Below are 142316 nucleotides of genomic sequence, written 5' to 3' on the forward strand. Positions count from 1 at the left end.
CTTAAAGTTCTTAACCAAAATGTCATCTCTCTCTCTCTCTCTCTCTCTCTCTCTCTCTCTCTCTCTCTCTCTCTCTCTCTCTCTCTCTCTCTCTCTCTCACATGGCAACACTAGGATAGGTCCCTCTCCCCGTAAAACAAATGGTAATCACACACACGTGACACATCCTAGAATGGAGTGATATGAGTTATGGGGAAGGAAGCCTTTCAATTGTCCATATCACAGGAGGATAAGGCTTGATATGACAACTATGTATGGTTTCTGTAGAAGCCATGACGACGTTTGGAACAGAGTATATTTTTTTCGGTTAGAAGAGAATCCAGAACAAAAGGACATGACAGGAACACACATACACACACGCACGCGCGCGCGCGCGCACACACACACACACACACACACACACACACACACACACACACATACAAAAAGTCATGTGGTATGTTTTTCATGAAGAGTGTGTACATACAATGTGCGCAAAGAAGTAAGTGCAAGTTCCTTGGAATAATCAGCTTGACATATAGACATGTTAGGTTAATATGAATAATGGAGACTAATTCATATGCTCAAATAGTTAACCATATATACACATACATTGGCCTCCGTGGTGTAATGATTAGCATTACTGACCATGAGGCAGGACGGGCAGCTCGGGGTCGGACCCACATGGGTTCGAATGCTGGGCGTAGCATTCGATCAATATAGATGGTACCAGAAATGTGAAAGATGGGTTACAAAGAATACAGTTTAAAGATTTGCCCGCCTTGGAGGCTGGCTATTGGCTTTCTATATGTCAGTGCTTATTTAAGTCATGAATAACAACAATCTATGACCAGCCCTTAAGAAAGAACCACCAACATACAAGACCCAGTCCCTTTAATTTCGATGTAGAATTGATTTCTGATGTATGCATATGAACCTTGGTTTATCATATTTATAAGAAATGATCCCGTCGTTTTGACGGACATCACCCACCCTTTATAATGCCGTGATGTTATTCTTTTTCGGAAAGTTTTAGTTACCTGTCACTAAATATGGTGATAAAACATTTCAGAACCATTAATTTCATATATAAACAAACATTTTCCTTATGCAGTACAGTTTGCATATCAGCTGAAAAAAAATATCGGCCCATTTAGCCATGATGCGGGGGAGGTAAACAAAGCCATTGTTGTTGCAAAGGCTTGACCTCCTGAAGTAGAACGGAACAGGAGGAAACTATGCAACCTTTCGGTGACCTGCAATGCAATTTCTTTTATAATACTCATACAGTCATCACCAGTTTCTTGATAATGAGCGAGTTGGAATGTTGCACCTCTCGATGACTTGCAGGTTAATGCTCTTTACTAGTTACCTGTCTGACATCAGATAACTTAGTAACTAAATGACTTGTGATCAGGTAAGCTCTTAAGTTCTCAGGGTGATTAGAAAGTACCACCTCAGTCCCGTAGAAATATTATTATGTCTTCTTCCCATGATGGGTTACATTGTTTCACCTTTTAAGTTTTTCAGCAGTCAGTATTAAACACACGAAATAGTAAAGATGTAATCCTTATGGGTCATGTTAACGGCCATTTGTGTTGTAGATGTAATGAAGATGAGAGTGTAGTGGAGGTGGCTTATAACCTGACTTAAAGTGGTTTGATTAAAAGCCAGAGTTGTCAAGGGTGAAGTGAAGATGGTATTTGACATGACCCATAAGGGTCAGATCATGTGACGATCAGGGTGAAGTGAAGGTGAGAGTGTATTGAAAATAGGCCTTAGTCTGAATTTTGATGGTCAGACCAAAAGTCACTAGGGCCAAAGATGTTAAGATGATGACCTTCAACGTCATTCTATAAGGGTTTGGTCTTTAGAGGCCATTGATATTGAGGAGTTAGTGAAGATGACCTTTTACCTGACCTGCAGAGGTGAAGTGAAGAGTGCCTTTGACTTGACAACTATGGGTTATGGATATAGTAAAGATGTGAATATAGCTATTATTTTGACCTATAACACTTTAGTGAAGACAAGGATTATAAGAAGATGAGGGTATGTGTAGGTGACCACTGACCTGACCCATAAGAATGTGTTAAAGAGGAAAGTATTATGAAGATTAACCTCACAGTAATTTTGGCTCTTTAAGATTGTAATGAAGTGTATGATGGTGTCTTCCTTAAAAGTTGCATGATGATAAGTAATAGTACAGAGGTAAATATGAAGATAAATTGTTCATTCAGTCATATTTATTATGTTCAAGTTGATTTTTATTTTCCAATGCTAGTGTACTATCACTTTGTGGGGAAAACAGTAAGACTGGGGGAGTATGATAGTACATTTATTTTTCATATGATGATACTAAGTAAGGTAACTGTGGGGAATTCTATTAAGATCAGGGAAAATATGGAATGTAATATAATATATGATATAATATAAGGTATATCTCCCGTAAAAATGAACTGAACCTATGAAAATCTTACCTAACTTACCTAAGCAGCCAGGATTTATCTGATTTTCAAGGTTATCTTAGAAGTATGTGATCGTTATCTCCTTATATGTACATCCTGTTTTTATGCAGTGTGTGCATTTGTTTCCACACAAATGCATCGCAGTGTGTGAAAAATCTCATTGTTTGGTAGGATACTGTAGATGACATTTACATTGGTATAAATTTCAAATATTCTATAACATTTAGAATAAAAGAAATCTTGGCTGGGTGGGAAAGTTAGAGATATTCATTGGTTCATTTATAGGTTCTTTTAATCCTAGAAGTTTCACCATATTTTACATAAATTAACCATACATTTTTCCTAGCCCTCATAGCTCCCCACAATAAATATTTTACCAGAGAAAGTTTTGTGGGGGCCTGATTGTGGATAAGGAACTTTGGTCTTGGTACATTACACATGAAAGCTAGAGAATGATGTGAGCAGCTGTGGCCTCTTTTTTTTTTTTTTTTTTCTGTTCCTGGCACTATCATGGTTACACAAGTAGGGAAAAATTAAGTATTATAAATTATGTATTTTCTAATGATTTAACACATAGTAATCAGAATATACAGCACTGTTTCTGTTGGGAATAGACTATGTGTATTGCAGCAAAAATTCAGAAAATACTTAATTTTGTATCTCAGTATTAATCTTAACTTTGCTTCTTCCCAGAGATGATGGCAGCTCATGGCACACTTCCTGGGAACTCTTCATCTTTAGACAAATCACTTTATTATGGCACTGTAGCTTCAAGAGAGGATCAAAATTCAAGAATGGAAGAGGAAGAAAAAACAGAATCTTCTCAGGTAATAGTTAGGATTACTGGTATATGACAAAATTAGTGTATCAGTATAAAGAGGAAAACTGGCTATTTTGGCATCCACTCTATTGACATGGAAATTCTTTAAGCTGAATTATTTCTGGTTATTGAACCTGAAATTACCTAAAACCTAATTAACACTAAGCAGGCATATGAATTAGATGTTTTTTTTAGGAAAGTAAATCTTTTTGCTTTAGCTTTGTCTTTTACTCTGTAGACTAACCATCAGAAATTTTACTTACTTTATTTGGTATGGTTGTTCAACTCTCTCCCAGTGTTTGCTTATGAAAAATCTCCTAAAGATGAGGAGGTAGATGGTGTAGCTGGTTGTAGTGCTGAACCTGAGTCTTGCTTAGAAGGTGAAAGTCCTCAAGAAATTAAAGAAGAAAGCCTCAGTGAAGAGATTGTGTAACAAGTATGGGGTTAGTAGTTGCACTATTTATGACCACAAGAAACAGGCTACTGAAATTTGATGCTGACATCGATGTGCCAATGAAAAACAATGAATAAACATAAGAAAATTATTGTAGACAAAGTCATGTTTTGAGTGGATAAGACTATGTAGGAGTGAAAAAGTTTTTTTGCATAGTGATATGAAGAATTAGGACTAACAAGCCCATGTGATCATTCCTCAGGCTGGTTTTCCTTATTCAAGACACATCTTGCCTTACAGTTGTTGAAAGTGTAAGGAAAAAGCCTCGTCTGATCATGAATCTGCTGAGTCTTCTTTGGAAGAACTCTCTAGTGTGGTTTATGATGAAGACTTACTGCCAAAACAGGCATTCATCGTTAATGAAACATTTTGGTGTTATATACCTAGAAAGACATGTTCTTGTTGGTAAGTTATCCCAAGCAGGTTTTAAGTACTCAAAGGAAAGGCTTACAGTTGTTAGATGTTATAGTTCTACAGGTACACATAGGTCAGAATTATTAGTTATTGCAAGAAGTCAGAATTTAAAGACTTGCAGGTGGGTCAGATTTTTTTTAGTATTCTATTAGGCATACAAGCATGCATATATTACAACTGCTTTATACCTGTATTGGTTTGAGAATCATTTTGTGCCTCAGTCCAGAGCACATTGTCAGTTGCTTAGTCTTCCTAAAAATCTTGAGTATCTCTTAATGTTGGACACCTGCTTTGCACACCTTGGTGCAGAACTCCTTGTAAAAGGCAATGCTGATGATGGTTATATTTGTCTTGATTGTACCCATGTTGCACAGCCTATGGAGCAAGTAGTTGTCCATGCTTTTAAGTGCCAGTATATGGATGAATTGATGCAAAAAATGCTGTATACTTTCACCAATCTTAATTATCAGGGGTGCAAAACTTTCAAAAATAGTCCTCAGTCAAGAGTGGTATTTCATGTGGTGCTAAACATGGGCCAAGTTGCATTATGATATTTTGGTAAATATTTCTCAGATCTATCTCTCTATCTGTATCTCTCATGACTGTTCCAACTGGAAGCCCCTCAGAGTGTTGGCGACGGCAACAGAGTCTCCGTAACTAAAGAACTCCAGTGCCGCTTCTTAGCCTTTAGTGCCTCATCCTTGACAGGCTACTGGCAGAGGGCAAGTCTAGCGCAGTGCTTGCAGAGTTCCTACCTAATGCCCCTATTGACTACTTCTAATGTTCCTGCCTACCACTTCTACCTAATAATCCTGCCTAAATTTTCCAACCAACTACTTCTATTAACTACAACTACCATTTTGCCAAAAGGCAGGGCTAGCACATAGTACTCACCGCTGGAAAATTTAGAGTTATGAAGAATGAGTTGCATGAGTTAAGTATTGTCAGGTGTTACATATGACAAGGAGAGATTGTATGTTTGTGCCAGTAGTCCACACTTTATTGAGGCAGAAAGACAAGACAGCTACCTGGATCAGAGGAGTGGTAAATAATAACATACAGTATACTGGAGATAGGATAAAATGAATAACCTTCCCCATGTCTCCTATTGGAGTTTCCAGACTCTGTCTCCATGTGGTAGCAACACAAGTGAGAAGTCCTAGAGGAGACCTAACCCACTCCTGTGTGGAACAGCCTCAAAGCTGCAGGAAATATTTTTTCAAATTATTTTTTTGTCATTATTTGTTTTTACTTATTTGTGAGAACAAAGGATTCTATTTTCGTATTCTTACATGTATGGTAATATTATTAAGTGGAGTTATGGCTGGAATGGAATCCTACTTTGGGATCAATAAAACTGTCATCCCCATTCTTGAGGAAATCATCTGTGACTTAAATCCATTCCAGCCACTTTTTTCACACTTCATCTTATGCAAAGTATGCATTATCTTCCCTCTTTTCACCAAACTGCTTGGTATGACTCTCCCTCTTCACATACCTTCACATCCGAAACACACAAAATCTGCCTCCTTGTCATCAAATACATTCAATGGTTCTTCATGATACTCATGCATCTCCTCTGTACCTCTTATTTGCCTTGAAGCTGCTGGAGTCCCATAGAAGTGGTCCTAGGGTTGTATGATAATGATATATACAATGCATTTTCTTCAAGTACATTTAATTTATGTATTTTCAGGGTTGTTCCATCAAAACAGAATGCCATTGTCTCACGTGTGGCTCTTCAGATGGCAGCATCAGTGCTTTTACCAGAGTTGGTAATTCAGAACCTCTGGTAAACCTTCTGAGTTTTATTTTGAAGAAATCTGTTGTTGACATTGATTTGCACAGTAATATGGTTTGCTCAAAATGTTTTAAAAGATTTGAGTCTATTGAGAAACTTCTATGTAAGCTTATAGATGTATGTCGAGATACTATTCAGAATTTCAACAAGGCTCTGAGGCTGTTTATGAAAGCAAGTCATGCTCAAGAAACTGTTCCTGAAGATGATGAGTGCTTACTTGTGGTAAATGGCTTGGACCTAAAGTCAAATGAGAGTGGTATTTTTTCAAGGGCACTGTCACAGGCAGCCATGAAAAAGGTAGATAAAAGAAAGAAATCAGAACCAGAGAGGAAGTATAAATGCCAAGTATGTGGCAAGGCTTTCCGGGCTTATAGTCACAGAGTTGAGCACATGCTGATTCACACTAAAGATAAATCACATAAATGTGATGTTTGCGGGTTTCTCACTAGTACAAAATCTAACCTTGCAAAACATAAACAACAGCATACTGTTGAGTGTGTGTGTAGTATTTGTAATAAAAAGCTGTGTAATAAATTTTCTCTGAAAGAGCACATGAAGATCCACAGTAACAATAAAATACATCAGTGTGAATATTGTGAGAAAACATTTTTGAGATATCGAGACAAATGGATACACGAGAATATTCATATTGCAGAAGGTCCTGAGTTGCATCAGTGTAATGTTTGCCAAAAATGCTTCATTGTTAAATCAAGACTAGTTAGGCATATGTTGATCCACCAGAAAGAAAAGCAATTTGTGTGTCAGGTGTGTAACAAAAAATTTGTAAGAAAAGATGATCTCAAATGTCATGAGAGAGTGCATACAGGTGAAAAACCATACTCTTGTAAGGAATGTGGAAGAGTATTTAGATATATATCTAACTGCAGAAATCATATGAGGATACATATGAAAGACTCACATATATATAAATGTAAGTATTGTAACATTTCCTTTCCAACTGAAAGTAAGTATAGCAATCATTTGAAAACCCGTAATCATAAGAAAAAACTCTCTGGAAGTGTTGGTGATACATCTGAACAACTTAATTGTAATGGAAATAAAGTATCTTTTACACCAGTTTGCGCTGAGAAAAAGTATAAACAAGGAACAACAGAACTCTTGTACTGTAGTGCTTGTTGCTTGACATTCGAGAATGCTGACCACTTGTCAGAGCACACTCTTAACTGTCATGAAGTAGGGAGTGCTTTGTCTCAAAATACTGAAACACCTGTCATCATTTCTGGAGTAGATGTTGGGAGTGACACTGACATTGTTTCATTAACTCCTCTTGAGCGACTTACAGTAACAGGGGAGGGCGTGAACATGATGGTGGCAATGGATGCTGACTCTTCTTCATTGCAAATTCCTCTTATTCAGAGATCACCTCCACCTACAACCTCTAGCTTGCTGCCAGCCAATATTATCATAGATGAATCAAACACATCATCAGCATTACCTCTGAATATGGAAAATAAGGCCACCAGTATAATATCTCGCAGTGAAGTTTCCAGTACAGTCTTAACAGAAATTTCTGATAGTAATGGAATCATTTGCAGTGAAACAGTAGAACAACCAATTGGGGAATCCACATCATCATCTAGTGCAGTTACTATCTTCAACCCATCAACCATTTTCAAAATAAGTGAGTGGGACATAAACCAGTATTATCAAAAATCATGATTGTTGAAAACATTTTCATCCTGGCGTCTTCCTATATTCAACAAAGTACTGATAATATATGCAGCATTATTAGATTTGTGACTGAACTTTTCTAGACTATTTAGACATGAAACTCTATTGTTTTGTATTACTTATCATTCATTATGATGCAGAAAGATTTATAATAATGTTAACAGAATGATTGTTGATTGTTGTAATGTCCAGGGTTTGGCTATATACACTTAATTTTCTTAGGGAGGTAATGGACCATTAATTACACTCTTCATATTTGATAGATTTAGTATTCAAGGTTTTCAAGTGATACATCTGTATTATGTAAGATCTAAATCAGTACAATGTGCAATATAATGTTCAACATCTAATTTTTCAGCATTTGAGTGTCTTTACATGTGTAAGTGATTACTGTACCTTTTTTTATAATGTATGAAGAGGGAGTCCTACACTGTTAGGGACCTATCTGTCGAACTTATCTCTTCTATTGTATTAAAATATACGATATTTTTTCACTTCTGCATTGTCTGAGGTCGAATGTAAAGACATGTAAGGGAGAAAAATGGAAAAAAATTGCAGCATAGAGGGTGCAAGTTCACATTATAGTGTATTATTTCAGCATTGATGAAAGGATGTAAAACCCAATTGTATAAAGGTAAGAAATAAGAACAATAGAAGTGGAAAATTTGCATAGTAAGAACTAGAAGGCTTGATAAAGTAAAGAATGATATTAAAATCTTTTCAAATGTAATAGTTATATAGAACACAAGGCAGATGATATGCTGGTCAAGTAGGAAACTGTAATACGGCAGAAGGAACAAGCAGGAGAGGTAGACCATAGGAGAGATAGATGGGTGTAATGAGAAATTTGATCAGGACTTGGAATATATCTGATGCAGATGTTGGAAGAATGGTAGATCAAAAGGATTGGAAGCATTTTGTACAATGAAAGTGGTATGAATGGGAACCTTGGAACCAAATAACAAATCAAGGTAGTTTATAAAATAAAATCATAAGAATTGCTTTTACGTGTGTTGATGTCCATGTTTAGCACTCATAACATGGGTTGATGATGTTGAAAAATAAAAGAAGGTTTGTGAATGATGTTTCAGAGCCTGTGTGTTTCACTCCATTAAACTGGGAATGGAGTGAATGGAAGCCAAGAAGATGGAAGGATTTAGTGAAGGAGCTTTTAGGTGCTGTTGGCTGAATGCTTTAGAGACAAAAAGATGTGCAGTAGAAAGAATGATGTAGTTTGTGAAGGTAATGTGCTGTCAGTGGGCTGAACGACTGAATAGAAAGCTGTCAAGGTAAATCATCAGGTATGAGGCTTTTATATAGATGTTAGGCTCTGATTTTGGTTTAATAATCTCTTGCCATTCATAACATAACTCCCAGAAGTGAAATGTTAGCATTCTGAGTGAAATAATTTCCAAGATGGATGTTTAACTTTTTTAAACACCAACTTTTAAGTAGCTGAATCTCAGGTTTAATTCTCATAGATTTTTTTTTTTTTTGAAGTGAAGCTTGTACGATAAGGAATCAATTAGATCATCAGAAAGGTTGCTCATTTTGGAAGTAAAAGGTGTTTTACACCTTTGGTCTCCATAAATTAAGAAATTCATGTTTTTATAAAAAGTTCAGCGAGTTTAAATTCCTGTATGCATTTTGGGGGTTTGATAATAGAAGCTTCAGTTTTTCATGTTGCTATTGACTCATACTTGTAACAGACAGGATTTATGTTTTAAAAACATAATCTGGGAGATTTCATCATTTAAAAATGCAGTATCTGTGATGTTTTAAAAACCTTTCTGTGGTATTAGGTTTAGATGTAATTTATGTAAGTGATCATTCTTAGATTGTTTTCATTCCTAGTCTGCATTCAAGATTGTGAAAAGCCACAGTTTCTCTTTGACTGCCTCTGTTCTCTTCCCATTTTATGTAAAACATAATCTGGATAAACGTATGATACTATCATTTCTTCTGTATTAATTCACTGAAAACTAAAATCTCCCTACCATTATGATACAACCCCAGGACCACTTTAATGGGGTTCCTGCAGCTTCATGGCTGCACTGCAATCAGAAGCAAGGAAATGATGGACTCCTTTGGAGCAAGTAGCTCCTCAGTGAAATTGTACTCCCTTTTGTCAACTGTAAATTAAAGTGTCATGAAAGATGACCCTTCAGTCATAATATAACCACAAGCAAGTGGAAAGTGGAGTCTGGCAATGCCTTCTTTTCTCTAGAAAAGATATTTTTTTGTCACATTTGTTTCATATTTGAAACATATTAATGTGAGTGTTTTAGGGTGATGTAAATAATTGTATGAATATTTGTTGCAGAGCATTTAATATGTTTTGACATAAGTTACAAGTAATGTATAATACTTTATTTTTATCATTCTGGTTGATGTATATTTTCTTAATAAATTAAGTTGGAATAAATGATTGTCTTCTTTCCCTTATGGTATTTAATTTTATCTCTTTATAGGTTCTAATAATATCTTAGAACATGGAAGTATAATAATATCTATGCCCTTTCCAACAGAGTATGGAAACAAGTTATTTAATGAATAAAGAGATAGATTTAGAAAAGACATGAATTTAACAGGAAAGTTCTCTGGGAATTTCGACTTTGCATGGAAGATCTGTGTATGCTGTTGAAAACTTGCATAGCAGTAATGTGTAATTACCCATTTGAACAAAACAGAGAGAATTCTACACTTGTGAGGATCATCTCAAACTTTCTTTACCAACAGTTATTAAACCTTTGTAAACTGATAGCATTTACTGAATCTTTTATTATTTTATCTGTACCAACAATTATTAAACGTTTGTAAAGTGACAGCATTTACTGAATCTTTGATTATTCTGTTCCAACCATTCACTAAACCAGTACTTCACATCCTTTTTGACTCTTTTGCCGAGTTTCTTGTGGTCTGGTACTGCATTTCTAGAAGAACTGTTCCCTGTCATTATCATCTAGCTGATTGAAAAACTTGAAGGCTATCATCAGGTTCCCTCCTCAAGTCTCACCTCCTTGGTAGTCATCTTTGTATCCCATAGATTCCTAGTCCTCTATCATGTACTTAATGTAGTTTCCTTGCTCTAAACCGTCTGTCAGAACTCAGGTGCAGTGATCTGACAGGCAAGTCATAAACTAATTTTGCCATAATATATGTTCTGAGTAGTTTTCTGAGCATAGCCTTAACCAGAGTTGTTTAATAATGATATATTCTGCTGAGGTTTACATAGCCGCTTGCTGTGTCGTCTGTTTGTTAACATCTGGCAACTTGGATGTGCAGTTTCTTGAGTGTGAGTGGTATATTTCCACGATAATATTGTACAGTATATTAAGATAAATGTTGAGTGTTAGGAAGGTTTTCATATTCAGCACGTTTATTACATACTTTTAAGTTAATGAATTCCAGTTTCTCTGATACACTAATGTCTTATGTAATTTTCAGCATTAAAGATAAGATATCGCGTTCTAGCTCATGTATTTTATCATAACGAACTGAGTACACATAAGTTGCCACTACTTGTTTCATTGCAGGGCTGAAGCGAACTTTTGCCATAATAAAATGTACCCTGGCCATATTACTTATTCTATAAAATAACCCGGTACCTGACAATGCATTTAGATTTGTTTTTTTCTAGGATTATGCATATGTTTGGGTACTGGGAGATTGAATAAAGTTAGTGTAACTTTTAAAGTTATCTCCCAAAATATTAGTTCAATAAGAATGTCAGATACTGCCAAAATAGCTTTTAACTTGTACAAATTTGGGTCTTGCCCTCCGTCGCTGTTTACTTGGTAACCATGGAAACTCGACATTCATGTGATAAACTTACATGCCAGGGAGGGAGTAAACCCCTCCTCGAAGATGATTTGTGCTTGACGTCGATACCAGTTACCAAGAAAGCCCCACTCCCTCCCCACACTTTTTTTCTTTTTTTTTTTTTACGTTAGAGGCTCCAGTCACATACAAAAGTTTGCTTCAAGGCCGGCCGTAATTGAAATACTGAGGTTAATGAAGGGGAAAAAAAGACAAGGGAGAGTATTAACGAATTCTGATGGAAGTGAAAAAATCTGTCAAAAAAGTGTCAGGTCATAGTTAATGGGAAGCACATATGTAGGTAGAAAGTTCCAAAGCTTCGCGGTTAACAAAACGGCCCTACGTTGTATTGCCGATGGCCACACAATAATCAAGTGACGCCGCAGCTTGTCGAGTTTTGCGTGGTCTAGCTAGTATTGGGGGGCACGCAAGTAGCCAGCTCTCAGGAACAAAAACCAAAATTAGATCTATACAAGAGGGAAAGTGAACCAACATTGCGTCGTTGGGCAAGCGGCTCAAGAGGCAGACACCCAAAATATTAAAGCAATACTCCATCCAAGGACAGGTAAATCCTTTGTGTAACAGCGACTGTTCACAAGAAATTTGGATACCCAAGTAGAACTCCCAGTTTCTTAGAGGTAGACTTATCTATTTTTGTAATGTGGGGTGTCCAAAGTTAGAGTGTATGTTACAGTAATACTAGGTATGTTCTCAATTAATTCATGGGATTACAGAACCGTCGAAGGAGAGAGTAAAGTTGGGAGAGATTTTCAGTGGAAACAGCAGAAAGTGGGTCTTTGAAGTACATCAAACTGATCCAGATCTCGTGTATCCCACACGTATTCTGTTCAAGTCTGAGTTTATGTGGGTAGTTGTAACGAACCGAGATGGAGATCGAGCGGGAGAAGAAGCAGAACTGAAGGATGTGGAGGAATGCGGTGTGGTTATTTGTAGGTGTGGAAATCGTTGATAAAAAGAAAAAAAAAAAAGTGTAGGGGTATGACAGAACCTTGAAGGGCACCGCTGTTAACGGAAAATGGGTAGAGGCTGATCCATCAGCAACCACAGAGATTGATCGGCCAGAGATGTATTTAGTTACAAGAAATCAGTGTGATGAAGGAAAGCCACAGGAGTGGAGCTTACAGTTGAGACCCCAATTCCACATCTTGTTAAAAGCTTTGGATATATAAAGGGCAACAACACATGATTCTCTAGAATCTTTCGGGAATGATGTCCAATCATTAGTAAGAGAAAAATAATGTCATTAATGGATCTTGCCTTACGAGGGAGTTTTCCATCTTCGAAAAAGCGCCCTTCAGGACAAATATGGAGTAGCAACAAACAAGACATTCCTCCAATCTCAGAGCTACAAAGCTAATTCTTGAGCCACCTACAGAGGTGATGAATTATATCCAATTGGCATATGGGTCTGCAATAAAGGACGTAACTCTACTTCTTAAAATGGGAAAAGAACACAACTGGTACTTATGATGGGGTGGATGTTATGTAACACTAACCCTTAAATGCAGTGGAATCATTTTCCTTACGGTTCAAATATCCTTTGCAGTTGTAAACAGACACTGGATAAGAGCTTTTGATAATGAACTAAGACTGAATGTCAGCAGTGGAACACAAGAAGGGGAGGAAAAAGTGTGAGATAAAGTTTTGATCAGTTCTGTGTATGCATATATAGGCTCTGCAAAATGAGATGTTGGTTGAAAAAGCAAGTAATCATTAATGACAGTTATTTTTCCACTGTATATAGATTACCAATTAATCAGAGATCAGGACATGGCTCTTTGTTGTTTTTTCCCCAAAGAGAACCGCTAGGGGTCAGTGGTACTAATTAGTAAGACAAAACAGTTTTGTCCGGATGGATCCTTACATAAACATCGATGTTTATTGAACATTATTTATTTGATTAAAGTCACTTGTTTCCCTCGCTGTAAGTTAAGAGATTATATACTTTGGATATAAAGAAGTTAACTGAGCATACTAGGTAAGGGAGACTGCTTGTATTTAAAGAATCGCTTGACAGATGCCTCTCACTAACCCCTGATCTTACTCTTTGGGTAGGCTGAATTCCCTCAGTGGGGTAGCTAGTTCTTGGCAGCTTTAAGTTTATAAGAAACTAGTATGGAAACTTTGGCTGTGTGTAAGGCCACACAGTGAAGGGATTTCAGAAGAAACGTCTCCTTATCTAAGGAATTTGTATTCGAGCTTTTCTTTAGTGTTCTTGGTCAACAGAAGCAAGGTTTGGAGGACGTTCATCTTCATTTGTGGCACAGTCCATATAGTAACTAGGTTTGAAGGGTTTTCTGATATTCATTCCATCAGAGTAAATCAGGCGGATTGGATTTAGTTGACCCATGAAGAGAGTAAAAATGAGAAGCAATCTCACGAATATATCAACCTTGTTTTTGACGTAAGGCATTTTGTCATAATTCTTAACCCAGTGGAGTGTGACCTTATGACCTGACCAAAGTTTTTTTTTTTCAATCATTATAGTTTTTGGTGTTTTCAATATTTTTTTCTTCGCCGGTGTCATCAACTTGAATAGCAGTTCTAATTGGAAATTTGAGTTTCAGACTGTTTCTAAGTCTTCCTAGGTTTGTCCTCCACCTCCTGTGATGCATAACACTAGTCCTTGACATTTCACCCAGCGGGTCGGCTCAAACTAATGCTTGACATTTATTTTTGGTAATGATGACGTGGCTCCTTTTGGCTCCCACGTTGGCCTTGGTTGTCATGTTCATTTCTCTGACTAATTGAGCAATTTTTGAGTTTCATTATGTGATTTAAACTTTTTGATTACTGATGTTAACGTAATGAAGTATATAGAAACGGCTAAATATACAGCACAATACTTTTCCACAACTCTATTTATGACAAATGACATCCTTTTCATATATTGACTGCAAAGGACTTAATTCTATAGTACAGTAATGGTTACAACTGGGTTTTATTGCTCGGTACTGATCAGTAATTTCAATAATTCCGCATCTCTCCTGGAATTTCTGAGCCTAATGTAATTGGATTTAGCTTTAATTTGCAAAGAAGGACCAATGATATGTTGCAAATGAAGGAAAGATCTTGAAGTAACACAGTGTAGAAGAGTAATACGGAGAGGCCAATTTCTATCTCCGCAGTTTTCTGCAGCACTTAGCATGGTGATTCTGTAAGTAGTCTACAATAGGTTCTTAGTGATCATGACACGCATGAACCATCTCTTCTTTATTGAAGTAGCATTTTAAAATCATTTTGAAAAAAAAAAGAATGTAGCAGAACTAATGATAACGATAGACCTTAAAAGTGTGGTCTGTTTATGTACTTAGAAGTGTAGTTATGAGGGAATTATGATGATACAACCAGTTTGCTGATATTTAATCATGTTTCATATGGGAAAAGAGTACAGTGAAAAGAAACCGATATTCCAGATTCAAGATTAAATGGGTACATGAAATCCATAGGGGAAACCTATCCACCAGAGGTCTGTGTGGACCACTGGCTTTGGATTTTTTTTTTTTTTTTTTGAGGTGGAGGGTTGCTCACCTTTCCAGCTTTAGCTGGTTAACATCACGATCTGAAACTTTGGTAAAAAAAAAAGGCTCCTTTTGTTTCCAACTTTTAAAAAGTGGTAATACAGGAGATTTGCTTGTACTTATGTAACCTACTCAAGGAACCCTCCATTCTGTGGAAATTCCCTCGCACAAGGTGGCTATGGGTAGAGTTACCAAATAGCATCAAACCTTCTTTTAAAGCACATGTAGACATATGACACAAGCCAACTACCTTCCTTCAACTGCACTCTACTTTTACTAGACTCAAAGAGTTAAATTTACGAACAACATCGACAATGACACTGTGAATCCATGGCCAAGGAGTCTGTCAGAATGAAACAGTATTTTTATAAAATATGTCTGAAAAATTCCTCAGTTCATGTAAATAAAACTCTGCAATACCACTCCTATGCATCTCTTCTGTGATTACTCTTTGTGCATTAAGGGGATAGAAGTTTATAATGGAGTTGCGCCACCTCAACCTTGCATATGCATCACGTCTTAACTTTATGCACACTCAAACACAGGCCTTCGTGGTGGAGTGATTAATATTACTGACCATGAGTCAGCACGGGCCTGCTTAGGGTCGGGCCCGCATGTATCCGAATTCTGGGCGGGGCTGTAAGCCCACACCCAACCCATACTTTCATTCTTCCCTTGGAGGCTGGTCGATAAATGCGTATCTCGCTTAGGCTGGGGTATGTATACTGTATAAGTATATACACAAAGAGCAGTAAAGACAATGTACATAACGTAATAAAGATTATACGATTCAGTTCCATGGTAGTTTCTCCACACAATAGTTTAGTATGAGTATGGGGAATCCCACTCTCAGCCCTCTTAAGTAATTCATATATGGAATATTTTGAAATCAAGATACTTTATAACATCCTACCGAGTTATATTATATGGTACAGGTCTGTTTATTATACTCTTTGACTGTGGCCTATTGATATTTCACATCGAAATATCTAAAACTGTAAACAGAAAGCCTGACAGAAAAGCTTACATCATGATAAAATGTAATGTCTTCCAGTCCCTATTCCTGGGGGAAGAATGCTAAACACGTATCTACTGCGTGTCCTTGAAGGCGACTAAGTGCAGTGGGAGCGGAGGTTTGGCATCTTTCCCTCCAGTATTACTACCTTCAAAAGAGGTAGTAGACGAAAGAGATAGGTGAGGATATTTTTTTTTTTTTCACTATGGCCCAGTCGTCTGTTCCTAACGCTACCTCGCAAACGCGGGAAACAACAATGAAGTATGGAAGAAAAAGTTTTTCCAAACAACAATTAACTGAACATTCAGAAAGATGGTTACTAAAAACTGGCTACCTCTTGCTCTGTACAGCCAACAGGCACCGCCCAATGAAGGCAGACACTTAATACGCTGAATGCATTTGACTGACTTAAGAAAATCTGATCACATATGACCTTCCCTGGTGCTTACTACTTTCGCTTACAGATATGCATTATTTAAATTTGTTGGCTTCCCCATGATACATATTGTAAAATTTACAAATAAAATTCTGATATGATGTTATTCGTTGATCCTACAAATTTATCTTGGATCGTCGTGCGCAAACGCAAGAAATCCGGTCAATCATTTGACCGGATCTGGTGGTCGTGGCCACTTTAGGGTTTGTGTGGGTTGGTCAGGGTAGTTTCCTGTGAAGCTGTTGCTCATGGAAATGTCAACTGACAGTTTATTAACCTTACATCATTGGCTCATAAGGATATTCGATAGATAATCAGCAAAGAGCAGCAACAAACTAACCAGTTTAGGGATACATTTAGTAACCTTGCAACATCATAAATAATCTAAAATGATGATAGGTGGAACAAAATAGGTATGTAAAGTAGGTCTTGTTTCAATGAAGCTGTGTATGATGGTGGTATTTGCAGCTGTGGACACATCTGACCCGTGTCATATAAACTAAATTAACGATCATTTTACAGCATTAGGACTGTATTCTTAAGCGTCTTGTGTCTTCTATATAGAATTCCATTATCACAAATACTGCTGCATGAATAAGATGCCTGTTAGAAACAGACAGATATTTAATTATTGATGAGTGAGCGTGGCCCTGCGTGGGTCCAAGACAAGGTTTAAAACTGCCGCCTGAAATCCACACTGTGTTCCTCGGTTAAGTTAAATTGTTTTGTAAGCTCTGTAATGTGGACCGCTCATGAGAAATCTTCGTGTCGAGATTTCATATCATGGTATTTTATATGTAATCTATAAATGTTTACCAGTTGTCTTAAAGGCAAACTACCCGTCATTAAATAAGGATACCTTTAAAAATCGACCGAGGAAGCGGAGTGTAGTATAGCGCCATTTTCCCAATTGTTTGCACTACTTTGTCATTGGTTCCAACACAATTTGGGAAGAGAAAACATTTATTATGATTTCGAAATTCCCAGAATGAGACCAGTGGGATGTAAATTTTACTTAGTGTCCAAATAAGGCAAGGGAGATACCAAAACCTTCGAAATAGAGGTAGGAAGTCGGAAACATAACGAAAAGAACGCTTAGTATTGGTTGTTTTTGAAGACTGTGCGAGCGGCGGCGAGGGCAGTTGACAAGTCTTGGTGAATGAGGATCACCACCGGTAGCTCGTGTAATTCCCTCTGGGATCAGTGAAGCTGGGTGGTCTGTAGACTAGGATACAAGTTTGTAGTTGGTTGTGGTCTCCTCGCGTCTATATGTATGTGCGGTTGCCCCTGGTGACGGGGGTGGTGGCAAGCTGCAGACATTGGGCGCATAGCGAGCAAGCACGCTCTCAAAGTTCCTGTGTCTGGCAAGAACGGCTGTGCTGGTAGTGGTGCTCGCGGCGGCCGTCGAGCCAACAAGGGTTCTGGAGGGGCAGGAGGAGGAGGAGGCCCCCGTGCCGACTTGGTAGGTCCACCAGCCCCCAACAGTCCCCTTGCATCGCCTCCCACAATGAACCACGTCACGCAGCCGCCCACCCCTGACAAGGACCTCGAACTCATGGATACTCAGGAAGGTAGGAACTCTCACCATGTATGTCCTATTTTGCGTAGGGATTAAAAAAAATTGGGGAGCGATTTTGGAAGGATTCATTGCCAAAGTCTCAGAGCATGTTTTTGTTGTCATTGTCGAGCCTCATCTACTATAATTGTAAAGTGGGTAAAGTTGTAGTTTATTGCTGCATCAAATCTGATATTATTAAGTAGATAGGGAAGATCATGGTGAATATAGGGTTGAGAGATGCAAAGAATTGTGAAACATTAGAAATTAACAGAGCCTCTCCAGACCTCCATGACAGCTTACATTTACCATATTTTCAATTTTGTTTGGGTCTAAATCTAGCTCCCCATTGTTATTAGCTTTGGATATTGAGTAATTTTCCTTGTAAGCGGGTAAAGTGTTTATAGAAAATTATCAAATTGCCGAGCATTATGTATTTGTGAATTAATAGGTAAACTACCAATTTAGCTGTATCACTGTTAGCTTTTGATATTGAGTTATTTAGCTTGCTAATATAGTGGTTAGAGAACATAGTGATAGTTAAACATGATTTGGATCATACGTTTTTAACTTATTTGGCTGACGTCAAGAAGGCCGTCATCACTTCATCATTTTTACAACACATTTAAGTTAGACATAATGCTGGTGTAGCATTAACAGTACTTATATCTCCATTAAGCTGCATTTAAGGCAAGCAAACCTGCCTTCGTTGCTACACTTGAAAAAGTATTTGTTTAGAGGCACCATAGAATTAGCATACGAAGTTGGAAGAAATGCATATTAGTAAACTTCTTATGCTTAGTTGAAGTGATTTAGATTGGGGAATGTGCTTTAGAGCATTGCATTGTATGATGTGATAATGGATAATGATAATGGAGGGCTATGATGATTTGGAGAATGTAGGTTAAAATGTAAGGGAAACCATTTTCTTAGCACCTCCCCTGTGGTTAGTGGGATCGTTGTTGCTGTGGCATAAAGCTTGCACTTGCTCATTTCATGTTCTCCCAAAGTGCTTGATTCAGGGTTTAATGTTACCCTTTAATTTATTCACCAATTTTGCCGAAGATACTTCCCATGGCAGTTTATTTCCCAGTTATTTTCTGTCAGTAAATCTTGATCTCTATCAATCCTGTATCTGTATTCAGTTATGTCAGTATGGTACTTAGGAAAGTCATGTTGGTTATGTCTTGCTAATCCATGTACAATTTTGTATACTTCAGTTAGGTTACATCTTATGCACATCATCCCTAGTGTCACAAGATTGGTCTTTTCAAATCTTCCCCTAAGCTATTTTTTTTTTTTGCTATTCCCCTTATCAGCCCGTCTCACCCAAACACAGTAATGGAATATTAAATAACTAAGTGTCTTTAGTGCCTTGTAACCAAACGCTCGACCAAATCCATAGATCTTTTGATGAATGTCACTCCACTATCAAAATCCACTAACTCAGAGTCTTTTGATATATGATTCATTTGTATATATATGTCAGTTCACTTGCAGATGAATATTGAGGGATACATTTGATTTATAAAGATGTTTTGTACTTTCTATGAGGTGTAAACTATAGAATGCCATTGCTTATGCCCATCTTGCAATCACTCCAATTCTCATGCTAATTTGTGAAAGTTCTGTGTATGACTGGGCCTGTGATGACATTGCTGATTCATTAGACCCACAGCAGTTTGGAAACAAGAAGTCTTTCAGCACTTCCTTGTCAGCCTCTTAGACTTCGTTTACTGCAACATTGAGATGCATAAGATCTCAGTGGCAATCTCCTTTGTAGATTCCATTAAGGCTTTTAACTTTGTCTATATCTCTAACCCCATTTCCTCTGGGAACTTCCATCAAGGGGATGGCCTCGGCAAGAGTTTCCGTTTATCCCTGTCCATGCTTTCTTCCACCATTTTCCTCCCTCAGGACTTTTTTAACCTATTTGCTCATGTCACAGGTGGTTTTCCCAACACACCAGCCCCTTTGATCGTACTGTCATGTACTCTCCGTGTATACTCCATGTCATGCTTTTTTTCCACATACTCAAACCACCTCAAAGTATTATGTTTCACTCACTCTGCCACTTCACAGTTTATTCTTTTTGCATTCCCTGCCATACCAAATCTCTCATGCACACCTCCTTCATTTCCTTTTTTCTTTTCTTCCAGTCATACCAAATGCTCCTCTCGAATGGCTCATTCCCTAAGTCTGGATTCTTGACCTCTGTGGCTCATTCCATGTCCAAGTTTTGGCTGCATAGGCCAGGGTTGGGAGGATTATGCTCTCCCTTAATCCTTTCTTTACTTCCATACTTACACCTCTTATTTAACTTGATCAACTGTAATATCATCATAAAGAAAGCCATTGACCTGGGACTTTGGGGATGTTTTGTCATGTGGTTGTTTGACTTCCTGAGTGGGTGACACCAAGCCTTTTTCTTTTTTTTTCTTTTTTTTGTGTGTGTGTGGGGAGGGGGGGATATGACTGTATTACTTTTATCTCATCCTATTTACCCCACAGTTTTCCTGTTATCTCAAGCCCCCCTTTTTTTTTACGTTGGAGGTTCCAGTCACTAACAAAAGACCACAAGATGGACCATAATTGAAATATAGATAAGTTAATGAAATGGAAAAAGAAGAGACTAGGAACAGTATATATGAAACACTTGAGAGGGTACAGAGTTCCTAAGCTTCAAGGTGTAGGGAAAAAACATTTTATCCGAGTGGCCCACCCTTGAGTTGCCAATGGCCGCACAGTAATCATATGCAGGAGCTTGTTGAGTATTTTGTGGTCTAGATTGTGTTAGGGCACACAAGCAGACAGCTCTCGGGAACAAAAACCAAAGTAATGTCAATAGAAGAGAAAGTTGACCAGCATAGTGGCATAGGGCACTTGGGTCAAGTTTTGAGGCTATCCTGGGAAAGTTGATGTCGACAACTTTTGACTCTGTCCTTTCAGCTAAGGATGCAGACATAGAACTACCCCAGATGTGAGAGCAGTACTCCATACAAGGACAGATCAGTCCTTTGAATGGAACAACTGTGTTCAGAAGAGGTATTTCAACATCTAAACAAGAATCCTGATTTCTTAGAGGCAGACAGCTGTTTCTGTAATGTGGGGTTTCCAAGATGTTGTGGATGCTACATTAATATTAAGTGTGTTTATTGAGTTGAGATGAAATTATAGATCTGCTAAAGGAGAGATGAAAGTTGTGATGAATTGGGCTGAAATTGGGTCCAAGAGGTGTTAAATTCAACCAGATTTTATCTTCCCTTACTTAGATATCTTGTCCAAGTCTGAGTTTATTGAGGAAGTTGTGTCATGATGAGTTGCAGAAAGAGAAAGAGAAGTAGCAGATTTAAAGGATGTAGGTAAATGCAGTGTTGAGCCATTGGCACATGGGTGCATTTAGTCATTTGTAGAAGAAAGGAAATTGTTTATAAAAAGAAGAAAATATGTAGGAAACAGACCAGAACCTTTAGGGACTCTGCTATTATAGAAAAAGTTGGAGAGGCTGATCCATGAACAGCTGTGGAGGTTGATCGGCTAGAGAAGAAGCTGGAAATGAGAGAACAAAATGAGGGAGAGAAGCTAAATGAGGGTAGCTTAGAGATGAGGCTGTTGCCACACCTTGCCTGAAGCTTTAAATGGTTTAAGGGCAACTACAAAGGATTCCCCAAAATTTTGGGGGATGATGACCGGACATTAGTAAGACAGGAAAGAATATCACGAGCTTATCTTGCCCTAAGGAAGCCATATTGGTGATTGGAGAGAAGAATGTGAGAATCAAGATGTCTGGGGATATTGAAGTTGACGTGGGAGTCAGTGACTTTGAACATAGTAGATGTCAAAACAACAGGGCAGTAGTTAGATAGTTTAAAACAGTCCCTCATCTTAGGGATAGGATGTACTAATGCATGCCTCTAAGAATGACTGGAGATGATTCAGTCCTGGAGGCAATTCAGAGAGGTATTCCGTGTATTTGGAGGATCATGATGAAAGAAATGTAAGGATAAAGATCAAAGTTTGGGGTCAAAGGCAACAATGCTGTTATACAAGGTAAATGATCTCTGCAAAGACACAGTACGCCTATTTGTGGATCTTCTCATAGAAGCCAAAGCATTAAGAATTTAGGGGAAAGAGAAAGATGCAGAAGATGCTACAAAAGTCAGAAGTTGTTGTAAAGAAGCTAGAGTAGAATCAGCAAATGTAGTTTCTGTGTAGATATTTTCATCACAGGTGGTGATTTGTGTTGTTGACAAAGAAACTTGTGTCATAGTTGTCCCCTTTAAGCCAGTATCCCAGTTATGTCTCTTTCTCTTGTAATTGAGAAAAAATAAAGAAAGAGTGGGCTTCAAGCTTGTAATCTTAGTTTATATTTCTTCCATTGCATGCATTAGTTTTTTAGTTTATCCAATTAGGCCTCCAGTTGTTTTAGACACACTTCTGTGGTTTATTACACTTGTGATTCATTGAAAATTAGTTTTGATTGGGTAGGAAGGATGACACAGTGATTGGTTAAAAATTAGTAGTAAATTAGCGGGAAGGATGGCAGTAGGGGTGGTTGAAGCCCTTTTTTTTTTATCATTATTCTCAGATTTCTTTGTATATTTATTCAAGAAGTCAGGGGATTCGAAATACTGGGCTTTTTTGTTGTTATTGTTGTTGTTAGACATTTATACTACTGGGGTGCAACTAGAAAGTAATGAAATATTTCAAAGGTATTTATGTGGTATTTGGAATCTGCTGCATGAATACTCACCAAAGATGATTGAGAAGGCTGCACATCTAGCTTTGATGGTTCATTGTCGTGTTTGTAGTGGAAGTGTCGTTAAAATATTGCTTTTTTTTTTTCCAAGGTAGTTTTTCATCTTGGCCCTTTTTGCCTTTGTTGATTGTTCAAGAGTACTCTTTTTGATATATATATATATATATATATATATATATATATATATATTATATTATTATTATTATTATTATTTTTTTTATTATACTTTGTCGCTGTCTCCCGCGTTTGCGAGGTAGCGCAAAGAAACAGACGAAAGAAATGGCCCAACCCCGCCCCATACACATGTATATACATACATCCACACACGCAAATATACATACCTACACAGCTTTCCATGGTTTACCCCAGACGCTTCACATGCCTTGATTCAATCCACTGACAGCACGTCAACCCCGGTATACCACATCGCTCCAATTCACTCTATTCCTTGCCCCCCTTTCACCCTCCTGCATGTTCAGGCCCCGATCACACAAAATCTTTTTCACTCCATCTTTCCACCTCCAATTTGGTCTCCCTCTTCTCCTCGTTCCCTCCACCTCCGACACATATATCCTCTTGGTCAATCTTTCCTCACTCATTCTCTCCATGTGCCCAAACCATTTCAAAACGCCCTCTTCTGCTCTCTCAACCACGCTCTTTTTATTTCCACACATCTCTCTTACCCTTACGTTACTTACTCGATCAAACCACCTCACACCACACATTGTCCTCAAACATCTCATTTCCAGCACATCCATCCTCCTGCGCACAACTCTATCCATAGCCCATGCCTCGCAACCATACAACATTGTTGGAACCACTATTCCTTCAAACATACCCATTTTTGCTTTCCGAGATAATGTTCTCGACTTCCACACATTCTTCAAGGCTCCCAGAATTTTCGCCCCTTCCCCTGCTTCCATGGTTCCATCTGCTGCCAGATCCACTCCCAGATATCTAAAACACTTCACTTCCTCCAGTTTTTCTCCATTCAAACTCACCTCCCAATTGACTTGACCCTCAACCCTACTGTACCTAATAACCTTGCTCTTATTCACATTTACTCTTAACTTTCTTCTTTCACACACTTTACCAAACTCAGTCACCAGCTTCTGCAGTTTCTCACATGAATCATCCACCAGCGCTGTATCATCAGCGAACAACAACTGACTCACTTCCCAAGCTCTCTCATCCCCAACAGACTTCATACTTGCCCCTCTTTCCAAAACTCTTGCATTCACCTCCCTAACAACCCCATCCATAAACAAATTAAACAACCATGGAGACATCACACACATCTGTCGCAAACCTACATTTACTGAGAACCAATCACTTTCCTCTCTTCCTACACGTACACATGCCTTACATCCTCGATAAAAACTTTTCACTGCTTCTAACAACTTGCCTCCCACACCATATATTCTTAATACCTGCCACAGAGCATCTCTATCAACTCTATCATATGCCTTCTCCAGATCCATAAATGCTACATACAAATCCATTTGCTTTTCTAAGTATTTCTCACATACATTCTTCAACGCAAACACCTGATCCACACATCCTCTACAACTTCTGAAACCACACTGCTCTTCCCCAATCTGATGCTCTGTACATGCCTTCACCCTCTCAATCAATACCCTTTGAAGAATGTATGTGAGAAATACTTACAAAAGCAAATGGATTTGTATGTAGCATTTATGGATCTGGAGAAGGCATAATGATAGAGTTGATAGAGATGCTCTGTGGCAGGTATTAAGAATATATGGTGTGGGAGGCAAGTTGTTAGAAGCAGTGAAAAGTTTTTATCGAGGATGAAAGGCATGTGTATGTGTAGGAATAGAGGAAAGTGATTGGTTCTCAGTGAATGTAGGTTTGCGGCAGGGGTGTGTGATGTCTCCATGGTTGTTTAATTTGTTTATGGATGGGGTTGTTAGGGAGGTGAATGCAAGAGTTTTGGAAAGAGGGGCAAGTATGAAGTCTGTTGGGGATGAGAGAGCTTGGGAAGTGAGTCAGTTGTTGTTCGCTGATGATACAGCGCTGGTGGCTGATTCATGTGAGAAACTGCAGAAGCTGGTGACTGAGTTTGGTAAAGTGTGTGAAAGAAGAAAGTTAAGAGTAAATGTGAATAAGAGCAAGGTTATTAGGTACAGTAGGGTTGAGGGTCAAGTCAATTGGGAGGTGAGTTTGAATGGAGAAAAACTGGAGGAAGTAAAGTGTTTTAGATATCTGGGAGTGGATCTGGCAGCGGATGGAACCATGGAAGTGGAAGTGGATCATAGGGTGGGGGAGGGGGCGAAAATTCTGGGAGCCTTGAAGAATATGTGGAAGTCGAGAACAGTATCTCGGAAAGCAAAAATGGGTATGTTTGAAGGAATAGTGGTTCCAACAATGTTGTATGGTTGCGAGGTGTGGGCTATGGATAGAGTTGTGTGCAGGAGGATGGATGTGCTGGAAATGAGATGTTTGAGGACAATGTGTGGTGTGAGGTGGTTTGATTGAGTAAGTAACGTAAGGGTAAGAGAGATGTGTGGAAATAAAAAGAGCGTGGTTGAGAGAGCAGAAGAGGGTGTTTTGAAATGGTTTGGGCACATGGAGAGAATGAGTGAGGAAAGATTGACCAAGAGGATATATGTATCGGAGGTGGAGGGAACGAGGAGAAGAGGGAGACCAAATTGGAGATGGAAAGATGGAGTGAAAAAGATTTTGTGTGATCGGGGCCTGAACATGCAGGAGGGTGAAAGGAGGGCAAGGAATAGAGTGAATTGGAGCGATGTGGTATACTGGGGTTGACGTGCTGTCAGTGGATTGAATCAGGGCATGTGAAGCGTCTGAGGTAAACCATGGAAAGCTGTGTAGGTATGTATATTTGCGTGTGTGGACGTATGTATATACATGTGTATGGGGGTGGGTTGGGCCATTTCTTTCGTCTGTTTCCTTGCGCTACCTCGCAAACGCGGGAGACAGCAACAAAAAAAAAATAAATAAATATATTAATATATATATATCAGCTGGTGGCTGATTCATGTGAGAAACTGCAGAAGCTGGTGACTGAGTTTGGTAAAGTGTGTGAAAGAAGAAAGTTAGAGTAAATGTGAATAAGAGCAATGTAATTAGGTGCAGTAGGGTTGAGGGTCAAGTCAATTGGGAGGTAAGTTTGAATGGAGGGAAACTGGAGGAAGTAAAGTGTTTTAGATATCTGGGAGTGGATCTGGCAGCAGATGGAACCATGGAAGTGGAAGTGGATCATAGGGTGGGGGAGGGGGCGAAAATCCTGGGAGCCTTGAAGAATGTGTGGAAGTCGAGAACATTATCTTGGAAAGCAAAAATGGGTATGTTTGAAGGAATAGTGGTTCCAACAATGTTGTATGGTTGCGAGGCTTGGGCTATGGATAGAGTTGTGCGCAGGAGGATGGATGTGCTGGAAATGAGATGTTTGAGGACAATGTGTGGTGTGAGGTGGTTTGATCGAGTAAGTAACGTAAGGGTAAGAGAGATGTGTGGAAATAAAAAGAGCGTGGTCGAGAGAGCAGAAGAGGGTGTTTTGAAATGGTTTGGGCACATGGAGAGAATGAGTGAGGAAAGATTGACCAAGAGGATATATGTGTCGGAGGTGGAGGGAACGAGGAGAAGTGGGAGACCAAATTGGAGGTGGAAAGATTAAGTGAAAAAGATTTTGTGTGATCGGGGCCTGAACATGCAGGAGGGTGAAAGGAGGGCAAGGAATAGAGTGAATTGGATCGATGTGGTATACTGGGGTTGACGTGCTGTCAGTGGATTGAATCAGGGCATGTGAAGCATCTGGGGTAAACCATGGAAAGCTGTGTAGGTATGTATATTTGCGTGTGTGGACGTATGTATATACATGTGTATGGGGGTGGGTTGGGCCATTTCTTTCGTCTGTTTCCTTGCGCTACCTCGCAAACACGGGAGACAGCGGCAAAAATAAAGAAAAAAAAAATATATATATATATATATATATATATATATATATATATATATATATATATATATATATATATATATATATCCCTGGGGATAGGGGTTTAAGAATACTTCCCACGTATTCCCTGCGTTTCGTAGAAGGCGACTAAAAGGGGAGGGAGCGGGGGGCTGGAATTCCTCCCCTCTCGTTTTTTTTTTTAAATTTTCCAAAAGAAGGAACAGAGGGGGGCCAGGTGAGGATATTCCAAAAAAGGCCCAGTCCTCTGTTCTTAGCGCTACCTCGCTAATGCGGGAAATGGCGAATAGTTTAAAAAAAAATATATATATATATATATATATATATATAGTTTGGTTTGGTCACATGGAGAGAATGAGTGAGGAAAGATTGACAAAGAGGATGTATATGTGTCAGAGGTGGAGGGAGCGAGAAGTGGGAGACCAAATTGGAGGTGGAAAGATGGAGTGAAAAAGATTCTGAGTGATTGGGGCCTGAACATGCAGGAGGCTGAAAAGCATGCAAAGAATAGAATGAATCGGAACGATGTGGTATACTGGGGTTGACGTGCTGTCAAATGATTGAACCAGGGCATGTGAAGCGTCTGGGGTAAACCATGGCAAGTTTTGTGGGGCCTGGATATGGAAAGGGAGACGTGGTTTCGGTGCATTATATATGACAGCTAGAGACTGAGTGTGAACAAATGTGGCCTTTGTTGTCTTTTCTTAGCGCTACCTCACGCACATGAAACAAATGCTGATGGTAAAGCCCTTTTTGGTGTTTATTAGTTTCCAACACTTAGGAACATAACACTGGTAATGGCTCAGGTTGATTTATAGCTAACTCAGGTATTACGTAGGTTGCTAACATAGTGATTATGTTGATGGTCATGCAAATGTTGAGAAAGATAGAGGTCATTTCCTGGCTTCATGAAGCCCCTCAAGTGCTAGGAATGCTGTTGGAAGAGCTGGACTTGCTAAAGGAACAAAGTAGTGGAAGATAGTGAGACAGTTGAAAGATTAGTAATAGTTTTGAACATCCATGATTCTTTTGTTATGGTGATAAAACTTTGAGTGTTTGTGATAGTGAGTTTTGTATTGTGCATGCATTTTTTTTTCTGCTTGGTTATACATAATACTGTAGAGATATCATTTATTACACTGAAGTTGCTTTAGCAAATGTTTCAGCAGATAGTTGTCTGATGATAACAAATACAGTGAACATTGACATAGTCTGCATATAATCTGCCACATTTCTACAGTCATAATATTGTCACAGATGGTCATCTATGCATCATTTCAATAATATCTCTACATCACTATAATACATATTCATTCTCCTATTGTTTCTTAATTCTAAGAGCACTGCATGGATTATCCATCTCTTTTCTTCCTCTCTTTGGGCCAAGGAAAAGTAGATGTCGCAAAATGTATTTGTGATAGTACAAGCAAATCATCACATAAGATTTATGTTAATACGAAAGATTCATCCTGTTTGTCAGAGCTCACAGTGTATATTGCTTTGGTTCTCAGGGTTGAAGACTTCCCTTATTTCATATATATGTTCCTGTTTTTATTGGAGTCCTTCAAAATTTATTTCCAACAAATTTCAGTTTAATCAGTTTTTGACTGCAAACTTTTTTCCTGCTCTCTATCTTAAAGTCAACCATGTGTTTAATATGTCTTGTCTCATTATGTCTTGAGTGCTTCGTATTTTGTGTAGATTGCATTTTGAGTATCATCATGGCTTTAGTGCTTCATTTAATGCACTGATAGATTACAGGTATTTTCTATGTCTTGAATGCTGTGGTTTCAGTTTCTCATTGTGTTCAAAGAATTTCATTAATATGTAAATATGTTTTATGCATTGTTTCATCAGTTTTTGAGTTTAAGGAGTTTTTGAGTGTTTCTTAGAATTTTGGTGTTTAGTGCCTCAGTATATTGAGTCTTGAATATCTCTTGCATTGTCAGTGTCTCTGCTTTTCATGAGACTCTTTGTTTGGAGTGCCTTGTGTTCATTCATATTTTAGTGTGATGCCAATTAACAAACCAGGGAGAGCAGGAAAGCACTAAATCCTGAATATATATTGAATGTAAAAAGATGAAAAAAAAGTCATGGGCTTGATTAGAGGGATGGCATGACATGGACAGGCACTTGGGGTCATGGGGTAGGCACTTGGGGTACAAAGGTTGGCACCTTAGACATGTGAGGGGGTAACTGATGCATGGTAAGGGACATTGGGTGCATTGATGGGTACCTGGGACTGAGGGAGGGGTACCTTCAGCCCAGAGGGTAGCACCTGAGGCTCAGAAGGGGCACCATGAAGCAGAGGGGCAGGTGCCTGAAGCTTTTTTTTGTAGCTTTTACACCATAGCATATCAATATTTTGAGGCCAATTTTTTTTTAACAAATTTAAGGATTGGAAATGAAAGCTAAACTTGCTGCCAGTGTACATGTCTTTCTGAATGCAGTTGAGAACAAAACTACTCATGACATGAATATGAATACCCCATCTCCAGTGTTGTACCTTTAAGGTCTTGTTCATATTATTTACTGCAGGCATCATGGTATCTTTTTCTTTTCTGGAATGCTTCATAACTTTAGAGCCAGTGGAAGGATTCAAATAGTACTTTGTACTGAACAAGTATAACCATCCATAAGACAATGTATTGTAAGGGCCATACCTTCAAGGTTAAGATTGTGGCTTGGTTCAATGTTCATAAAAGGTATTGTAGAATGTTTTTATCTTTTGCTTTATAACTTTGAAACAGTGGAGAGATTAGAATGACACTTTGTATAAGCATTGCTAATCACCATGACTCAACCCCATTGTACCATGATCCAACCCTAGTAACACGCTTTCAAGGTCAAAGTCACTGCAGGTGTCATGTTTTATTCCCTGTCAGCTCTATACCATCTGAACCAGTGCATCACTGCAAGGCATGGAAGGGTGAAATAGCCAAGTGATGTCGTCTCTGCTCACCTCATTACACATTGAAAGCAGCAAACCATAATCATTCTCTGATGGTTTAAGTGTGTTTTAGGGGTGAAAGTGGTTGAGAGGGGGTTGTATTTTCATCTTAGAATTGTAACATGAATGGAAAACATTACAAATCAATGCTAAATGACTTTTTTTTTAATCACAGCACCAGTGTTTTTATGCAAGGCATACATCATGCCACAAAACAGTAATGTAGCGGCTCAAGGAGAAAATTATAGGAGTTTTGGACCAGATAGGTAATTATTCTCGCGCACCGCCATTCGTAACTGGAGAACTATCATGTTATTTCTTAGGTATTGCATCATGGAGAATACCTTGGTCGGAATTTTGATTAGATATGTGTATTGCATGGGATATAGATGGTAGTGTGTGTGGAGGTTGGTGGATGTTTCAGAAATGAAATGTTTAAAAACAATGTCTGGTATGAGATTATTCAATCGAGTAAGTATGAAAAGGGTAAGAGAGAGGTGTGGTAATAAGACTTGTGTATTTGAGAGAGCTGAAAGTGTGGTGAAATGGTTTCTTCATATGGAGGGAATGAGTAAGAAGGGGTTGACAAAGAGGATGTATGAGTCAGAAGTGAAGGGGAAAAGGAGAGGACTGGTTAGGGCTTGAATATGCAGGAGGGTAAAAGGTGTCCACTGGATAGAGTGAATTAGAGCAGTATTGTAAAAAGGGTCAGTTTACTGTCTGTGGACTGAAAGAGGGTTTATGGATCAGCCAGGGGAAACCACAGAAAAGACTGTAGAGCCAGTTTATAGATAGAGGGCTGTGGTTTTGGTGCATACATGACAGCTAGAGTATGGATGAGTGAATGAGGCCTTTTCTTCATAAATTCCAGGGGCTATTATGTAAATGTGAAAAATGGCATAGAAATATAAAAAAGATAAAGTATGTGTATTGCAAAGCTTACATTCAAACTTTGTTATCTTATAAGATTTATGTGATTTCCATTGATATGATTCATGTTTTTATAAATTCTTAAAATGGCAGCTTTCTTAGAATACTGATGTAAAGTAATTACCTTAATATGCTTAATGTAAAACTTTATTTCCAGAAGAAGTAGCTGAGGAGGGCGGAGGGGATGGAGGTGGAGGAGATGGTAGAGATGGTGGTGGAGGAGGGGTGGTGGTAACAGAAGGTGGTGAAGAACAAATGAACGGAGACACGCATACGCAAGAGGTGTCTTCTTCAACGACACTACATGACCATGACTCGGAGATGGATGAAGGTAATGCAGGAAGAGATTTCTATTAAGATAGTTTCATTATAGAATAATGTTGCTGTAGATTGAAATTGGTTATAGTTAGGTGACGACAGATGTAGATATGTTTAAAAATGTAATTTGTTATGATCAGTGTGATAGCATGAAATTGAGTCGAATATATTTAGGAAGCAACATAACATTTCAAACGTTGATAGTGAATAATTGAGTGAAGGTTGACAAATATGTGCTTTTAGATGGTCAGTCTCAAAACTTAAAAAGGATTTGAAAACAATGAATGTAACTTTCCATGTTTGGAGGGGTCAGATCAAGTGCCTCTTGAATCTCAAGAATTGAAATGAAATGTTATAAAGTCTTCTTACAGTATTGGTATGCTATTTTATGTAGCCAGTGGAGAGGCTTTCATTAGGACTTAAATTTGGTGTTCAAAAATTGTGTATATTGACACAATCCGAAAAAAAACGTATGAACCCAGAGGTGAAGTATGCACAAAAGAGAGAACCCTCTAAACATCTGGTAACTGATATTCTTCAGCGGCTTGCTTACCACCATCAGAAACACCACAGCATACAAAATGAAGAAGTTATAAAGTGCCCTCAACAAATATTAACAAAATTTACCAGACCAGCCAGGCTTTGGGATTGTGGCCTGTGGCTTCCATTAGCTTGGTTGACTAACAACCAGATCTAAATGTATGGGTCCAGTGTGGCCTGTAGGAGTAGAAGACTCTTGAGTACTACTGCTGGTAAATTCTAGTTGAACTCCAGTCCAGTGATGATGGCAAATAAGAGATGAAGATGTGCCTGTGTGTCGTGCTAAATTTTAATATTTGTACAGTAACGAATGTGATTATTTGTTGGGTTTTTAATTTTCTTTAACTTTTCAATATGTTTCTTGTTAATTGATGATATGACTAAGATATTGTTTTGATTTTTATTAATAAACCCTGTTTCTGGGGGTAATCAGTTAAGAGGAAAAAGCATGTTTAAACATTGACTTGCTGGAAACGATTTGGGTATTCAATGACGAAATTTAAGAAAGCCGTGGGCTTATATCTGCAGAGTGTATCTTGACTTGCTGGAAACAATGTGGGTATTCAATGACGAAATTTAAGAAAGCCATGGGCTTATATCTGCCGAGTGTATCAGACCAGCCACTTTGTGGTGGGTACATCAACATATGGGCCATGTCTCTGATATCTTAGTTGACCTTGAGGGGTAGATGAGCTTTGTAAACATTGTAAGGAAAATATTGTTACATGCCTTACCAATACTTTTACGTACTTCTGTCCTTTAAATTCTCGTTTTTTTTCATAGTGTCAATTGCTTTACATTTTTCTTATATACCATTCTTATAACTTGCTGTTTTAGGCATAGCACTTTCATCCAGGGGGACATGAAACTTTTGTGGTTAGCATTTACATACCTAGAATCCCCTCTCCCAGACTTATAGGCTAGCAGAAAGGGTGAGGATTCACAACTCTTTGATGGTTTGAGGAGTGCTTGTGAATGCATTTGGAGGCAGTAAATGGAAGTGAACATAAAGATAGAAATATATAGATAGAGAACTTGATTCAACGATGGGGAGATTTTCAGATTAAGAAGAACAGTTTGACATGAAAAATATGCTTGTGTGAGGAGTAGAAGAGGAGCTATGAATATGAGGGATGAGTTGAAGAGTTGCAGAGTATGAGAGTGTGGAATGGCATTTTGAAAGAATGAACGGAGACAGGTAAGGATTAAGGCATTTCTTCATAGGTCATTGTACCTGAAGTGAAAAACTGAACTTGCTCTATAATCAGGTAAAGATAGTTTCCTTGGTCAATGTTGGTCATGGGAATTTTGAAAATAATCAGATCATATGTGATTTCTCTATCCGTAGTTTATTGAAGAAGGTATGATTTTTATTGTGATGTTAACTTGTATTGATTATAACCTTTTATGATTTGGAAATTGGCACCTTCATAAGACCTTAAGTGATCAATTCATGACATGGCTGCATATTCCTCCTTGAATATGCCTACACTTTATGAATTATTTCTCAAACAGATGATGCACGGTCAGAGGCAAAATTTTGGTTTCCTGTGAAGGAATTTAGCAAGTTGAAGGATACAATGCTCTCGTCTCCCTGCTATGTTCGTAATCTACCTTGGAAGATTATGGTCATGCCACGTACCAGTCAGTCTCAGGATCGACAGCCTCAGCGTTCTCTTGGATTCTTCTTGCAGTGCAATGGAGAGTCAGAATCAACATCATGGTCTTGTAATGCTGCAGCAGAATTGCGTCTCCTTTCTGTGCGAGAGGGCCAAGAACCATTTACTCGAAGTAAGTATTAAGATTTTGACCTTCTTATTAGTATTTGATGATATAAGATGTTATAAGATGGGAGGTTGATAAAATAGGACACCAAGTGAAACTGTGACTTACCTACTTTTCAGAAATCCAGCACTTATTTTATAGCAAAGAAAACGATTGGGGTTTCTCCCACTTCATGGGATGGAATGATGTCCTAGATCCTGAGAAAGGTTATATCAAAGATGATACCATTACCTTAGAGGTAAGTTTTTCTCATTTATATTTTGAAGGACTGTGAGTGTGTTAGCTTATAGGGTGGCAGACATAGGGTGTTGGAGAGGAGATGAGGTGTGAAAGTTTTGGCAAATGTTGTAGGGAAAAGAGGGAAGGTAAAGAAAACCATGTTTAAGATGAAGTGTGGCTAGAGTGAGTAGGATTATAGTTGAGTTTCAGAAGATTTTTTTTTCGTAGATGAGGTGTAAGAGGATTGGCAGAATTCATGCACAGTGTCATTGTATGAAGATGAGGACATCATCACGTAGGTATTGAGTTTTGAAGGGTTTAGGACTTTTACTCTTCTTGATATATGTAAAGGATTTGCCAGAAGGTACCATCCCCTTCCTAAGTATATTTGTGAATGATACAAAGGTCGTGAAGGAAGTGAAGGATTGCATCAACTAAAAGGGGACCTAAACAGATTCCAAAGTTCTGCCTAAATGAACGTAAAGTATTGAGGTTGGTTTTCAGTAAGTGATGGCTTCAATGTGATTTGCATCTGTCAGAAAATAAGCAGAAGGAATTTGTGTTTAAGGGAGATGTCACCCTAAACCTGTTGCCAGGGCACCACCTTAGGAGAATAGTAAAGGAGACCAACTGTCTGCAGGCAAAAATTGGAATTGCGTTCAATTCAATGGATAAGAAAATATTCAGCAAGCTGTTCTTGTCTTAAATAAGTCGAAAACTAGAATATGCTTCTTAAGTTTGGTCACTCCACCTAAAGAAACAGAAATGGATAATATACTGTAGAAGGTCCAGAGAACAACAAAGATGGTACCCGTATTATGAATGCTGAGTTACAGAAAAAGGGCAGAAGTCAAATTTGCCCACTTTTGAAGATAGAAGAGTGAGGTTTGATAATGTAGATAGTGAACAGTTCTTTGAGAGATGTAGGAACAGAACACCCTCATTGGAAATTACATGAAATTCAGTTAGAACCTTGTTAAAAAAGATGTAAAGAAGTACTGTTAAGTCTAATAGTGGAGGACGAATGGAACAAAGTGAATGAAGATATGGTAAATGCATACAAGAAACTGAAATTTAAAAAGTTGTATGATAGTTGAGAATGGTATTGATAAGGGGCATTAAGTGTAACATCTCTCCTCCATGTACAGCATTGATAGGTAATTACCGTCATCAAATTTTAAAGAAATGATACCTAGGTGCTCACATTTAGGGTACCCTTAGTTTGCATACAAATTCAGTTTTTTAGCTGACCAGGACATAGGTTAATGTATTAGAATAGATGTTGACTCGGTGTTTGTATCGTTCAATCTTAGGTCTTAATTTTGTTCAACAACACTAGACCATTGATACCCAAATCCCTTTATAAACTAACCACCAACCCTCTAGTAGAAGTGAAAAGAATCCCTTTATAAACTAACCACCAACCCTCTAGTAGAAGTGAAAAGTTTATCCCTGCTTCTCACTTAAGTAGCATCTTCCCTAGATCCCCTCTGTCAGCAAAAAATAATGCTGACAAAACATGTTTGCATTGAAGTAACCCAACTAGCACTAAACAACCAACCTCCCAATTCTGTTTTGAAGAATGCCAACCCATCTGAGATACACCACTCATCAGAAACAGGAAACTCCATGCAGATATGAGTTACACTCTCCTGTCTATGATTTGGGCATCACCCATCACTGTAATGCTGCAAACACAGTTTCAGCATGTCCCAAGACCTGTCCTTCCCATGATGCATTTACCATAAAGAAAAAGACACTGAGCACTTCACAATTGCCCTTCACTCTGTATATAAACACTTACACTTCACAACACTTTATACCTATGGGCCTGGCTAGTGAATATAGCTAGCTTCCTGAATGTTGCAGGAGCATCATAAAGATAGAAGGGACTCCTAAGGCTTGATCAGCTCTGGGACCAGTCCCTGCAGAAGCAGGAAAGTTATGAACTCAGTACATGGGTTGTTATTCCTCCCAGGTGTTAAGTTTTCATTTGATCAACCTTTTCATTGTACAGCTTGAGTTCCCCCATGACATAAGAAGATATGTGTGTGGCAGGATATATTTTTTACCTGGGATAGCATCAAAAATCCTCTTCATTTATGGAAGTGTATGATGATTTTTTGTAGGCATGATGTTATTCTACATGCACCAAAACACATTCCACACTATATGGTGTTTTACCAGACATGGTTTCATGCATCCCATGTATACATTTTGAATATTTTTTACGTGTACATTTACTTTATTCTCTTCTTTCAAACTATTCACCATTTACCGCATTAGCAAGGTAGTGTTAAGAACAGAGGACTGGGCCTTTGAGGGAATATCCTCACCTGGCCCCCTTCTCTGTTCCTTCTTTTGGAAAATTAAAAAAGAAGTGAGAGGGGAGGATTTCCAGCCCCCTGCTCCCTTCCCTTTTTGTCACTTTCTATGACACAGAGGAAATACGTGGTAAGTATTCTTTCTCCCCTATCCCCAGGGATATATACTTTATATATGCATTATTTACATATATACCTATCATTTACATTCTTTTCACAACTAAATGAAAAGAAATAACCCTAGTTTCTTAAAGAATATGAAGTATTATATGAGAAATTATTTCTTTTCCTTTAAAAATGACTTAGTTGGTGCATAGATCTAGCATCCCATTGTGGTGATGCAGATAGAATTGCTTTGAAGATTTATGGCTGCCTGTGATGTGTGATATATTTTCCAGCTATGTTGTTCAGTTGCTAGTGACATCTGTGGATAAGACATGGATGTCAGCTGGGAATTTGAGTGAGGGAATGTATAAAGCCAAAAATTTGCCTCAGTGCAATGAATGTCAATGGAATTTTACCATGAACATTAGGCATAACTCTTGGACTGTTTATTCTTCATGCTTAAAGGAATATGGATATTAGGGCTGGAATTTTATTTGATACAAATTTGCAGGTTTGGGTGTCAGCTGATGCCCCACATGGAGTATCTTGGGATAGTAAAAAGCACACTGGTTATGTTGGACTCAAGAATCAAGGTGCCACTTGCTACATGAATTCCCTCCTTCAAGTACTTTATTTCACAAGTCAGTTGAGGATGGTAAGTAAATGAAATTATTTTGAATAAGGATATCTTGGGCTGTCTTGTTATACTTGACATATTGGGATCCTGTTATTTTCCAATTTATTCTTTCCATAGATGAGACTACTCCACAGGAGGAAGATGAATGTAGTTGTACTGTACACCGTGAAATATAATTATACCCATAATTTAATGCTATAGTGAAAGATCTGAATCCAGGTCGTGCACTTTCCTGAATTAGGTGGACACATGCTGCATTCCCTTTCATTTATAGCAGCAGACCTTGATGTACAGTTCCTAGTCACCCACAAGAAGTATCAGTACTTCTGTATTATTTTTTTCATGGATTAACCATTCATGACCATAAAGATATAGTTTCCTGCCAAATGTAGCTCATTTCATCAATGCCATGTAACCCTCCCCAAAAGAAAAAAAAAAAAAGTCACTGCTGATTGAAGTTGTGCTTGTTACATCTTCTCTAAACTGCCATTCAAAAATAGACTCGGTTGTATTTCTGCAAGAGATGTATGGTAGGCTGGGCTGTTAGATGCATGCATGATTTCATTTCTTTTAACTCTTTGTCAGTACCCTTGGTGCTGTAAAGGCAGACTTAAGATCATTCATAATTTGTCAACAAGGATGACTTTCTTCTCATCTGATCTCTTAGCCAAGATTATTCATATTTTGTCAACAAAGATGACTGTGTGTCCGTCATATCTCCCAGCTTGTTACAATGTAGTGAAATATTGTATGAAAAGTTTAAATATATGAAAATTTTGCATTTGCCTTTGTTAGTAGGCCTTTTATTTTTGGTTTACAGTGTTTATTTCAACTCCTTACATGTTAGTGAAAAGGTAATACAGTTTCCTGTATTAGGAGGAGAGGGGCCTAATGCATGTTTAGTGCCTGTATCTTGTAGTCTTTGCTATGTTGTGTGGTTGACATCTTCAATAGTGTGATGGTGAAGCATATTTTATGAAATACTCATAATGGTTAGCTTTTTATTAATATGAAGAAATTATTTTCTAAGTGGGCGTTACTTGTGCTCCTTCCCTGCACATAATTCCCTTACATCATTCTTTATTCTTTCACTATGAACTTTCTCATCCCACCGCTCGCTACCCTTTCTCATCTTTCCATTTTCCACCTTGTACTTGCCACACATGTATGTATCTTGGACATTTCAGCACTGCCCCTCATTCCTCACCCACTCCCTTAGCTTTATTTACAGTCACTTTACCATTTTACTTTGATTCTCTTTTGGTATCTTAATTCCAGGCTCATTCACTTACATCATTCTCCTCCCTTCCATATCATTTCCTCTTTCCTAAAGGCTCTACAAACCCTCTCCCTTGCCTTCCCAAATAATAATCAGATGTCCAACTAGCTGCTCATCTCAGTACATTCTAATCCGAGAGGCTCTCCCATGAACATGTATCAGTTATTACTTAATCTAACAATGCCAGCTTTCCATCACCTCTGTTTCCCCATGCATACTTATGTACCACTTTTTAAATGAAATATGCTAATCCCAGTAGGTAAAAATGCTGCATTTATGTGGTTGTCAGGTTAGCATTGCCATCTTGCTGTGAATATATACAAAATGTATTTCACAGTTATGGTTGTTTTATGACATTACTTTGCTTCCATGAACTGACTTGGTGTATGGTGACTTTTTATGTAAAAGGAACTCTATTGTTTAAAGTATAAAGCTTTTTATTTAATAAGATGGTGCTTGTTACATATTTTTTTTTTTTTTTTTTTTTTTTTTTATACTTTGTCGCTGTCTCCCGCGTTTGCGAGGTAGCGAGGTAGCTTGTTACATATATTATCATTTAATGTGTAAATCTCTCCAACAGGCTGTTTATAAAATGCCAACTGAAAGTGATGATTCCACTAAGAGTGTGGCACTGGCACTTCAGCGTGTTTTCCATGAACTGCAGACATGTGACAGGCCAGTAGGTACCAAGAAACTGACCAAGTCATTTGGCTGGGAGACTCTAGATTCTTTCATGCAGCATGATGCTCAAGAGTTTCTAAGAGTGGTAAGTAAATTGTTTTTATTTTATCTGTCAGTCTATATCTCTGATGTCTGTTCCATCCAGGGCCTCCCGTTAAGGGGGTGGCCATGGCAAAAGGGTCTCCACTTGTCCTCGCATGCATCCCTCGCATACACCAATCCATGCATTCTCTCACCATTTCTTTCCCTCTAGTACTCTTCCATTCCTCATGTCACAGCTGGTCTTCTATCACATATGCTGTCGTACAATGTACTAGTACAGCCCTCGTCTTGCATTCTTTCTCCATGACTAAAACCACCTCAAAGTATTACATTTCACCCACTCGACCACTCCACAATTTATTCCCTTTGCATTTCCTGCCATACCACATTCTCATGCACCCCCTCATTTCTTTTTTCATTCCATCTAGTTATACATCATGATCCTCTCAAGTAGGTCTTTTCCACAGCTAGGATTCTTGATCTTGGTGACCCATTCCATGTCCCATGTTTTGACTGTATAGTTGAGGATCAGGAGGTCTGTGCTCTCCTTGAATCCTTTCTTCACTTCCATTCGTACACCTCTACCCTTCATTAGTCTATTAAGGGACCCAATGACTTCTAGTCTGTATTGGTCTTTCCCTTATTTCACCTTCCACATCACCATCTTACCCAAGATGGCCCATAGATACTTGAATTCTTTCAAGTCTTCCAGTCTTTCTACCCCCATCTCTATAACTCAGATTAGTACATTTTCTTCCTTCATTCTGTAGTGCCCTTGCAGAGTGACAGCATATAATGGGACATTTTGCAATGGTGACATTTGAAAATTAGGTGATGACAAGCTCTTAGAACAACACTAAAAGCTGCACTTTAGTGATCCTTTTAGAAATATTTTTAATTTACCTTTTCAAATTTTATTTTCCATTAATTATGAAATATTTAAAGACTTTGTATGGGGTTTTCAGCCATAGTACCTTTTAGAATGATGTTAAAGCAAAATGATTCTATATTTGTTTGATATTGGTGAGATTGTCTTGAATCATATACATCCATTAATGGTCACTGTATCTTTAAGGAACACCAAGTTTTTACATTCATAATGTGCCCTATAAATGATGTCTGTCTATCTTTGTTTCTCTATCTATATATATATATATATCTATACCTCTGATGCCTATTTCCATCAGGAACTCCCTCAAATGGGTGGCCATGGCAAAAGTCTCCATAATTGGTGAACTGCAGTGCTGATTTTTAGCCTTTAGTGCCTCACTCTTAACAGGCTACTGACGAAAGGCAACTCGAGTGCAGTGTTTTCAGAGGCTCCTAGCTAATGTCTCTACCAACTAGTTCTACCAAATATGTCAGTGTCATATGAAGACATTGAGCTCTTCCTGACTTAACCTTAAATTATGTAATCTAATGGCTTGATATATCGTCAAGCATAAATACACTATAAAATCATGGAATTGGGTGGATAACCTTAGCAAAATAGGCTTGGACAAACTATTTGTAAGTTAACATGGCCATTGTGCCTGATTCTGTGTGCTGTAGATATTAGTAATAAAATATTTAAAGATATTGCAAAGCTTTCAATCAGAATGTCTTTTATAATGTTTGTAGAGAAAAATAACTTGAGATTATATCAGAAGCATTGGTAAAACCTTATTGAATTATATTCCATTTACTGACACTCATCTTATAAGGAACATAGGATTTTCATATTTTATATTTTTAATGTCGTATAATTGAGACCTACCTTACTCGAAAACATTATGATAGGTAAGATGATGTCTAATAAACAATAAACATATATACAGTACAATATGAAACTGAAATGGATAGACTTACTGAGGAAGGCTTAACAGCCTGTGTAAGTTGTCGTGGTGATCATGCTTTATCCTGTGTACAGTGAACATTAAGGTGTGCATGCATCTCCATCTTTTGGGATACAGTTCAAAATTTATTTTGGTGTTAGCTTTGGTACATGAATCTATGTTTAACAAAAGAATATAAGAAGTATATCCCACAAGCTTAGAAAAAAATCCTTTTGTAGCATATTCCAGCTGCTAAGGATTACCAAGTTTTTGAAGCCTTAATCTGTTAGACAGAGTATTGGTATTCTTTTCTTTTCTTTTCTTTTAATGATTTTTTTTTTTTTTTTTTTGTCGCCGTCTCCCGTGTTTGCGAGGTAGCGCAAGGAAACAGACGAAAGAAATGGCCCAACCCACCCCCATACACATGTATATACATACGTCCACACACGCAAATATACATACCTACACAGATTTCCATGGTTTACCCCAGACGCTTCACATGCCTTGATTCAATCCACTGACAGCACGTCAACCCCGGTATACCACATCGCTCCAATTCACTCTATTCCTTGCCCTCCTTTCACCCTCTTGCATGTTCAGGCCCCGATCACACAAAATCTTTTTCACTCCATCTTTCCACCTCCAATTTGGTCTCCCTCTTCTCCTCGTTCTCTCCACCTCCGACACATATATCCTCTTGGTCAATCTTTCCTCACTCATTCTTTCCATGTGACCAAACCATTTCAAAACACCCTCTTCTGCTCTCTCAACCACGCTCTTTTTATTTCCACACATCTCTCTTACCCTTACGTTACTTACTCGATCAAACCACCTCACACCACACATTGTCCTCAAACATCTCATTTCCAGCACATCCATCCTCCTGCGCACAACTCTATCCATAGTCCACGCCTCGCAACCATACAACATTGTTGGAACCACTATTCCTTCAAACATACCCATTTTTGCTTTCCGAGATAATGTTCTCGACTTCCACACATTCTTCAAGGCTCCCTGAATTTTCGCCCCCTCCCCCACCCTATGATCCACTTCCGCTTCCATGTTTCCATCCGCTGCCAGATCCACTCCCAGATATCTAAAACACTTCACTTCCTCCAGTTTTTCTCCATTCAAACTCACCTCCCAATTGACTTGACCCTCAACCCTACTGTACCTAATAACCTTGCTCTTATTCACATTTACTCTTAACTTTCTTCTTTCACACACTTTACCAAACTCAGTCACCAGCTTCTGCAGTTTCTCACATGAATCAGCCACCAGCGCTGTATCATCAGCGAACAACAACTGACTCACTTCCCAAGCTCTCTCATCCCCAACAGACTTCATCCTTGCCCCTCTTTCCAAGACTCTTGCATTTACCTCCCTAACAACCCCATCCATAAACAAATTAAACAACCATGGAGACATCACACACCCCTGCCGCAAACCTACATTCACTGAGAACCAATCACTTTCCTCTCTTCCTACACGTACACATGCCTTACATCCTCGATAAAAACTTTTCACTGCTTCTAACAACTTGCCTCCCACACCATATATTCTTAATACCTTCCACAGAGCATCTTTTAATGATATGATAGGTAATTTGATAGGTAAAAGAGTTTTTAAAGTTTATAAACATCATGTATTCCATGATGATGGCATAGGAAAATTATGTATGATTCATATGGTTTATATGTCCTTGGTCTCTATGATAGTACAGCTCTCCTTGCTTCATTTTTGGTGAAAACTGAAGTTTGTCCATTTCAATATGTGATGTTAGCATTTGCATGGATATTGATATTTCTGTACATGTGTAAAAACTTGTTCCTCATACCTGGAATGTGATTCCAGATGATTTTGGTTGAAATTTCACATTTGAAGTCATTTATGGAATTGACTGGTTGATTAGCAGTATTTTTCTTTGATAAGACAAGGACCGTTACTAGGGTTTGGTAAAGTTTAATTTAGAGTTATCACAGAAATAACTACTAGTGGTGCAGTGTGATGCCAGGAATGGATGAGGGCAAGCAAGTATGACTTTGCACATGTGTATATATGTGTATTTATCTTTCTTTTCTTTCAAACTATTCGCTATTTCCTCCATTAGCGAGGTAGCGTTAAGAACAGAGGACTGGGCCTTTGAGGGAATACCCTCACCTGGCCCAGTTCTCTGTTCCTTCTTTTGGAAAATTAAAAAAAAACGAGAGGGGAGGATTTCCAGCCCCCCCGCTCCCTCCCCTTTTAGTCGCCTTCTACGACACGCAGGGAATACGTGGGAAGTATTCTTTCTCCCCTATCCCCAGGGAATAAATATAAGTAGTATATGTTGATATGCATTTGTGCATGTATGTATATTTGTGTGTATATGAGTGGATGAATCTTTCTTTGTCTGTTTCCTGGCACTACTTTGCTGACTTGGGAAACGGCAGTCAAGTTTGATGATAAAAAAATATTCTATTTTCATTGAAAGTATGGTGATCATAGGTTTCTAATGAAAATTAGTTAAGGTTTCATAGGTTATGTCTTTTCAAAAGTATTTCTTGCATTTTCCAAGATCAACTAGCTAAGATTTTCGTAGGTTCAGTTGATTTTTGAAACTTTACTGTTCAGTACCCAACATTTTCCTAGATCAGTATAGTCCACCTTACAATCAGTTTATTAAGATTTTCTCAGGTTATGTTGATTTCTAAGATTGTTTCCCCTTTATGTATTCTCAGATCAGCATAACCCTCACCAGTTTCATTAAAGTAAGGATTCCATATGTTCTTTGAATATTTAAATGTTTCATTTGATTTTACTGTTTCCAACATTTTTATGGGTCAGCATTGCCCTCCTTACTATGTAGATGAGATTTTCACAGACTGTTGACTTTTGCAAGTGTACCCATTACTGTTATATTTATGGTACCACACATCTACCCAGGTCAGTATATCCCACCCAACTCTCAGGTTAGGTATAGTATTTGGGAGGGATAGATTTTTAGAAAGTAATGTAATCTTCCTTTTAACATGGGTTCCAATGACTTACATAGCGATAGATCACTAGAATGACAGATTTCCAGGAGCATATCCTATCATCGTATGAGGCCAGGTGTTTTTTATACAAGATGATTTCACTGAGAACCAACACTTTTTCATAAGTGTTTGTTTAGAACAAACTGTAGATAAGCATCTTTGGATCATTTTATCAGAAAAATTATATTTCTGTCATTAAGAATGCATATTATGTTTGCCCTAAGCATTAAGTACTCTGAAATCCCCAACCCCAGGCAGGAGGGAGAGTCACAGTCTGGCACTGTAAGAGTGCTAATCATTCTTTGCTTTTTAATCATATGTTGTTATAACATTGATAAAGTATCTCATATCCTAATGGCTGTGAATGTAGCATGTTGTATACATATGCATATGTACCATCATAAACCCCTATGATAGATATGTGATTGATGGAATGATATATGCCATCATAAATCTCTGTTGTATATCTGATCAATTGAATGAAAATTGTGGTTTATATGGGATACAATTGTGGTTTTGGTGCTTTACATATGACAGCTAGAGAAAGGATGCGAGTGGATGCAGTCTTTTTTTTTTTGTATATTCCTGGCACACTCTCACTAATGTGGGAAATGATTATCAAGTAAAAAAAAAAAGCCTATTTAACTGCCACTATCAATTGCTCCCTGTTTTCTGATGCAGTAAGAATTAATTTTGTTCATTTCTTTATTCATAATTGCCCTTGAAAGGATTCTTGTTTTACTCCAGGAGCTCCTTGAGCTCAGCTCCAATGCTGCACTGCTTCAAGTTTCGGTGATATGATAGACTCCTTTGGAGCGAGAAATTCTTCAAAAAGACTATACTCCCTCTCATCAGCTTAGTAGAAAATTACTTTTCTTTAGCAGTGTAACTATAGGTAGTCAGAATCTGGTCACGCTTACTCTGTTTGTACCAGGTCATATGGAATGATCATATTGAGATATGAAGTTTAGAATTTTTTAATGGCAGCATTGTGGCATTTTTTTTTTTATCCTCTAGCAGTTTGGATATAAGTATTTAATTCTTGTAATTAGTCTTGATTACATGTTGTGTTACTGTCAGTAATATCTAGTTTTTGCTCATGAAGTTAATGGTTAATACTCATCCAAGATGGTAATGGTAGAATAAATGTGTTGGAAGATGAATTCCTGTGATATTAGAGAATTTATTTGATAGAGGGATTTAAATTGTGCTTCGTTCTCCATTTGAATTGACAAGAAGTGGATAGTTTATTGATTTGATTTTTCCTATATGTAGGATCAGCATTTATATCTAGATTCCAAACATCAGTGATCTAGGTTTGGGCTTGTGTAGTTAGAACACACCATTGCCCATTCTTACAGCACATGTAATAACATAGCAGGCAGTTTATATTATTACTGTCAGTATGGATAAGATACTCATTTACTCATAAGTGATCTGATGATCTGTCTTTGACAGTAGCCATAAGTAGGTTGAGGCCAGCAATCGTAAACTTAGTTGCTGAATTTTCATGTATATGAGATCTTTGTTTCATATTGCAGGGTTAAAGATGGCTGCATAGTGAGTCAGCACTTCAGTGGTTGTCAAGTTGCACAACTCTGACTAATTTTTTCCCATGCATGGACTGCTGGCATTCTGTCCACAAACATAGTCTCTCCTTGCCCCACATAACACCTGACAACACTTAAATCGCACAACTCATTCATCATAACTCTAAATTTTACGGTGGTGAGTTCTAAGCATTAGCCCAGCCTTTCAGCAATATGGTAGGAGGACAGAGACAGAAGTAGTAGGGATGAGAATTAGGTAGAAGTAGCAAGTAGGGCAATTAGGCAGGAGCATTAGGTAGAATTAGTAGGTTGGAGCATTAGGCAGAAACGTTAGATAGATACATTAGGTAGTTGTAGTAGTAGTCTGTAGGCATATTAGGAAGGAGTTTCTGGAAACTCTGCAGTACAGCTGCCTTCTGCCAGTGGCCTATTAAGGTTGAGGCACTAAAGGCTAAGAAGCAGCACTGGAGATCACCTGTTATGGAGAATTTTACTCTGCCATCCCCTTGAGGTAGTTCCCTGAGGGAATGAGTGTCATAGATAGATAGTTTCATATTGGATATCTGTCAAGGTACATGCATTTATGATGAATATTTAAAAGAGGACATGCAGAATGAATATGTAGATTGAATATTGAGTTGCAGTGTCGGTATAAAATGGGAAAAGAAGGGATTGATTAAAGAAGTGTACAGTTTGTAAGATTGAGTGGAGTTTTGAAGAAGGTAGTGGGCAGGAGGATTATTTAGGAAAAGATTGTCATCGGCATGTCATACTCATAAGAGATACACAGATTAGTGTAATATGTATTGATGAATTGAGATGATGATGACTATGATATGTTTGATACTTTTGATTGTTGTAGCAAATTCCATCACTGCTCATTAGTTTGCTCTTAGTGCAGAAGAGGGTGGATGCATTGGAAATGAAATGATTGAGGAAAATATGTGGTGTAATGAAAGGATAAGGGAGATGTATGGTAGTAAAAAGAGTGTGGATGAAAGAGCAGAGGAGGGTGTGCTGAATTGGTATGCAGACAAAACTGGAGATGGAAGAATGGAGTGAAAAAGATGTTTAGCGACTGGGTGGGACCTGAACATACAGGACAATGAAGGGCACGCATGGGATATAGTGAATAGGAATGATGTGGTATACTGGGATCAGCATGCTGTTAATGGGACTGAACCTTGTGAAGTGTTTGGGGTAGACCCTGGAAAGGTTGATGGGGCCTGGTTGTTCATAGGGAGATGTGGTTTTGGTGAAGTACACAAGACAGCTGGGGAATGGATGTGAGTGGATGTGGCCTTTCTTTGTGTGATCTTGATGCTATCTTGCTAACGTGGGAAATGATAAAGTATAAAAAGAAAACTGCTGGCCTAGCAGTAGATTCTAGTTTCAGCATTAGAATCCCATTTAGTTTTATATTGATTAATAGCAAATGTTGGGAAGAATGAATTTTTATAGTTTTCCTCATTTAACTTATCATTTGATATTTTTTAACACATTCTTTTTTTTTTAACACTTATTCTTGAAGCATTTATTCCTTATTATACAAAGAAAATGCAGATTTTGCTTTGAAATGTATGGTTAATTTGTTTTGTCTTTTAATCTTTCAGCTCCTTGATAAATTGGAAACAAAAATGAAAGGAACATGTGTTGAAGGAGTAATTCCGAGGTTGTTTGAAGGCAAGACTGTGGTAAGTTCTTTGATATCTTTGTATGGTTGGAGTCTCATGCAAAGTACTGATGTAAGACTGACTGTAATGTTTTATTGGATTTTTTTTCCTTTGGATTTGTTCCTTGATGATATAGTTTTAAATTGTGATGGTAAATTATCTAGTATTGTAGTCAGTGGTGATTGTTTGCTTCTTTTCCAGTCTTACTTCAAGTGTAAACATGTAGACTACACTTCATCAAGAACAGAGACCTTTTATGATATCCAGCTAAATATAAAAGGAAAGAAAGACAGTAAGTACAGGGTACAGTTACAGGATAGTTTTGCATGTTTTGATTATAAATGCACTGTCTCAATAGTGACCAAAAACAATTACTGTGGATGTTTCATTGTGAAATACTTAGGGAGCACTGAATTTTAGTGATGTAGAATGAGTTTGAATAACCTTAATGGTTAAGATCATTAGCACTTATACAATTGAAAATTTTAAATTACCCTAGGATGTAAATTAGCTCCAGAAGGTATCAGTGTAGGGTGTGATCGACCACTACTAAAAATATACGTTTAACTTGTGACATGTCGGGAGGGTTGGTATGTGTATCCTCACAACCCCCCACTTGGTATCCAATACAGTGATTGCTGCCTTATGGGAACAAATTTAACAGCTAAATGACTACCTCTGTATAGTTTAAGGAGATGGGAGGTAGCTTATGTAGTGATATAACAAACATGAGGTTCACAATCTGTTTGTTCCATTGTTACGATTTGATGCCATGTTTGGCCAAATAATGAGAGGGTTTGGTTTTGGTGAACGTTTCATGAACAATGAACCACATGAGCATGCTGGGTGTAAAACAGGCAATATAGGGCAGTAGTGCCTTACACATGCCAGGAAACCTCACAGGGAACACGAGCTATTATCACTTCAGAATGAAGGATTACAAGTGTTTGGAATGAGTATGATAATACATATGTCCATACATCAACACTGGCAACTCACCAGGATTACAGGGCTGCCAGCATGCGATGAAGACAGCTGGCACATCCTAATACTTATCGTCACTGGTCTCTAAGTTCATATTAGAATATGACTGAAACTTTCTGGAGTTAGTGTACATACATAACCATGTACGTGTGTGAAGCTCTGGATGAGTCATAAGTTAACTGTATTGTTTACTAGAAAAGTAAACTTAGTTTTCATTTGCAAGCTGTCATTACCTGGAATCAGAGAATTCATTACTATTGTCAAAGTAATGCTTGAGTTGCTGGATGCTCTTTCCTGTTTTTAACTTTTATTTTTCCCACAGTTTATGAATCCTTTAAGGATTACATCAGTGTGGAAACACTAGAAGGAGACAATAAATATGATGCTGGAGAACATGGGCTTCAGGAGGCAGAGAAGGGAGTCATATTTCAGAGCTTTCCCCCTGTGCTACATCTACACCTCATGAGATTCCAATATGACCCCATCACAGACTCCAATGTGAAGATAAATGACAGGTCAGTTGACTACGTTATTTTCTTTTCTTGAGAGTGTAATATTTTTTGGTCTAGTTATATTTCATATGTTATATTCCAGTGAATGTAGGTTTGCGGCAGGGGTGTGTGATGTCTCCATGGTTGTTTAATTTGTTTATGGATGGGGTTGTTAGGGAGGTGAATGCAAGAGTTTTGGAAAGAGGGGCAAGTATGAAGTCTGTTGGGGATGAGAGAGCGTGGGAAGTGAGTCAGTTGTTGTTCGCTGATGATACAGCGCTGGTGGCTGATTCATGTGAGGAACTGCAGAAGCTGGTGACTGAGTTTGGTAAAGTGTGTGAAAGAAGAAAGTTAAGAGTAAATGTGAATAAGAGCAAGGTTATTAGGTACAGTAGGGTTGAGGGTCAAGTCAATTGGGAGGTAAGTTTGAATGGAGAAAAACTGGAGGAAGTAAAGTGTTTTAGATATCTGGGAGTGGATCTGGCAGCGGATGGAACCATGGAAGCGGAAGTGGATCATAGGGTGGGGGAGGGGGCGAAAATCCTGGGAGCCTTGAAGAATGTGTGGAAGTCGAGAACATTATCTCGGAAAGCAAAAATGGGTATGTTTGAAGGAATAGTGGTTCCAACAATGTTGTATGGTTGCAAGGCATGGGCTATGGATAGAGTTGTGCGCAGGAGGATGGATGTGCTGGAAATGAGATGTTTGAGGACAATGTGTGGTGTGAGGTGGTTTGATTGAGTAAGTAACGTAAGGGTAAGAGAGATGTGTGGAAATAAAAAGAGCGTGGTTGAGAGAGCAGAAGAGGGTGTTTTGAAATGGTTTGGGCACATGGAAAGAATGAGTGAGGAAAGATTGACCAAGAGGATATATGTGTCAGAGGTGGAGGGAACGAGGAGAAGTGGGAGACCAAATTGGAGGTGGAAAGATGGAGTGAAAAAGATTTTGTGTGACCGGGGCCTGAACAAAGTGAATTGGATCGATGTGGTATACTGGGTTGACGTGCTGTCAGTGGATTGAATCAGGGCATGTGAAGCGTCTGGGGTAAACTATGGAAAGCTGTGTAGGTATGTATATTTGCGTGTGTGGACGTATGTATATACATGTGTATGGGGGTGGGTTGGGCCATTTCTTTCGTCTGTTTCTTTGCGCTACCTCGCAAACGCGGGAGACAACGACAAAGAAAAAAAAAATATTCCATAATGAGAGCATTACTGCACGTGATTTGGTGAAGAGGGATGTGGTAAAAGTTTTATGCAAGATGAAATGTGGTAAGGCACTTAGAGTGGATTGTATTGCAATTCAGGTTCTCAAGAAAGGGATTGACTGTGTTGTTTATTGGTTTGTGAGGAAATTTATGTATATATGGTGATGTGGCTTAGGATTGGCAGAATGCATGTATAGTGTTTGAAATATAGGGTTATGAGTTTATTAAGTGTACCTGGTACATTGTATGGAAGAGTGGTGATTTAGAGTGGTGGTTTGCGTAGGACATCTGACTAGGGAGTGACAGTGTGGTCTAGAGTGGTATAGGATGTGTGGATCAGGGTTTGTGTAGAAGAGTTTAAGAAATACTTAAAAAAGCAGAATTTGTGTGTGGCAAATATGGATCTGGAGAGAGCAAATGATAGAGTTGATATAGATGCTCTGTGCAAGGTGCAAGAAGTATATGGTGTGAAAGGAAAGCTATTAAAAACTGGAAGAAGCTTTTATCAAGAGAGTAAAGTATGTGTAAGAGTATGTAGAAGAGGGTGAATGATTCCAGGTGAACATGAGTCTGCAGATGGGATGTTTGATGCCAGTGTGGCTGTTTAATGTTCTTTTGGATTGGATGATGAGGGAGGAGAATTCAAAGTTCTTGGAGAGAGGAGCAGATATATATTCTTTTGGGAGTGGAGAGACCTTGAAAGTGAATCGGTTGTTGTGTCCAGATGCTACTGTGCTGGTTGCAGTTTCATGTGAGAAACTGCAGAAGCTGAATTTAGGACAGCTTGTAAAAGAAGGAAGCAAAGATTTAACGTGAATAAAAGCAGGGTTAGTAGCTTTGACAGTGAGTAGAGATAGGTTATTAGAGTGTGAATTTGAATGGTAAGAACTTGTAGGGAGTGATGTTTTACCTTGAGGTAGATATTGTAACAAATGAAACCATGAGAGTTGAAGTGAGGAGTAGGAGGGCTAAGGAGGCAAAGGTCTTGGGCACATTGAGGAATGTGTGGAAAGAGGGGTACTCCTTTTAATGGCTAATATTGGTACGTATGATGGTATAGTAGTTCTGTCAGTGCTGTATGGATGGGAGATGTGGGCCTTAGACAAAATTGTAAAGAATAAGGTGAATGTGTTGGAAATTAAATGTTTGAGGACAACATAGTGTGAGAAGAGTTGATCAGATATGAAATTATGGGGTAAGAGAGAGGTTGTGATAGTAAGAGGAGTATTTATGATAGCTGAAGAGTGTGTTGAAATGGTTGGGATATACAGAACAGAAAAGACCAATAAGGAGATGACTAAGAGCATATACATATCTGAAGTGGTGGGAACAAGGAATATGTGGGAAAGATGTAGTGAAAGATGCTTTGAAAGCTCAACACCTGAATGTGTAGGAGGGTATAAGGCATACAAGAGATATAGCAAATTGGAGCTGTGTTCACTGGGAATGATGTACTGTCATGGGGCTGAACCAGGGCATATGAATTTGCTTTGTATAATTTTCTTTACTGCATAGATGTACTTCACTCATGCTTATCCAGAGTGCAAAAGTATCCAGGCCCACCTTGATTTTATCTGTTGTGTGTTTAAGTAACTAGGTACTTTTATGACCCCCAAGATCTGTAATTTCTCAAATTTACATTTTTTGCTTGATAGCTGCCTAAATTCAATATACTGTTCTCCATGTATATGCTCCATTTATTTTTATTTTTATTATTATTATACTTTGTCGCTGTCTCCCGCGTTTGCGAGGTAGTGCAAGGAAACAGACGAAAGAAATGGCCCAACCCCCCCCCCCATACACATGTATATACATACGTCCACACATGCAAATATACATACCTACACAGCTTTCCATGGTTTACCCCAGACGCTTCACATGCCTTGATTCAATCCACTGACAGCACGTCAACCCCGGTATACCACATCGCTCCAATTCACTCTATTCCTTGCCCTCCTTTCACCCTCCTGCATGTTCAGGCCCCAATCACACAAAATCTTTTTCACTCCATCTTTCCACCTCCAATTTGGTCTCCCTCTTCTCCTCGTTCCCTCCACCTCCGACATATATCCTCTTGGTCAATCTTTCCTCACTCATTCTCTCCATGTGCCCAAACCTACTTCAAAACACCCTCTTCTGCTCTCTCAACCACGCTCTTTTTATTTCCACACATCTCTCTTACCCTTACGTTACTCACTCGATCAAACCACCTCACACCACACATTGTCCTCAAACATCTCATTTCCAACACATCCATCCTCCTGCGCACAACTCTATCCATAGCCCACGCCTCGCAACCATACAACATTGTTGGAACCACTATTCCTTCAAACATACCCATTTTTGCTTTCCGAGATAATGTTCTCGACTTCCACACATTCTTCAAGGCCCCCAGAATTTTCGCCCCCTCCCCCACCCTATGATCCACTTCCGCTTCCATGGTTCCATCCGCTGCCAGATCCACTCCCAGATATCTAAAACACTTCACTTCCTCCAGTTTTTCTCCATTCAAACTCACCTCCCAATTGACTTGACCCTCAACCCTACTGTACCTAATAACCTTGCTCTTATTCACATTTACTCTTAACTTTCTTCTTCCACACACTTTACCAAACTCAGTCACCAGCTTCTGCAGTTTCTCACATGAATCAGCCACCAGCGCTGTATCATCAGCGAACAACAACTGACTCACTTCCCAAGCTCTCTCATCCCCAACAGACTTCATACTTGCCCCTCTTTCCAAAACTCTTGCATTTACCTCCCTAACAACCCCATCCATAAACAAATTAAACAACCATGGAGACATCACACACCCCTGCCGCAAACCTACATTCACTGAGAACCAATCACTTTCCTCTCTTCCTACACGTACACATGCCTTACATCCTCGATAAAAACTTTTCACTGCTTCTAACAACTTTCCTCCCACACCATATATTCTTAATACCTTCCACAGAGCATCTCTATCAACTCTATCATATGCCTTCTCCAGATCCATAAATGCTACATACAAATCCATTTGCTTTTCTAAGTATTTCTCACATACATTCTTCAAAGCAAACACCTGATCCACACATCCTCTACCACTTCTGAAACCACACTGCTCTTCCCCAATCTGATGCTCTGTACATGCCTTCACCCTCTCAATCAATACCCTCCCATATAATTTACCAGGAATACTCAACAAACTTATACCTCTGTAATTTGAGCACTCACTCTTATCCCCTTTGCCTTTGTACAATGGCACTATGCACGCATTCCGCCAATCCTCAGGCACCTCACCATGAGTCATACATACATTAAATAACCTTACCATCCAGTCAACAATACAGTCACCCCCTTTTTTAATAAATTCCACTGCAATACCATCCAAACCTGCTGCCTTGCCGGCTTTCATCTTCTGCAAAGCTTTCACTACCTCTTCTCTGTTTACCAAATCATTTTCCCTAACCCTCTCACTTTGCACACCACCTCGACCAAAACACCCTATATCTGCCACTCTATCATCAAACACATTCAACAAACCTTCAAAATACTCACTCCATCTCCTTCTCACATCACCACTACTTGTTATCACCTCCCCATTTGCGCCCTTCACTGAAGTTCCCATTTGCTCCCTTGTCTTACGCACTTTATTTACCTCCTTCCAGAACATCTTTTTATTCTCCCTAAAATTTAATGATACTCTCTCACCCCAACTCTCATTTGCCCTTTTTTTCACCTCTTGCACCTTTCTCTTGACCTCCTGTCTCTTTCTTTTATACATCTCCCACTCAATTTCATTTTTTCCCTGCAAAAATCATCCAAATGCCTCTCTCTTCTCTTTCACTAATACTCTTACTTCTTCATCCCACCACTCACTACCCTTTTTAATCAACCCACCTCCCACTCTTCTCATGCCACAAGCATCTTTTGCGCAATCCATCACTGATTCCCTAAATACATCCCATTCCTCCCCCACTCCCCTTACTTCCATTGTTCTCACCTTTTTCCATTCTGTACTCAGTCTCTCCTGGTACTTCCTCACACAGGTCTCCTTCCCAAGCTCACTTACTCTCACCACCCTCTTCACCCCAACATTCACTCTTCTTTTCTGAAAACCCATACAAATCTTCACCTTAGCCTCCACAAGATAATGATCAGACATCCCTCCAGTTGCACCTCTCAGCACATTAACATCCATTTATTTATTATTTATAAAATTTATGAAAAATTTTGATGTGCATTAGTACACAGATGCCTCCAATATCATTATATTATGTATTATTCAAAGAATATTCCTTCAGATTTTATGAAATCTATAAATTTTTTTCCTCTGTCATAAGTCAAATCACGGTGTTGTAGTTGATAAAGCATGATATAATGCTAAAGTGTTATAAGTCTGGAACGTGACAATTTGAAGCACAATAACTCAAAGACTTAGTGTAGTTTTGTGTTAGTCACTGGTAAATGAATAAGTTACATCGTTTCTCATTAATAAAGAAAATTTCTTTCCTTTATTTCTAGATACGAGTTCCCAGAGAAGTTAAACATGGACCACTTTCTGCAGAAAGCTGACTCGACTCCAGCCACTTATGTTCTCCATGCTGTCTTAGTTCACTCAGGGGATAACCATGGAGGCCACTATGTAGTCTTCATTAATCCAAAGGGTGATGGAAAGGTAAGACCACATTTCAGTCATTAACTGTTTCATGCAATTTACATGTACATGATTTCACATCTGGCAAGGTTAGGATTGTTGGGTTGCTAAATTTCAGAATTTTTTTGTTTTGGGGAAATAGTTTTAGGTTATAATGAAACATTCTGTATAGTATTTATATGTTAATGTTAAATGTAGAATTAGGAACCAGATAGAGTGAGAAAAGAAAAAAGAGCGTGGCAAAGTCAACCGCCGCTTCAAGCCCCATCAAATTTTTGTTATTTTCATTAAATATGAAAATTAACAGATGCAAGTCTGTGGCAAGAAATTCTTAGGCTTAGTTGTTGCATGTATAGAAGTATCCCTTGTTTTAGTGCCTTATACCTCCTTGACACATCATGTCCTTGGCTGGGTTGATGAAGAATACATTTACAGATGCTCCTAGCCTTACGTTGGTTTGACTTATGATTTTTTTTACTTTGCAATGGTGCAATATTCAAGACTTTATTATGAAATAGGCTTTGTGTTAGTTGATTTTGTCCAACTGTAGGCTAATGAAAGTGTTCTGAGAATATTTAATGTAGGTTAGGCCTAGCTATGATGTTGGGTAGGTTAGAAATGCAGTATTAAATGTACATATTAAATGTGTTTTTTACTTATGATGTTCAGCTTATGGTGGGTTTATCACAAGGTAACTCCATCTTAAAAAGAGGAGCTTCTGTATTTTTTTTTCTAATTGCTTGATGGAGGATAGTGGAGCATATCTATACTCTTCTCATAACTGTCATCTTTGGTAGTATGTACTGTGTACTATGTGTAAATTAGTTTCTCTTGAGACGTTCAAACCAGCCAGAACATGTTTTATAATTTTCAGTGGTAGATGATTTACACTTTTGAATTTGTCTTCTGAGAGACTTCTTTCAAACATATAATTCCACACCATCCTCCACCCTTAATTGATTTTGTGTATTTCGAGTTACTTGAGAAAGCTTATGTATGGATGGTGGTGGTAAATTGTAGAGATTTTCTAAAGGCTCTTGCAACACCACCTTGGAAAGTGATAGTTTCTTGTATTTCAGAATCTGTGTATAGAGCTTTCACCATGGAATCATTTGTTTTAAGAGTTAAATGATGGTATGACTTGTTGTTTGATTTGAAATAAACATGAGATGTGTCACAGCTGTGTAATGTCACCATGGTAGGTGCTAAATATTTTTGTATTTTTGAGATGGTGGTCGAGTGAAATGAGTGCTTCTGGAAGGAGATGGAGGTGACTAAGATTGTCTATGGCATATCAATATCAGCCTAGAATCGTCTAATTCAGCATTTGTTTCAAATGAGGGACAACCAGCCTTGCTTACTGTGGGTCCAGTAATGATTACACAGCATTGAACATTGATGAAAACTAATAAAAGATTTTGCCAGTTGGTTAGATACAAACTTAATGAATTTGCTGTGATGTGATTAAGGTATGCATGATAAGTACACAATCACCTCAGACTTTGATTATTGAAAAAGATTCTTTTAGATATTAATGTAGAAAAAATTTCGTTTTTCAATCTGTCCCATTCAAAGTATATTGTTATATGTTGATACATAGTAACTAATGCTAAAGTGTCCTAAGTCTGAAATGTCAGAAATCAAAGCATTGTAACTCTTAATCACTTAGGGACATACATTTCTGATTTACATTCAAAGCCATTTTTCTGCTGAGGCATATTTCTTTATTTTTTCTTTTTTATGCTCCTCCATATATGAAGTGAATTAGTAGTAATTTGTCATTTGTCATATCTTTTCTTTACAGTGGTGTAAGTTTGATGATGATGTTGTGTCAAAATGCTCTAGGATTGAAGCCATACATAACAACTTTGGAGGTCATGAGGATGACCTAACCTTAACAGTGAAACACTGTACAAATGCCTATATGCTTGTGTACATAAGAGAGTCATCCCTCAGAACAGTTCTTCAAGAAGTTACAGAGGATGACATTCCCCAGGAGCTTATTGACCGATTACAAGAAGAAAAGCGAATTGAGATGATACGCCGCAAAGAGCGAAATGAGGCTCACCTTTATATGAATGTCCAGGTGAGACATTGTATTCATTATATTTTTATCAGCATATATCTGTACTCTAAGGCTCAGTCCTCTGTTCTTAATGCTACCTCGCTAACACGGGAAATGATTATGTATGAAAAAAATTACACATGCCTCATCACTCCAAGACAGTGCTTAGGGTGTAACCTTTTGATCCATTCCTGGGTTCTTTTAGCTTAATCTGTTTACTGTTGCATTTTCTCTATATGTCCAAACCATTTCAGGACATCATCTGCTCTGTCAACCTCACCACAGATTGTCCCCAAAAATTTGATTTCCAACACCTCCACCCTCCTCCATACAGTCTTATCTATAGTGCATGCAATGTATATATTTATTTATTTTATTATACTTAATCGCTGTTTCTCGCATCAGCGTGGTAGCGCAAGGAAACAGACGAAGAATGGCCCAGCCACTCATATACACATATATTTATATACATAAACGTCCATACTCGCACATATACATACATATACATTTCACACTATACCTACATATACATACACAGACATATATACAAATTTACGTATTCATACTTGCTGCCTTCATCCATTCCCGTTGCCACCCTACCCCACAGGAAACAGCACACGCACACACACACACACACCTCCAGTGAGGTTGCGTCAGGAAAAGACAAAGAAGGCCACATTCGTTCACACTTGGTCTCTAGTTGCCATGTGTTATGCAGTGAAACCACAGCTCCCTTTCCACATCCAGACCCCACAGACCTTTTCATGGTTTACCCCAGATGCTTCACATACCCTAGTTCATTACATATTTGCCATTTCCCGCTTTAAGAATAGAGGACTGAGCCTGAGAGGGATTATCCTCTTATAGCCCCTTCTCTGTTCCTTCTTTGATAGAGTAAGTAATGAATGGGTATGAGAGATGTGTGATAATAAAAAGAATGTAGTTGAGAGAGCAGAAGAGAGTGTGTTGGAATGGTTTGAATATGTGAAGAGAATGAGTGAGGAAAGATTACAAAAGAGGATATATGTATCATAGGTGGAGGGAACAAGAAGTGGGAGACCAAATTGGAGGTGGAAGGATGGAGTGAAAGAGATTCTGAGAGATTAGGTCCTGAACATGCAGAAGGGTGAGAGGCATGCAAGGAATAAAGTGAATTGAAACCAGTGTGGTGTACTGGGGTCGACATGCTGTCAGTGGACCAAACCAGGGCATGTGAAACGTCAGAGGTAAACCACGGAAAGGTCCGTGGGGTCTGGATGTGGATAGGGGAGAAAGGATACTTCCCACATGTTCCCTGCATTTTGTAGAGGGTGACAAAAAAGGGATGGGAGCAGGAAGCTGGGATTCCTCTCCACTGCTTTTACTTTTTCAAAGGAAAGAATAGGGAGTGGGCCAAGTGAGGAGTTTTCTCCTCTTAAGGCCCACTCATTATTCTTGAACGCTTCTTTGCTAATGCGAGAAATGGTGATTATGTACATAAAAAATAAGGAAGTGAGTGGTTCTTAAATTTGTTCTGACAAGATTTGTGGAATTTCTCAGTCCCTGTTGCATGCAATATTGTGACATTAGTGTAGTGCAACTTATTGCACATAGTCACTAATGCTGCATCTTTGCAAAATTTTATCAAATTTTCCACATTTTTGAAGTTTCTTGGATTGTTTGGCCTAGATAATTTATTTTTAAACTGTATCTGTGTCAGTGAGACACTTATTCTAGAGACTCCACTTCTTTTTCAGGTAATCCTTGAGGATTCCTTTTCTGGTCACCAGGGTAATGACCTCTATGATCCAGATAAGGCCAATTATAGAATATTCCGGGTCAAAAAATGTGCAACACTACAGGACTTCTTAGAGCAAGTTGCAGAAAGCCTTGTGAGTTACATCTTGTTTCAGGGTTTTTAGTTTTATAGGGTGCCATTCTAACCTTGTATAAATATTCTAGTGCCCACATTTTTTTCCTTGTGATACTCAAGGAGGTGACAATACTCCCCCCCCTCTTTTTTTTTACCAACATAGCACAGACAAGTAATGCCCTAATAAAGGCCATTGTTGATGAAAGAAAAAAATTGTAGAAGGAAAGTAGAAATTAATCAGGAATCTGCAAGTGTTTGTAGACCTTACTACCAAAGGAAAAAGTTATATGATGAGGGAAAGACAAAAGAAGGAAGAAAATTCCGTAGCTTATCTTTGCAAGGAAAGCTGGTATCATAACAACCAGCCCTGCAATAGTCAGTCTCCATGCAGAATTTGTGGAAAGCATTAGCTAATGTTTGCATTATTGCATTATTGCTTCAGTCTTTTTGATGACCAAACTCTTTAGGGTGGACAGTTATTGCATTAAATTATTGACTATACCTAATACTGTTTTTTTGCTTGTTCTTGATGATGAGAACCTTACCAATTTGACCAGTGTAAAGCTGATCACACTCTTTACAGGGAATTTTGTACTCACACCTTTTCTGAAAGTTGCAGAATTTTTGTAGACTTTTCTTAACCATATTGTTATTGCAGAAGAATACATTAATATTATACCTTTTTAACAAAACAGGAACATTACTCAAGTTTGCAATCTTTTGATGTTGGAGGGGGTCTGGGAAATGAGTAGGTTACTGTTTACTGACCACGCAGCTCTGGAAGCAGAACTTAAGTAGTAAGCTACAGAAGCTTATGTCTGAGTTTGGGAGAGTGTGTGAGAGGAAGTGGAGTGTTTTAGATTCCTGGGAATGGACATAGCAGTAGATGAAACCATGGGAGCTGAAATCAGGTGGATGGTGGCAGTGGTAGTATTATAACCAAAGAGGTTAGGAGGTCCTGCTACTTCAGTATAGGCTCAAAACTGGGAAGAGTTTGGAGTTTCAGTGCCTCAGGGGGATAATCTAGTTTTCTGGAGTATCCAAGCCTCACCCCAGTTTCTCGTGGTGCCTTGTTATTACACCCTTAAGAGAGGAACAAAAGGGGGAGGCGTTGTCCAACTCCATCAAGGCAACAGTAGTAGTATTTTCATTTTTAGATATGGAGAAACACTTAAGGTGTGCTAGAGTTTTAGTTTTTTGGACAGTTTGGGAACCCTGCTGCCTTTGGGAAGCACTGCAATAGTTGTCGTCTTCCAGTAGCCTATCAAGGGTGAGGCACAAAAGGCTGAGAAGTGGCATATGAGTGTGCCAGTTATGCTAGGGAATAGAAAGGATGAGCCATTGAAGGTGTTGGCACTATATTTCAGTCATTTTATATCAGTCATCACTCTTATACTATAAAAGTATTTCTTGACATCTCTTTTGACAAATTTCTTGCTTAATTTCATATGTCCTCCAGTTATCGTTATACCTACATTTTTTGAATAATTTGTATCATTAATATGATTCTAAAGCTTGAAGGTTTTTATACTTTATCTTTTATCCTTTATTTTTTCCTTTCTCTTCCAGAGTTGGGCAAATGCAAGGCTTCTAACCTTTCAAAATAACACCCTTTTAATTCTTGCTCCATTTTTGTTGCCCTCTCCTGAACCTTTGCTCTTTTTGTGTCTTTTGGTGTGGTGAACATATAACCCTGAACCTTATTTCCTGCTAGATAATAATCATATTGAGGTCTTCTTTCATTTTGTCCTATCTTCATTAGTTTACATTTGCATTGGTTGAATTCCCTTAACCATGCATCAGAACAACTTTGGGGTCTATCTACGTCCTCTTTTGAGTTGATGCAATCCTGCTCGCTTATGACTACCCTCATATCGTTTACATCAATTGCGAACAAATTCAGGTACTGACGCATTTCATTCACATAGATTAAGAAAAGTAACAAATCTTAGAACAGAAGCATGGGACACTTTGTTTATGACTTCTCCCATTTAGAGGTTCTTCTGACAATCATATAATAACAATCAGAGGAGTCACTCCCTTATTCCATTGTGGTGATCCATCAACATATTCATCTTCTTGTGTAGTTCAGTGCCAAATACTTTCTATCTCTCCACGTACAAACAATCCACTCTCATAGAAATCTGAAAGGTTCATTACACTTGACTTTCTTACTTTGTAGAAAGTCTGCTTTTCTTTTCCAGTGATTTACAGGCTACAGTCATCAAGGAGACTGGTCTGCATTTTAGTACCTCTTTCCAGTCTCCTTATTGATGGGTTTGACATTTGCTTTTTTCCATTTCCTTGGTACTTTGCCTTTCTACTGTGACATCTTGGACAGTTTCAGGAGCTCTCTTCAACATGTATGATGAAATCTCATTTTGACCATGAGTCTTATATTCTGGTACTGTCTATTTTAGCTATCTCAATAAATGTTTTCAAAAATTTTATCTCCATCCCATCTCGTGTGTAGGGGCATTTGTGTCTTCCACTTTGAAAACACTTGGAACTTTTTTCAGTTTTTCACGTACCTTCATTAGTTCTTCCCACTTAATCCCTTAGCTTTATTAGCTGCTTTGTAACTGACAATTTGCTCATGAATTTATGAAATATTTTTCCATTTTCTCATGCCTTAACCATAATATTTTCAAAGTTTCTTTGATCCTCAATTTTCATCATGCTGTACTTGTTCTTAGCTTTTGTTTTGTTTACCTTGCATTTGCTAGCTTGCTAGAGTGCTACCTGTATCATCACCACTGCACAGTGATTTTTGTCATCTTAATAAAACTATTCTACCTTTCTTACTTCCCTCTGCATATAAGGTGGGAAGTAACACCATTCCTAGTCCTTTGTACATATCAGAAAACCTTTCACCACAGTACTCTGGTTCCTTGCTGCTGGATTCCATTTCCCAGTCTTTGTTACTATGGGAATAGTCAATGTTTGTGTGGTTTCCACGATTATAACTCCACTTCAAGTCCTGTTTGTGTGTAGTTAAATGCTAAGAAATGTTTATGTTTTTTGATATGATTTAAAGTCATGTGGTCAGTGGCTTTGGTCACAGCATGATATTCATGAGGGGTTACAAAACTATATGCAGGAGGCATGATTGTTTTACAAACACAGTTTCTTGCTCAAATTTGAGTAACATGTACCCACTGATTTCTTTCATAATATTTTATGTATATGAATATAAGGCCTTGTTTATTTGCAGAAATATCCTGTTGAGCAGATTCGACCATGGCCATTGAATCTACGAACAAATCAGACGAATAGACCTACACTTCTAGACCTTGAAACTGATCTACACAAACCTTTGTCTGAGGTTGGTGTTCAGCTTTTTCTATTATTAACTGTAGGAGAAACACTTACACGTCTGTTGGAAGCATTTCTTGTACAGATTTTCCTATGTCTGCTTATGAACAGTGTCATTTTTATTATGTTTTATGTTATGAGAGTCAGAATTCTATATCTGGCAGTTGTTTATGTGTGCTCTGATTCTCCCTCCTGTGAACTTAATCACCCCAGAGCATGCATGATATAGATGAAGGAAGAGATGTTTTGTTGTATACAAGAGAATTCTAAGATATGGTGAGAGTTAACTGCAGAAATTAAAGTATTACTGTGAATGATAAAGAAATTATTTAGTGCAATGTTCTGAACCCTAGTTCATATCAGTGTATCATATTTATTGTTTAGAAGATAGCAGATTTAGTAGAGTTGAGGTAGTGTAGTTAAAGCTCTTGAGGAAACAGCAGCCTGATTTATAAAAGGTCTTTGAAGAACATGCATAGATGAAAGGTTGATTAAAGAATTTTTCATTTTTCTTAATGTTGATCATAACAGTGGAAGGAATAAATGTATTTGGGAAATTTAAGGCCCATGAAGTGGTCAGGGAGAACCACAGAAAGGTCTGTAGGGCTTGGCTATGGATGGGGAGTTCTGGTTTTGGTGCATTATAATTATATATGACTGCTAGGGAGCAGACGAGAACAATAAAGCCATTTGTGTCTTTTCCTGGTTCCACCTCCAACACTGGAAAAGGTGAAGTTATGAAAAGTAATGAATTTTGATTGATTTTTACTAACAGCTAATAATTGTATAGATGAAAATGTGATGGAACATATGATTATAGAATTGAAGAATTTATAAGAAAGATGGCCTATCATTGCAGTTGCATCATTTGAATTAAAGTAGTAAGTGTCAGAAAAATGAAATGAACCTTAGAAAGTAATTGCAAGAAAACAGTGAAATTCAAACAGCAGCAGACCATTGTGTTCTGATGAGGTTGTTTGTGATAGTGGATATCAGAAACTCGAAGAATAATGTGGTAAAACTTAGAAGGTATACAGCTGATTCAAAGAGAATAACCTGCAAATTGTCTGTATGGCTAAGGAGGTGCATATAATTGTAAGTTGTGGACTTGAAGTAAATTAATTGTCATGTCTTAAGCATATCTAGAGTTCTGCTTTCAACCATTTGGCAGACCCCTCGGGAAATCATTCCATATGTTGACATTCCTGCTGAAGAAAAAGTACTTTGCCCCATATGAGGTAATTGTTTACCCATGAGTTTTTATCCATTACTGCAACTGAAGTTCAGAATAGACAAAGAAAGTTACACTTGAAAAAAAAAATATTAGTATTTTTTGCTTTCAGGGGTTCAGGTAGAGAGGAATTGAAGAGTTATCAGTAAGGAACTGAAATTTGCTGTATTAGGTATGTAAGCTACTTGCATTACAAAATTTAAGGCTTTGTTGTGGTTGCAATAGATTTTTGATAGATGGAATCCAATAACCAGAAATATCCAATAAAAAGAAATGGTTGGATAAAGCTTAAAGGAAAGCAATTTTGTTAGGTTGGTTACATGCTTCTTTACACACAGGTCACAAAACACTGAATTAGTAGCTTACTAATGTCAAAACAACAGAACAGCTGACTCTCATGGGTAAATTATGATTTCCAGTGTTTAGATATTATTAATTAGAAATTACAAATACTTGCATTCCTTTAGCATTTAATTTTTTACAGGTCAGTATAAATTATCTTTTTGTTCTGTGTGCTCTCTCTCTCTCTCCTCTCCTCTCCTCTCCTCTCCTCTCCTCTCCTCTCCTCTCCTCTCCTCTCCTCTCCTCTCTCTTTCCTCTCCTCACTCTCTCCTCTCCTCTCCTCTCCTCTCCTCTCCTCTCCTCTCTCTCTCCTCTCTCTCTCTCTCTCTCTCTCTCTCCTCTCCTCTCCTCTCCTCTCCTCTCCTCTCTCTCTCTCTCTCTCTCTCTCTCTCTCTCTCTCCTCTCCTCTCCTCTCCTCTCCTCTCCTCTCTCTCTCCTCTCTCTCTCCTCTCTCTCTCCTCTCCTCTCGCTCTCTCTCGCTCTCTCTCCTCTCCTCTCCTCTCCTCTCCTCTCCTCTCCTCTCCTCTCTCTCTCTCTCCTCTCTCTCTCTCTCTCTCTCTCTCCTCTCCTCTCCTCTCCTCTCCTCTCCTCTCTCTCCTCTCTCTCCTCTCCTCTCCTCTCCTCTCCTCTCCTCTCCTCTCTCTCCTCTCCACTCCTCTCCTCTCCTCTCCTCTCGTCTCCTCTCCTCTCCTCTCCTCTCCCTCTCTCCTCTCCACTCCTCTCCTCTCCTCTCCTCTCCTCTCCTCTCCTCTCTCTCCTCTCCACTCCTCTCCTCTCCTCTCCTCTCGTCTCCTCTCCTCTCTCTCTCTCTCTCTCTCTCTCTCTCTCTCTCTCATAGTGGTAAAATGTTATGAGCTTAACTCCACCAAGTCAGTCAGGTTACACTTTGTGTTCTGTCTGAGTTAAGTGTTTTATGCAGTGGCTCTGCCTCTATGCTTTCCATGCTCACTTTGTAGGGTAGAGTTCATTAAGGACTACTTTTACACTTGAAATGTTGTATAGGGACTCTGCCTTTTTTGCAATTCGCAGGAAGAGATGAAGATGGAGGTAAGTTCCTGCTAAGCTGATGTTAATCAGGTAAGTGCAATAGTTTTGAAACTTGAATATGACTGGGGAAACCACAGCAAAAGCAGTCATTGCATATGAAACTGTAAGGAATACAAATCAGATTATGAACATAAAGCTAAGGGTTATAGTTGATATAGAATATCAGTGGTGTTAGAGAAAAACTTGTAATTGCTAGGAATGAAAATTAAGGTAAGTCACTCAAACCCATAACAGTGTCAAGACTGTTAATTGTTCTGACTTAGTGTTTGGTTCCTTTTTGATTTAATATTGTGTGTGCAAATGATTCTGTGATTGGTCATAAGATGGGATAAAAATCTGTTACCTTGGAGCTAAAGTGTAAATTATGATGCAGAATTTCTCTGATATCAGCAAGAATACAATTAAAGATATGCTTTTTATAGTTCTTGCCAGCACTGCTTTATGAAGGATAAGTCTGATGAATTAATGCATAACTTCAGGAATTAATCCAAAACCTCCAAGAAATATACTAGGGAATCAGTAATATCAGGGTTGCACCCAACATAGTTATGACACCAGGATGTTTACTGTCAGTTGAATATTGATATAAACAATGGGGAAAAGAATTTTGCTTGAGGGAAGACTATTGATCAGTGGGAAGAATTTTGCAGAGATAGAATCTCATTATCTAGGGATGTACTGCTCCTTTATGAGATGCTGCACTGTTGTGTAGGTAGACTTAATAAAGAATTACTATATTAACAGTTAATGTTGTCATAATGTGAAATAATCTTGAATATACATAATCAGCTTCATCATGACATACTAATGCAGGTAAGAAGGCAGTCAGGAATTTAGAATGAAGTATGTCATGTTTCATTATATCATTTGGTTCAAGAACATTTAGGTAAGATGTGCTGTCAAAACCTCAAGTGACCAGCCACAGTGAGGTAATTCATCATCAGCTCCAGGTAAAATTGCATATAGTAATAAGGTAAAGTAAAAAAGGTAACAATTGAGAAAAAATATTTTTTGTGAATGCAAGAAGGACTTAAAAACTGACAAGTTTAAATTGATTTCATAGTCATGTATAATTACAGATAAGAATAGCTCTTTAGTGGAAATAAAAGTTGGAACAGTATGATCATGTAAGAAGTGCTTTAATGGTGTTTCAAAACTTGATTGTTAAGCATGAAAAAGTTGTTAGATGTTTGATGGCCAGACAAAGGCAATAAGTGTTCAACTTTTTAAAAGGAAAAGGAAGTAAAAGGAATTTTTATGATTATTGTGAAGTGTCATCTTAGCATAAGTGACATGTTAGAATTATGTTAGAATAGCTCTCAGGATAACTAGCCAGCTTCATAGTAAGGTAGTGATTGACTGTGGTAAATGAATTAGTGAATTCCAATTTGGTTAAGAACAAAATAGTTTTACTGAGGGAGAGTGTTTATACATAAGATTTCTGCCCTTAGACTGTAATAGAGATATGTTTAGAGGAAAATGTGTATGCAGCATTAATGGGCATAGAAAAGTCTTAAAATGAAGTGATTAGGGAGGTGCCTTTTCTGTCTGTTTTCGTGGCACTACCTTGCTGAATTAGGGCGTAGTGAAGCTGTTTCCTTTGGGGCTAGGAAGCACCAGAAATGGATGAGGGCAAGCAAGTGTGAATATGTATATGTCTGTTTATGTATATGAAAGTATGTATATGTGCATGTATGGGTGTTCAGGTATATATATATATGTATATGAGTGGATGGGCCATTCTTCGTCTGTTTCCTGGCTCTTCCATGCTGACGCGGGAAACAGTGTTCTTTATTTGTTTCCAAAAGAAGGAACTATGAAATGTATAGGAGCATTTATGTATATACATGTGTATGTGGGTGGGTTGGGCCATTCTTTCATCTGTTTCCTTGCGCTACCTCGCAATTGCGGGAGACAGCAACTAAGTATGAAAATTGATTTTGTTTATTTTTATTATACTTTGTAGCTGTCTCCCACGTTAGCGAGGTAGTGCAAGGAAACAGATGAAAGAATGGCCCAACCCACCCACATACACATGTATATACATACATGTCCACACACACATATGTACATACCTGTACATTTCAACATATACATGTATATATACATGCACAGACATATACATATATACACATGTACATATTTTTGTATTACACTTAATTGTTGTTTCTCATGTAAGAGCAAGGTAGCTCAAGGAAACACGAAAAGTGGCCCATTCACTCGTATACACTTATGTATACATAAATGCCCATATATGCACATATACATACATAAACATAACATATACACATATGCATACATGTACATACACATACTGAGACATGTACATATATATGCATATATATATATATATATATATTTTTTTTTTTTTTTTTTTTTTTTTTTTTTTTTTTTGCCGCTGTCTCCCGCGTTTGCGAGGTAGCGCAAGGAAACAGACGAAAGAAATGGCCCAACCCACCCCCATACACATGCCTTGATTCAATCCACTGACAGCACGTCAACCCCGGTATACCACATCGCTCCAATTCACTCTATTCTTTGCCCTCCTTTCACCCTCCTGCATGTTCAGGCCCCGATCACACAAAATCTTTTTCACTCCATCTTTCCACCTCCAATTTGGTCTCCCTCTTCTCCTCGTTCCCTCCACCTCCGACACATATATCCTCTTGGTCAATCTTTCCTCACTCATTCTCTCCATGTGACCAAACCATTTCAAAACACCCTCTTCTGCTCTCTCAACCACGCTCTTTTTATTTCCACACATCTCTCTTACCCTTACGTTACTTACTCGATCAAACCACCTCACACCACACATTGTCCTCAAACATCTCATTTCCAGCACATCCATCCTCCTGCGCACAACTCTATCCATAGTCCACGCCTCGCAACCATACAACATTGTTGGAACCACTATTCCTTCAAACATACCCATTTTTGCTTTCCGAGATAATGTTCTCGACTTCCACACATTCTTCAAGGCTCCCAGAATTTTCGCCCCCTCCCCCACCCTATGATCCACTTCCGCTTCCATGGTTCCATCCGCTGCCAGATCCACTCCCAGATATCTAAAACACTTCACTTCCTCCAGTTTTTCTCCATTCAAACTCACCTCCCAGTTGAATTGACCCTCAACCCTACTGTACCTAATGACCTTGCTCTTATTCACATTTACTCTTAACTTTCTTCTTTCACACACTTTACAAAACTCAATCACCTGCTTCTGCAGTTTCTCACATGAATCAGCCACCAGCGCTGTATCATCAGCAAACAACAACTGACTCACTTCCCAAGCTCTCTCATCCCCAACAGACTTCATACTTGCCCCTCTTTCCAAAACTCTTGCATTCACCTCCCTAACAACCCCATCCATAAACAAATTAAACAACCATATATATATATATATATATATATATATATATATATATATATATATATATATATATAGATATTTTTTTTAATTTTTTTTTTATTATACTTTGTCGCTGTCTCCCGCGTTTGCGAGGTAGCACAAGGAAACAGACAAAAGAAATGGCCCAACCCCCCCCCATACACATGTATATACATACGTCCACACACGCAAATATACATACCTACACAGCTTTCCATGGTTTACCCCAGACGCTTCACATGCCTTGATTCAATCCACTGACAGCACGTCAAACCCGGTATACCACATCGCTCCAATTCACTCTATTCCTTGCCTTCCTTTCACCCTCCTGCATGTTCAGGCCCCGATCACACAAAATCTTTTTCACTCCATCTTTCCACCTCCAATTTGGTCTCCCTCTTCTTCTCGTTCCCTCCACCTCCGACACATATATCCTCTTGGTCAATCTTTCCTCACTCATTCTCTCCATGTGCCCAAACCACTTCAAAACACCCTCTTCTGCTCTCTCAACCATGCTCTTTTTATTTCCACACATCTCTCTTACCCTTACGTTACTCACTCGATCAAACCACCTCACACCACACATTGTCCTCAAACATCTCATTTCCAGCACATCCATCCTCCTGCGCACAACTCTATCCATAGCCCACGCCTCGCAACCATACAACATTGTTGGAACCACTATTCTTTCAAACATACCCATTTTTGCTTTCTGAGATAATGTTCTCGACTTCCACACATTCTTCAAGCCCCCCAGAATTTTCGCCCCCTCCCCCACCCTATGATCCACTTCCGCTTCCATGGTTCCATCTGCTGCCAGATCCACTCCCAGATATCTAAAACACTTCACTTCCTCCAGTTTTTCTCCATTCAAACTCACCTCCCAATTGACTTGACCCTCAACCCTACTGTACCTAATAACCTTGCTCTTATTCACATTTACTCTTAACTTTCTTCTTCCACACACTTTACCAAACTCAGTCACCAGCTTCTGCAGTTTCTCACATGAATCAGCCACCAGCGCTGTATCATCAGCGAACAACAACTGACTCACTTCCCAAGCTCTCTCATCCCCAACAGACTTCATACTTGCCCCTCTTTCCAAAACTCTTGCATTTACCTCCCTAACAACCCCATCCATAAACAAATTAAACAACATTGGAGACATCACACACCCCTGCCGCAAACCTACATTCACTGAGAACCAATCACTTTCCTCTCTTCCTACACGTACACATGCCTTACATCCTCAATAAAAACTTTTCACTGCTTCTAACAACTTTCCTCCCACACCATATATTCTTAATACCTTCCACAGAGCATCTCTATCAACTCTATCATATGCCTTCTCCAGATCCATAAATGCTACATACAAATCCATTTGCTTTTCTAAGTATTTCTCACATACATTCTTCAAAGCAAACACCTGATCCACACATCCTCTACCACTTCTGAAACCCCACTGCTCTTCCCCAATCTGATGCTCTGTACATGCCTTCACCCTCTCAATCAATACCCTCCCATATAATTTACCAGGAATACTCAACAAACTTATACCTCTGTAATTTGAGCACTCACTCTTATCCCCTTTGCCTTTGTACAATGGCACTATGCACGCATTCCGCCAATCCTCAGGCACCTCACCATGAGTCATACATACATTAAATAACCTTACCAACCAGTCAACAATACAGTCACCCCCTTTTTTAATAAATTCCACTGCAATACCATCCAAACCTGCTGCCTTGCCGGCTTTCATCTTCCGCAAAGCTTTCACTACCTCTTCTCTGTTTACCAAATCATTTTCCCTAACCCTCTCACTTTGCACACCACCTCGACCAAAACACCCTATATCTGCCACTCTATCATCAAACACATTCAACAAACCTTCAAAATACTCACTCCATCTCCTTCTCACATCACCACTACTTGTTATCACCTCCCCATTTGCGCCCTTCACTGAAGTTCCCATTTGCTCCCTTGTCTTACGCACTTTATTTACCTCCTTCCAGAACATCTTTTTATTCTCCCTAAAATTTAATGATACTCTCTCACCCCAACTCTCATTTGCCCTTTTTTTTCACCTCTTGCACCTTTCTCTTGACCTCCTGTCTCTTTCTTTTATACATCTCCCACTCAATTGCATTTTTTCCTGCAAAAATCGTCCAAATGCCTCTCTCTAGGAAGAGAGGAAAGTGATTGGTTCTCACTGAATGTCAGTTTGCGACAGGGGTGCATGATATCTCCATGGTTGTTTGATTTGTTTATGGATGGGGTTGTTAGGGAGGTGAATGCAAGAGTTTTGGAGAGAGGGGCAAGTATGCAGTCTTTTGTGGATGTGAGGGCTTGGGAAGTGAGTCAGTTGTTGTTTTCGCCAATGATACAGCTCTGGTGGCTGATTCGGGTGAGAAACTGCAAAAGCTGGTGACTGAGTTTGGTAAAGAGCATGAAAGAAGAAAGCTGAGAGTAAATGTGAATAAGAGCAAGGTTATTAGGTACAGTAGGGTTGAGGGACAAGTCAATTGGGAGGTAAGTTTGAATGGAGAAAAACTGGAGGAAGTGAAGTGTTACAGATATCTGGAAGTGGATTTGGTAGCGGATGGAACCATGGAAGTGGAAGTGAGTCACAGGGTTGGGGAGGGGGCAAAAGTTCTGGGAGCATTGAAAAATGTGTGGAAGGCGAGAACATTATCTTGGAAAGCAAAAATGGTTATGTTTGAAGGAATAGTGGTTCCAACAATGTTATGTGGTTGCGAGGTGTGGGCAATAGATATTCTTGTGTGGAGGAGGGTGGATGTGTTGGAAATGAGATGTTTGAGGACAATATTTGGTGTGAGGTGGTTTTATCGAGTAAGTAATGAAATGGTAAGAGAGATGTGTGGTAAGAAAGAGAGTGTGGTTGAGAGAGCAGAAGAGGGTGTATTGAAATGCTTTGGTCACGTGGAGAGAATGAGTGAGGAAAGATTGACAAAGAGGATATATGTGTCAGAGGTGGAGGGAACGAGGAGAAGTGGGAGACCAAATTTTAGGTGGAAGGATGGAGTGAAAAAGATTTTGAGCGATCGGGGCCTGAACATGCAGGAGGGTGAAAGGCGTGCAAGGAATAGAGTAGATTAGAAAGATGTGATATACCGGGGTTGACGTGCTGTCGATGGATTGAACCAGGGCATGTGAAGCGTCTGGGGTAAACCATGGAAAGTTTTGTGGAGCATGGATGTGGAAAGGGAGCTGTAGTTTCAATGCATTATACATGACAGCTAGAGACTGAATGTGAACGAATGTGGCCTTTCTTGTCTTTTCCTAGCACTACCTTGCATGCGTGCAGGGGGAGGGGGTTGTCATTTCATGTGTGGTGGGGTTGATGGGAATGAATAAAGGCAGCAAGTATGAATTATGTACATGTGTATATATGTATATGTCTGTGTATGTATATATATGTATACTTTGAAATGTATAGGTATGTAAATGTGTGTGTGGATGCCTATGTATAAACGTGTATGCGGGTGGGTTGGGCCATTCTTTCGCCTGTTTCCTTGCGCTACCTCGTTAACGTGGGAGACAGCGACAAAGTATAATAATAAATAATCAATAAATATGAATATATATATATATATATATATATATATATATATATATATATATATATATATTCATACTTTCTTGTCTTTATCAATTCCTGGAAACAGCATCGATGTGGGAGGAAAGCTAATGGAAGCAGTTAGAAGTAATGTGTGTGTGCAAGTAGGAAGAGAGGAGACTGAATGATTGTAGGTGAAGAATGGTCTGCTGCAGGGGTTTGATATCATCATGATTGTTTGATTGATATCATCATGATTGTTTTATTTGTTTATGGATGGGGTGGTGAGGGAGGAAAATGTGGGGAGATGGGTGAGTATGCATTCTGAAGGGGATGAAAGGGGCTTGGGAACCGAGTCAGTTTGAGTCAGAACTGCAGAAGTTGGTAACTGAGTTTGGGAATGTGTGTGAAAGGGGAAATTGAGAGTAAATGTGAATAAAAGAAAGGTTTTTAAGTATGTTACCAGTACAACTCACCAGGGTATTGGGAGGGTTAGTGACAGCTGTCTAGTGAGCCAGCACTTCAGTGGTTGTCAAGTTGCAGCCTGACCCAGTTAATTGTCTACTTTCCACCTCACTCACACCTGGACTACTTATATTCTGTCCACAAACAAAACAATCTCAGTTTGTCATATATATCGCTTGACAAAACTTCATTTGTACAGCTCATTCATTCTTCATAACTAGATTTCCCTGTGGTGAGCTCTGTGTGCTAGACCTTAGTTTTGGCAAAATGGTAGGAGCAATAGATAGAAGTAGTAGGTTGCAAGATTAGGTTGAAGTAGGTAGGAACATTAGGCAGGAGCATTAGGTAGAAGTATGTAGTAGGAACATTAGGTAGGAGCCTCTGCAAACACTGTCTTAGAATTTCCCTCTGTCAGTGGCCTTTTAAGGATTGAGGCACTAGAGGCTAAGAAGCAGCTAGAGTTCACTAATTATGTAGACTCTATTTCCTTGGCTACTCCCTTAAGGGAGTTCTAGAAGGGGACAGACATCAGAGATACAGATAGATAGATAGATAAGTATTAGGTTATCAGGGCAGAGGAATAGGTTAGTTGGGGTGTGAGTTTGAATGGAGAAAGTTTCAAGGAAGTGAAAACTTTTAGATAGATCTGGGATTGGACATGGCAATTAATGAAACCATGAAAGTGGAAGTGAGTCACAGGGTAGTTGAGGGGGTCAAGGTTCTAGGAGCATTAAGGAATATGTGGAGAGGTTGATATCTGGGGGGTAAAAATGGGCATGTTTGAAGGTATAGTACTACCAATGATGTTGCATTGGATGCAAGGCCTGGGCTACAGATGAGGATGTGGGAAGGAGGGTGAAGGTATTGGAAATGCAATGTTTGAGGACAATATATTGTGTCCACCCAGCCTTCCCCTTTGTTGAAAACTGAGATTACTCACTCTTAGGACTGCAGGAGATTTGTTACACGTGACAACCCTAAAACTGTGTTGTTTCTCTCTTGAGTAACTTCTGTTTCTGTCCTGTAGAAAGTCATCCACCTTACACACCACACTCATTAGTGAGACTGGTCTTTAGTTAAGGGACTGCTCTTAGTCTCCTTTCATATAGATTGGTATAGATTTATTTTTTGACACTTTTCCTCGCTTAAGTGATGTTTTGAACAGTATTTCATTTGCTCTCTGTAGCGTATCTGCACAGATCGTCATCACATTTGGTAAAATTTAATCAGATCAATGGGCCTTGTATGGTTCAAGACCTTTTAGCATTCTGTTAATATAATTTCTAGAAATGTCAATAATTCTGAAACATCCTTTCCATGTAATTGGTGTTGGGGTCTATTATAGTGGCTTTTAGTGTGAAAACACTTTTTAACATGTTATTCACTTTGTCTCATATCCTTACATCATCTTAAACAATTCTTCACTCTGGATCCTGATTAGGTGCCTTTTAACGGAAATTTGACTTCTAATGAATTTACAGAAAACTTTTGGCATTATTTCCTGTTCTGTCCATAATATTCTTTTTTTAGTTTCTTTGTTGCTCCTTTCGTATCCTGCTGTACTCATCCCTGGCTCTTATATACCAGGCAATTGCAGGCTGGATATGGTACAATCTGTATCTTTGCCACAGTACATCAAGCTGCTTTGCTTTTTGACATTATTTCTCTTTAGAAACAAATTCTTTACCTTCTTGGAAGCATGCACTGGTACATCCCATCACAAAAAATGGTGACCATTGTAACCCTGTTGACTATTGTAATGTTGCTGATATTGATTCTGTTTCTAAAGTCTTTGAACTCCTCCTTAACCTCCATATCCTCAGACATGAATCTCACAGCCTCTCGGATCTTTAGTATGGCTTCCATAACACAAGATCCACTGGTGATATCCTTTTGTATCTTACTAATTTCTGGAATCATCGGTGAAAGACTTCGGGGAGTCCTGTGTAGTTACCCTTGATATATCAAATTTTTTGTTAGAGTGTGGCATCAGGGTTTCGTCTCCATGTTCCACCCCCCTTCTTTATGGCTTGCCTCCCTCACTTTGCTCCCTCACATATAGCTTCTTCTGTGGTACTTCTGTCTCTGTGTTTGATGATGAATCAGCCTCTCCCTCTTTCCTTATCAGTAGTGGGGTTCCTTAAGGTTTTGTCCTGTCCCTTACACGTTTCCTCCTTTTTATGAATGACTTCCTTTCTTCTACAAATAACCAAATCTACTTCTATGCTAAAGACTCAACACATAATTTCTTCTCTTCCTTGAAATCTTTTACTTCCTTTCTTGTTCACTCTGCAGCTTGTCACGAAACAAGTTTCTTTTTGAACTCAGACAGACTGTTAAAGTTTATTGCCTTCCAAACCTAGTTTATGACACACACACATTCTCGCTCTCTCTCTCTCTCTTCTCTTCTCTTCTCTTCTCTTCTCTTCTCTTCTCTTCTCTTCTCTTCTCTTCTCTCCTCTCCTCTCCTCTCCTCTCCTCTCCTCTCCTCTCCTCTCCTCTCTCTCTCTCTCTCTCTCTCTCTCTCTCTCTCTCTCTCTCTCTCTCTCTCTCTCTCGCTTTCTCTCTCTCGCTCTCTGACTTGGAAGATATGGCTAATTAAGCCTGTCAGGATGGACTTGAAAAATTATATTAACTGTACAGCCCTGGAGCAATTTATCTCCCTGCCCATTTGCTCTAAGTTTATGCCAACACCACAAAGGAATGTGACAAACCTTCTGATTATAAGATTTGCTCACTGCGCTAAGAAAAGAACTATGTATGGAGAGAATACCAAGCAGATTATCAAAAATGCTTTCTCCCTGAAAAAGGTCCCATAGCTACAACAATGAAATATGCTCTCAGGAAAAATGCAGTAAAGGAAAAAAAAGATCAATTTAACCAAAATAAGATGCAGCCCATCCTTTCTTTTTCACAAGTAACTGAAACACACCTTGCCCAAAAATGTAGTCCTTGAATTGTACAAGAAACAATATAGATGGCTAACTCAGATAAGCCTTAATGAAGAGAAAAAGACCCCTGGTTCATAAATACAACAACTGGAGCAGCAATATAACTCCCAAGGCTGTAACTAAGATAGTAAGCACCTTGAAATTATTGTTGAACTAAACATATCAAGTGGACTTCTGAGACCAAAACACAGACAGATTACTTTGACCCCTATATGGCTAGCTTTCCAGTCTTCCACTTTTGTTGCCCATGAAATTGATACCTTCCATCACACCACCCCACCCAGGATTGTAGTTTCTGATGGTTGGGTTGGAATTTATGACTGAATCGGGAAGTCAGTTATTTAAAGCATGTTGCGCAGTGGCAGCATCATAACCAATGAGGTTAAGAGTTGCTGTTCCCATGAATAGGCAAAAAAAATGGGAAAACTTTTTGAGTTTCAGAACCTCAAGGGGACACTTGTTTTCTAAAGTATCTAAGTTTCACCTTGCTGTCTTGAGGTGACCTCATTACTACACCCGTAGGGGTGGAACCGAAAGGGGAGTTGTTGCCCAACTCTATCAGGGCAATCTTTTAAATACAGACAAGCACATGAGGTGTGCTGGGATCTATCAGTTTTGGGGACAATTTTGGGGCCTTGCTGCCTTTGGAAACACTGTGCTGGAGTTGCTACCTCTGCTAGTGGCCTGTCAAGTGTGAGGCACAAAAAACAAAAAACTCTGGAGCAGCACTGGAGTCTACCACTTAATGCCAAGGAGTAAAAGAGACAAGCAATTGAGATTGATGGCTGAGTGTAAATGAGATGACGGGTGAGAGTAAAAGAGGAGCTTGTGGAGTTTAAGAGTTATAGCTTGGATGTGTTGGGGATTTGGGAAATCTATATCCTTGGGTAGGGTTTATGGAGTGAAAATGGAAAAGATGAATGCAACTTATGGGAGGGCATGGAAGGATGAGTAGGGTGGATGAGAATGAATGAAAATTATCAGGGAAGAGGGAAAGAAGGATGTACAGTTTGCTATCACCAACATTGTTGGAGGGTGTTACAGAGCTTGTATGGAATGGATCATGAATAGTGTGGATTAAAGGAAAGGTTGGAATTATGAAGTATGCATGGGTATGTGTATATGTGCCTGTTAATATGAAGACTGTATGAGATAAGGATGAAACAAAGGGTTTCTGGAGAAATTTGAATATGTGTATAAATGGTTTTGAGAATTAGAGAAAGATTGTTGTAATAGATGATATAAATGCGAAAGTGGGATGTGATGAAATTGGCAAGATTATTGGTAAATGGGGAATGACTGGGATATATGAGAATGGAAGTTATCTTGTGCAAACACCTTTTTTTCAGCACAAGATCCACAGTTATACTTGGATGAATGAGGAATGATGGAAGGGAAAAGCAAAAGGGTTTGATTGACTGTGTGGCAGTGGATGAAATATTGAGAAAGGCCATGGTATGTATGTACTATAGTAATGAGAGCATTCTCTGGAGACTCTGACCATTTCGTGGTTCTGGTGGGATGAGGATCAGGGAGAAGTTGAGGTATAGTGTAAGGAAGAAAAGAGGCAAAAGTGTTGGCAAACGAGAAGATTAATCAGAAAAAATGCAGGTAGGAGTATGAAAGGAAGGCATTTGAAAGCTTAGATGAAAGTGCAGTGAATGTGGGGATGCAGTCATGTGTGAATGAGGTCTTTAAAATGTTTGAAGAAATACAATTAAAGGTTTTAGATGTGGTAGTTGGATACAGGTTTATGAGATATAGGAATAAAAAAGGCAGTGCATGGGGTATGAGAGAGATTAAAGATGCTGTGGAAGAGGAGGAAAATGTAAAAGGTAGATAGCTTGAATATGTTTGCAGATGGGACTAAGGTCATGAGAGAAGTAAAGCATGTTGAGAGTTGTATCAGTTTTCTAATGGACGAATGCATGCTCCTAGTTGGTTCGACATGAGGTTGATAGAATAAAGCCCAAGAAGATGGAGTATAATTATCAAACATGCTAAGAGAAAGCTTTGATATGACTTTGAATTAGCAGATAACAGCATTATTCACATTCTATTGCCAGAATGCCATGTCAGTAGAATTGTTAAGAAGGCTTACTCTCATTTGGTTAATGTTAGAATTGCACCCAAGTACATTGATGAGATGTTCAATATGTTATTTTCACCTGAGATTAGACATGTAATAGAATTTGTATTTCATGTTTGGTCACCCTACTTAAAGAAATAGAACATTCTCGGAGAGGACTCTTAGGAGGGCAGTAAAAATGGTAATTGAAATAAGAGAACTGAGTTATAGAGTGAGGTTTTATCAGTCTATCTCTGTCACCTGTTCCCATATGGAACTCACTCAAGAGGGTGGCCATTGCAATAGAGTCTCCATAACTAGGAAACTCCAGTAAGAGGTTTGAGGAATAAAATTGCCTAGCTTGGGAAAGAGAGGAATTAGGGGAGACATGATCATCACCTTTAAGTTTCTAGACCAGTGTGACAATGTTAATAATGACCAGTTCTTTGAAAGATGTGAAGAAAGAACAGTCAGGAAATTAAAGAAGATACATATTAGGAAGATGAGAAGTACGTGATACTATCAGAGGTATCAGTGATGACATTGTGAATGCTGACAGAATACAGAAGGTTAAGAAGTTGTATGATTGTTTAAGAGAGTTAAAGAGATGGGGCCCCATAAGTGTAGGAATCACTCTCTCTTCGGTACAAATAGTTAATTATATGTATTAAAAGTTTGTGAAAGAGTGCACTGAGAAAGTTCCTGTGTGAATTTCTTGGAACTGAGCAGTGTTTGAATATTGGATTGTTTATGATTATTGTTATTGTAGATACTGTCTTTCCGAGTGGGTTTTCAAGTATTTACATATTGTATATACGTACATAATTAATTTTCATGTTCATGCTTGTTTGCTGTTTCCCACTTTAGCAAAGCAACATTAGGAATATACATAAGTGTTTGAGGAAAAATCCTGTCTTGACATCTCTTCCTGCGAGAAAAATCCTGTCTTGACCTCTCCTTCTGTTCCTTTCCTTGGAAAGTAACAAAAGAGTGGAAGATTTCCTACAGCCCACTCTTTACTCTCTTCCGTCTTATGCACCTTCATTGCCATGCAGGAAACACATGGGTAGTACAGGGGGTCCTTATACAATGATATTGGTTGCAGATTCTGTGAATGACTTTAAAGTCTTGTAATTGTGACTTGAAAAAAAAAAACTATTTACTGTATCAAAGATTCTTTTCTGTTAGATGATAAATTAAGAAATATTTTTAGATTTTCAGTCTTAATGCCTTTTATAATGATGCCAGAGCAAAATGATATGAGATTCCTATATCACAGGCACTTGTAAAATCATTTTGAGTCATGTTGCGGCTGCTAATGGTCATCTTAAGGAAAACACCAAGTTTTCTTTCATATTTTTATCGTGCTATGCAGATGCTCCCCGACATACATTCGAGTTCCATTCTGACCAATCGGTCGGATCTCGAAATGGATGTAAGTCAGACGTATGTCAGCATGGCACGTAGAATTCTTATACCTGCACAGCTTTTTTTTATCCTACTAAATTTCTATCATGATTATCTCATTTTTTCATTAACCAGCTGTATTAAATGATTCTTTTGTTTCTTTTTACCTTTTGAGAACTGAGAGATGCTGTGATGTACACAATGCTGGGATCATCTGATATTCACTATCATGCATGCACCCATTAGCACTGGCGTATGTATGTCGAAGTGTAATTTTTATATTTATGTGTATGTGTGGAAGTCAAGAACATTATCTCTGAAAGCAAAAATGGCTATGTTTGAAGGAATAGTGGTTCCAACAATGTTGTATGGTTGCGAGGCGTGGGCTATGGATGTGGTGTGAGGTGGTTTGATCGAGTAAGTAATGTAAGGGTAAGAGAGATGTGTGGAAATAAAAAGAGCATGGTTGAGAGAGCAGAAGAGGATATTTTGAAATGGTTTGGGCACATGGAGAGAATGAGTGAGGAAAGATTGACCAAGAGGATATATGTATCAGAGGTGGAGGGAACGAGGAGAAGTGGGAGACCAAATTATATGTGTATATATATATATATATATATATATATATGGATTTGTATGTAGCATTTATGGATCTGGAGAAGGCATATGATAGAGTTGATAAAGATGCTCTGTGGAAGGTATTAAGAATATATGGTGTGGGAGGAAAGTTGTTAGAAGCAGTGAAAAGTTTTTATCGAGGATGTAAGGCATGTGTACGTGTAGGAAGAGAGGAAAGTGATTGGTTCTCAGTGAATGTAGGTTTGCGGCAGGGGTGTGTGATGTCTCCATGGTTGTTTAATTTGTTTATGGATGGGGTTGTTAGGGAGGTAAATGCAAGAGTTTTGGAAAGAGGGGCAAGTATGAAGTCTGTTGGGGATGAGAGAGCTTGGGAAGTGAGTCAGTTGTTGTTCGCTGATGATACAGCGCTGGTGGCTGATTCATGTGAGAAACTGCAGAAACTGGTGACTGAGTTTGGTAAAGTGTGTGGAAGAAGAAAGTTAAGAGTAAATGTGAATAAGAGCAAGGTTATTAGGTACAGTAGGGTTGAGGGTCAAGTCAATTGGGAGGTGAGTTTGAATGGAGAAAAACTGGAGGAAGTGAAGTGTTTTAGATATCTGGGAGTGGATCTGGCAGTGGATGGAACCATGGAAGCGGAAGTGGATCATAGGGTGGGGGAGGGGGCGAAAATTCTGGGGCCTTGAAGAATGTGTGGAAGTCGAGAACATTATCTCGGAAAGCAAAAATGGGTATGTATGAAGGAATAGTGGTTCCAACAATGTTGTATGGTTGCGAGGCGTGGGCTATGGATAGAGTTGTGCGCAGGAGGATGGATGTGATGGAAATGAGATGTTTGAGGACAATGTGTGGTGTGAGGTGGTTTGATCGAGTGAGTAACGTAAGGGTAAGAGAGATGTGTGGAAATAAAAAGAGCGTGGTTGAGAGAGCAGAAGAGGGTGTTTTGAAGTGGTTTGGGCAAATGGAGAGGATGAGTGAGGAAAGATTGACCAAGAGGATATATGTGTCGGAGGTGGAGGGAACAAGGAGAAGAGGGAGACCAAATTGGAGGTGGAAAGATGGAGTGAAAAAGATTTTGTGTGATCGGGGCCTGAACATGCAGGAGGGTGAAAGGAGGGCAAGGAATAGAGTGAATTGGAGCGATGTGGTATACCGGGGTTGACGTGCTGTCAGTGGATTGAATCAAGGCATGTGAAGCGTCTGGGGTAAGCCATGGAAAGCTGTGTAGGTATGTATATTTGCGTGTGTGGACGTATGTATATACATGTGTATGGGGGGGTTGGGCCATTTCTTTCGTCTGTTTCCTTGCGCTACCTCGTAAACGCGGGAGACAGCGACAAAGTATAATAAATATAAATAAATATATATATTTTTTTTTTTTTTTTTTTTCAAACTATTCGCCATTTCTCGCATTAGCGAGGTAGCGTTAAGAACTGAGGACTGGGCCATTGAGGGAATATCCTCACCTGGCCCCCTTCTCTGTTCCTTCTTTTGGAAAATTAAAAAAGATTGAGAGGGGAGGATTTCCAGCCCCCCGCTCCCTCCCCTTTTAGTCGCCTTCTACGACACGCAGGGAATACGTGGGAAGTATTCTTTCTCCCCTATCCCCAGGGAATATATATATATATATATATATATATATATTTTTTTTTTTTTTTTTTTTTTTTTTTTCATACTTTGTCGCTGTCTCCCGCGTTTGCGAGGTAGCGCAAGGAAACAGACGAAAGAAATGGCCCACCCCCCCCCCCCCATACACATGTACATACATCCACACACGCAAATATACATACCTACACAGCCTTCCATGGTTTACCCCAGACGCTTCACATGCCTTGATTCAATCCACTGACAGCACGTCAACCCCTGTATACCACATCGCTCCAATTCACTCTATTCCTTGCCCTCCTTTCACCCTCCTGCATGTTCAGGCCCCGATCACACAAAATCTTTTTCACTCCATCTTTCCACCTCCAATTTGGTCTCCCTCTTCTCCTCGTTCCCTCCACCTCCGACACATATATCCTCTTGGTCAATCTTTCCTCACTCATTCTCTCCATGTGCCCAAACCATTTCAAACACCCTCTTCTGCTCTCTCAACCACGCTCTTTTTATTTCCACACATCTCTCTTACCCTTACGTTACTTACTCGATCAAACCACCTCACACCACACATTGTCCTCAAACATCTCATTTCCAGCACATCCATCCTCCTGCGCACATCTCTATCCATAGCCCACGCCTCGCAACCATACAACATTGTTGGAACCACTATTCCTTCAAACATACCCATTTTTGCTTTCCGAGATAATGTTCTCGACTTCCACACATTTTTCAAGGCTCCCAAAATTTTCGCCCCCTCCCCCACCCTATGATCCACTTCCGCTTCCATGGTTCCATCCGCTGACAGATCCACTCCCAGATATCTAAAACACTTCACTTCCTCCAGTTTTTCTCCATTCAAACTCACCTCCCAATTGACTTGACCCTCACCCCTACTGTACCTAATAACCTTGCTCTTATTCACATTTACTCTTAACTTTCTTCTTCCACACACTTTACCAAACTCAGTCACCAGCTTCTGCAGTTTCTCACATGAATCAGCTTTTTTTTTTTTTTTTTCCTATCTATTCACCCACTGTTTTCTACCTTTGTTAGAGGATTCTTTGGAGACTGACCATCTTGCAGTTGTGTAGGTGAGGATTGGGAAGAAGTAAAGATATGATGCAAGAAAGAATGCAGAGGTAAAAGTGTTGGTAGTTAAGATGAAATGTAAAGAATGCAAAGAGTATGAAAGGAGGGTGAGCAAAAGTTTAGGTGGATGTGCAGCAAATGTAAGGATGCAGATGTGTGTGAATGAGGTGTTTAAAGTGTTCTGAGAAAGACTGTTAAAGGTTGGAGAATTACTAGTTGGATACATAATCATGAGATAAGAATTTAAAGGGAAATACATGGTGGATGGATGAGATTAGAAATGCTGTGGAAGAGAAGATAGACAAATGTGGAAGTTTGGCAAAGGAGGAGGGAAGAATAAAAGATGTGAAGTGGAATATTAAGAAGCTGATAGAGGATAGTAAAGGAAGAGTAGATGAAGATCTTGGAAGAAAGATGAGTAAAACGTTTAGGGAAAATAAGATTTTGTATGGGAAGGAGGTGAAAGAGGTGGAAGCAAGTATGGAAATGTTAATGTGAGAAGTAAGGAAGGGGAGTTGCTGAATCAAGATATGGAAGTGAAAGAAAGATGGGCAGAGTATTTTGAAGAACTGATGAATATGGGAGATGGTGAGGCAGCAGTTGTTACATGCATGGAGTGGAGGATGGAAGGTAAAAGATCTTTGTGCATTAACTAATTGCTTCTTAAGAAGGGAGGTAAAAGAGAGCAATATTGAGACTGAAGGTAGGAAAGGCATCTGGAGGGGTTGGTACTATGACTGAAATGTTGAAGTATGTAGCAGAAAGTGTGATAGAGTGGATGCCTTTGATGGATAATTTAGCAGAAGGTAGAGCCTGAGGACTGGGTGATATCAGAAGATAGTGCCTAAGGGCTGTGTGAAAGCTATCATTTCTCATTTATTCAAAGGAAGAGGTGTTTAAGGATGTACACAGCAATGAAGGGGAATAAGTCTGTTAAGTATTGTACGAAAAGTGTATGCAAGAATATTGATTAGTAGAGTGATGAAAGTGACTGAATGTAGAATAAGAGAGGAACAAGGCGATTTTTGGAAAGGTATATGATGTGTGACTCCAATTTTTGTGGTGAAAATTACTCTGGAAAAGTATCTAGTGAAAGGTAAGAAGCTGCATCCATCTTTTATAGAACTGGAGAGAGTGTATGACAGAGTTGAGTGGAATGCTGTATTGGATGTTTGAAGGATATATGAGGCAGGGGGACTACTGTTGAATTTTGTGAAAGCCATCTATAAAGTAGCAAATGCATGTGTAAGAGTGGATGGATTGAATGAAATTAGATGAAAGATTCAGTGTACATATGGGTGTGAGGCAGGACTGTGTGATGTCACCGTAGCATTTTAACATATATATGGATGGCTTGATAAGATAGATGAACGCAAAAGTAGGGAAATAGGTTGCAGAGCTAGAGTTTAGTGTTGAGGTAAGGTGGCTAGTGACATGCCTGTTTGCAGATGATACTTTGTTGTTTGCTTGTTTGCTGAGAGTGAAGAGTTACAGAAGGTTGTAAGTTGGTTATATGATATGTGTAATCACAGGCAATTGAAGGTAAATGAGAATAAAAGTGAAGTGATGGTGTTTGAAAAGAAAGAAATTGAAAGAATATATTTTGTAAAATCCTGTAGAGTGAGATATGAAAGTGTATTTAATTGTGTCTTGGATATGGGGAGAGAGAGAGGTGAGAGAATTTATGTATTTAGGAGCTATCTTGGATATATCTTGGATAAGTTTGGTGATATGGAAGGAGTGGGGTTGGAAGGTTGGGAGAGGCACTAGGTCTCAAGAGAATAATGAAAGGTGAAGGTGTAAGTATGGAAGAAAAGAAAGCATTAAGGGGCTGGATAGTCCTCCTGACCCAGACCTATGCAGTTGATACGTAGATAAAGAATTCGCCACAAAGGTTAAGAATCCAGGCTGTGGAAGGGAGCTGTTGTAGAGGAGCATATGGTATGATGAGATGGTATTGAGGAAGAAGTGAGGGAGTATAAGATATGTGATATGGCAAGGAATGCAAAATGAAATTGATCATGGAAAGCTAGAGTGGGTGAAATGTGATACTTTGAGGCAGTTTTGGATTCTGGACGATGGAGAGTTTACAAGAAAAGTACATGGTAGTATGATTATAGGGGTTGGTGTGAGAGGAAGACCTCCTGTGACATTGGGAAATTGAATGGAAGTGTACTGGAAGGAAAGAAATGGAATGATGTGTGGAACAATTTTTATGAGGGTGGCATTTTAAGACAGGGATAAGTGGAGACTTTTGCAGTGGCCACTACCTTGATGGGAGTTCCCGGATAGAATGGGTGTCAGATATTTAGATAGATAGAAATGAAAAGACTAACTGTATTTAGATAGATAGAATGAAAAGACTAACTGTTTAGACAGTATGATAAAATTGCCTTCATTGATATAAGATGTTGATAACAATTTATCTGCTGAGAGAAAATTCACTTCCAGCACCAGACAGAATCTAAGCCATATTCCACAGAAATAAAGGCACAAAAAGAAACAACAATAGTGAAACCAAGGATGTTATTATTGAGGGAAGGTCTAGATGGCAGGAAAACCAGAGACACTTGCAAATGGCTTGTGTATTACCAGTATAAAAAAAAAGTTTCCAAACTAAAACCTAAACAACACAAACCATTTAACTTGACTTTTCATGTGATAAAAGTCTTTGAAAAAGTGTTAGAAGGACAAATGTTAAACCATCTAATCAAGAACAGCTGCGTAAATGAAGGCCAACATGGATTTGTGCCAGAAAAAGCATGCCAACTCAAATATTAACTCATTACAATAACTTACAGTGAAGTTAATACAAGGATAGGGAATGAACAGTCTTTTTCTTGACTTAGCAATAGCACTTAACATATCATTAAAGATAAGATAGGGAGGGAGTTGGAGTATAGAGTTTTGACTGATGGAATGTTGAGAGTGGCAGCAAACAGAATCATGTCTGAGGAGGGAGATGTTCTGTCTTGGGTACCACAGGGAACTTTATTATTATTGCTACTGTTTATGATAATGATATCTGACATTAACAGGGGATTTGCTAATGACACCAGAAGAAGCAAAATTATTGGATCAGAAATGTATCAAAAGCAAAACGACATACGCAATTTATGAATGGATATAAGTGAATTTTTTTTTTTATGGAATTTAATGAGGAGAGATTTTAGCTTTCTTCCCTCACTTTACTCCCTCATACTTTGCTTCCTTTCTGGCTGATCTATGTCTGTGGTGTAGATGGATCAGCTTCTCCACCTTTCTTCATTAACAGCAGTGTCCCTCAAGTTTCTGTCCTGCCTCCTACGCTTTTTCTCCTTTTTATCAACCAAAAGGCAGGGCTCACACACAGGGCTACCTGCAGAGAAATCTAGAGTTACGAAGAATGAGCTGTTTGAGTTGAATGTTGTCAAGCGTTTTGTATGACAAGAAGAGATTTTGTTTGTGGGCAGAAAGCCAGTATAGTCCATGTTTGGTTGAGGGAGAAAGAAAAGACAGCAACCTGGATTAGAGGATTGCAACCTGACAGCCACATAAGTGCTGGCCTACTACACAGCTGTGAATAACCCTCCCAGTACTCTGGCAGATAGTACTAGTAATATACCTTCCTGGTCATTGGCTGCCTACCAACTACTACCTACAGCACAGTAATCTTAGTGTATTTCATGTTTATGTTCATGTGGTAGCAATTTCTCATAGTCATGATCCAGTTATATTAATGCAGTCAGGGTATTTCCACATGGTGACTTTTATTAATATATATGTTTATCTTTTTCTCCTGTTTCCAGATAAGTGACAACAGTAATCCATGGACAGTGTTTATTGAGACAGTGCCTCCAGATTCTGGTCTGAAGTCACTAACTGCCTTTGACAAGGATTCGGATGTTCTTCTATTCTTCAAATATTATGACCCACGTCATAAGCGGTTACACTATTGTGGTCATCACTACATGCACATCTCCTTTAATGTCCGTAAGTATCTTAACTGAAATTCTTTAAATGTTCTCTTGCCTTATTGGTTTCCTTGAATATTTTTATGAGCCACTTTCGATGTTCAGACCTGTTAGAGCCTTGTGTGACATTTAGAGGCTCTTAAGTTTTAGATGCAAGTACTTCTGAACTTGGACATGGTTTTCAGCTGCTGCAGATTGGCCTTTGAAGGCTATTTTGAGGCCACCAGATGCCATCCCAGCCTTATAGATTACACTTAGTTTACTGTGTTCATTCAAAGTAGGTGACCTAGTATCTTTAAATTATAATAAAGATACCTCAGGGTGAAAGATGGGATCCAAGAGTACCAGAACCTAGCCTTAAAGGCCAACAAAGCCCACCTTTCAAGGTTCACATGTACTGCATCATGGTACTTATTCAAGTCAGAAGTGACCACATTTCTCAGTTTTATAACAGTTGGGCTTAAAGACCATTTGAAAGCTAGCAAAAGCCATTATTTTTCCTGTATCTCACTACTGTGAAACCCAGCTAGTATGATCATTCAAAGAATTTTAATAAACCAGAACAAGTATACCATGATAAAAATGAAGGAGCAATTAGGATGGTGCTTGAAACAGTAAAACAGAGATGTTGAATTATCAGTGGTGCAGTATTTCAGCAAAAGAGGTAGACTTCGGGAATTTGTATTCTCATAGCGACAGAGTTTCTGTGGCAACATGAAATGGGAAATGGAATTTTGTTGCCAGGATTTAAGGTTTTGCAATGAAATGTTCCGTGAAATTTGCAATGAACATCTAGGAACTTGGGTATTTCTAATCTCATGGAATAGGAGGAATGTTAAGAAAGGAGGAACTGTTCAGTAAAAGATGTCAAAAAGCAAAGGAGCGTTGGTATGTGTTGTTGTGAAGATATAGACAAGACTCAAGCCAGCCATTTAAGTTATGTGTGTTTGGAATAATTTTAGCAGGATTAGAAAGGAAGAGTGAAGAAACTTTGAAAGGAATGTTTTGGATAAAGCAGGAGAAAATCCAAAGCTCCATAAATTCACCAAGAATAAATTGTCGGTTAAAATAGCAGCATATCATGCTAAGAGATTCAGTGGGAAGAATTGTAGAGGCTGATGTAAAGATATATTAACCCCAACATCAGTGAGATGGAACAGGAAGGAGGTCTAAGAGTTCTCTTAGATAGTAATATAAGACATTAACAGAATACTAAAGGGTCATATGAGGCTCATAATCATGATGGAATTTCACTTACTGGAGTGTATCTGGTCTTTTATCATTATCATTAGTAGTAGAAGCGATGTGTCTAGTGTATCATTATTAATATTAGTTGTATTATAAGTGATGAATTATGTAGTGTTGTTGTTCCCACCTTGCCAGGTGCACCTGTAGCATCACAAATACTGTATCTCCACATTATGGGTCAAGCAAGCTTAGTTCATAACATGCTACAGATAGGGGGATTAATTTCCTTTGTTATGCCTCACCAACACTTGGACTGCTGGCATGCTGTCCGCAAACATACAAACTCTCCCTGACACACAACACTTGACAACACAACTCATTCTGTGTAACTGTCGATTTTTCCTGCAGTGAGCACAATGTGCTAGCCCTACCTTTTGGCAAAGTGGTAAAAGGAATAGATAGAAGTGGTAGGTAGGAAGATTTGAGAGGAGCATTAGGTAGTAGTAGTAGATAGGAATATTAGGTGGGAGCATAAGAGTAATTGGTTGGTTCATTAGGTAGACATGCTAGGTAGGAGCCTCTAAAAACACGCTAGAGTTGCCCTCTGCCAAGTGGCCTGTTGAGAGTGAGGCACTACTTGCCGTGGCCACCTCCTTGAGGGAGTTCCCAAATGGAATAGGTGTCAGAGGCTTAGTTAGATAGATAGCGATTCAGCAAAGGAAAATTATCGTTGTAGTGATAATTGTAATATTATGCAGTTATGACTATGTTAGCAGAGCCACCTTTCTGACATTATTTATTGAGAATCATTTTGAATTATTTGTTTCCCCTAGAATAGTTGAGCATTTATAGTAGTCAGTTTACTTCTAAGTAAGTTTAACAAGTGTGTGGTAAGTTCCCCCCAAATTAAGAAAGTTTGGGACAAAATGATGCAAGGAAAATATATACAATGATTAACAAAACTGAAGAAAAGTTAACCAGACATTTCTTGGGCTGAGCTTTACCTTATTTTTAACATTTAACAAATATACCAGTGTTGTCATTTTTTTTTTTTCTTTTTTTGTCCAAATGTTCTGGTAGTTGTAGCAGTATGGCCAAAGCTACTTTAGCTGCAAGTGCATGCAGATAGATGGGAATATTATAAATATGTGTGGTCTCAGTACAGTATACATAACGGCAAGATAGTAGATGTAAGCACAAAAGGTCAATTCTTTGTCATTCCCTGGCACTACCCTGCTGATGCAGGAAGTGATGATCATACATGATAAAACACCAGGAGCATCGAAAACAAGGTAACTCTTGTCCTCTAGGAATCTCTGTTACATGTCATAGACTTCTTTTATTTTTCATTAGTGACTGACTACTGTAGGATGATTAAAATACAGACATGATTAAACTGTATCCCAGTAGATTAAATGATGTGTATGTTGTATACAGTCATACTAGTACATCCTTATAGAGATCTTGTTTAAAGTTTGTGTATTCCTCTTTAATCCTAAATTAAAATTACCATAAAATGTGAGAAGGAGCTTTAGTTATTTTGTATATGTATTTTTGATCTAGCAGTTTTTCTTAACTCTTCTACCCTGGAGCAGAGGAGTTGGTACCATTGTTGAATGAGCGTGCGGGACTGCCTCAGGGAACTGAATTAGCTCTATTTGAAGAAATCAAGCCTAATCTAGTAGAGCAGCTGGCTGATCTTGACCGACCATTAGAAAAGGTAAGGGGTTTATGAACATGTAATATGAATACAAAGATAAAATCTCGTTATATGGCAGCCAATTTGCCTGCTTTAATACTGCTGGCCAGTGTTCTCCTTTATACGATTATACTTTTCCTTGTTTTCCCCATATGTAAGGAGCTTATGAAAATGTGGTATGAATACAAGCATAAAATCTTATTATATGGCAGCCAGTTTGCCTGCTTTAATACTGCTGGCCAATGTTCTCCTTTATAAGATTATACTTTTTCTTGTTTTTCCTGTGTGTAAATTACATTTTACACTTCCCCATAAGGGTTCAATATCAGACCCTGTACTTTCTATATCAATTGATTTTAGTGATTCATTTTTTTTTTCTTTATACTATTTGCCATTTCCCGTGTTAGCGAGGTAGCATTAAGAACAGAGGACTGGGCCTTTGAGGGAATATCCTCATCTGGCCCCCTTCTCTGTTCCCTCTTTGGGAAAAAAAACAAGAGGGGAGGATTTCCAGCCCCCCGCTCCGTTCCCTTTTAGTCACCTTCTACGACACGCAGGGAATACGTGGGAAGTATTCTTTCTCCCCTATCCCCAGGGATAATGATTCATGTGTCTAATTATTCTGCTTTGCCCCCTTTTGGCATTGACGTTAATATGTTCCTTTTCTAGCCTTAATATCAACACTTTGTTTTTTAGGTTTTAGATATCTCTTAGAGCCAGTCATGCTCCTTCTTTAATCATCTTGCTGTTTAACAATTCCCCATCGACACTTAACCATTACAATGTAAGGTATGCTAGATCTAGAGCCCAGTCATTTTTTATACCCATTACCCTAACAGTCTTCTCCTTGTATTTACAGTCATATTATTTTTCTCTTAGCATCTTTTTAATCAGTCATTTTTAACTCATTGCTAGTGCCATTGGGTGGATGACGTACATACTACCTCATACACATCCCCAGCCCATGATCAGTACATTAAAAGTGGAACAGGGACTTCTGCACTTATGAAAATGTGTCTTAGTTTTTTACTTTTCACTCTTAGGTTGATTCATTGAGTGAGACAGCTGTCTCCACTCATATAACTGATACATACAAAATTCTTTTATTTCATACATTCCCCAGGCACTCCTATATCATCTTCATCTGAAAAAATCTTTGGTCCTTATCAGTTTTTTTCTCTGTATCTAGCCATTACTATTTCCTTGTTCCGCTCTTACATGTACAATTTACAATGCTGCTCCATAACTTAACAAGCCATGTGTTCTGCATTGCCATTCCATCCTGTAAGCTCATTTCTTTATTTTATCACCCCTTTCTTATAACAATAACAGTTGTCCTGTGTAAAAGTCGATCCCCCTCCTTGTTTTGTTTTTTCTTACAGTCCTTGCCATAGTAGACAAGTTTACATGAATGCATTAGAGGAAGATAGTTATGTCTATGTATGTGCTCCTTGCTCACCATAAGCTAACTTTTTTCCCATTCAGCTGGGCTTACATTGCACCTTCGGTTTTCTTTTCTGCATGATACTTTCTGCAAAAGGTTTTCCACCAACAATCCTTATTGAAATTGACTCTTAGATATCTGAACTCATTCATAATATCCAATTCCTTGCCAAGAAAATAATATTACTCTGTGATATACCATTAATTTCTGAAACTAACTCCTTAACTTAATTTAGGTCCTGCTCCTAGAGTGGACACCTTACTCATCATTCTATGATGCTTTTGTCTGCTTGATATCTTGTTAACCAGCAAGTGATTTGAGATGGTATTTTACACATTTTACTCACCATATATGATTCACCCCTGGGTCACACCTTCATGGTCACAGCAGAGATCATATGTTTTTTAACAATTGAATTAGTTGAGGGATTAGGATAACAGCTTAGTACAAGTCAAGTATTACTCATAGGCAGATGATGTATCATAACCCATTCTTAAGGCCATACCTATGAGATAATGTTCATGTCTAGGGTCATAGTGTTTGCAGTTGGAGTTTTTCATTCCTTCTCAGTGACTTTGGAAATAGTTGAGGGATTGGGATTCTACTTTTTACAGGGTCCCGTTATCCCCTTCCTCTTTACCCAGGTATTCCTATGTATGTCTTTATATTTATGCTTAACTCACCAATCTGTTGAAAGCTTTTCACCAGAATACTGAACCATATTCACTTGGCACAGCATCCTCTTGTAAAGGAAAACCACATTAGTGTTGTTGGCTTTGTCATTAGAAGTAATAAAAGCATGATTCAAAACGGAGACTTGTTTCAGATAGATCTGAAACAAAATTAAAGAAATATGAAATGTATGAACTAATGGCATTACATATTGATCTCCCTGTAAATCATATGTGAAAGTTATGAAATGAAAAAATCCTCAGTTCTTTGGTTCTTGGGTCATGTTTTTAATATGGCATATGAAGGACCATTATCATCATATATAGCTAGCATATGTTGAAGGATATCTGTCAGACAGACACATTTTTGGATAAGAACTTTACAACTTTATGATGCTCAAGTTTCTGAATAGCCGTAACTTGAAAAAAAAAGAAAGTGCTTACTTTTACATTTTCATTCTGAAAGAAAAAATAATACCTTATTGGTGGTGTAATTAACCCGTTATTCATGATGCATAAAAGAGAACATCTATCTTCCGTATGAATTTGTACCATGTTTTCAAAACATTTTTACTGCTCCTCATAGCCTTGCTTCATGGCAAAAACTTATTAGTATTATATAACCCTGAAATCCTTTCTCAGTGATCCAGGGGCTCCTGCAACTTCAAGACTGTGCTACACTAAGTATTAGGGATAGAGTAGACAGATTCCTTTGAATCAAGCATTTCTTTGACTAGATTGTACTCTGTTGCATCTTCTGATGAATATGCAGCTTCACCAAAAGTGAATTTTCACACACAGTTTGACCTCAAGTAGGCTGTCTGGTAAATGCAAGATCTCATTGGAGGTCCATGTGGGAAGGACCTCATGCTCCTCCTTTCATGCCATATTTGAATTACAATATGTTGTTATACCCGTAGATAACAATGTACAATAATTAAAGGTAACCTGGGTACATGTTTTCTTTTTAAAGGTACTGGATGAGCTTATGGATGGAGACATAATTGTGTTCCAACGTGAGGACCTCCTAGATGATCCTAGCCTTGAGCTTCCGTCCTGCCGTGATTATTTTAGGGACCTCTTCTTCAGAGTTGAGGTTAGTCCTTGTATGTTTCTTTTTTTTTTTTTTTTTTTTTTTTTTTTTTTTTTTTTTTTTTTTACCCAGATATTCCTACAATATCTAGATTTCCTTGACAGTTTTTCCAGTTAGAATATCATTAACCAGGTTTCCTCTTCTCCTTCCATGATATTTTTGATATGTCTTGTTAGTTCCTTTGTTTTTAGATACCTGCTTGCTATGCATGTACATGTCACATATCAGGTTAGAGGATGTTATCCTCAGGTACTTTTATCTAAGAACTCTTTCCTTTGGTTTTAGTGTATAATACTTAGAGGCTAAAGAGTGTATGTGAGCAAATGAGGCCATTTCTTTGTCTCTTTCTAGTATTGCCTCATTAATATGGGATATAGCACACATATATGAAAAACAGTTCTTGATTTGGTAATGTGTTCATAAGTCTGTGTGCTAATGTCATTCCCCACAAGAGGTTTTGAAAAAATAGACAAAACTTGGATGTTCTCTCTGACCTCACATGTCTGGACCTCTGTATGCCGAAGACTTTAGCCATCTATCCCACCTTATGAGAGTTATTGTACTTAATTAACATCTGTTTTACTCCATTTACAAAGATATTGTATTTCTTTTAAGCTGCAGTTAGAAGACATTCATGTTTTGGTTTCATATGTTTAGTCATGGTTATAATCATGGAATTCTTTCTTCAGGTGACATTCTGTGATAAGACAGTTCCACTAGATCCTGGGTTCGTCATGGAACTGTCTCAAAGGATGAACTATGACCAAATGGCTCGAGCAGTTGCCCAGCGATTAGATACTGATCCATATCTGTTACAGTTTTTCAAGTCACAGAGGTAATTTATGAAAATTGGCCATGTAATGAATCTTTGCAGAAGTATATTCTGTGGTGTTTGAGCATGGGTTTACATGAAATATTCTGCTGGCAAATTGGATAACCATAAACTTTAGTGATATATTTTTTAGATTTATCTTTTGTCATTAACTGTATTGCCATTTCTGGGAAAAGATTGAGTGAATACACTTGGCAGCTTATTCACAAACACATTCAGCTAATATCATTTCTACTAAGTGAACATGGGCTCTCACTGCTATAGTACTTCTTAGTTTATTATTTTCTACTTGTTGATTCAGCATGCAGTCATGACAGATCCATTGATATTTCTTTCTTCAGATGCAAAAATTTCACCCTACTTACACTAAAAAAAATCATTCCCTTAGTAAAAAAATCATTCCCTTAGTATTTCCATCAAAATATCTAACTTTGAGGAAATAACTTTATGTTTCCTTCTTTCTGTGGGCTTCCTCTTTTGATACTTCTTTCAAACATAATGTTGTAGATATCCACCAGAGTATCACGTGCCATCATGTATATGTCCAAACCATCTCAATGTGTTCATCCAGGCACCTTTCTGATGATATCTTCCCAGATTCCACATCTTTAACATTTAGTTCTGTGCACTATGTTTTTGCCAGATTCCATCCATACCAAGCAAATTATCCATCTCTGCTGCTACAGCTTTCTGTCCATATAAACCAGTGACAGCTAAAGTTTCACATTATATGTGGAAGTAAGGACAAATGCCCTATCATGCAACCGTCTTGTATATTCAACACACAGATTCTTTCTGCTCACAGGAGCTGTTAGTGCATCCTAGAATCTTTTACCTCACTGACTTTGCTCTCAACTTGGAGTTTTACTACTACCATCCATTTTGTTAATTATTACTCCAGAGTACAGTACCAAAATTCATCTGTCCCTATTTAACAGCAAAATTGACTATATAACTGCAGCACCTTAGAAAGGCCCCTGCAGGGAAAGAAACTGAAAATTAAGTGAACGGGAAAGATCTTAGTCTTTAAAAATGAGAAGATGGAATTCAAAGACCACTTTGAATAGATTATATTGTTAAGCCAAGTAATGAGTGTTGTGAGGTTGAGAATTCCATCTGCAGCAGATAGAAAACTGGTGGTGAAAATGGTCACAGCATATAAAAGAAGGATTATTGAAAACCTGTATTGTTTGGTCACCAGCTAAGCAAGCTGAAGTTAATAATAAGCTTGTGAGAAGAGAGAAAGACCAAGTAAATCTGAGGGAATGAATCACATGGAGTTTAATGAGATTTAAAGAACTTGAACTTAACTTTCGAGATGAGAGGTTTAATGTGGTAGTTATTTTTTCTAACAGGGTGAGGGAATTAAATAAATGAATATTGGAATTGAAAACTTCATGGATTGAGATAATCATAGTTATTATGTTAGCAACTATTCCATGAAATTCCATTGTCTTATACCTTAAAATAGGTATTAAACAAAATTGTTAGAGGCCTTGGCTAGAAAGATTGAGGAACTGCTACATGCTGGCCTTGCCTAAGGCAAAATCTAGTCTTGAGGTACTTTTTTTCTCCACATCAGCAAGGTAGCACCAGAAATAAACAGAAAGTTTGCATTTGTTCACATCCATTCTGTAGCTGTCATGTGCATTGCACTGAGACTACAACCACCTAACCACGACTAGGCCCCATAGACCTTTCTATGGTTTCCCTCTGCAATTCACATGCCCAGTTAGGTCCATTGACAGCACATGGCCCCCTGTATGCTGCATCTTTCCAGTTCACTCTATCCCATGTACTTCTTTCACCCTCTTGCATATTCATGTCCTGAGCAATCAAATTGTTTTTCATTCCATCTTTCCATCACCATTTTCATCTCCCTTTTCTCCTTATCCCCTCCACTTCTGACACATATATCCTCGTCAACCTCTCCTCTCTCAATCTCCCATTTATCCAAACCATTTCAACACACCCTCTTCAGCTCTCTCAATCACACTCTTGTTTTTACCATACCTCTGTCTTACCCTTTGATTATTTACTTGATCAAATCACAGATTATCCTCAAACATTTTATTTCCCGCACATCCATCCTCCTACGCACATTCTTACGTATAGCCAATGTCTTGCATTCATATAACGTCACTGGGATTACTTTACTTTCAAAGATAGCTATTTAAACCCTCCCAGGTGACAACCTCTTTTTCCACACATTCCTCAGTGTTTCCAGAACTTTCACTTCCTCACACACCCCATGAGTCACTTCCACTTATACTTTTTGTGTTTTTGCAGCTACCGAGATGTGCCAGGCAATGCAGTGAGATGCACTTATGAAGGAACCCTAAAAGATATGCTAGTCTGCATGAAACCACGGCACCCAAAGAAGATTTATTATCAGCAGCTTAGCATTAGAATTAATGAGCTTGAAAATAAGAGACAATTTAAGGTAAACTATGATTTGTTTGATATTCTGGCTTTAGAAATTTTGCTACACACAAAAGAAAGCTAATTGTGTGGTGTAAGAGGAGACTTCATTTTCAGCAACTTTAGATAACAAAATATTTCACACAATTGTTTTTGCTTTTGCTGGATGAAAATTTTGTGTATATTGTGCACCTGTTTTATATGCTGTAGTGTAACTTGAACAGTACAGTCTGAAGAGTTGCTGTATGATGTTGATGTGGTCATTAATTTGTATGATTTTTTTTTTCCTGTTTTTAATAGAGAAAAATGCAATTTAACATCTTAAATACGAGGATGTATATGTATGAAAGAAAGGAGAACTTATTTTACTTGTTTCAGTAGCATATAATGCTAGTGTCTTTCTATGGTAGATTAAGGATAGACAAGGGTTGTGTTTTAACTTTTTTACAACTGATCTCGCTCTCTTTAATATTTCGTGATTCCTGTCCCGACACATTCTCTGAATGAAAAATAATATCGCTTCTTAATCTTTAGTGCCCCACTGTTAACAGGCCAATGGTTGAGGGCAACTCTTGTGCAGTATTTTTTCAAAGGCTCTTACCTAATGTTAATCCAAACAGTTTCTCTGTAATGTTCCTACCTACTACTACTTCCTGATGTTCCTACCTGCTACTTCTTCCTTAATGTTTCTTCCTAATGCACTTGTCTAATGTTCCTGCCTGCTTCTTCTATCAGTAGCTTCTATTACTTTGCCAAAGACAGGGCTAGTGTACAGCTTTCGCTGCAGGAAAATCTAGAGTTTTGAAGAATGAGTTGCAAGAGTTAAGTGCTGTCAGTTGTTATATGTGACAAGGAGATAGTTTGTTTGTAGACAGAAAGCCAGCAATCTACATATTGGTGAGGCAGAAAGAAAAGACAGCTTCATGAGTCAGAGGAGTGCAGCTTGACATCCAGTGAAGTGCTGGCTTACAATGCAGCTGTCATTAATCCTCCTGATTCTCAGGTGGAGTAGTGCTGGTAATATTCCTCCCTGTTAACTGTTTTACATTTGTTCCTGTATTGAATTTTTATTTGTGTGATATCTTGTGTCATCTAAGTACCAAATTTTACATGTACACTTGAAATTCTTAGCAAAAATAGAAGTCTTGAAGTACGCAGCAAAATTCTTTCTAGATTTGGGATCGTTTGTTGATGATGAATACACAGTTTTCATGCTTTTATTTCATGTTTATCCTTGATGGGTGTGCTGCATTTCCCTAACACGTACTTTGTTGGTGAGCACTGTATATGCTTAAGAAATAAGACGTCAAAGATTTTTTCTGGGAACACCTCAACTGTGTTATGAGTGAAATTAGGAATCTTTTTATCCCACTGTTATGGAATTCATTGCATTTACAGTTATCAAAAATAATAGTTTAGACTATCATTAGGTTAATTGAACTGTAAGTCAAATATACCACATGAAGGTCTGCTATATAGCAAATAAACTTGTTGGATATATTGAAAAAAGTGGTTTAGAGGGTCTCCTCTGAAGTCTGATATAGTAAGGGTTCACCGTATCTGCTGTGTATTTTAATGCATCTAATAGTGTCTTAAAACACACTCATTCACATGCTTGTCTATTGATTTTTTCATTCTTTATCTCTTTGCAGTTCCATCCTCACTTTGCCATTTTAAGATAATTATTTCTTGTATGTGCAGAATTTAATAGGTTGATTTTTTCACAAAATTTAGTTATCTCCTATCTTTCAGTGTACCTGGCTTGGAGAACGTATGAAAGAGGAGATAGAGTTAGTTCTGTATCCAAACAAGAATGGCACCGTAGCTGATTTATTACATGAGGCTAGAAAGCAAGTTACTGTATCTGAAAATGGTTCTGGCAAATTAAGGTGAGCACTTAAGAATGTTAAACCTATTCTCCATATGACTTTCTCCTAGAAGCTTTCATGATAATTTGTAATTGAGATGTGAATGATTTATATAATTCTTTATTCTTTAGTTGAAGATGGGATTTTCTTTCAGGCTTGTAGATATAGCTTCATACAAGATCTCCTCCACACTGTCTGAAAGCATTGGTTTGGATACTGTCAGTACGTCAGGAACCAAATCTTACCGAATTGAAGAAATTCCGACTGAGGAACTCCATATTGCAGATGATGAGATGCTAATCCCAGTAGCTCATTTTCATAAAGAAATATTTTCAACTTTTGGTATCCCATTCCTTTTCAAAGTAAAGCAAGGTGAACTGTTTTCTCATGTTCGAGATCGCATTCAAAAGAGGTTGGACGTTCCAGACAAGGAGTTTGAGAAGGTCAGATTTCCACATATAATTATAATTTTTTTAATATACCTTGGAAGATTGTAATTTAATATTCTTCTGGTGATAATTTCTTATCACTGTTGATATTCTGATTTAGCTCTGATAGATTTTTTATTATTATACCTTGTGGAAGATGCTACTAGATGCAGTAAGGGGATTTTGTTGGAGAGTTAGTTATGTGTGCAAGAATGGGAGGAGGGTGAGAGTTTCTAAGTGAAGGTAGGTCTCCACCAAGGGTGTGTGATGTTATGTTATTCATGGACAGAGTCTACAGAGTGCTGGGGTAGAAGAGGCCTGAAATGTGAGTCTTTTACTGTTTGCAAATGGCAGACAAAAGAGAAGAAGAGGCCTGAAATGCGAGTCTTTTAGTGTTTGCAAATGGCAGACAAAAGAGAAACTCACAGAAACTGGTGTCTGAATTTGGGACAGTGTGTTTGAAGAAATTGAGAGTAGTAGAAGTACATTGCTGAAACAATTTAGACATGTCATCCTAACAATGCATATAATTGAAACATTTGAGAGTGATAAAGAAACAGTGGAGCATCTTGTTAACAATGAATGCATAAATAAAGGCTAGCACTGATTTGTACCAGGTTAAAGTTTGCAAAAACAACCTTTAGTTTACTATCATTACATATTTGAAATTCCTGAAAGGAGAGAGAACGGACAAGACAAATCAAATTTCTATCTGTCTTTCTATATGTCTGATGCCTGTTCCTTCCAGGAACTCCCTTAAGAGGGTGGCCATGGCAAAAGAGTCTCCATAACTGGTGAACTCTAGTGCTGCTTCTTAGCCTTTAGCACATCCCCCATAATGTGTCACTTTTATAGTGCAACTGTAATGCTGTGTTTCCAGAGGATCCCACCTAATGTTCCTACTGACTACTTTTACCTAATGTTTCTACATAATATTCCAACCTACTAATGCTCCCTGTTCATGTTCCTACCTACTACATATACCTATGTTTGTTTCTTTCTTAATGTTCCTACCATTTTGACAAAAGGCAGGGTTAGTGTATAAATGCTCATTACAGGAAAAACTAGAGTTGGAAAGAATTAGTTGTGTGAGAAGTGTTTTATGTGTTATGTGTGACATGGCAAGATTGTTTGCTTGTGGACAGAATGCAATCAGTCCACATGTGGATGATGCAGAAAAGAAAAAGACAGCCACTTGGGTCAGAGGAGTGCATCATGACAACCACTGAAGTGCTGGCTCATAATGCAGCTGTCATTAACCATTCTAATACTCAGGCAATTATTACCTTAACTTACCTGTCTGGTTGATGGCTGCCTACCAAATACTGCAACAAAGGAAAAATAAGAAAATAGATGAAGGAGTTTCTAATGAACAGAAAATGTAAAGGGGTTGCAAATGGAAGCATGGCTGATGAAATTGATGTGTTTTTGAAAGGTGTCCTGCTAGAAACGGTATTAGCTTTTATACTTCTTGTAAGTGAGATATCAGACATACAATAGGATGAAAGAGAGGGAATAGTCAGTTGTTTTGCAGGTGACATGAGAGTAGGTAAAACTGTGGAAGATGAAGGTCATGAAAATATATAAAGAATTGGATACTATATAAAGGTGGGGGAAAGAAAACCTTATGGAATTTATGAGAATTTTGGACAGTCAGGTTCAACCGAACAAACCTACATCTCATCAAGGCGTACAGGTAAATGACTAAAGTTTACCTGTGGTTCTTGTTACCTCGTGATGCTGAAGCCAAATTTCTGACACCTGTTTTTTATATAATGCACTCAAGTCTGAAGCTGAATGATTTTTGATAAGATGTTTCATTTCATACAGAGAATTAAAAACCAGATTGACAAGAAGATTCCTAATAATAACCTATATAGTTATTCCCATCATAAAAAAGATATATTGTAGTAACTCAAAGTTGCTACAAATTAAGCTTGGGATTTCTTTTTTGGAGCATATGATTGTTTCTATAAGAACAGGATAGGGGAGAAAGAATACTTCCCACGTATTCCCTGCGTGTCGTAGAAGGCGACTAAAAGGGAAGGGAGCGGGGGGCTGGAAATCCTCCCCTCTCGTTTTTTTTTAATTTTCCAAAAGAAGGAACAGAGAAGGGGGCCAGGTGAGGATATTCCCTCAAAGGCCCAGTCCTCTGTTCTTAACGCTACCTCGCTATCGCGGGAAATGGCGAATAGTATGAAAAAAAAAAAAAAAAAAAAAAAAAATAACTGTTCTTGTGGCTGGAGCTACAGCCTCCTCCATTTTTTTTTTTTTTTTTTTTTTACATGTGGAAAAAGGAACAAAAATACCTGTGTATTCCTGAATTGTGGTAACGTAGAACATACTTCTGCTCTACTTTCAAGTCTTTGATCATTCTTTTATGTCTCAGGGTTAGACAACTAACATTTAACAACACTGAGAACAATGATGGAGGACTGTTGAAATTACCAGTTAATTTTTAGGTGACAAAATTTTCATACTGCTTTTACTGGGGGTTTATTGTACAGATATGTATAATGAAAATTTTTGCAAGGAAATACTTAAGATTTGCATTTCAGTGTTTCTACCCATTGCAGCTATATTTCTTCTTGTCATAAGTATTGAATGTTTACATGGGGTTTTTCATGTTAAATGGCCTGATACCCACCTGTATTGGAAATGAAGTTAATTTGCATTTCATATGATATTTTATGCTTAGCTGGACATAAATGCAGAAATCTCTTCAGAATTATGAGATCTAGGTGCAGTTCCAGGTTTACTCCTCTTTCTCTAACAACTCATATTCTTTCAGTATCGGTTTGCCATTGTTATGATGGGAAGACCAACTTTCTTTACTGATGATGACGTAGTTAACCTACAAGACTTCAAGCCACATACCAATCCAAGTAAGTCAATTCTGTACTTTTCAGTTTATATTTAAGTTAAAACTTGTCAGTCATCTGAACATCATGTACTGTAACATGAATGGGTTCAGTGAGGATATAAGATATGAACACTTGTTCAGTACATATATTTGTAAATAGTTGACAAGAAAGTAGATCTATAACACCATATATAAACTATTCATCTGCTCCACTCTAAACTAAGCCTCAACTGGCTGGTCTTCCACCTTCTCAAAAGCAAATATAACAAAACTGTAAACCACACAAAATATTGCACTCATAACAATCAATGTTTGCTAACTACAGCCACATCTACATGGTGAAACAAAGATCCTTCCAGTACAAGCCCACCTCAGCAAACACTTCTTTGCAACAGCACTCAAGACCCCCTCCACCCATCTTATATTCTTCCTCTCCTTTGCTGAACTTCCACTGGTGCAATTCTTATGAGCATTCTACCTTATGCCTTTTCTTTCTGTTCCACAGTATTTCTAATGTCTCTGTTGTCCACTTATAAGAATCTCACAACCCTGTATCCAAGTTAGTACTAGTCTATAGTGTGTAACAGTCTTTTTCTAAACATTTTAAACACCTCATTCACACAGGACTGTATCCCATCTTTGTTGGTTTTTCACAGAAATCATTATCACAAAGTTTCCTTTTATGGGCAAAGCCAACTGTTCATTCTTGGGAGAATGTTACCCATAGATTGAAGTATATGTAAACTAGTTTTAGGTGTAGAATTTTTTTTTGACTCGTTGAATGTTAACTCTCTAACCATTTACAGACAATGCCTTTCTGTATGTTTTCCATTTAGCAAGGTGTAAATTTTATTTTTTTTATTTTCCATATTACTATATTTGGAAAAATTACATTTACTAATTATAATCTTGACAGCCTCTGTACCTCCATCAAAACCCTGGCTGGGACTCGAACATGTCAACAAGGCTCCAAAACGCTCTCGATACAACTATCTGGAGAAGGCTATAAAGATATACAACTGAAAATTAAGATACAGGAATGGGAATATCTTAACTGGAGCCAGTAGGAAAACTAAAAGTGGGTGGTGGCTTCCCTGTTCCTGTGTGTGGTGTTAGTGCTGCGTGCTGTGTCCCACCTGGAGCTGCTGGTCTGTCATACCCAAGCCTTCAACCACCTTCTGCTGACTTTCACTGTGATCCAGATTGTCATTTGCTCAAATGACACGTACCACATTTTGGACATTGAAGGTCTTCTGTCTCTGTAAATAGCATGTGTTTTACAGCAGCAAGGCTTGACAGAACAGTGTGTCTCATATGCTAGTAAGTGGTTCAAGTGGGCATTGTCAGAGATGTGTTTTTATTTATTTATTTTTTAGAGAGGAAACATGTAATAGACAAGAATTTGAACATTGCTGGGATGCATTGTGGAACCATTGTTATGCAGCAATAGTTGCTGAAAAATGAAGGCATTTCTTAATGGTTGTTTGACTTTTAGATTGTTTAGGTATATGAATGTGCCTAAAGGCATTCTTTGACTTGTAGCCACATTTTTTTCTTTTTAAGTCTGTGATAAGTAGCAGCAATAGTGGAGGTGAATGAAGGTACTGCATTGCACTGAGCAGCTGAAATGTGATGAAAGCTGCAGTTTCACAGGCATAACTGGTCCACTATCAGGAGCAACAGCTTTTGCCCCAAAGCCCTATCTAATCAGTCCTGCAAGTTCTGTTGATAAACATATGCTTAGAAGGACTTGGATACTGTATAGGGCTGAAAGGAATTGTGGCCTGAATCATGGATGGAATTATAGATCAGTGGTTACATAACATTTTTAATGATTGGTGACCTGTGTATATGGTGTGTATTTTCTTAGAGTGGAAATATTCTTACATTTTTTCAAAGTCTGCAAGAATTCCTACTAAACTCTCTCAAGTGAATTTTTCCTTGGAAAGCTTCATCTGCCACCTTCATAACTGGGTATTGTCATACTTAGTCATATGGTATCAAGTCATATGACATCGCTGTCCCGTTTCTCAAGATTATCATGTCTAAAATGCAATATCTTTATTACACAGACTTGAAAAGTGCATGAAGTCTGTATTCTCTTCCTGTAGCTGATTTACCTACTGAATATATTTGTTGAATTCAAGTAATATACTCGTTCATCTTCTTATTATGCAGTATTTTCATTTCTCTGTTGAGTTAAAACCTTATAAATTATTTTTCTTGAATGAGAAATCAATGACAGTGTTTCTTTGTCTTCAGTATGCAAGTGAAAACATGCTTTGCAAGCTTGCCGTATTATTAGTTAGGCTTTGTGGATCATTCAAATCTGTGCTTGTTGTACCTAACAAGTTCCTCTCTTCAGAAAAAGAAAAATTTTTTTTGTTAAATGATATTATATGTTTGTCTTTTTTTCTTTTTTAAGTTTACCATAGCTAAAAGTATTTTGCAATATTTTTTATTTTTTGGACAATTGTTTATGTAATCATATTAGCTTTTATGTAAAGGCTTGTGTTTAGAGATATGTAAACTACTGTATTTATGTCCCTAATAAGTCCAGTTGTATATCTTACACAGCATATTGTAGTAAAAGAGTTTGTCAGGGTAGAGGGTTGGGAGCACTACTTCAATGAAGACAGGACAGCACATCAGCACACCACTACTACTACCACCACCATTACCGCCGCCACCACCACCACCACCCACAAGTTTCCCTCTGCACTGTGACTGTGATAATACTCCGGCAGTGATCCATTTTGTACCAGGCAGCATCTGCACTTTGGTCTTCACACTTAATGGATCAGTCAAGTAATCCTTCAACACACTTATTATGCAGCATGAGAATTGTACAGATGTAGACAGATTCATATTTAAAGTTTGTAAGGAAATAGTATCTTATACAAGACTTCGTTCATTTTAGGCTTTTCATTCAAAACCTGGATTTTGAGTCCTGATGGTAAATTTTAAACAAAAAACTTAAATTCTTGTTGTGTATATTGATTATAATTTTTTTTTTTACCATGTATGACCCATGCTGTCACAAGATTTAGGACTTTGAATGGTTAAGTGTAACTAGACCTTACCAAATGGATGCTGACTGCTGTGGTCAGCATGAACAAGACTGCTGTGGTCAGCATGAACAAAGCATTTGCTTTGTGAATATATTATTTAAATCCCTGTTGTGTACATCATTGAAAGTTTTGTACAAGTGGTTTGATTACTCACATGCTGCAGCATCCTTTTGATTGGATGCATATACTGCTGTATCATCCCAGATGCCTCCCACAAGTGTCAGGATAGAGGCATTGTAAATAAGTCTGTCTCGTGGACAGCAATTGTATGTGAGCTATATTGGACAGCCAAAAGAACAGAGGGGCACTACATACACCATCACCATCACAAGAGGGAGGGACCTGGCACTAGGTAACATTATCCTTATCACTCTCCCCAATATTTCTAGGCTTTCATATTCTGTACAGATGATAAATTTATTTTATTTTACGGGTGTCCACATGTAAAAGTTTTACAGAACATTCTTTATTCCCCCCCCCCCCCTCAAGCAAAAGCAAGGTAATGAACAAGTCATACGGTCCAACCAGTACCATTGCTTTCTAGGACAATTTTTAGCCAGACACAATGTGTACTTCTGTTAATAAAATAAATCAATCATAAGTAATAATAATATGTAAAAAGATTCTTCTTGATTGTGTGTTTGATTACCCCTAAAATGTTAGAAATGTGTCTGTATTTTATTATAATTTACTTTAGTACATCTTTGTTAAGGAGTACGTCTCAGCCCTGGTTATGGACATGAAACCAATTTTATATAGGGTAGAACAAGTGAAAATTAAGCACAGTTGAGATGGATAACTTGTAGGGTACATTTGAAATTAGATCAAGAGTTAAGAATGGAGATGTGAAAAGTATAGGTATAAAGAAGGATGGATGGGGAATTGATGAAAGTACTTTTTAATATTGTAATTACCTATTCGTACTGTGCAAGGAAGGAGTTTTGCACTTAAGAGGCCTTGTCTCTTGAACATTGTGTGCTACTGTACAACTTTAATTATGCTGTCTGCATTAACCATGTTTTTATTCATTTTATTCCATTCATCCACCATTTTTATACACTATAAAAGTACTTCCTTATATCTTTTTCAACAAGTTTCTTGCTTTATGTCATGTTATTTCCTCTGGTTGGGAACATTAGGTAGGAACCTCTGAAATACTGCATTAGAGTCAGTGGCCTTTTAATTGCGAGGCACTAATAGGCTATCTCCAGCCTAGGCACCCTCTTAGTGTAGGTAGTAGTTGGTAAATAGCCGCCAATCAGGAAAGTATATTACTGGTGCTACCCACCTGGATATTGGTAGGGTTAATGACGGCTGTGTAGTGAGCCAGCTCTTCAGTAGTGAAGTTTCTCTCCTTTGACTCAGGTAGCTGTCTTTTCATTCTGCCTCACCCATACATGGACTGCTGGTATTCTCTCTGCAAACATACAATCTCTCCTTGTCACAATTAACACTTACACAACTCATTCTTCACAACTCTAGATTTTTCTGCAGAGTACTTTGCACTATCCATGCCTTTTGGGAAAATACTGGGAGCAATAGATAGAAGTGGTAGGCAAGAACATTAGACAAAAGCTTCAGATAAAGACATATTCTCTATGAAGAGAATATATGTAGTAGTCAGGACCATTGGGTAGAACTAGTAGGTTGTAATAATAGGTAGACACATTAGTTAAAAGTAATTTTTTGCAATGAGTGACATGTGCTAGGCCTTCTATCTATCTGTCTCCGACCCCTGTTGCAATTAGAACTCCCTCAAAGGGGTGGCCACGGCAACAGTCTCCACAACTAGTGAACTCCAGTGCTGCTGCTTAGCTTTTTGTGCCTCACCCTAAGCAGGCCACTGGCAGAAGGCAAGTCTAGCTCACTGTTTGCAGAGGCTCCTACCTAATGTTCCTAATGACTACTACTAGTGCTCCTGCCTCAATATTCCTACCTTCTAATCTCTATGCTAAACTTACCTCTCTGCCACTAGCCTGTTAAGGGTGAGTTACTTGAGGCTGAGAAGCACTACAGAAGTTCATTAGTTAAGGAAAGCCTAATGCTATGGCTACCCCCTTGATGGAGTTCCAGAAAGGAACAGTTGTCAGATATATACATAGATACACCACTAACATTTCTATCTATTGCTCCTACCATTTTGCCAAAAGGCAGGGTTAAAACTGGGGCTAGCACAAAACACACACTGCAGGAAATTCTAGAACTGTCAAGAATTATGTTTGACAAGGAGGGATTGTATGCTCGAGGACAGAATGCCAGCTGTCCAAGTGTAGGTGAGGCAAAAAGGACAGCTACCTGGGTCAAAGGAAAGCATCTTGCTGATGTTCAAGACCAACTATCACTAAAAACACTATTTCAATATGTCAAGACCCTCCAAGCCCACAGTGAAGCTACCTTTAAGAAGACACTAAGCACTTACCACTAAATTGTCCTCCACTCTTTGTACCGAGATACAAACACCGCAACACTTTATGAGTGAGTGGTGCCAACTGGTGCGCATGGCCAGCTTTCTGAATGCTCCAGGAGTCTCATGGGATGGCAGAACGCATGTATGGTGCCACTGAATAAAGGCAAAGGTAAGGCTTAACCTACAGAGGTATGTTAGTTGAGTGCACCAAGTAAGTAGTTGTATGGGATTGTGGTGAATGAAAGGGTGAAAGCATATACAGAGTAAAATGCTGGGGAGTAAATATGTAGTTTCAATTGTAGCAGAGGACATGTATCAGGAATTTGCTTTGAAGAATGTTTATGAAAATACTTAGGGAACAAAAGTACCTGTATGTGGTAATGAATCTGTTGAAGGCCTATGATAATGATGCCCTTTGGAGGTTTTTATATATATATATATATATATATATATATATTTATTTATTTATTATACTTTGTCGCTGTCTCCCGCGTTTGCGAGGTAGCGCAAGGAAACAGACGAAAGAAATGGCCCAACCCACCCCCATACACATGTATATACATACGTCCACACACGCAAATATACATACCTACACAGCTTTCCATGGTTTACCCCAGACGCTTCACATGCCTTGATTCAATCCACTGACAGCATGCTCTGTACATGCCTTCACCCTCTCAATCAATACCCTCCCATATAATTTACCAGGAATACTCAACAAACTTATACCTCTGTAATTTGAGCACTCACTCTTATCCCCTTTGCCTTTGTACAATGGCACTATGCACGCATTCCGCCAATCCTCAGGCACCTCACCGTGAGTCATACATACATTAAATAACCTTACCAACCAGTCAACAATACAGACACCCCCTTTTTTAATAAATTCCACTGCAATACCATCCAAACCTGCTGCCTTGCCGGCTTTCATCTTCCGCAAAGCTTTTACTACCTCTTCTCTGTTTACCAAATCATTTTCCCTAACCCTCTCACTTTGCACACCACCTCGACCAAAACACCCTATATCTGCCACTCTATCATCAAACACATTCAACAAACCTTCAAAATACTCACTCCATCTCCTTCTCACATCACCACTACTTGTTATCACCTCCCCATTTGCGCCCTTCACTGAAGTTCCCATTTGCTCCCTTGTCTTACGCACTTTATTTACCTCCTTCCAGAACATCTTTTTATTCTCCCTAAAATTTAATGATACTCTCTCACCCCAACTCTCATTTGCCCTTTTTTTCACCATATATATATATATGGTGTAGGAGGAAAGCTACCCGAAGTTCTATGTGGAGGAGAATGAGTGAGTTAATGAAATGTTTCAGGACAGTATGTGGTTCGATCATGTGTGGGTAAGAGAGGTATTAAGCAATAGGAAGAGTGAGGTTGAGAAAGCTGATGAGGGTGAGCTAAAATGGAGTGGACATACAGAGAGAAAGAGTGAGATCAGAAGTGAAGGGGGAAAAGGAGTTAGGGGAGACCAAATTAAAGATGATGGAGTGAAAAATATTTTGAGTAGTTTGGGCCTGAACATGCACAAGGATGAAAAGTGTGCATGTTCAGATGACATTACAGATGACAGCTAGAATGTGAATGTGGGTAGAATAGGCCTTTTCTACATCTGCTCCAGGCACTACTTCATAAAAAATGGGAAATGATGGAGTATGAAAGAAAAGAAAGATTAAAAACCAACTTGTTACATCCATATGCAGTACTTTGACAGGCATTTTGGTGGATCAACTAAATTCATATTTTCTTGTCAATTTGGCATCATAAAACATTCCTAAGATTTTATCTAAGTTCTGACAGTATTAGGCTGCTATCACTCATAATCCGAGGTCAACTTTTGAAAGTAGGAAATTTTGCTTTTTTCGGACCAAAATAAGTGTAGGTTGTTTTACTTGCCAAAAAAACATACTTGCACTCTTTGTTAGTCTAACAGTACCCTTTCTTATATAATTTAACCATAACTACAATTATCATCTGTACTTAGGCAAATACCAAAATTACTGTCATACAGAAAGGATGTGAGATTTGTCAAAGAATATCTTTTTCTAAGGGAATTATATTAAATTGTAAAAGTACTGTACACTTGTAACACACTCACAAGTATCACCATATATCTGACAATGATATGAAAGAAACTTATCCAAATACTTATAAAAGTTATCTTATCACTTTAATCTTTTGGGATGTAAAATTAACGTAGCAATATGTCAGTATTCTTTGAGACAAACTAAATGATACAGTAACTATTTGCCTCGTCAGTGAGGTTTCTACTGACTACAATGATTTATGTATTTCTCAATCAAGCCCACTACCTACTGAACATCAGTGTTTAACTAGTTATAAAAAGTTAACTCGGGTCAAGATGGATACTACTAAAAATTTAAACCAACATATTAAATGAGATTAGGGAAACTATGCTCATTGAAACATTCGCTTTGATGTTTTTAGCAAACCTGTTGTAATTGCACTCTCTGCCAAACTGATTCAAGTCCACTACCAAAAGAACATAGTATTTTACAATGGTTACAAAAAGTGAACTAAAGTCAAGCTAGATACTAAAAACAATTAAAACCAATGTATTCAATGAGATTATGGAAACTATGCTCAGTAAAACACTCATTCTGATGTTTCTGGCAAACCTGTTGTGATCTCACTTTCAATGCCACATTCATCAGACCCTCTAAGGATCTTGAAGAGACCACCATCACCCCAGTCTGAGTTCCAGGAGTTAGCACAAAGCCAGTACGGAGTGCCATCTTCCTCTCCCCAGCCCAGTACACGGATGGCATGACCTCCAAGAGGCAGACCATGACGGTGCTTGTAAACTCCAGACTTATAATGAAGGAAATCTACATAAACAGTAAAAGCTCCTTCCACAGGTCCATTGGTCATAATCTCATATTTAATTTGGTCTTCATCACTACGAATGCTGTAGGCCTTCCTACCATGGTGCAGATCATCATTATAATCCACCTTGTAGCTAGCTTCACAGGTCCTTGCGCATTTAGGAGTGATACCACCCTCTGAGCACTTTGGTCGAGGCCCTTTTATGTGGTGCTCACATGGAGGTATCTCGTATGGTTGGCATCCTTGGCTGCTGTTATAGGCGCCACCAGACACAATACCAATGTTCACCCAATACTTGAAAGCTGATCCTGGGAAGCCACCATTACACCCAAATCCACAACTGTGACAGCAAGACACAAGGTCTTCTGAAGAGAAGTGGAAATTTTCTTTACCCTTACTATGAATGCACACCCTGTCACTCATCACCTCCACAGCTCCAAAGGCCTAAAAGAGAAAAGGAGATTACAAATCATGAGTTCATACATATATTTCTCATATGATCATACCTAAAATTTAGGGCGAATTTACTTTCTGAAAGAACTTAAGATATTCACTATTTTTTTTCTTAAAAGTAACCATAAGTCAGTATATGCTGTAATGCTATCCACCGGCAATAAAAGAATATACAATCACTGCAGCTAGCTGAGATGGATGTTTTAGCCATCAAGAAACTTTCATCTTAAAAACATGGGAAAACAAGGCAACTGTAAATTCTCTGTATAAAGGTCCCTTGGCAACAGAAGGTTATCAAGCAAGCCACAGATACAGTAAATTGGAATGGTGTGGTATACAGAGGATGTTGCTGTAAATGGGCAGAACCAGGATATCCGAAATGTTCTGGGGAAACCATGGAAAGGCCAGTAAGGCCTGGTTGTGGACAGGGGGATATGGTTTTAGAATATTACACATGACAAAGAGTGAATGTGAGCAAATAAGCCATTCTATATATTCTTAGCATTACCATGCTGTCAAGAACGACAAACACTTGAAAAAAAAGCGAAACACTTTTTATGAAAAAGTAGTGTTACCCAGCACCTCTTTCCTGAGGCTCCAGCAGCTAAACGCTGTGTCATGTCCAATAGCAAGATAATATGGACGCCTTTGGAGTGTAAAGGCCTACGACAAAATTAAACTCTAAATAATACATCTCTGAAGATGAAATCACCTACAGAGTATTTACATGTAGTTGAGATATGACAACACTCTATCTGTTGTATGTAACAGTGTAAAGGAATCATCTATCAACAAAAGCAAGTCATAAAAAGGAAGTAATAAAAAAAAATAATCTCAATCTATATCTCGGAAGCCTGTTCCCTCACGGAACTCCATAACTAGTGAACTCCAGTGCCAATTCTTAGCATTTTGTGCCTCACCTCCAACAGGCCACTGGCTGAGGATAACTCTAGCATAGTGTCTGCAGATGCTCCAACCTTATGTTCCTAGTGACTACTACTACCTAATGCTGCTACGTAGTGTTTCTACCTACTACTGCCTAATGTTTACCCAATGCTCCTGCCCAGGTTTTCCTACCTATCACTTCTATCTACTGCTCCTACCATTTTGCCAAAAGGCGGGGCTAGCACATGGTGCTCAAAGCAAGAAAATCTGGAGTTACGAAGAATGAGCTGTATGGGTAAAAAGTTGCCAAGTGTTATGTGGGACAGGAAGAGATTGTAGAAAGAAAAGCCGGCTACTTGGGTAAGACATTTATGAAAAATACACATAAACTTGGACCAAATTTTGCATCACAAATTTATTTTTTCATACTTGTTTGTTGTTTATTGCAATTAAATAGTTACAATTCATAATTACATTTCATATACACAAAAAAATCTAATTCACTATATTTTCAGAATAAACTTTGAATACTGTTAAAAGTAACAACCACAAAAATCAATATATGCTATACAGCTAACCCCAGCACTAAAAGAATCTACAATCACTGCAGCTAGTTAGCATGGATGTTCCACTAACCATCTTTACAGTAATATCTTTAAACATGGAAGAAATAAGGTGATTATAAATTCTCTGTAATAAGGTTTACTGGCAACAAGAGAGTATGAGGCACGCACAAGGGACAGTAAAGTGGAGCAATGAAGGATGTTATGAATTGTTTCAGAGTTGTTTATCATGCTTGGCTTTGTTGAGGTTGGCAATGTATTTTGTTCCTTTGCCATTTACCTTCGTCTCCTCTTGAGCAAAGAAAATTTTCATTTAATCTCTCTGGGTATCTCTTCAAGCAGGCTAACTTTCACCACTGCTATACACTTGCCATACCCTTTTGAGCCAAACCTACCACCATCTTTCACACCACCTCCACCAAGAAATAACGCAAAATTCCAATTGCTGCCCCTCTCTGCATGTTTTCATTTAACAATCTCTACTTTGTACACTTGTCCATTACCATATAATCCACTACTGCCTACTGACCCTTGGCCATCTTTCTTCACTTTATGCATTGACCCTTTTCTAATCCCTTTGGTTGTAATTTCCAGCTGCATTCCTGAGGAGCATCAAATCCCCAGTAAAATATATGAGGATGGTAAACTGTCCCTTTTTACTATATGAGGATGGTAAACTGTCCCTTTTTACTATTTCCCCATCAAGTAAAACCTTAAAGTTTCCATCTTTGGCATTAACATTACTTAAAATCAATGTATGATGTGGAGTGAGAAGAAAAAGGAAACAAAATAAGTTATCAATGGGAGACGCCTGCAGGATAGCAAAACTTCCTCTTGTGTAACAGATTTCTTGCTCAATACCCTAATAATAATGAATAAATTATAAAGGGAGTGTTAGTGATGACTGCATAGCAAGCCAGCACTTCAGTGGTTGTCAAGTTGCACTCCTCTGACCCAGGTAGCTGTCTTTTCTTTCTGCCTCACCCACACATATTCTATTGGCATTGTCCACAATCATACAATCTCTCCCTGTCATACTTGACAACACTTAAGTCACACTTTGTATTTATAGATTTTCCTGCAGTGAGCACTTAGCACTAGCCCTGCCCTTTGACAAAATGGTAGGAGCAGTAGATAGTAGTAGTAGGTAGGAGCATTTAGGCAAGAGCATTAGGTAGAAACATTAGGCAAAAGTAGTAGTAGTCAGTGGTTACCCTCTACCAGTGGCCTTTTACGAGTGAAGCACTAATGACCAAATAGCAGCATTGGAGACCTCTAGTAATGGAGACTACTACTGTGGCAACCCCCTTGAGGGAGTTCCAGTTGGAACAAGCGTCACTATAGAGAGATATAAATTGTAAAGGACATGAAAAACATTGAAGAGCTCAAATTAAGAGGAAACTAAGCAGCACTATGTCATCAACTCATGAGCATGTCAAAAACATCATACATCATCATTCCAGCATAAATATTCATAAAAATTCCACAGTATAAATTGACAATACAACATTCATAAATTATTTTAATAAGTGAAACAAAAACAAAGAAAGAAAAGATAAATGAAAAACTAAAGCACCAGATTTAAAAGGATGGTAAGCAACCCTCTGTTGCCAAATTTTCAACACATCAAAAAAAAATCATATATTTTTCAGTATTCATGTCAATGGACTGAACAACTAGGGTATATGAAGAAGCTAAGGGAAACCATAGATACGTTTGTGGGGCCTGGTTATGGACAAGAGGCTGTGGTTTTGATGCATTACACAAAACAGCTCAAGAATGTATGTTAGAAGATGAGACCTGTCTTCATCTGCTCCTGGCAATAACTTGCTAATGTAGGAAACTGTGAACAAGTGAGCAGAAAAGTCTAATGCATTATAATAAAGAACACAATTAACACAGCATATCTTGATATACATAAATTAAGTAAAAAATGGTGATAACAAAGTAAAGAGAAGAGGAAGATAACCAAAACCCTAAATGGGTGAAAGCCATCAGCTGAATGAGTCAAATGTTTATGGGAGTGCTTTCAATCAGCCATCATGTGTGGCCAGCATCTTAAGGTCCTCTGAAACCATTTCTTGGTTGGGAAAAGATAGGCATACCAAATGGAATGTACAAACTGTTTTTTCTGACAGCTGTGGACTTTAATCATATTGCACAGTGAAAAGGAATATTTTGAAAGGGTTAAACTACATATTCATGATTGCCATTCTCCTTTCAGCACCCAAATCATTAAGCTATTCTCTACTTTAATTTGCATCATGGACCCTATGCCTCGTGATTTTACTCTGAACAGCCACATCACCCACCCTTGCATACTAATATTCACTTCCTCATGTCCAAATTGTCAAGACATTCACGCAACTCCTCCCAAAAGGCACTCCTTACTTCTATACTCTCACTTCCCGGTGCAAAGTGCTAACAGATATCTATCTATTTTCAGCAACATTCATTCTAACCCATAACAACCTCGAACACATTTCCTTACACACTAAAGAGTTCAAGAGCTAATTCTCTTCTTTTCCTCTCACTAACCCCAAACTTTACCTCTTGAACAAAGAATAATGGCAGGTGATTGGGGTATTACCACTTCTATCACTATATCAGAAAGTACACTGAAAAGAAATGGGTTTGGTTCAAGTATAATGCACATTATCAACTTTCCTGTTTACTTTTTCCTCATATTAAACCCAAAAAAGAAATTGATTTCAGTTATGTAGACACTTACCCAACAGGATCCACAGGAACCTTGGTCTCTAATCTCTCTGATGGTAGGGCACATTGGCCATGCACTACGTGAATCAAACTCGGTTGGTATTGCAAAACCCTCTGGAATTTCATGATGATGTACCTCAGGCAGGTAAAGTTTAGAGTCAGGGTGAACTCCCATTAGACGATGAATGTATCTCATCGACAGGTGCTTGTTGAAGTTACGGCCTGCCTGTAACAAGAAATATCTCTTTATACACATATACAAAACTGGAGCAGGGTATCCCTATATGCATAAGTAATAAGTTACCATTTTCCTAAAGAAAATACCAGCTATTTTAAGCAAGATATTTTACCAAAAAATTTGTAGCTGTTGAAACAATTTTCACAACAGTAAAAAGGACAGTCTAATCAAAATTGTTCTACCTTGTTATTATAGTATAACCCAGGACTCCTTATCTAGGGGCTCATGCAGCTTAAAGGCTGAGCTACGATAAGCAGAAAGGATAGGATGGCTTCCATTGAAGTGAGAAGTTCCTCAATGAAATCGTACTCCTATGATAAAACCTTACTGACAATGACTTTTCACTCACAGAATAAGCACAAGCAGGCAGAGCCCAGTAATGTCGCATGACATTACAAGTGAAGACAATATCTTTTGATTAAACAATCATAATACATGAGGAAGACATTTGCAGTAAAACATGACTTATAGTATATGGAAATTACTAAAAAAAATCTTTTTTTATCTACTGCATTTCCCACCATGAAGAGGTAGCATCAGAAACAAATATGCTTTTCCAAGCATCTAATGTCTAACAAAACCCATAGCCTACCATCAATTCAACCAAATGAGAATATATTGCCCCAACCCCCAAATATTATACAAATCCATCACAATTTATCCAATGCATTCCTCTAACCCTCCACAATGTTCAGGCCCTGATACCCCAAAAGCCTCCTTCACTTCATCCTTCCAACTCCTAACTACAAGGAAAGAAAGAGAAAAAGAAGTCAGATACTTGAGAGTTCCTATGAAATGAAGAGACTGAATTCATTATTTGGATTTCAAGCTAAATAAAGAGTGGTATGATAATAAGGACTTCCCAATAGGAGATAAAAGCAAAACATTTTTAGTGTGTTGTATTGTCTAATTAAACAGAAGTACACAGTTTTTACAGAATACAGAAACACCACTTGCTAAACTGATGGTCTGAAGCATGTGAAGTACCATAACAAATCAAAGACCTTGAATTCTATGGAGAGATACATGAAAATATATGGATGGCAGCAGAAAATATGCTAAAAGGGTTACAATTTTAATCTGAAAGCACCTCAACAAGATACAAAATATCAAGTATAAAGTGTTTCCTAAAAACATGCTAAAAAGAAATCAGATGATAATTTAAGTACCCCACTCAGAGAATCAAAAATTATTTATTACAATTCCAGAAAAAACAAGATACATACATGCAATGACCGCAAAATATTCAAACAATGATTACATGCATGGCTGAAGTCAATCCCTGATGAACCTTGGACCAAAATTATGGGAGATGTTTGGTGAGAGACATGAAAATATATGGATGGCAGCAGAAAGTATGCTAAAAGGGTTACAATTTTAATCTGAAAGCACCTCAACAAGATACAAAATATCAAGTATAAAGTGTTTCCTAAAAACATGCTAAAAAGAAATCAGATGATAATTTAAGTACCCCACTCAGAGAATCAAAAATTATTTATTACAATTCCAGAAAAAACAAGATACATACATGCAATGACCGCAAAATATTCAAACGATGATTACATGCATGGCTGAAGTCAATCCCTGATGAACCTTGGACCAAAATTATGGGAGATGTTTGGTGAGAGACAGCATCATTCAATGAACAAGAAAAGCAGTGAGAACTATGAGCTAGCCCAGCAAATGTGGCAAAATCTCATCATAGGTAATCAGGTAATTATGCATTCATTCCTTATACAAACATCCTGCCCACTTTCACTCCTTATACAAACATCCTATCTATTTTCATTCCTTACACAAACATCCTGCCTGCTTACATTCCTTACACAAACATCCTGCCAGCTTTCATTCCTTACACATGCGACATGTCTTCAGGCATTGCACATCCAATATATCAAACTACTTTCTTTCTTTTGCAATCAAGTTCTAAGACTTACATATTATACCATCAAACATTTCAATCTCTGCTCTTACAGACACTGACCTCTCCTTCTGCAAGCTCCTTTACCCTTTGAATAATAGGCTAGAGAAGCTAGGTGGGGTTCCCAAGACTGAAGGTAATCGAATATAAAAAAAAAGTCAATCTTAAGTTTGAATCATTTTGCAGAATTTGTAAAGCACTAAAACCTAATGGTTATTCAGTGTTTTTAAGCTTGAGATAGTCTAAAAGTCCTCAAATCTCGTATTTCTTCCAGTCTAAAAGTCCTCAAATCTCGTATTTCTTCCAGTCTAAAAGTTCTCTAATTCTCGTATTTCTTCCAATGTTATTATGTAACTTATATCTGACTGAGACTTCTATGATTTTGGCATTATGCTGCTGTATGTTCTATGGTAATACTGTAGCTGCATCACTCACAGACTGGGGCAGTTCTCTTCTCTATTCAGTAACCATGGGACAACATAATTATGACCAAAACTCAATCAACAAAATAAAATGGCAATACTGTCCTACTGAAAGAGGGATGCAATACTTTAACACTTTTCTCTATCCTATATAGATTGTTAACCTTCGGGGCTCCCATTCCCATACAGCTTGCCATTCACATCTAGCATTATTACCTATTTTGCCCGTAAAATTGCAGTTGGTATAAGTCATATATGGTTACTAGATTTAGCTGTTTTAGCCTCAGCAATTGTTACAGTATTTCATTACTTCTGATATTAACATGTCTAAGACATAAGCACAATTCTATACTCATGCTTTCAGTGGATTCTTAAAATCCAACCTTGGATTTCTTGAACTAAAGGATGTACTAGGATGAACTATGGGATGCACTACGACGAACTACGGGCACACTGTGGGAATTACAATAGATAAAGATAATACATTTCTTTTCTTGGGTGGCTCAGTCAATTTAAAAGCAGCCAGTACTTCACAATACAAATTTATAAACATTACCTTAGAGACAATATGCAAAACTCACTGGAAAAATGAACGCTGAAGCTCTAAGCTTTCAACTGTATTTCAAAAAATTTCAGGGATAAAGGCAACATGAACTAGAGAATATATACAAAGACCAGACTTCACTGCAGGTAAGGAAACAAGGAACAGGTGACTTGCGAAGCATGGAAATGTTGACCAGAACGGTAAAGTGACCAATCAGGCAAAAGCCTTGAGGTCAGCAGATGCTTTCTGAATTCTGCCACATTTAAGCAAATTTTTCATTAAGATATCTAATTCATACATTCCTTCATTAATGTTTATGGTACTGTTAACAATGACATGAGAGAATTCAACAATAAGCCTTTCTATGAGTGACGCACTAGGGTAAAAAAAATTTGACTCCCGATATTCACTGGATGTGAATAATCTTCAATATGTTTGAATACTACATTTGATTCTGAGGCTGTCCTTACAGAGTATTTATGCTGTAGAATCCTCTCATTTATAGACTTACCAATTTGGTCAAATTAGATCTCATATCAGACATCACATGGAGCAGGGCAGACACCTGATTTTTCATTAGATGATGGGCTGTTCTCTATGAAGCAATTCTGTATGTTTTCCTATTTGAAAAGATTAGTTAATTGATCATCTCAGATCAGGTACTCCTTGTTTCCGTAGCTGTGGTAGTCTGGTTTTGTATGTATTCTTCTGTATCCTTGAAAATAGCTAGAAATACAGTTGAAGGCTTGGAGCTTCTGCTTATATTTCCAGCAAATTTACTCATATCAGTACTTCACGTGTGTGAGATTTATTACAAGCACATTCTTAACTGAAGAACAATCGAAAGCTATTATGTGTCTACTTTGAAAAAAAAAAAATGATAGTTACCTTCCATGTTGAATCCTCACTTTGAAGTACTGTGATAAACTCATCTGACAGTGGCGGATAATTAAGAAATGACCCTGCCGCCACACCAACCAAAAGTGCCCACAGCAGCAGCTTCATCCTGCAATACTATAATTTCTTCAATAAAATGTTTTCTACCTGAATATAGTAGGCATAGCCCTATCAACAACTGAATGAGTACTTGCTCGGTATGGGGTTAATACAGTTCTACTCTAAAAACTGAGGTATATCCATGAAGGCTTAACCCCCCCCACTTCAACCATTAAGAATGCATATGGTCAGAAAATGCTTATTCACAAGTTTAATGTCCACACAGTCACATCCCACTGCCAGAATGCTAAGGTAATATGGCACCTGAGCCACTAACATTCATTCACAGACTGATATCAGAATAGTCGAAGAGGGTGACGGAGCAATTACTTATACTGTGGTAAAAAGTCAATAGAGTTAAGGACTATAAATAACTGGATAAATCCAGTGTTAACTAACACAGAAGTGGATAAAACACCTATATGAATTATCATTAGAAAACCTTTCCTAATGTCCTCTATTTCTTCATAGCCCTCCCAACCATCAACTTACCTACAATCACAAGGTTAAAAAAAAATAAACCTCCAAATCATGCTCTGCTGTCTCCTTCTGCTCTCCACATACTACACTAACTTAAATAACAAATCTACTCATTCCACATTTGTTTCCATGAGACACTATAAAATCTTTTTCCATAAGCTTCATTAGGGTAAATGGTCAAACAGTAGTGCTATTTCTTCAAAAATTAAGTCAATTTGTTCTATAACGCAAATGTAGTATCTAATGAATACAATAAAATTTGTAAGCAAAATCTGCATCATTATATTTACTTGAACGGTGTTAACACCTCATAGCGGAACGCCTCTACAGTACCATAATGTAGCAGGTTACTACCAACAGGAGTCCTCATTTAAAAATCCTAACTCATGTAAGATTTAAGGTTTTAATCCATGAATAAAGCGTCTGTCCTCCTAGGGTGGCGGAAGAACTCTAGCCCCTAAAGCCAAAGTCCCTCACTAATCTGTCATAACTCTCCATTCTCAACCTTCAGACATATCTAATAATTCGTGAACATACGTTCTCTTGCGTGACTAAAGATACGATGGGAGATTCAGTACCAGACAACCTTAAATATGACTGAAAAAAAGAGCAATAGAAATCAACACTTACATACGTATTAGCCGGGAGCTAACCTGCCTCTGTCAGCTGAACGTGTTGTGGTCCCGTGTTTGGGTTGGCTGCCCTGACCCAGGATGCCACCACAATATCCATTCTTTTCACTTTTATTTAACTCTGTCTCTTGCAATCTTTTCCATACAGGGTGTTTCAGAGTCACCATCAATTCCTCAATGATGTAAATTAAAACATTTTACCGTATCATGGGCATATGTAAATGGTATTGAGAGAGTGTACACAAGCAAAGTCTTTGGCCTCCAGACAAAGGAAACTCCATGACTCAACCTCATGTGATCATGAGTGGCTCCGTGGTATCTCGGTCCATCTTAATTACTCATCATCAGCTAAATAAGACTACTGAAAAGCTTCCTACATAACATGTCTGGAATATAAATGTAGATTTAGGGATATTGTATCATAGATGAATAAAAATGTTAAAGCAGAGGAAAGGAAGTAAGATGAAGGTTGGGATTAATATTTTTAATTAAATCGATATGAGTGAATTTTCGATGAATGAAGTGAGCCTGTAGAATTTGCTCTTTACCATACTGAAATTACATCGAATTATGCAGTGATCCTGTACTAAGACAATAAAAAAAGGCTACAGTACCCCATTAGACTTCAACATACACCATCAAACCATACAAGATACAGTATATGGATTGTTTGCCTGGCTCTAGTACAGTTTGAATGCTTTAAGAACTATTAAGAGAGGCAATACACAGGCATGAGAAAAACACATTTCTATAAGATGGATATTTTTATTAAATGGTAAACGAAAACAAATTCTTCCTAACCTTAGAATTACATAAAACAAAACAAAAAAAAATGCTTGGGAAGCCCCAACGAGCACCGCATTATGACTGGCCTATGCTTTAAATATGTCTTGTTTTTCTTGCTGATAGAACTGAAGTTGATGAACATCCTAAAGTCTCTATCTTTTTATCTTCTGTGAGGAATAAAAAAAAAAATCATCAATGACTGGTTGAAACGTTAATGCAATTAGGTTTAACCTGGTTCCCTACATAGGTTCCTAAAATCAATCCTTGAAGGGAATATAACATGAATTCCCTTAGTGTGATACAATTCATATAAATAGAATAAAAGTAATCATAAGGGCTAAAAAGTGATGTATAGGCTTCATTGTAGTTACTGAGGAAGAATATTATAAAATTATCAACAACATTCCATATTCATTGAACTTTATGATGTTCATGTCATACTTAAATATACTGGCTCCGAAAAAGAAATTTACAGCCTATTGCAATCCCCAGAGTGCCTTTCCAGCCATATTACTATGCTTTAATGAAGTCCTTAGTTCAATATGTCCAAGACTGGATAGTAAGAATCCACTCAGATCATAAGGTGTGGACTTTTGCTGGTGTCCTGGGCATATTGGTATAAGTGATATTGAAATAGTAGATGCTGAGGCTAAAGCAGTTATACCTAGCAACCTTTAGGTGAAGGTTAGACCTTACAATTATTTTATGAGCAGAATAAATAGTTATGGTAATTGACTCAATTTCTTAAGCTAATAGAATCCCATTTCCCTCTGATTAGTAATGATTTTGGGGTGCTAGCCCTAATGATGACCCTTTTGCTTAAGCCCTTGAAATCTTCAAGGTATATGATTTGCATTGCATAAGTTTGTGCTTTCTAAAACTCCCTTCCTTTGGTTTTCTTAATTCTCTCTGCTCCTTTATGCAGTGGATGTTGATAGAGCTCCCCCTTCCTATCCCATGAACAGTAATATTTTTTAAGGTTCTATGACCTACTCTTTGTTCTCTCAAAACATGATCTCTTCTAACGCTATTCACTCTTATGTTGATGATTCAACTTTGCGGATGTCAAACTCATCTGCTCTCCCCTTTTCCTAATACTCATTCTCATACTGAACATATATCCTCTCTCTGTTTATCACAGTAATTTGTTTCACTCTCTTCAATTTGAAAATACACAATTTAACCATGTTAAAAATATAAACATTTTGGGCATAACCGTATCCTCTACCCTATCCTAGAAATACATGATTTTCATCAAAAAGTCTGCTTCTCAGAAGCTAGAGGGTGTTGTGCTTGTGCTATAATTATTTTTCTTGAGTAGCTATTTCAGATTTACAGGGAATTTATATGCCCTAGTAAGGAGCACTGCTCACATATGTTGGTAGGTCTTCCTCTGTCTTCATTAATTGGAATGGAATCAAAAGCCTTCTGTCTCATCAATTCTCCTGGCATCACCTCTTTATCTGTAACTGCACTGTTGTGGCTCTCTCTTTTTTCTACAGGTATTATTTTAGCCACTGTTCATGTGAGATGTCTGCATCTGTCCCTACTGCCAAGGTTTGGATGCAAAGCACACAGCTGGATGAAGCTTCCCAAAGTTTCTGAGTGAAGACTAGCCACTTGAGAACTAACCATACCTCCTTCTCTAGAATAGTTATACTTTGGAACTCTCTTCCTCCTTTAAACTTTCCTTCCTTATATAGCCTCTCTACCTTACAAAGTCAGGTCTACAACTACTTGCAGAACCCTGATTAATCTTAAGTCCCTTTTTCACTTGAGGCAGTCTTAGATTGGGGCATGCTTTGCCCATATAATGTCAGTCCTATAAAGAAAAGAAAAGGCAAGGTATCTAGATGGGACTTGGAAGCTCAAAAGGATAACACCTCAGGGATAAAGTAAGGTGTTGAAGTATTGGGTTCCTCCTCTAAAATAAATTCACCATTGTGAGGCAATTCTGTGTTGACTGCAGATTGGTCATACTATATTGACCTAGGATAACTGAATGGAGATATGTGTACTGACATGAGACACCTGAATTGCAATATTATCAAGGAACATGAGCTAATAAAATGCCAAAAATACTGGAGCATCAGAGTCATATATGAATTATTTAGTAACAATAGAAGGGTTAAAGGTACTGCAGATATTCTGAACAACTCTTACATAAATACACTAATAAATCTTACAAGAAGCTAAAACATATAATTCTAAGAAAATAAATTTAAGGTATCTTTCAAAGGAGACACAAATGAAAAACTTTTCGTAAATAGTTTTAAGATTTCAGATATCTTTCTTATGCTATAGGAGCAGAATTATAGTTACATTGTATCACTTTATGAATTCCACAAAATCAATTAATCTTAGACCTCTACAACAAAGTGAGCCCCATTGTAGACTAAGCTGGATGTGTAAATTGTGTATTTTTGAAATGCCAGAAAGCATTTAACACTACCACATCAAAGGATAGTTAACAGGCTGAATCTACATGCAGGAATAAGGGGCAGACTCCTTTAGTAGAAGGGAGTAGGGTATATAGGTTAGAGGAACATTCTCAGAGTAGGCTGGGATCACAAGTGACATGTTGCAGGGACTACTGCTCTTCATGGTAATGTTAATGACTTGTTTGTTCACTGGACTTTAATAATCTGAACATCTTTGGAATGTATATCATAGTCATACAAAAAGTTAGTAGTGTTGATGATTGCATCAACTTATGAGGGGAAATGGACAAACTCCAAAACTGGTCTGATACACAGTGGAAGAAATAGGATCCAAGAAAATGCAAAATAATGAGAATAACATACATTGAAAGAAGGCCTTGGCACAACTAACATGCACCATGAAATAAGCAACAAAAATCTGTACGTGGAAGAATATTATGAGTCAAAATTGTGTTTAACCTGTTGCTAGAGCTCCATGATAGAGGGGCTGTTAAGAAGACAAACTGCCTGCTGGCAGATATTAAAATTACCTTTCAGTATATGGATATCCACGAAAATAATCAGTAATCAAAATAAAACATAGACTAGAACTGCAATATGCATCTCATGTATAGTTATTGCACTTAAAATGGACAACAGTACATTCATAGAGTCCAGCAGATGGCACCTGAATTAAAAAGTTGAGTTACAATGAAACGTTGAGCTACAGAGATGCCTACCGTGGAGCAAAGATGAGTTAGTGGTGACCTGACTACGCACTTCAAGGTTCTTAATTAATAGGATGATTAACATCAGTGAATAGTTAGTTCTTCATGAGATGCAATGATGGAGTAACCAAAGGTCATAAGCAGTCAAGCTGGTAGAGTGTTAAAGAGGACATACAAAATACTGTTTTAGAGTAAGGGTGGTGGACGATTTGAATAAACTATGTGATGAAACTATAAATACTAACAAAATTCAAGTCTAAAAACTACTTTTGATTGCAATACTTTCTTCTTATATTGTACAGATAGATATTACAAAATACAGTTATAGACAAACATAAGCAAGACCAAACACACACTGTACATACACCAAGCACAATCACCAATGGCAGTAACTAGGTTTCCTGATTGACAATAATCTTGCTTATGTAAAACTGTTCTATAATTTATTCTGAATTCTTCACCCTTGTTTAACTGAGATACTTCAAGGGAAAAGCTTGTCACTCTTTGTATTCTAAACAAATTAATCAAAATGAGATCAAGAGATTGTTGAAAATTAAATACTGTAAATGCTGTTAGGGACTAATTTAGCAATGTAGTAGGTTGCAAAAGATGGATTATGTGTGTTACTGATCCAGCTCACCCTCTTTACCTGGAGGTACGTACTATACATTACTAATATTTAGAACCTGCATTAGATATACAAAACACTGTTAAGGTAATAATATATTTACACCTTAATCTGTGTGCCTATGATTCTAAAAGCTGTAAAATTCTAAAATACAAACATTGGTCCCAAGGATTATGGAATTTTGAATCTGGACCTGTAGTTACATATACCACTGGTAAGAAGCTCTGTTGTAAATACAGACAGTGTTTTGTAAATGTAATACATTAAGTATTCAAAGCCTTCTAAAATTTCATGATTTTATTAGTGAAATAACCTTTACATGAGCAGCAGAGTTTATTCACTCCAGAATAACCAAAACTACTTTTTTAATACACAATACAGTGAAGTTAAAAATAATTTTTTGAACAGAGGAGAACAAATAATAAAGTTAATGTCAATTCTGTGTTCTGAAGCTAATCTTACATCAGTACAAAAAAATAAAGATACCTTGAAGCTAAATTCATGTATTATTATGACAAAACAGTGAGACAGCTGATGACCACTCCATCCATACAACACTAAACAAAGGTCTGCAAACATTTCAGGGCTCTCATGGACTGTGGAAGTCTCATGCTCAATAGTTCATTATATACATTTTCTCCTTTTTTACACAGAAAAATTCTCTTATCAAGGGAGTGTTTTTCTGGCTCTCGAGTCTATGAATACAGTAGAAATATTTATATTCTAAAGATTTTTCAGCATGTACGAAGTATAAACCATTATGAATTATGAAACTAAGTAAAAATTGTAAAACAGTATCTTCATAATTTCTTCACAATTAACTGAACACAATCAAAGTATAATAATAACCCCATTTAAAGTGGTATGAAAGTCATTACCAATGATAATTCACCATCACTCTTACTAATTCAGAGAAAAAAGAAAAAAGCCTAAGTTGAATCACTGTCATCTCTCAAAATCCTAATGGTCTGGTGGCATCTCACCATATGTTCCTAAGAAGTGAGAAGAGGCTTCAGAGAAATCACTGAAACTGTTGTTGGAGCTACCAGCAATTTTTTTTCTAATATGCTACCATTAAATCAATGTAAATACAATGTGTACTTCGAGGACAGGGTGTGTTACTGCAACAAGAATAGATTTGGGCAGTGGAAGTTGCAATTCACATAGCTGAGGGTGGTAGTTTGTCTATTCCTGGGCATTCAAGAAAGTCCAGCAACTATCCAACTTGAAAGTTTATCACAAAATACATAACATTACACATGAATAATGGAAAGATATACAGAAAACTTTGTTTTGAAAAAAGCTGAAAGCAAACAAGAGAAGAGCATTTTCAAAACAGACTTTGTGTTCCACAAAAGACAAAACAGTGCTACACCAACTGTTGCTTTTCTGGAACTATAGTATCAATGTTTCAAATGGGAAGATGTCCTTTTTCACATGTTTGTGTATGATGCCAATGTGATGAATACACGAGGATTCTTAGGATTCTGGTCATACATACAATTACAGTTTGGTAGCTGCACTATCTATCTATATCTCTGACATTTGTTCCAACTGGAACTCCCTCAAGGGGATGGCCATGGCAATAGAGTCTCCATAACTAGTGAACTCCAGAGCCGCTTCTTAGCCTTCTGTGCCTAAACCTTAAAAGGCGACTGGCAGAGGGTAAGTCTAGTGCAGCGTTTGCAGAGGCACCTACCTAATGTTCCTATGGACTACTTCTATCCAATGCTCCTACCTATTACTTCTACCTAATGCATCTACCTAATGCTCCTGCCTAAATGTTCCTACCTACTAATTCTATCTACTGCTTCTACCATTTTGCAAAAAGGCAGGGTAGCCCATAGTGCTCATCACAGGAAAATCTAGAGTTGTGAAGAATGAACTGTGTGAGTTTTGTGTAGTCAAGTGTTACGTGCGACAAGGAGAAATTGTATGTTCATGGACAGAATGCCAGTAGTTCACGTGTGAGTGAGGCAACAAATGAACCACACAAATTAAAGACAAATAAACATGCTATGTTCAGGAATATCAAAAACTTCCAAGTATGAGAGGAAAGCCCTTGAGAGATATAAGAAAGATATTTAAGGGAAAGGGAAAAATGAACAGTTTGATGAAATTTTCAAAGTGGGAGAACATAACAGTAGAGGATTCCAGAGGGGTCAGAATTAGGGTCTGATATCAAATCTGACTACACTCACATACAATATCAGGCTCACTGCTGAAGTTTTTGCTTCATAGGTGCAACAATGATCAGATAAAGGATAAAACGTTTAATCAACAAACATATACAATAATGAAGAAGGAGAGTGTTCTCCTATTCTTTTCTTGTATATTTGTTCACCTTGACAAGTTAGTGTCAAGAACTGAGATCTATGCCTTCAAGGAAAAATCCTCACTTAGCTCTCTCTGGACCAGAATATGATAATATTTACACCTCTAGTCACTTTCTGCAACAAACTAGGGATAATCATAATTCACCCCTATAGACACTTTCTGCAACAAACAGGGAATACATGGTTAATATTTTTCTCCCCCTATCCTTGGGAAAAACATGTAAGACAACTAATAATAAAAATTTTGTTTAAAAATGACTCATGAAAGGAGGTCATTGAATAAATTCATTGGAGTCTCATCTCTAAGCTCCCTTTTTTCCCCCCTCCCTCAAATCAAGCCTCCTCTCTGGTTGATATATCTTGGTTGATGTTGATGGATCAGTCTCTCCCCCTTTCTCCAATAACAGTGGAGTCCCTCAAAGTTCTGTCCTATCTCCTACACTTTTTCTCTCAAGCATCTACTTACTACCACAACACCTCTCTCTTTTTACTACCACTCCTTAAGCAATCATCCCTATTCACAGCTACACACTAATCTCAACCCTCCTCTAATTTCTATATTCAAGGTACAAGGCTCATACACTTAACCCAGTGAATAATACTCTAGATATCTACTGTGCCCTCTGTACAGCAATTCTATTTTCAATAAATAAAAGAATAAGTTGGTCAAGGTGGTGTGCAAAGTGAGAGGGTTAGGGAAAATGATTTGGTAAACATAGAAGAGGTAGTTAAAGCTTTGCGGAAGATGAAAGCCGGCAAGGCAGCAGGTTTGGATGGTATTGCAGTGGAATTTATTAAAAAAGGGGGTGACTGTATTATTGACTGGTTGGTAAGGTTATTTAATGTATGTATGACTCATGATGAGGTGCCTGAGGATTGGCGGAATGCGTGTATAGTGCCATTGTACAAAGGCGAAGGGGATAAGAGTGAGTGCTCAAATTACAGAGGTATAAGTTTGTTGAGTATTCCTGGTAAATTATATGGGAGGGTATTGATTGAGAGGGTGAAGGCATGTACAGAGCATCAGACTGGGGAAGAGCAGTGTGGTTTCAGAAGTGGCAAAGGATGTGTGGATCAGGTGTTTGTTTTGAAGAATGTATGTGAGAAATACTTAGAAAAGCAAATGGATTTGTATGTAGCATTTATGGATCTGGAGAAGGCATATGATAGAGTTGATAGAGATGCTCTGTGGAAGGTATTAAGAATATATGGTGTGGGAGGCACGTTGTTAGAAGCAGTGAAAAGTTTCTATCGAGGATGTAAGGCACGTGTACGTGTAGGAAGAGAGGAAAGTGATTGGTTCTCAGTGAATGTAGGTTTGCGGCAGCGGTGTGTGATGTCTCCATGGTTGTTTAATTTGTTTATGGATGGGGTTGTTAGGGAGGTGAATGCAAGAGTTTTGGAAAGAGGGGCAAGTATGAAGTCTATTGGGGATGAGAGAGCTTGGGAAGTGAGTCAGTTGTTGTTTGCTGATGATACAGCGCTGGTGGCTGATTCATGTGAGAAACTGCACAAGCTGGTGACTGAGTTTGGTAAAGTGTGTGAAAGAAGAAAGTTAAGAGTAAATGTGAATAAGAGCAAGGTTATTAGGTACAGTAGGGTTGAGGGTCAAGTCAATTGGGAGGTAAGTTTGAATGGAGAAAAACTGGAGGAAGTAAAGTCTTTTAGATATCTGGGAGTGGATCTGGCAGTGGATGGAACCATGGAAGCGGAAGTGGATCATAGGGTGGGGGAGGGGGCAAAAATTCTGGGAGCCTTGAAGAATGTGTGGAAGTCGAGAACATTATCTCGGAAAGCAAAAATGGGTATGTTTGAAGGAATAGTGGTTCCAACAATGTTGTATGGTTGCGAGGCGTGGGCTATGGATAAAGTTGTGCGCAGGAGGATGGATGTGCTGGAAATGAGATCTTTGAGGACAATGTGTGGTGTGAGGTGGTTTGATCGAGTAAGTAACGTAAGGGTAAGAGAGATGTGTGGAAATAAAAAGAGCGTGGTTGAGAGAGCAGAAGAGGGTGTTTTGAAATGGTTTGGGCACATGGAGAAAACGAGTGAGGAAAGATTGACCAAGAGGATATATGTGTCGGAGGTGGAGGGAACGAGAAGTGGGAGACCAAATTGGAGGTGGAAAGATGGAGTGAAAAAGATTTTGTGTGATCGGGGCCTGAACATGCAGGAAGGTGAAAGGAGGGCAAGGAATAGAGTGAATTGGATCGATGTGGTATACCGGGGTTGACGTGCTGTCAGTGGATTGAATCAGGGCATGTGAAGCGTCTGGGGTAAACCATGGAAAGCTGTGTAGGTATGTATATTTGCGTGTGTGGACGTATGTATATACATGTGTATGGGGGTGGGTTGGGCCATTTCTTTCGTCTGTTTCCTTGCGCTACCTCGCAAGCGCAGGGAGACAGCGACAAAACAAAAAAGAAAAAAAAAAAAGAATAAGTATAATTTTGTTCATCTTACCATTCAAAAGAATTTAAAAAAAAAAAAAAATCAATTAAATAACATGTTACTTACATACTTGGTGAAATTATCAAAGGAACACTGCTGGGTGTACAATGCATCCCCTCTACAGTTGTAATATATAGACATCTCACCATGCAATCATATCATGGTTCCCAATACTGTGTGTTCCATTATATACTTTTCATTTATCTTTAATTACCCCATGACCTCTTTCCAAGGAACAGTCCAGGTGTTACCCAGAACCTCCTTCAAGAAGCTCTTGCTGCCCAAGGCTGTGATCTGCTACTTCCAGTTACAGAGAAATATGGATTCCTTTGAAGTGAAAAGTCCTTTGACAAGTCTGTACTCCCAGCAAAACAGCCTGTCAAAGGTGACTTTTCACCTGTGGTGTAACCTCATTCAAGGGAAGTCCAGTAACACCTTCCATTATATGTCTATCTATTTATCTATACCTCCAATATCTGTTCCCTTTGAGAACTCCCTCAAGGAAATGACCATGGCAAAAAAGTCAATAACTGTGAATTTCACTGCCATTACTTAGCCTCTGGTGCCTTACTCTTAATAGGCAATTGGAAGATGGCAACGCTAGTGCAGTGTTTGCTCAGGCTCCTACCTAATGTTCCTACCAACTACTACTTCCTAATGTTCCAACCTAGTCCTTCCATCAAATGCTTTTACCTAATGTTCTGGTCTAACATTTCTGCCTACTAGTACTATCTATTCCTTGTACCATCTAGCCACAAAGCAGGGCTAGCGCATAGTGCTCACTAATGAAGATACAGAGTTAAGAAGAATGAGCAGTGTGAATTTAAGTGTTGTAAAGTGTATTTGTAACAAGGAGAGATTGTATCTTTGTGACAGAATGCCACCAGTTCACGTGTGGGTAAGGCAGAAAAAAAAAAAGACAGCAACCTGTATCAAAGGAGTGCAACTTGACAACTACTGAAGAGCTGGCTCACTAAACAGCCATCACTAATCTTTCCAATATCCAGGCATGAAGTACCGGTAATATACCTCATTGGTCAGTGGCTGCCTAGGGCTTACCAACTACTACCTAGAAATCTATATTAGTAGGCTGCTGACAATAGCTATCAAGGGTGGCACTACAGTCCTGACTGAGGAGTGTTAAATGTTGCCCAGAAATCATATTACAACCCCCCCCTGTTAGGACTGCTAGTCTTTCTTTCTCACCAAAATGGGACTACCGGGCTAGTCCTGATATCTTACAAAGCACCACATACCTACTTAAACCTCACCTATTTTCTTCACTTAAGTTCTCTTATTATCTCTTGTCTGCAAAATCATTTCTAAATGCAATCATGATAAAGTCCAATAAACCTATGGCCCCTAGTCCCGGGCATCATGGGGTATTAAGACTCTCTCAGTTCACACTTTATTCCACTGCCAATGAGAGGGAAGGCTCAGACAGTAGTAGTACTGGCCCCTCCAACAACCTTTTCCTCTCTAATAGACCTGCCTCTTTTTCTATTCACAACACTAACAAACATTTGTGATCTTCTGTTGAGCACCATTGGTCTGGTACCTCCCCTAATATCTTACTTCTCTCTGAGATCTAGTTGTCTAATGATGTTCTCACTTGCCCCTTTTACATGTCCAACAATAATCACCACTCACGATTCCAGTTTAAAGGTGGTGACTGTTCTTATTCAACCATCAACACACCTACTGCATGCCTCAAGGACCATGACTCCTCAAACTTATATGTTATGTGGCTCAATGTCTATCTCCCAACTAGCACAATTTTCCCTTGTTTTGCCTACTGCTTTCCTAATTTTACAAATTCTATATCTTTCTTTGACTACCTAAGCTCCTGCCATATGACTGTGGCATCCTCTCAACCACAAGTCAAGATCTTCCACCTAAGGTATTTCAATGCTCACCATAAAATGGTTACATTCCCCCATACTGATGGGGGGGGACTGAAGCTCTCACATTCTCCATTCTCAGTGATCAGGGAAAATTATCTCTCATCCCACCCTGACTGTTGTGACCACTCTCCTAATATTCAGAATAAGTTTTTCACCTCTAATCCTTGGCCCTACAAATACACAATTTCACCACCAATTTTAATGGCACTTCCCTTTTCAGCACCCCCTTCTAAATGTAAATACTGGCATCTTAACAAGCTGCTGGAATTGCAGACAGAAATTCTTTTCTGACTTTCCTTAGGTAAATTACTGTCTGTGGTGATGCTTCTGTTTCTGCCAAATGCATAACATAGATTATTGTTGTGGGAAAGGAGGCATTTATCCCCTCCTCCTCAAGGTACTTCTTCCAATCCATCGTTCAACCATTCCTATTCTGAGGCCATTCAGGCAAGGGATTAGGCACGTCAGGCTTGGAAAAATTCTCCTTCCTCCAACTCACATTCAGAATTTATCACTGCAAGTATGTTATCCATGAGAGAAAGCATTCGTCTACTCAAAGTGTGATAACATCTTGTCATCCACTGATAGGTCATTTTGGTCTTTAGCTAAAGGCACCACTAAAAACTTCCATCGCTCTACTTTTCCTTCACTTTTCTGTTCTGAAAGGAAAATAGCTCTCTCTTCCATCAGTGATGCAACTCTCTTCGGTTCCCATTTCTCCTCTAATTCTACTATGGATGACTTAACATTCCTTCATCCCCTGATGCTCTCACTAGCCCTATTCCCTTTCCAAAATCTCTTCTTAAACTGTCTGAATAGTGTCTCTCTCACTGGACACAAGCAAATCTTATGGTCCAGATGGCATCCATCCCTATGTACTAAAAGAGAATGTCTCTGTGCATTCTAACCTGCTCTGCTCCTGTTTAAAAACAGACATTTTCCTTTATTGTGTTACTTTAACGTTTACAATTTCCAGTCTATTAATCCCACCTCATCTCCCAAATCCTTAGAAATCTCAAATCTCTCAATCTTCTCTCTGATCACATGTATGGATTCTGTAAAGCATGATTCACAGGTGATATTCTTCCCTGTCTTCTTTATGTCTGGTCATCTTCCCTAGAAGATTGTGGGGAATCCTATGTACTTATCCTATGTAGCAATCAAGTATAATAACATAAATAATAATATACTTATTCATTAATTATAATTGATCATCATTTCCTGCATCAGTGAGGTGGCACCACAAAACAGATGAAGAATGACCCAGCCATTCATATCCACATATATATTCATAAAAACCCATACACATGCATATACATACACATACATATATCAACATACACATATATACACTTGTACATATTCATACTTGCTTGCCCTCAATCCATTCTCAGCGCCACCCCACCTCACAGGAAACAGCATCACTGCCCCCCACTTCAGCGAGGTAGCGCCAGGAAAACAGAAAAAAAAAAGGCCACATTTCTTCACACTCAGTCTCTAGCTGTCATGTGTAATGTACAAAAACCACAGCTACCTATCCATATCCAGGCCCCACAGACCTTTCCATGGTTTACCCAAGATGTTTCACATGAACTGGTTCAGTCCATTGACAAATGTCGACCCTGGGATATGTTCAGGTCCCAATTGCTCAAAATCTTTTTCAGTCCATTTTTCCACCTCCAATTTGGTCTCCCCCTTCTCCTTGTTCCCACCACCTCTGACACATGTATCCTCTTTGTCAATCTTTCCTCACTCATTCTCTCCATGTGACCAAACTATTTCAATACACCCTCTTCTGCTCTCTCAACTATAGATACACATATACATACACATACATATATACACAAGTATATATTCATACTTGCTTGCCTTCATCTATTCCTGTCGTTACCCAGCCCCACAGGAAATAGTATCACTATCCCCACTTCAGAGAGGTAGTGCCAGGAAAACAGACAAAAAAGGCAACATTTGTTCAAACTTAGTCTCTGGCTGTCATGCGTAATGCACCAAAACCACAGTTCCCTATTCACATCCAGGCCTTACATACCTTTCCATGGTTTATCCCAATGCTTAACATGCCCTGGTTCAGTCCACTGATAACATGTTGATCACAGTATACCACATCTTTCCAATTCACTCTACTCTTTGCATGCCTCTCACCCACCTGTATACTATCCCTGGAGATAGGGGAGAGAGAATACTTCTGACATATTCCCTGCATGTCGCAGAAAGCAACTAAAAGGGGAGGGAAGCAGGGAGCTGGAAATCCTCCCCTCCAGTTTTTACTTTTCCAAAAGATGGAACAGAAAAGGGAGCCAAGTGAGGATTTTCCCACTTAGGCTCAGTCCTCTGTTCTTAATGCTACCTCACTAAAGTCGGAAATGCTGCTCGCTGATGATACAGCGCTGGTGGCTAATTTGTGTAAGAAACTGCAGAAGCTGGTGACTGAGTTTGGTAAAGTGTGTGAAAGAAGAAAGCTGAGAGTAAATGTGAATAAGAGCAAGGTTATCAGATACAGTAGGGTTGAGGGACAAGTCAAATGGGAGGTAAGTCTGAATGGAGAAAAACTGGAGGAAGTGAAGTGTTTTAGATATCTGGGAGTGAATTTGGCAGCAGATGGAACCATGGAAGCGGAAGTGAATCATACGGTGGGGGAGGGGACAAAAGTTCTGGAGCGTTGAAGAATGTGTGGAAGTCAAGAACATTATCTCGGAAAGCAAAAATGGGTATGTTTGAAGGAATAGTGGTTCCAACAATGTTATATGGTTGCGAGGCGTGGGCTATAGATGTGTGGAGGAGGGTGGATGTGCTGGAAATGAGATGTTTGAGGACAATGTGTGGTGTGAGGTGGTTTGATCGAGTAAGTAATGTAAGGGTAAGAGAGATGTGTGGAAATAAAAAGAGCGTGGTTGAGAGAGCAGAAGAGGGTGTTTTGAAATGGTTTGGGCACATGGAGAGAATGAGTGAGGAAAGATTGACCAAGAGGATATATGTGTCGGAGGTGGAGGGAACGAGGAGAAGTGGGAGACCAAATTGAAGGTGGAAAGATGGAGTGAAAAAGATTTTGTGTGATCGGGGCCTGAACATGCAGGAGGGTGAAAGGCGGGCAAGGAATAGAGTGAATTGGATCGAAGTGGTATACCGGGGTTGATGTGCTGTCAGTGGATTGAATCAGGGCATGTGAAGCGTCTGGGGTAAACCATGGAAAGTTGTGTGGGGCCTGGATGTGGAAAGGGAGCTGTGGTTTCGGGCATTATTGCATGACAGCAAGAGACTGCGTGTGAACGAATGGGGCCTTTATTGTCTTTTCCTAGTGCTACCTCGCACACATGAGGGGGGAGGGGGATGGTATTCCATGTGTGGCGAGGTGGCGATGGGAATTAATAAAGGCAGACAGTGTGAATTGTGTGCATGGGTATATATGTATGTGTCTGTGTGTGTATATATATGTGTACATTGAGATGTATAGGTATGTATATTTGCGTGAGTGGACGTGTATGTATATACATTGTGTATGGGGGTGGGTTGGGCCATTTCTTTCGTCTGTTTCCTTGCGCTACCTCGCAAACGCGGGAGACAGCGACAAAGCAAAATAAAAAAATAAAATAATACTATTTGACCAACAACCACAGCAGAGATTTTAAAGTACTGGCGGTATTTCTTCCTCCTGTTTGACAAGCATCACAACAGCCACATGCTACTTTTAGTCAAGCCTGATAAGGTTCAGTACAAGCGTGTTGTGAAGATGTGCACAGGAATTCATTAATGCATGTGTGAGATAACTGCATTACCAAGCATCTTTGCCCATGCTCTAGTTGCACTGTATTATATTACTGTCTCTCAGTGAGAGGAACTCCAAATATGACCTTAATGTAGTACGAACTTCAGATAAATCTAACTTTGTTGCTCTGTGCCCTTCACCAAAGCCTCTATGCATAAATCTACTGATGCGAGTTGTGCTACCCAAAAGGTAAGGAGAGTGATATCTTTATGGCAAAATATACACTTACTTGATTGCCATGCACATGGTGAGAGTACATTGTATATTGGTAGGTACTTTAGTGTTACTGAGTCACAGTGAGTCAATAGTGTGAACCATAAGGAGAAATGAAGCAGATTTTTGTGACACAAATGGCTGGCTGCTTTGTGGAAGTACTGGGGTAAAGCACAAAGCCCTTTCTATACAGTATCATTTCTACATTACTTCTCTGTAGTTTTTCACTTTACACCTTATGCTTTTACGGAATAAACATGTTTCTTGAGGTAAAGCATGCTGATTTTTAATTTTCAAGTGTTCATTATTAGACTTATGGTATGTCTCTCAAAGGTCACTTCCTCTAATCCCTTATTTGACAACTGCCTAGTTTCCTTACATCAGTTTTGCCAACCATAGGGTTTTCATTTTGTCTCACCCTCATCACCTTAGACTGGGTTGAACTTCTTCAGCAAAGTATCTTACAACAAATGCAGTCTGCCCAGGTCTGTTTGGAAGTTCTTACAATCCTAGAGACTCCAAACCTGTCATAATCTTAAAATCCCCAGCAATCATATTCAGGCACTATTCTTGTCATGTTAGCAGGTTTGTAATAATCCAAGAACAGAAATTACTACACAATCGAGCTGCTTTGACCTAAGCACGGTAAGCATTTCTGAAAAGTGCCCTTTGCACTTACACAAGTATAAATGTTAGTGTGTGTGTACACTTCCTAATTCATCTATCTATATCTCTGATGCCCATTCCAGGAACTCCCTTAAGGGGTTGCCCATGGAAAAAGTCTCAACTGTTAAACTCCAATTCAGCTTCTTAGCATCTAGTGCCTCACCCTTAAGAGGCCACTGGTGAAGGGTAACTTCAGTACACTTTCTCTCTATTATTAAGAGCTCATTATAAAAAGCAGTTGAGTGAAACATAAAAAGGGGCAAAAGAAATGAACAAAGAATGGGGAAAAAAGGGATTAACCCACAAATGGCAGTCACAATCATAAGTTTTCTCTGAGGATGGCAGCCATCATCATATGATGCTTCAACTCTTCTTGCCATTGTTAACTCTACCATCAACTTTATGAATACATAAGCAGCCTATAGAGGTCCCTTCATCCAGCAGGTGTAGGAAAAAATTCTGTTCCTCAGTACCAAGTGTCTCTAATACTCTTAGGTCATGTCTACACTGACCTAACAGTGATAAAATTGCTAGATGGGCCAACTGATGAGGAAGATCACTTATCACAGGTAATGAAGTAAGTGATGAAAAGTAAAATGTTAAAGGGAAAGAAATAAACAACTTAGACAATGATCACAGTGGCAGTGGCATGCAAGAGATATCACCACCTATGTTCCCACCACTCAAGTGTTGTCTTTGTCTACTCACTTGGAACAGATTTTGTAACATCTGAATCTCATTTTCAAAGATATAATCAAAGGGTGACAGAGATCATTGGTTTAAATAATATACTAATGTGCTAGAATATTTCCTTGCACATTTTGACTATAACAGAGAAACTCATTCAGTGTGCTTAGTGTATTATTTCTAAATATATTCACATTATTCTCCACTAATGCTGTACCTGTTTACATATGTCCACATTATTCTCCACTAATGCTGTACCTGTTTAAGAGATAATAGCAGAAAATACTACCAAGTTCAGGAAATGAAAAACATTATTGCCATTTCAAGATGACAAAGGATCATCTCCATATGGGCGAGCTACATACCACACACCAGTTTATCTTTTTGTGTCTGCACATATACATACCTATACATCTCAACATATACATATATAAACACACACAGACATATACATATATACACATGTACATGATTCATACTGTCTGCCATTGTTCATTCCCATTGCCACCCCGCCACACGATATAAAAACCCCCTCTCCCCATATGTGTGCGAGGTAGCGCTAGGAAAAAATAAAGGCCACATTCGTTCACAATCAGTCTCTAGCTGTCATGTAATGATGCACTGAAACCACAGCTCCCTTTCCACATCCAGGCCCCACAGAGCTTTCCATGGTTTACCCCAGACGCTTCACATGCCCTGGTTCAATCCATTGACAGCATGTCGACCCCGATATACCACATCATTCCAATTCACTCTATTCCTTGCACACCTTTCACCCTCCTGCATGTTCAGGCCCCAATCATTCAAAATCTTTTTCACTCCATCCTTCAACCTCCTATTTGGTCTCCTACTTCTCCTCGTTCCCTCCACCTCTGACACATATATCCTCTTTGTCAATCTTTCCTCACTCATTCTCTCCATGTGACCAAACCATTTCAAAACACCCTCTTCAGCTCTCTCAACAACACTCTTTTTATTACAACACATCTCTCATCCTTTCATTACTTACTTGATCAAACAACCTCACACCACATATTGTCCTCAAACATCTCATTTCCAACACATCCATCCTCGTCACAACTCTATCTATAACCCATGCTTCGCAACCATATAACATTGCTGGAACCACTATTCCTTCAAACATACCCATTTTTGCTTTCTGATATATATATATATATATATATATATATATATATATATATATATATATATATATATATTTATTTTTATTTTTTTATTATACTTTGTCGCTGTCTCCCGCGTTTGCGAGGTAGCCTGTCTGTTCACTTCTTCACATATAGCAGGTAGATTTTTTTCTTCTTTTTTTATGTCCAGTCATGGACAAAAGTCTACTTCAAGAATGGGCCTTAATTGAAATATAGAGAGAATTATGAAATGGAAAAAGAAAAAGACAAGGGAAAGTATTATGAATTTCTGAGAAGTGAAAAATGTCTTTTGAAATGTGCCAGGTCATAGTTATTGGGAAAGACATGAGAGTGTAGAGAGTCCCAAAGCTTCAACATGAAGGAAACAAAGTAGGTAACAAAACGGCCCACCTTTGAGTTGCAGATGGCCACCAAATAATCATGTGACACTACAGCTTGCTGAGAATTGTGTGGTCTAGCTAGTGGTGGGGGCACACAGGCAGCCAGCTCTCAGAAGCAAAAACCAATGTAATACCTGAAGAAGAGGGAAAGTATAGGGCAAGGGGATTGAGTTTGGAAATTAACTTGGGACAGTGTTAATAATCTAGAAGTTTCTGAGGAGGTTGAAAACTTGCCTTTTAATCACAAAAAGGCCCTCACCACCCTTGTATGACTCACCATATGGTGATTTTAGCCATAATTGTATGGGGTTCCTCTCCCCACCATCCTATAAATTCAAAAGTGCACTTTACAGATTTGTACTGGTGCCTTATGTCAAAAGCAACTGTAACTATCATTGGGAATGAATCTTAGAGCTACAGTTACCTACATAACAAAATGTCTTACCCTGTGAAGACCCAACCGTTCTTGCATGGGTTTCCTCTTCCTACCATCATTTACATTGGGAGACATGGTCAACTGGAATGGAAAGATGCATTACATCACAAGCAACTTCAATTAGCCAGAGGAAAGAATCCTAGTATCTAAGTTACCCATTTAACAAGGCAGGGATAGGTAAAGTCCTAGTATACATCCTACATCAATTATTGGCTATTTGGTGAGTCTTTGGGACAATCATTATGGTGAAGACGATTCAGCAGGTGTAAAACTGTTAGCACTGGGATAGTTATCTGTATACCAGTAACCAATGGATGATGGTAGAGAAGAGACAATGTACAAGTCAGCAAAAGTTAAAAACAAGAGATAAGCTAAGCTTGTACAGCATGCCAAACTTAAATGTCTGTATAGCAACATAGGGGGTAAAGATGATGGATATGAAATGTCTGAGGGTAATATGTACTCTTAGGTGGTTTGATCAAGTATGTATTAAAAAAAAATTAGAAAGAGGTGTGGTACCAAGAAGAATGTGGTTGAGAGAGCTGAAGAAGGTGTGCTGAAATGGTCTGGATATATGGAAATACGTAAGGAGAGACTGACAAAGAGAATGTATGTGTTATAAGTGGAGGATAAAAGGAGAAGGGGAAACCAAACTGGACATGGAAGGATGGAGTGAGTAATGTTTGAAGTGGTTGGGGCTTGAACAAGCAAGAGGGTGAAAGGTGTGCAAGGGATCAAGTGAACTGGAATGAAGTGGTATACAGAGGGAGTCATGCTGTCAGTGGACTGAACCAGAGCATGTGAAGCAGCCAGGGGAAACCATGGAAGGGTCTTTGGGGCCTGGTTGTGGATTGGGGGCTGTGGTATTGGTGCTCTGCACTTGACAGCACTACCTCACTAATGCAGGAAACTGCAAAGTTTAAAAACAAAAAAGAAGCAACACATGGATCATTTACCAGATTTTTCCCTTTAAACTTTCCTTAATACTTCTTATTTACTATATACTGATGACTAAAATATTTCTTTTGATAAATCCCATTTCTAAGGAACCCCTAAATCTATTGGGCTATGTCCCTTAAGGCTCTAAAAAGGATATGGCATAGATTTAGGGAAAGATATTGGGGAATAAAGAATTCTATAGCTTAGCAGTGTATAAAAAGAATCAAATCTGCTTGCTTTCGACTCAACACTATGGGTAAGTGCAAAAAGGAAGCAAGTAACTGGAATCTGTCTCAGAGAAACTAAGAATGACATCATAACAAGCTTCTCATCTGAAAACCACATAAGACGTCAATGTCAAAAATGATTTCACATACTTTGGCAAGAGTTCTAAAAAAACAATCTAACCAAAGCAGAGTAAAACATTCCAGTTAGACCCCTTCCATAAACAAATTAAACAACCATGGAGACATCACGCACCCCTGCCACAAACCAACATTCACTGAGAACCAATCACTTTCCTCTCTTCCTACACGTAAACTTGCCATACATACTCGATAAAAACTTTTCAATGCTTCTAGCAACTTACCTCCCACACCATATATTCTTAATACCTTCCACAGAGCATCTCTATCAACTCTGTTATATGCCTTCTCCAGATCCATAAATGCTACATACAAATCCATTTGCTTTTCCAAGTATTTCTCACATACATTTTTCAAAGCAGACACATGATCCACACATCCTCTACCACTTCTGAAACCACACTGCTCTTCCCCAATCTGATGCTCTGTACATGCCTTCATCCTCTCTATCAGTACCCTCCCATATAATTTACCAGGAATACTCAACAAACTTATACCTCAGTAATTTGAGCACTCACTCTTATCCCCTTTGCCTTTGTACAATGGCACTATGCAAGCATTCCGCCAGTCCTCAGGCACCTCACCATGAGTCATGCATACATCAAATAACCTTACCAACCAGTCAACAATACAGTCACCCCCTTTTCTAATAAATTCCACTGGAATAACATTTAAACCTGCTGCATTGCCGGCTTTCATCTTCCACAAAGCTTTTACTACCTCTTCTCTGTTTACCAAATCATTCCCCCCTAACCCTCTCACTTTGCACACCACCTTGACCAAAACACCCTATATCTGCCACTCTATCATCAAACACATTCAACAAACCTTCAAAATACTCACTCCATCTCCTTTTCACATCACCACTACTTGTTATCACCTCCCCATTAGTCCCCTTCACTGATGTTCCCATTTGTTGCCTTGTCTTACGCACTTTATTTACCTCCTTCCAAAACATCATTTTATTCTCCCTAAAATTTAATGATACTCTCTCATCCTAACTCTCATTTGCCTTCTTATACTTGATCACCGTTTACTGCGTCAGTAAGGTAGAGCCAGGAAACAGACAAAGAACAACCCATCCACTCATATACATATCATATACATATATACATGCACATACATGTACATTTATTTTAATTTATTATACTTGATCGCCATTTCCTTCATCCATACCCGGTACCACCCTGCCCCACAGGAAACAGCATCGCCACCCCCTGCATCAGCGAAGTAGCACCAAGAAAATAGAAGGAAAAAAATAGAAAAAAAAAAGCCACATTCATTCACACTCACTCTCTAGCTGTTGTGTAATGCACTGAAACCATAGCTCCCTATCCACATCCAGGCCCCACAGACCTTTCCATGGCTTATCCCAAACAAATCGCATACCCTCGTTCAGTTCATTGCCAGGATGTTGACTCTGGTATAACACATCGTTCCAATTCACTCTATTCCTTGCAAGCTTCGCACCCTCCTATATGTTCACGCCCCGATCACTCAAAATCTTTTTCACTCCATCCTTCCACCTCCAATTTGGTCTCATGCTTCTTGTTCCCTCCAATTCTGACACATATATCCTCTTTGTCAATCTTTCCTCTAATTCTCTCTAATTCTAATTTCAACACACCCACTTCTGCTCTCTCAACCACACTCTTTCTATTTCCACACCTCTCTTACCCTTTCATTATCTACTTGATCAAACCACTTCACACCACATATTGTCCTCAAGCATTTCTTTTCCAACACATCCACCTTCCTCTGTACAACCCTATCTACAGCGCATGCCTTGCAACCATATAATATTGTTGGAACTACTATTCCTTCGAACATACCCATTTTTGCTCTCTGGGATAACGTTCTCCTCTTCCACACAATCTTCATCGCTCCCAGAATCTTCGCCCCCTTCCCCCACCATGCGATTCACTTCCATGGTTCCATTGGCTGATAATCCACTCCCAAATATCTAAAACACTTCACTTCCTCCAATTTTTATCCATTTAAACTTACATCCCATACATAATAATTTTTTCATACTTGATCATTGTTTCCCACATTAGTGAGGAAGCAACAGGAATAGATGAAGAAAGACATTTGTTCATCTAGCTGTCATGTGTAATGCACCAAAACCACACATACATAGCAACAACTAAGACCCACAGAACTTTCATTGGTTTACCCCAGACACTTCACATGCCCTGGTACAGTATGCTGTTTATATAATATTCCAGTCAATTCTTTTGGATCTGATTACTCTGCTTTTCATATTATGAATTTTTAAATCAGGATGCTTTCAATCTGTTGCCATGTACATTACATCCTTATCTTCTTTTCTGAATATAGATTTAAAGTTTCTTCAATCTTTAACGATACTTCATGTGTTTTGTTCCCTTAATATACTTATAAAAGGTTCTAATTCTATGAAGTTTGCTTGGATGGGGACCATACTAAAACAGCTACATCTAATTTTGCATCTTATACATACACTGAATATATCAGCATCAGCTTTCTCTGTCTCTTAGTGATAGTTCTCATTATCATACTGCTTACTGTCTGTGGTGAAGCTATGTCACACTGAGGAGATAGCAGACTGCCTATGAAGACAAAAGTAAAATGGAAGACATAACTCCAGTTTTCAAATTCATCAAAAGGACATTGTCCGTATTGAATAGCTTTTGAAATGTGGAATAATCTATCTATGAGACAAAAATTAGTAAAAAGTATGACAAGTTAAAAAATATCTAAAGGCATCTCTATGGAAAGAATGGAGAATAAAGGGAACAAGCTTAGTAAAGAAAATGTGTATATACAGGGCATTAAAAAGTTCACTGAAGGAGTCCCAGAAGTAAGGTAGCAATAAGACATGAGCTGCTAATCAGGATTTAATTCTCAACATTTCAACGGCTGCCTTTCACAAGAGAATATGACACAATGGTGTCTCACATGTGATTATACTCAATGCTGTTGGGTCAGATTCCTTATCACTGTTGTGTGACACTCCCTAATCAGTCGTTCCTCTCACCTGCCAACTTGTATTTCATCAAGATCCACCCAACAGTCTGGTGGCTGCTGAAGCCCACCCATAACTCCCTGCTACTGTGTTGCAAGGTGTAAGAGATGGAACATAACAGCTGTCAGTCCAGTGGATGGAGCTTGGTTGAATACAAGCACTGAACATAACACTGTGTAACACATTGCTATGTCATATTCTTCTAAGGAAAACATTGACAAAATGTTGAGAATCAAATCTTCATTTCTCATTGCTACCTTACTACCTATCTGACAAAATGACAAACAACCTTATGATATGAAACTTCCTCCCATGTGGAAAAGATTTTCTTCATATTTGTTCGCTGTTTCCCACTCGCATCCACTTTCTAGCTGTCATCTATAATGTATGGAAACCAGAGTCCACCATCAACAACCAGCCCCACAGACCATTTCCATGATTTCCCCTCACATCTTAATATACTTTGGCTGAGCTCACTGATGTCTCATTCCTTCCAACCATTTACATGTAGCTCGAATTTTCTGCATCCCATACACTCCTCTTACCCTCAGAAGAATTAAGTTCCTAGCATCTCAAAGCTTCTTTCACTCCAACCTTCCGTCTTTCTAGGTCTTCCCTTCCCACTGCCTTGTACTTCTTTGACATTCTTCCTTCTCTCATCTTCTCCATACGTTCAAACAATCTTCATACGTTCAAACAATTTCAGCATAAACTGCTCTACTCTCAATCATACTGAGCACAACATCACTGGGACTACAATATCTTCAAGCATACCCACTTTACCTCTAAAAGACAGTTTCCTCATCCTCCAAAAACTCCTCAATGCACCCAGGACTTTCACTCCCTCTCCTACCCTACGACTCACTTCAGCTCCCATGGATCCATTCTCAGCCAATGTCCACTACCAGGTGCCTAGAGCACTTCACTCCCTCCAAGTTCTTCCCCAGGAACCTCACTAACTCATCCTGTTTTGCTTCCCTGCAACACTTCAATACCATTCTTTTTATTCTCATTACATTGTCTCTCAACTTCTTTAAACTCTACACAAACTTCTGGATTTTCACTCTTTAAGTCAGCCACCAAAGCTGTTATCTGCAAAGAGCAAATAACTCATCTCCCAAGCAACCCCATCCTAGGATACTGTAAATCCACTCCACTCCAAAACCCTTGCATTCACCTCCCTTACCACCCTTTCCATGTACTGATTAAACCCTTAACTACTCCAGAGAGATACTGCTCCTCTTTTTCAAGACTGTGCACAAGCTGGATGATGGCTGAGATGGCAGACAGTCATCCTCCAACCTTGTCATGACAGAAAATGTTTATAAACTTTCCAGGAAGAAAATTAGCTAGATTCTGAGGACCAGGAAGATGATGTTCATGAGTTACTCGACCATATGTCTTCAGGTCATGTGGAGAGTGACTTTATGGATATTGGCTCTACCAGCATTGAAAGTTGTTCATCATGAACAAGGCAGAAGAAGGTGATTCTAGCAAAAGTGAAAGCAATGTTGCCTGCACTTGATGATCTGTCTTTATGGACACTGGCTCTTACGGTATTGGAGGCTTATCAAGATAGGTAAAAGGTGTTCCTAGCAAAAGTGGAGGCAGTGTTGCCAGCACCTGCCTCTCTGACTAACTGGTGTCACTGATAATCTTAAAATTTCTATAATTTTGCTGTTTTAAAGAAATTTTCAATGAATCATACTAATCATGACAAGAAATGACTTATATGATAAAACACAATCATTGAAGATGAATTCTTTGGTGGAAAAACACACAAAAAAAACATTAGAACATGCAGTGGTAACTCACCTAACACTCGGGCCACACTCCCACACTTTTCAGCACATTTTGCTGAAACATACACAAAACTTCTACAAATATCATTAAAGT

The 142316-nt window shown here is 38.4% G+C and overlaps 3 protein-coding genes across 5 annotated transcripts; 2 read left to right on the forward strand and 1 right to left on the reverse strand.

Moving 5' to 3' along the window:
- Window positions 1-1157: 1157 nt before the first annotated feature.
- Window positions 1158-10050, forward strand: LOC139750973 (uncharacterized). The gene is made up of 3 exons (XM_071665952.1): window positions 1158-1396; window positions 3138-3271; window positions 5829-10050. Exons 2-3 carry the CDS (start codon window positions 3140-3142, stop codon window positions 7611-7613), a joined length of 1917 nt encoding a protein of 638 aa, XP_071522053.1. The 5' UTR covers window positions 1158-1396; window positions 3138-3139; the 3' UTR covers window positions 7614-10050.
- A 7484-nt stretch (window positions 10051-17534) lies between these two features.
- On the forward strand, window positions 17535-103033 carry Usp7 (Ubiquitin-specific protease 7). Of its 2 annotated transcripts, none has more exons than XM_071665979.1 (22): window positions 17535-18008; window positions 30747-30920; window positions 32963-33238; window positions 33352-33470; window positions 36392-36535; window positions 38377-38562; window positions 46514-46594; window positions 46775-46865; window positions 47880-48072; window positions 53762-53915; window positions 55699-55980; window positions 57696-57830; window positions 61026-61136; window positions 84658-84841; window positions 87603-87730; window positions 90798-90920; window positions 91607-91752; window positions 94039-94192; window positions 95923-96059; window positions 96193-96481; window positions 99258-99351; window positions 100246-103033. In XM_071665979.1, exons 1-22 carry the CDS (start codon window positions 17945-17947, stop codon window positions 100350-100352), a joined length of 3372 nt encoding a protein of 1123 aa, XP_071522080.1. In that variant the 5' UTR covers window positions 17535-17944; the 3' UTR covers window positions 100353-103033. The 2 variants fall into 2 exon arrangements, with proteins under 2 accessions (XP_071522080.1, XP_071522081.1); XM_071665980.1 differs by having other exon boundaries at window positions 87606-87730.
- Window positions 103034-106868: 3835 nt separating this feature from the next.
- Window positions 106869-117819, reverse strand: CtsB (Cathepsin B). Of its 2 annotated transcripts, none has more exons than XM_071665988.1 (4): window positions 117526-117819; window positions 116308-116433; window positions 112308-112520; window positions 106869-108119 (listed from the first exon to the last, which is right to left on the reverse strand). In XM_071665988.1, the coding sequence occupies exons 2-4, from the start codon at window positions 116422-116424 to the stop codon at window positions 107445-107447; spliced, it is 1005 nt and encodes a 334-aa protein (XP_071522089.1). In that variant the 5' UTR covers window positions 116425-116433; window positions 117526-117819; the 3' UTR covers window positions 106869-107444. The 2 variants fall into 2 exon arrangements, with proteins under 2 accessions (XP_071522089.1, XP_071522090.1); XM_071665989.1 differs by having other exon boundaries at window positions 116308-116425; window positions 117526-117599.
- Between the last annotated feature and the right edge of the window lie 24497 nt (window positions 117820-142316).

This window comes from Panulirus ornatus, chromosome 10, assembly GCF_036320965.1.
Source record: "Panulirus ornatus isolate Po-2019 chromosome 10, ASM3632096v1, whole genome shotgun sequence".
In the NCBI taxonomy this organism is placed as follows: Eukaryota; Metazoa; Arthropoda; class Malacostraca; order Decapoda; family Palinuridae; genus Panulirus; species Panulirus ornatus.

Coding starts and splice junctions, on each gene's coding strand:
- LOC139750973 (XM_071665952.1), top strand. CDS start 3,140: ATGATGGCAGCTCATGGCACACTTCCTGGGAACTCTTCATCTTTAGAC. Junction 3,272..5,828: donor AAAAAACAGAATCTTCTCAG/GTAATAGTTAGG, acceptor ATGTATTTTCAG/GGTTGTTCCATCAAAACAGA.
- Usp7 (XM_071665979.1), top strand. CDS start 17,945: ATGAACCACGTCACGCAGCCGCCCACCCCTGACAAGGACCTCGAACTC. Junction 30,921..32,962: donor TGACTCGGAGATGGATGAAG/GTAATGCAGGAA, acceptor TTTCTCAAACAG/ATGATGCACGGTCAGAGGCA. Junction 99,352..100,245: donor CAAGCCACATACCAATCCAA/GTAAGTCAATTC, acceptor TAATCTTGACAG/CCTCTGTACCTCCATCAAAA.
- CtsB (XM_071665989.1), bottom strand. Junction 112,521..116,307: donor GTGAGGATTCAACATGGAAG/GTAACTATCATT, acceptor TTCTTGTTACAG/GCAGGCCGTAACTTCAACAA. Junction 108,120..112,307: donor GTTCCTGTGGATCCTGTTGG/GTAAGTGTCTAC, acceptor TTTCTCTTTTAG/GCCTTTGGAGCTGTGGAGGT.